The sequence below is a fragment of the Paroedura picta genome, chromosome 1 (genome assembly GCF_049243985.1).
Source record: "Paroedura picta isolate Pp20150507F chromosome 1, Ppicta_v3.0, whole genome shotgun sequence".
Taxonomy (NCBI): domain Eukaryota; kingdom Metazoa; phylum Chordata; class Lepidosauria; order Squamata; family Gekkonidae; genus Paroedura; species Paroedura picta.
The window spans coordinates 94041606-94156375 of NC_135369.1; the positions used below are offsets into that span (position 1 = coordinate 94041606).

Genomic DNA, 114770 nt, shown 5'->3' on the forward strand with positions numbered 1-114770 from the left:
CTAAGAAAGCTTTCCTGGAAATAAGGTTCCTCTGAACTTGATAGAGCCTGTATGTGCAAGGCAATGCATTTAGGACTTAAGTGCATATATGCCAGTTGCTTTCAGGCATTTGGAATTGGGTAGAGAAACTAGAGAAGTAAATCAGAATTGTGAATAAGCTCTAAAGGTGTTACATAATTGCCCAAGGAATTGGGCAGGGTGTGTGTGATCTTTACAATGGTCCTATTCCAATCTAGACCTGTCTGCAAAACAGTGTTGAACTGAACCCTTTGAGCCTTTTGATGAAATTCAGTGGTGGCAGTGAAATAAGGCACCAAAGACTTCCTAAAATAAACCATTTATTGAGAAAAAAGCTTCTTAAATTTCATCAATCAGCCTTTGCATAACAAATCTGAAGCTGGCCAATAAAAAAAAGAACAAAAATAAAATAAGGTAGAAGTTCACAGTCAGTGCACTCAACAAACAGGAGATTAAAAATAAGGTCCAGAATGCCTGATATAACACTAACCTTTGTTGTTTTTTCGAACCTAGAAAGTTCAAAAATACTACATATTAACATGACAGTTCTCAATCATATGAGAAACTGAGAAGGAGGAACAAAAATAGGGTCATGGTCCATTATACAGTAGTAATGGCACTTTCACTGAAACATGCAGCTTCTTTAAACTCGCAGGCGCTGTCACAGGAGCAACACGTGCCAAGGGAAACGTTCGAGAGCAGCAGGATAAGTGACTCCGGTCACTTGGGCAGTCTTGAGTCATGGTAAGTTTGGAACTTCATACCATTTCTCAGCACAGTCTTTATGTAAATATTACATACAGTAGTGATTGAGAGATACTTCACCAGAGTACAGGAGGCCGCAATGTGTATAACTTCATTCTTCATCCGTGCACACCTAAGAACCATTAAATAATAGGACAATATTATTGTTGAGGAGATCAGCCCTGCCTGCTCTTTAGAAGGCCAGATCCTGAAGATGAAACTCAAATACTTTGGCCACCTCATGAGAAGGAAGGACTCCCTGGAGAAGAGCCTAATGCTGGGAGCGATCGAGGGCAAAAGAAGAAGGGGACGACAGAGAATGAGGTGGATGGATGGAGTCACTGAAGCAGTAGGTGCAAACTTAAATGGACTCCGGGGAATGGTAGAGGACAGGAAGGCCTGGAGGATCATTGTCCATGGGGTCCCGATGGGTGGGACACGACTTCGCACCTAACAACATTATTGTTGCAGAGGTTATGCAAAGGTTCCAAAGTGCTAGACAACTGAATGGCTCGTATTCACGAACAGTGACCTGCCCGCTGCAGGCTAGCAGTCAAAGTGTGGTCACTACCATGATCAAATTAATAAAACTTCTTTTTTACAGGGAAAATTATGTTCCTCACGCATGCTAAGAAGCTGCTTGTGAATGGTTCTGCTTGTGAATGGTTCAAAAGGGTATACAAAAGCCAAAACACATGCAGTGAAACGAAACAAACCTTCAGAACCACTAACAAACTGATCAGTTAAGAAGGTCTTGGAAATAAAACAATCTGTCTTGAACATAGCCTGGGAATATACCCTGCATATGTCTAATTGTAGCCCATTCGACAACATTGGGGCTGCTATTGACCTCACCTCCCTCCATGAATGGATGGCAATACGCAGTTACAGGGAGAAAAGTAACTGGTGAATGTACATTTACTAGGAGGGATGGTTTTTCAAGATAGGTGGATCTAATGCAAGCACATGTAAGTCTTTACATGTAAAACCAAGCGTCGTGAATGGATCCCAGGAACAAACTAGAATCCAAAGGAAAGCCTTCATAAACAGACATAAGGAAATAAGATTGCTTGTTGCAGAAAACAAACCAGCTGCAGCATGTCGTACGGTTGCAGTTTCAGAGTTATTTTCAAAGGCAGCCCCATCTACAGCACAATGACAGTAATCTAGCCTTGGGAGTCTTATGATTGATCAAAACCAAGCAAACTTAACTCACCTTGACAAATGAATGATCGAGGAGCTGACTAGCTGTCCACCTCATCTTTGGATCACTCTCCAAGCAGTGAGAAAGAAAGTCTTTCCCTTCGGGGCTTATCCTTTCTGGAATCGGAGGTTTATGACCCATTCCTACCCTATACATTATCTGGAAGTTGTGTTCATACTCATGCCAGGGCCTCTGCAATGAAGTAAAGTAGTAGTGAAAGGGCTGTTTTGCATTTGGATTTCTTAGCATGTGCTTAATGGTAATTGCTACTGGCCTGAGAACTTGACCTAAGCAGCCTTGGATGACTTCCCCCACTGAGGTAGAAACAATACGGCATGTTTGCCATAAGTGCAATATGGCACAAAATTAGGCCAATGCACTCTTTTGAATAAATATACATATAGAACTTCAATGTACATATAGAACAGTGTTGATAAGTGTTCTCCATTTTTTTATAATAAAGCAACTAATTAAATGATGAAAATGCAAAGAATGGCAGTTCTAAAAGAAAACAGCAAGGTTTAATTGTCCCTTTCTTCAACTGAAATGACCAATTCAGTTTGGAATGCGTATGACAATTTATCTCATAATTATATAAGGGGCAAGGAATATGATGTACAACTATATGCCCATTATCAGAAGCTTAGAACACTTTCAACATTGCTTGGGCTTTCGGGGTGACCTTGGGCCTAGCTTCACACCCTCACCCTACTCTTTGATAAAAAATACTCTATGATAAAAACCATAGGGTAGTTAGTGGGAGAAAAAACAGGAGGGGAGACAACAGTGGTATAAACAACTTTAGCTTATAACAGCATAAAGAAGCCGGTGAATTTTTGAGTTAAAAAAGTAAACTGAGGCCTTCAACTCTAATCCAATTATTGTGGCTCTCATCTTTAGAATTTTCTACTGCTCAAAACATGGAACTGTTTCCTTATTTACAAGAGTTATACCCCACCTTATATTTATGCCCCGTTTTCTCCCCAATGGCAACCCAAAGTAGCTTAGATCACTATCATCTCTACCAGTTTTTCTTCCAGTAACTACCCTATGATGATTCGATTGAAGGTTTATGGCTGGGTCCAAGGTCACCCAGAAAGCTCTTATGGCAGAGTGGATATTGGAACCTCGGTCTCCCAGATCCTAGTCTGACACTGTTACCACCTGGTAACAGAAAAACTATGGTCATATTCAGAACAAGGGATGAACACAAACTGGATCATGAGTTAAAATTCTGCCAGAATTTGGCCAGATTTGTAGCCCCACAAACATCTACCAGATTTTTGCCAGGTTCAGTTGTTCAGGTCATTTAAACATGTCTGTTTTGCTAGGATGGGTTAAATGGCTGCCAGCCAGTTAAACTTTCCTGGGTGATCCCCCACCCCCTTCCTCCCAGCTGTGAAGAACAGGCTGGTTCGCAGAAATTCCAGCTCAGCTTAGTTCACAGTTCAGCTTGGGACTTGGGACCATCCCAAACCAAACTTGAATATTGCGGTTCATACACATCCCTTTTCAAAAGGTGGGGAGGATACTAGTATTTTGGACAGCCAGAACATGAGTTACACAGATTGTAATTTACATCCCAAAGTTTAAATCTTCACTGATACAACACCTGTGCCTTAATGGAAGAGAAATACTTTGAATTAGGCTTGTGCGATTCGGCCTACTTTGAATGTAAAGGGTCCCAACTCAATCACTGGCATCTCCCGTTAAAGGCTCTGCAGGTAAGTGTTGGAAGATACAGATACAGAAGCCTTTATTGGCATAATGAGTAAGTGTTGGAAAAGATCATGGACAGCTGCTGCTATTCAGAGTAGACCCTCCTGAGCAAAGGGGACTTAACCCAGGATCTGACTTGATATAAGGGATCTGACTTGATATAAGGGATGTATGCATATGGTCTTTCTTAGTGAGGAAGCAAAACAAACCTTCGCACAACCCTTTATTCAGGTTTTTTCAAACTGATATAATGCATCCCCAAATTAAGTCCACTTTAATAGTACAACCAAAATAATCCTAAAATCCTAAATACAATCCCTCTTCAACATTTTCAATGACACTAACAGAATATCTGGAATTGCCACACAGCTGCATCAATACTGATGTCTGGCTTGATCTTGCAAAACATGCTTACCTTACCAGTGACCATTTCAACCACAACACAGCCCAGGCTCCAGATGTCTGCTGCACGGCCATGGCCCTCTCCCTTTGCTCTAGTAATTACTTCAGGAGCCATGTATGCTTTGAAACAACATACACAATAGCATCAGTTTATGCAACAGACAGAACAGGAGGCTTCTAAACAAACTGATTAATCTTTGAAACCAACAATAAATCACCAGTTACCATTTCCTTACTAGCAAGGACAAATGGGACAGAAATCGACCTATCCTCAGCTCCTTGTCTGAAATCTGAAATGCTTACTATAAAAATATTCTCACAAGGCTCATTTTACCGTAGATATCCCCCTTATTAATTGCTTATAGTTCCCATTTGGCACAGTAAAACACAAATGCCTTCATGGGGAGTCATGGTTAGCTGCTACAGAAGCAGAAGTCCATTTCTATAAAATAATCATATTTAAGCAATGATGTGTGCCCACACATTGAAAAGTCAAGATGAAATGGAAACATATAAGAGCTGGAATAACAACCTATACACCAAATCAGAGAAGAGCAGCTGTTGGCATGAAATTACTTGACTCTGACCTATTGCCACAGCTTTGAAAAGGCATCAATTCTTATAAATAAAGCTGGCATCCACAAAAGCTTATGACAGAATAAAAATCTGTCAACCTTTGAAGTGCCACATTTTTACTGATATACCCAGTTACCCCCCTGGAATCATTATATTCCAAACTGCTTGCTAAAACATACAAATGAAGTCAACTAAGCATTTTTGAGTGCTCTGGAGACTGCAAAGTGGTTCTCACACCCCTTTTCTGAGCAATCCTTATTGACAGGTACCTCAGCTAACAGCCAAGTCTATGCAATGGGGACAACACAGCTTGGATTTAGAATTCTAGGAACTTCCAGGGTTTTCAGAAAAAATTAATATTGAATTTAAAAAAATACCTTAAGAGCACTGTCACAAAATAACCAAAATACCACTGGAATTCTGTGATAAATAAAAGGAGGTGATGGTGAAAAAGAACAGAAACTTTTGCCAGAGGGAAGGAGAATTTGAGAGGAAGTGTGATTTCTCCTGATCCATTATTCCTCACGAGTCACTCTCTTGTACCCCATATTTAGAATGAGGGAGCAGACTGGATTACCTCAGCCCACTTATGGCACAGGAGAAATCTGAACTAGGAACCTCTACTTGCAACTCAATTCAGGCTCTTTAGATACTAGGCTACACAAGAAGAGTTCTGCTGGATCACCTCTCTGTCCATATAGTCCAGCATCCTGGCTCACACAGTAGCCAGCCAACCAGCTGTCTAGAAAGTTTACAACGCTGAGACCAGCTGAACTGACAATTATTACTACACCCTTTGTGGCAGTGAATTCTCAAAGGTAATTGTTTTGTGAAGTGCTTTTATTTATTTATTTAATTTATTATATTATATTTATATACCGCAATCCCTGAAGGCTCAGGGCAGTTTACAGGAAACAGGAAAAACATACAGATAACATATGGTAACAACAGGTGATAACAGCAATACATTTTCTTTTTCTTTCCACAGTCCACTGCTAATTATCCCCATTGTGTGACCTAAAATTCTAGTATAACAAAAGAGGGAACTTTGCCATTTCTATAATGCTAAGTAACCTCTCTTATGTTTCTCATCACCATTATTATTATTCGATTCAATAAGTGTTTGAGATGTGTATATGTACTGAGCTGATGTATGGACATTTGTTTTCTCTGTGAGAGAGAAGCACCAGGGTGCAACAACACCAGTATAATAAAATTTCCTATAATTGGATTGGGTAAAAGCTATTTTGGGTCTAGGGTGACTGATGACGTTACATTTACTTTAGATACTCCTCAAAGTTTATAAGGGACAGTTACAGAAAGTATATTTTAAAAAGAATCATATCAAACAATATCATTTTCTGTTAAAATGGTTTAAGATTCTACCTTTGCGTAAAAATTAGTTCTGCATACATCACTCTTAGGTGGATTGCTGGGAGGACGGTATATAAATCTAATAAATAATAATAACAGCAAAGAGAACGAAGTGTTTGAATGCATTTTCACTTAGTAAAGCAAGTGACTGTTGCTTAAGGCAGAAGAGCTTCAGGAAGAAGAAATGAAGAAAGTTACCAGGCTTGGCTTTCCAAGAGCTGGATGAGAGAGGCTGAAGGCAAGGAGGATTTGCCCTCAAAGAGAAGGCAGGACAAAAAGCACAGATAGCCTAGGCTAGGGTAGTCAAACTGTGGCCCTCCAGATGTTCATGGACTTCATTTCCCATGGGCCCCTGACAGCGTTCGCTGGCAACGGCTCATGGGAATTGTAGTCCATGGACATCTGGAGGGCTGCAGTTTGACTACCCCTGGCCTCGGCTATGTCTGTGGCTACATCTGCCTCAAGAGGACCAACCTTTGAGGCAGTCCACCACCAATATCAACAGAAAGCTACCAGGCCAATGAGAACATTCTATATCAGCAAGCCTATGAAGTAATGGATATATGGAGGAGTGAGTGGGAAAATCTTTTTTTTTTTTTTTTTAAGTCTAGTAGTCAGAATGACTATTAAAGCCTCATCTTGGCAGCAATCATTTACTGTCAAAGTAGCATATATGTTTGATTTGAATGTTTTTTTTAGTTAAGATTTGGAGGGAACCTGACTGACACTGGGGTCTTATCAAGTCTTCACACCTTTCCAATTACAAAGGAAACAATACATGTAGGAGAAGAACATAAGGTAACCAATTCTACAGTGTCTTGCTTTACAGTTACTGTTGGCATAATCACCCATCTGTGGCACTCTTAATGTGAAAAATCATCCACAAACCAGAAACAAGGTCCAAAAGAGTGACTTGCCTTGACCACTAATATTGAGCTATTTGTGGTCATAGGTCCAGACTGCAGATTCTCTGGACTACGCATACATTAAAAAAAATGCTATGTATGAAGATTTGAGATAAACCTCAGTACATTTCTCAGCATTGTGCCTCTTTTGTTTGTAGAAAGAATTATGAAATGGAGAAGTCCATGGAACCCGCTGAAGGGAAAGGGAAGTGGACAACATGGTTCTCAGGTCACTTCCTATCACAGCACAATGCTACATACTTATATGGGCCTAGGAGAGATGAACGATGGAGTTCAATTAAAGGAACAATGTAAAGCTATCTCAGAAAGCAACTCTGAAGTGAACATTAAAAAAATAATAATGTTAAGAAAACAGAATATTTTATTGGCCAACCATCCGTGTTATTTGTAAGGGTGTTCTTAAAGCATCTGTCTTACCTGCAGTCCCCAAAGTACTGTTCACTTCACCAGGCATGGTCTGTGTGTTATTCTTTAGCTTTACTGAGCAGCCAAAGTCTCCCAATTTAATCAACCCAGAAGAAGTAAGGAAGATGTTTGCTCCTGTGATTTTAAGAAAGAAATAAGGTGAAGTAACACTGATTCCCAGTTGAAAGTCAGATAAGAACTTAAGCTAAATGAATGCAGTTTATTCCAGAGTGGTCAGCCTCAATTAACAAACTGAGAGTTTACTGACAAATTAATAGTTTACACTTTACCTCACCAGGAGGCAAGATATCCTCACATGAATCAACCCCAGCCCTCACTTGCCTTCCAGAATGTGGAAAATTGATTTCTGGCAATCTGGACATGACAGCATCTTCTAGCCTATGTTGTGTTATGGTCTCTAATATCTAAGCACATCGGGTTCCCCTTCTGAGCACTCTCAACTTACTTCCCAAGTGAATTATTTGTGTATAGAAATCGAATCGAATAAATGAACAGTTTAAACTGCCACATGCACATTCTGCCCCAGAAAAGACAAATATCTTGCAGAAGATCTAAAAATCTTCTATCTGGATCAGAAAGGGTGTACACAGGATATGTTAGCTAGGATAATTTAAGTTATCTGGAGTTTCTCTCACCTTAGCCTCATGCTTTATTATTACATTTTTTTGGAGTAGAGAATAGCACTGTCCAAAGTAGACATACTAACCCTGACAGACCAATTGGTCTGATTAAAGATAAGGCAGTTTCTCTGTGTGTATTCATATTTATTTATTTTATTTCTTATTATATTTATATGCCACCCTCCCCTTCCGGCTCAGGGCAGTTTACAGAAAACATGGGAGTCATGATACATGTGCAATATAAATCAGTAATAGCATCAGATATTAACAACAGCAGAAACAGTGATAGCAATAACATTCAGTATTAACAATCACTGACAACAGAAACGTCAACATGCCAGCCGTTATCCCATAGGCTAGTCAATTCTAGAGTGTTCTTGATGTGTCCATGGGCAAGTCTGTATGGGAAGAGGGTTTCTGGAGGTCCCAGTAAATGTTATTGGCTCAACTTACCTCAGCCAAATACCTGGTGGAAGAGCTCCATTTTACAGGCCCTGTATAATTGTGTTAGCTCTGACAGAGTCCAGATCTCTTCAGGGAGCTCATTCTACCAGGTGAGGACAGAACGGAGAAAGACCTGGCCCTGGTTGAGGTCAAAGGTGCCTTGAGGCCAAGGATCACCAGCCAGTTGGAGGTTATGGAGCGTAGAGCTCTTTGCAGGGTATAGACAGAGAGGTAGTCCCTCAATTACACTGGGCCCAGACTGCATATGGCCTTAAAGGTGATGAATCCAGGATTCTACTGGTAACCATTGCAGCCGTTGGAATACAGCCTGATGTGGGACCCCCACAACGTTCTTGTGATGACCCTGGATGCTGCATTCTGGACCAGTTGTAGTTTCCTGATCAGGGATAAGGGTAGGCTGGGAACCTGACCGAGATGGGTCTAGGAATGAAGCTTCACCCAGGAATGTGGCTATTTGGTTTGCTGCAGCCCTTTTCACCATTTTTCCCGGAAAAGCTACATGCAAACCAGGTCAGTAGTTGGTGGGCTCTAGCGGATCTGGAGATACTTTTTTCAGCAGGGTGCATACCACTGCTTATTTCAGCCCCTCTGGGAATCCTCCTTTGAGAGGGAGAGGTTGATTATCTCTCAGAAGGGAGCCCCTATCCTTTCATCAGCCATTTTAAGTAGCCATGAGGGGCAGAGGTCTAGCAGTGGCCGGCCTTGCTGAGGCTAGCATCCTGTCTACTTCAATCAGCATGAGCTGTCTGAAGTCATTCATCATTCCCTCCAGAGTTGGCCAATGGGCCTCTAGTTCATTTTCTGTGTCCAAGGTTGGAGAGAGGTTATGGTTGAGTGTCGAGATTTTGACCATGAAATAATTAACAAATGCCTGACAGTGGATTCTGATTGACCACCATTTGCTTGTAAGTTAGCTCATAACCTGCTGGACAATGTTAAAAAAGAAAATGAAATCATTAAGTAGAATAGCTTACCTTTGATATCTCTGTGAACTATGCCATGTTCGTGCAGAACATTGATGGCTGTTGTGATCTGTTTTGTGTAGAGCCTAATGACATGTTCCTGAAGACCAAGCCTTGACACCTCTTCCAGAGTGCCCTCATCACAGTATTCCATGAATATGTACATTTCTTCCTGTAGTTTGTGAGCAAAGAAGTTTTTCTAGGTCACACTGCATCTTCTGTATGCAGAACACTGGATATGTTTCTAACTAAATGCATGCATTTTTTGTACATATGGTATCAGAAGGTCTTTTCTACCATCAAGGGATAAACACAACAACCATTTGCTGCAACAAACACAAATAGGGATACAGGTAAAATACATCAACAAGTTTATATCATCAAAAAACATATGCTGTAACACTAAAAGGGCAAACATAATTCTAATACAAATAAATCACATGTCAATTGTTACTATAGGTAAAGGTAAAGTAAAGGTACCCCTGTGCAAGCACCGGGTCATGTCTGACCCTTGGGGTGACGCCCTCTAGCGTTTTCATGGCAAACTCAATACGGGGTGGTTTGCCAGTGCCTTCCCCAGTCATTACCATTTACCCCCCAGCAAGCTGGGTACTCATTTTACCAACTTCGGAAGGATGGAAGGCTGAGTCAACCTTGAGCCGGCTGTTGGGATTGAACTCGCAACCTCACGGGCAGAGCTTCAGACTGCATGTCTGCTGCCTTACCACTCTGTGCCACAAGAGGCTCATAACTATAGGTAACATGCCATTTATGGAACTTATTTGACTGGTTTACGTAAAGCTACAGAATTATCTGAGGATACAAAACAGGAGCCAAAGATTTTGTAACTTACTGTCGGCTTGTAGCCTTTATTATAATGGGCCTAAATAACCAATATGAACTTACCCTGTGGAGCTCCACACCAAAGTACCGAACCAGATTAGGGTGTTTAATGCCTTCAAAAATTTTCAGCTCATCTGCAGTTTCTTTGATGGTTTTGTGATCGTTTGGTTGAAACCTTATCTGCAAAAGATGGAGTTCTTCAATAATGCTGCTGCCAATAACTAGCATTGAATAGCAGAGCAAACTGAAAACCCCCCAAAGCCACCTACAGGTCTCTTTTGATACTGCCAGTAGGTCAGAAAAGCAAATTTTAGTTTATTCATCAAGGTAATTTTATTTCACAGAGAAAGTCTTTTATTTCAAGTTCAAGATGATTTTCAAAGTTATATATATATATATATATATATATATATATATATATATATATATATATATATATATATATATATATATATATATATATATATATATATATATATATATATATATATTTAAAATCTCTAAATCTCTTTCAATCCATATAAGATGCCAGCCCCAAAAGTCCCTCGTCAAGGTTTAAAATTCTTAGTTCACAAACAATAACAAAAGGGAATTTATGCATGATTGCAAGAAGGGAGTTTCCCTTAAAAGCAGTTGCTATTTTTAAATGCAAATCCAAAGTTTACTTACTTCTTTCATAGCCATCAATTCACCAGTGTCAACACTGATACAGGTATACACTTTCCCATACTGACCTTCTCCTGCAAAATTACAAGAATAGTGCTCTAAGTACCCCGAAAATATAGTTCAAGAGAATTAACCAAGATTCATCTGACCCCTCCCCCTACGAACATTGCATGGCCAATACCATAGCACTTTCCCCTACTTTTATGAATTAATGCGAACAATTTTGTAAAATGAAAGTAGTGTTTTGTATCACTACACTCAGCTGGCTCAATGTAACCTTTTAGATTATAAAGGCAGATAGTTTTTGGGAGCAATGCAATCGCAAGAACTGTATGATATGCTACACAATTGTGACTCTAACCACGTACATATCTATCTGGAAGCACGTTCTACTGAAGCCAAGGTATCAGTAAACAACCTTCCTCTTCAGGCAGCTAAGAAAGACTGTATTCCTATTCTGATTAAAGCCGTTGGACAGCATTACAACTGTACATCTTTTGCAAGCAGAAAGTGACCCACAAAATTTTTTTTTCATCTGAGATCTAAAAGTAACTATTGCCAATGTTAACATTAAATTAAGGTTAAGTGAGTAACATCTGTATTGCTAGACCTTCCAAACACAAAATTTTCTTCGGGTTTCTCTTCAGATCGCATAAATCTTTCGCCTTTCTTCGGGCTAAGTCCCCTAAGAACATCTTTAAACCGCCCGTGGCGCCACGGGCGCCACGGACTAAATAAAAGAGTAAGGGCTGTGTGGGAGGAGTTAGGGCGGGCTCTGTCCGGGATAAAAACTCGGAGGAGGGAATCAGGAGCCGCGAAGCGGCTCCTGATTCGCTCCTCCGAGTGGCACTCCAGGGCCAAGTGTCCAATTGGGAGGTGCGCTTTGCCGGATGGCTGCCACGGAGGAGCCTCACTCCACTTCCCTGGGCTCGGGGAAAATCGCTTTCCCTCCGCTCACAGGATGCCCTTCCCGAACTCTCCTCGCTCGGCCCCTCAATCTGCGCTTGCCGCTACTGCGACCCGACCTCCAACAACAATGCACAGGCCCGTCGCCCAGCCAACACGCTCCCCAACCTCCGCCAGTCGCCACTGCCGCCGCGCCCAGCCTGGACCCTGCAAGGTGGCCCCCGAGATGCCGACGCTGATGATGAACCGCTCCGCGGGAACCTGTACGCCGCCGGGACCAGCCACCATGCTCCCTGCCGTCCCACCTTCGCCGGCGCCGGCACACCCAGCCTGCGGCCTCCACAATCGCCCCCGGCACGAGGACCAATTCACAGACGACGACGTGCCCAGCCAACGCCCTCGAAGATCGCTGCCGACAGGAGGAGACCGCCACAGAAACGCTCCGCGGGACACCGCGGCCCCAGACATCACTGCATGCCCTCTGCTTCGCCGGCCACAATCCACCGCACCGCCCCCTGCTCCGCGCTCAGTCCTCGCTCTCCCGTCCACCACAACATGGCCGCGGACGCCCTCCTCACCTCCTTCACGCCGCAGATGGCTCGCCAAGGTAGGTTCCCCCGTGGTAGACTCACACCATGCCCTTCTTCCCCTTGCCCCACACAGAACTCTTTCCACATCACCGCGCCATCCATCGCCCCCTTCTAGCTCCCATTTTATTGCTTTTTAAAATGGGCTTTAAATCTAGTCCCTAATAAAGCAAAAGCTTAATTCCATTCATTAACTGAAATATGCCTGTGAAGATGAAAACTGAACACCAGGTGATACATATGCTCCTTTTCTCCTAATGGAAATAATGCTGAGCAGCAAAAAAAAGAATGGATCCAAAGAGCTAACTTTCTACAACTGCATGAACAGAATAATTTCTAATTGATCAGTATAAATGTTATTCACAAGCTGTAAAGAGTTAGAAACTGCAGTAACATATAGAGCTTAAAGTAAGAAGAGTCCTGCCGCTGATAGACCTAGGTGTAAACTGCACGGAGCTTTTATTCCAACCCCAGATTGATTCAGTCCCTGCCCTCTACACAGAATTCGATTTCAGTTTGGATTTTGGGCGATTTTAATTTTCCTTCTGCAGCAAGAAGGATTGATCCGGAGTGACCCTACCTTTATTGTGCCATATCTGAGACTGCTGTTAATCCTGAATAAAGAAAGCTCCGTGGTAGATAACCTCTGATAGGCTGCACCTGGTCATGTGACACGCTTGCCTTAAAGGAGAAGTCCCTAACTTCTCTCAACTTCTGTTGGTCCTGGATTTTTCCTCCCTCCCCTACCTTTTTCGATCCTCTCCCCCCCGCCCTTCAAGAAAAGAAAGAGGCTTCAGGAAAAGAAAGAAAGAGCCCCCCCCCCCACCTTCTGAGCCTCCCTAACCAACGTGCAGAAGACTTTCCTGTTTCAATGGGGAGGAGCAGGGAGAGGAAGTCCCAAGTTCAAAGCGATCTGAATTCAACAGGATTGACAATGGAATAAAGAAAGTGTAGACTCTGCCCTATTCTTCATCAATCTGTCTAATCACCTTTTAAAGCCACCTAGTGGCCATCGCTACATCCACTGACAGTGAGTTCTACAATTTAAATGAATATACAAAGCAAAGCTATGAACATCCAAGCTGGTTTTTAAAAATACAAATTCCAGTACTGATTAAGGAGATTAATACATGGAAGCAAACTTCTACATGCATATCAGTCAGGAACCACAGGTGTAAGTTAGAGGCACACTGAAAGACGGATGTCATCTGTCTGCATTAGATCAATTTAAATGTCTTGAGCAACAGAATGCAAAGTCTCATCAACATTTTCCCCTACGAGAAATGCGTAAAATATTTTTTTAAATGTGAATAGTCGAGGCAGGGAAATAACTTTAGGATATTTGGGTAGGATCTGCATTTCATAAAACGTAAGAGGCACTTAAGTACTTACCAATTTTGTTTCCTCTTTGCCACTTAAAAGTCACCTTTCTTAAGCCTACGTGCATGACGTTATCGTAAGATTTAGGGGTGTCACAGACTTGGCCAACAATATTTTTCCGCCTCATTTCTCGGTACCTTTTCTCTTCAAATAGCTGAATTGATTTCTGAACTGCTTCCATGGGCCCCTGCCTGGAGGCAGAGTCTAAAAGCAAAAAGAAAAAGTGAGATTTGTGAACCAGCTCTGTTATGTAAACATTTCTTTCTTGTGAGCCACAATATTGATCTCATGCTACCAAAATAATACACAAAGCCATTCCTATTCCAGGATCCAACCTACAATTTCCACAAGCACAAGGATTCCCATTAACAGAAGCACAATTTCCAGATATCACCACCTCCTGCAGCAGCCCCAAATGCCCCCCAAGTGCTATACTTGGGTTTGGAGGACCCTCAGGAATTGACTGGGAGCAACCTGAAGGCCTGTCAAAGAATGGGGAAACCAGTGAAAACTGCTGCTTACCCTGACAAAAAAATTAGGTGGGATAGAACTCACTGGAGGATAAGATTACCTGGAAGGGCAGGGAAGGATTATTAGAAGTATGGAATAGAGTAAGAGCTGATCGAATCAGAATAATCTGGAATTTGGGTAAGACTTTGTATGCTGCATTTCAAGTTGCACTGCTTTGAAGTGGGGTGATTCTTTCCTTTGCACACAACAGGTTGTTTGTCTAAATAGAGATGGGCATCCCAGTCCCCTTGTTTCTTGGAACAGCTTAGTAGCAACTGCATTCATGACACGGTTTCTTGGAACAGCTTAGTAGCAACTGCATTCATGACACAGTACAGAAGCGTTGATTGTACCAGTGCATTTTCAGACACCGTGGACTTTGACTGGTTTTGCCACAAAGATAAACTTACATGTCACAGAACAGGCCTTAAAAAAAAAACTGGGAAAATTCAGAGGAACAGAGAAATTTTGATTGTGTCTTATGGGCTACTTTTGACCCAGTTACTGTGATAGGTGTTGACGGGATCCTGAGATCTCTTAAAGCAATCATTTGTGTGCTAAATCTTTGCCCATCCAGTTCAGTTTGCAGATTCTAGCTGGTACAAAATATCATAGCTCCACTATTCTTAGGAGCTAGGTTGAGCATGCATATTACATGCCTTTTGCAGTCACTCCCCTGGCTGTCCATCAGCTACCAGGCTCAATTCAAGGTATATTGTCCATGTCTTACGAAGCACTTCATGGTTTGGATTCATCGTATCGGTTTGATTGCCTTTCCCCCACACTCCATCATGATAACATTGCCACTGGAGCAGGCATTCAGCAGGTGTCACTCTTCAAACGGGCAAAATCAACACCTGCTTATACATGTGCCTCTGCTGAGTATACAACAACTGCCTGTACACAAGTCTCCAGTGACTGTACAACTGCATATAAACATGCCAGCTGGGTGACCTTGGGTTAGTCTCAGTCCTTTTAGAGCTGTTCTCACAGAGCACTTCTGCCAGAGCTCTCTCAGTCTCACCTACCTCACAGGATGTCTGTTGTGGGGAAAGGAAAGGAAGGCACCGGTAAGCTGCTTTGAGGCTCCTTTGGGTATGGGGTATAAAAACCAACTCTCCTTCTATCTTGGGGAGTGGTCTACCCAATGAGGTCAAGAAACCTCCCAATCATCCTGGCTTTCAGGAAACTATGCAAAAAGAACTATTCAGGAGGATTTTTTTTACACAAGTACTAGGACTGTTGTGTAAATAAATGTTTCAGATAATTGCTTTAATAAAGGGATAAGAGCTGTATTCTATATTGCTGTATCTATTGCTGGAAGTATGAATCAGCTATGTTATTTCTGAATTGTTTAACGTGTCATATTAATGCTTATTGCTTTGTTTCCGCTGTTTTTCAGATTTCTAGAGTCCAAACCACTACTGTATACTTTTGTACAGTGGATGCCCCGTTCCTGTTGATTAAAACTGTCCTGCACGGTGTAATCCACCTTGAGTCTCAGTGAGAAAGGCAGACTATAAATTATGGAATAAATGTTTAAAAATTGCACACACTGGCTTGATGGCTGCCCTTTAGATTTGGTAACAGTTTTTAATAATTTGCATTTAGAGAATTCCAAAAATTGTACATAATACGAATAGTAATCTATAGTGCTTTTCTTGGCAAAGTAACTACCTCCTCTGGTCTGATTGATGAATGTTCGAAGCTCCCAGCTTCTTCGGGCTGACCCGCTAGAATCTCCTTTAGGATAAGACGGCTCTGTAAGAATAAATAGCTGTGGTAAACTTTGGCTCCAAATAAGTCACAACCTGTTTTTTCACCCACTGTTTTAATGGTTCCTATGTACATTTTTAGAAATATTCAAAATTATGAAAGGCTTAAAAAAACAAAGCTGCCCATTAGGGTAGAGACAGACATGAAGGAGAAGGAGGGCTCCTGTTAAAACCGGGTGTTGAGCACCTCACCACTGGACAGTGCTATGGAGTACTGGTTTTATAGCTACTTAACAAATAACTGTACATGTGAAAATTAGTCAGAAAAAAATGAAAAGCAGAAGGATTGCTTCAAATAAGCAGAAAAACAATGTAAAGCTTGCAATATTCTAAGTTCCCATTTAGAATCCATAAGTGATACCTGAAACACATGATTTCCTTATCATATAAAAACACCCAAACCATCTGATTGAGGTAAAGTTCAAAGCTAATTCATGCACTGCATGGTGCCACCCCCTGGATATCTTCTTGCATATATTTGGGAAAACTAGCTTATGAACTTAAAATATATATTTCTGTACAATTGCTATGGTCTCCATAAAGGTTGTCTAAATCATGGCAATTGCGTATAACCAAATATATTTGTACTTCTAGCTCATATATGACTATCACAAGTAAAAACTTTATGGACATTTCTATGTAGGCACATGTATTAAGCTTACTGGTTACACAGGCACAATCTCACTTTCTGAAAACACGTAAAACTGAAAAAGAATTGAAGGAGAAAATGCGGGATGCCAAGGTTTGGGATTAGAATTGACATATTATGGTCTTCCATGGAGATAGATATGCTCTTCCAATGTGAATATTTTATAACAATTAACAAGCATATGTCACATTCAAGAACACTTCCCTTATCAATTACATAAATATCTCATGGGAAACAGTTGTCAATGCTGCACAAATCCTTATCCATTGTTCCTCTTAATATTTGTGAAATAGCCTAGGGGGTGGAACGTGTCCTGGGTGTCTGAGTTGGAATAGGACCAATCAGGGTGCAGCCAGCAATCCCTGGACTCTAGCCTCTTTGCTCTCAGACACACCTCAGTGCCTGAGCCAGCAGCAGGTAAGGGGAGAGGACCCTGGGCAAAGGGTCATGGTGGAGGGCCTGCTAACGAGGGCCTCCAAAGCCTGCTGACTGCCTGCTAAGGAGCTCTGTTCCAGGAATGCTAATGAGCTGGCTAGCCCCCGCCCACCCCACTTGATCCGGCTGCGAGCTGTGGCCCAGAGCCAACTTAAGCTGCCTGGCCGGGGACCAGGGGAGGGGGCCCTTTCAAGGCCCGTTCTTAGGAATGGGCTTTGAAGCTAGTATATACATAAACTTGAATGTTTATGCATATAGGAAAAAATACTGAACTTCTACTCTCTAAGCATTTGTCCACAAATCAGATGCTTCTTTTATTACAAAGAAAGGTTTATTTGGGTCATATACTAAAGGCAAGAATGTTTTTGTATATTTTATTTTATTTGGTACATTTTTACCCCACCTATCTCCCAAGAGCTCCGGGCAGCATGTGTCACTGCACATTATCTTCCATGTTGTCCTTGTAAAATCCATGAAAATCCATTATTAGCCCAATGTCACCCAGCAAGGCTTACGGTAGAGTGGAAATCTGAACCTTTATTTTCCCAGATCCTGACCTGATACTTCACCATCACAACACAATGGTTTACCTTGCCTTTCTTCCCTGAGTTTTTTAATTATTAATTATCTCACTACAAAATAAATACTAGTACCTATACTTATTCAAAAAATGTCCTTCCCTAGAAGACTGTCTGGTTTTATTTTTTCTTCTTCCACATAGGATAATTAAGACCTTTTTGGTAAGGTTAATACCATCAGTTAACTAAGTATCTGGTGTCCCTCTAGGTTAATTGTTCCTTGTGACGTTTGATTTGTTATCAGATTCTGATTTCTTGGCTATTATTATCAAGTTTAACAAACATTTGTTTGTACGCTACCTTTTGCAATTTCATGTAAATGCAATACATAAAATAATGCCAATAAAAAATTTCATAACCTGAACAGTGAGATCAGTCTGGAAACCTGCCTAATGGAAGCGACCTATTTTTAAAGACTGATTCTAACTTGTCGAGGACTCTGCAGCCATTAGATGACAACACAAGCCAGGCAAATTTGGCAAAGTCTCATTTTGAAGCAAAATGATACCATGTTTAAAGAAAACCACATATGGCAATTTGCCATATGTTAGCACAGTGACAAGGGCAATCACCTTCACGTTCCTCGGTGGGACTGGAGTGGCGGCTCAAGGACCTAAACTGCAGCTCAGCAGCTATTGAAGCCAGTCGATCATTTTCAGGGACACTGGAACCTCTGTTTTAAAGGACATACATACATTAGGTAGCACTTTAACACTCCCCTTTTCTAACATATCAAGACACTAGAAGTTGGACATACATGGAAGGAGCCATGACTGGTGGGGGGGGGGGGCAGGGATAAAAATGATACTGATCTTTGTAGAGCTATTCAATGGTGGCAGATTTCCCAAGCAATAGGAATTTGTTTGCTTTTTAGACCACCATTAGGATACCCAGGTACCATCAGAAACCCCTCTTATGCTGCATTTTGTGAAGGTGGACCATAAGTCCTTTGGGAGTAGCCATAGCTCAATTTACTTTAAAATGAAGCGGTATCAGAGACAACAAGGGGGAATAACGAGGACCTCAAAAGTTCCAGGAGAAAGAAAGAACATAAGCAAGAGAAAGTGTGTGTGTGTGGGGGGGGGGGGCGCGAAAGAACCTGGTGGAATGCCAGAACATTACATTTCTGGAATCCAATAAATCCTATGATATTGTTCCTTGTGCTTCTCTCAGGCCACTGCAAAGGCTTTCTTCTGCTGCTGCGGCACTCACTTCTGCTGCCACTAGCATTTCTGTGCATGTAGGACTCCCAGGAGGGGGGAATAAGAGAACTGATCTGGTGTACATGAAAGCCCCAGCCAGCAGAGAAAGAAAGTGCACAGGAGCCAAAGAGAAACATAGGGGGAATGGCCACGGAATCCAAGCCCCTGTGCAAAGAAACAATTAATGGAAAATATTAATGGCCTGAATACAAATGTTTTACATTTGCTCTGGTTTCTACTTATCTGTAATACAGGGCACTTGAAAGAAGAATGAAAAATGAATTATGGTAGCATTTTTGCACTGTGCATTATTTAATATTCTAAACAAATATCTGGGGATTTGTCTCTGAGGTAACTTTTTAAAAAGGATAGATTCAAATGGGTAGCTGTGTTGGTCTCAAGTAGCACAATAAAATCAGAGTTCAGTAGCACCTTTACTGGACTCTGTTTTTTAAAAGGGTTCAGTAAAAAAAATCATATTCCTAATGGGTAGAAACTTACAGCTCCAGCTAAATTAAAAATTAAAAGTTCCATTTTCAATCTGAGTTCATTAGCAATCATCAGCTACAATAAAGCTGCAATGGAGCTAGAGAAAATGAACTGCATGCGTTAGTGATACTAAAACAAGGAAACCTGAAAATTTATGCTCAAACATGCAAAAAAAGGCTGATTTTTTATTATGAACATATAACATGCACAGTGCTATTTAAAAACAAAACACTGTCACACCTTTAATAGAACAAGTAAATCACATTTAACGCACAATGGAGCTCAATGGAACTACTGGTATCTCAATGCAAGCAAACTGGATGAGTGACACGAACAGGAATGAGTCTGCTACATTGCGAGGTGGAGCTACCTGATATCATTTGCACTGCTGACAGGTTTTGGCTGAGTTGAGTCACCACCGATGGGAGCGGGGCGACTAAGAGCAGCGCTGCAGTGGTTCCGTACATCACATGGGACACTCCTTGTGCTGCAGCGAGAAGAAAAACTTCAGGAAAAGGGTTGGCCTGTGCTTTTTTTAATGGATTTTTTTAAAAAAAATACAGTGGCTCAGACAGAAGTCTGAAAAAAATCTTGTGAAAAGTCCTCTCTTTTTTTAACAGCAAAATTATTTGAATTTTGACAGATTTAATTGCAAGTACAGTTCCCAGACTACTATGTAAATCTTGCTTTTAACAGTGAACCTTGTCGGTTTCCAGCATGCAAGAGATAATCCATTGATAAATATCAAAATCAATATTATCAAAATCAATATCGGAAATTCATCTTGCTATTTATGAAGAAGAAAATACTGAGTGTTTAACTATTAAGGTTATTTTGGACTAATCCTGGAGCAGAAGTTTTGGTGTAAAGTGAAACTGCACATTAGTTAGCGTGATAACCCTCCCATTTCTATGATGCAGAAATGCCACCATATTCAGGTATCTTTCTTAATCTGCTCTAGATAAGAGTGGCAATATCAGAGGCCAATGCATGCTCACGTATGCACATTACGACCCAAAGAGAGCAGCAGCCCAACAAAACATTTATTTGCTACATTTCATTTCTCTGAGGATCCTTCAGGCAATTAATAAAACTGGATTTCATCAATAACACTATACTAGGCCATTTTCACAATGATGACCGGGCCAGCTTGGTGCAGTGTTTAAGAGCAGCGGCTTCTAATCTGGCGAGCTGGGGTTGATTCCTCACTCCTCCATGTGTAGCCAACTGGGTGACCTTGGGCTAGTCACAGTCCAGTTAGAAGCTGTTCTCACAAGCTGTTTCTCTCAGCCTCACAGGGTGTCTGTTGTGGGGAGAGGAAGGGAAGGTGATTGTAAGCTGCTTTGAGACTCCTTTCGGGAGTGAAAAGCAAGGTATAAAAACCAACTCTTCTTCAAGGCTAGTGGAAGCCCTTTTTATTACTGCTTCTTGACAGCATCATGGTACAAATTGTGGACTTTTCAGGGTTCTCCAGGTGTTCTCATATATTTCTAAAAATGTCTTTCTAGCAGTTTTGAGAGATCAGCACTTAAAGCAAAATGGCAGCTATGTGAGTGAAAAAGTTCAGACTTTCCTGCCAATGACATCTCTATTTTCCCTGGCCCTGCCCTCACAGTGGCCATTGCCTCTTCCTCTGCCAGCACCAGGGGACTTTTTTTCCTAATGGCCAATTTCAAATTTGTTATATCAATAGTCTGTTATTATAATAACAGGTTTTGTGAATTTCAAGATCTAATTTTAAAATGAAAGCCTACACCCTGTTTGATTATTGAGATATAAGGAGCAAAGCAGAACCTATTATACTTCCTGCTACCAAAATACCTATATCTCAAAATAGACAAAACAGTGGATACTTAAATCTGGCATCTAGAACCATGGACAGACATGCCAGATCAGAACCAACTGCTTGCATTTTTCAACAGCAGCCACCCCACAGAAACCAGTGTGCTGCAGTGGTTACAGCTTCAGGCAAGGATCTAGGTGACCCAAAGGCCGGTCACATATTCTCAATCTAACCTAAGCTCACAAGGTGGTTATGTGATAAAATGGAGGAGAGGAGAATGCTTTAAGGTACGTTGGTTCTTCATTGGGGAGAAAGGCAAGCTATAAATGAAGTTAATAAATTATAAATATAGCTGAAAATGGAGGAGCAGATTAAAAGTTGGGTGGGTGGGTGGGTGGGTGGGTGGGTGGAGGAGGAGGAGGAGGAGGAGGAGGAAGAGGAGGAAGAGGAAGAAGAGGAAGAAGAGGAAGAAGAGGAAGAAGAGGAGGAGGAGGAGGAGGAAGAGGAGGAGGAAGAGGAGGAAGAGGAAGAAGAGGAAGAGGAAGAAGAAGAAGAGTTGGTTCGTATATGCTTTATTCGTATAAACTCCAACAGTGGTGACACACCCCTTCTGAGAAGTTGGCACAGATCTAAGATGTGGTAGCCAGCCAGTCATTAATTCAGTCAGTCATTTGCCATTTTCATTGTGGAGAAAGAGACTAGAAGAAGCAACAGAAGAAGAAGAGTTGGTTCTTATATGCCACTTTTCCCTACCCGAAGGAGGCTCAAAGCGGCTTACGGTCGCCTTCCCATTCCTCTCCCCACAACAGACACCCTGTGGGGTGGGTGAGGCTGAGAGAGCCCTGATATCACTGCCCGGTCAGAACAGTTTTATTAGTGCCGTGGCGAGCCCAAGGTCACCCAGCTGGTTGCATGTGGGGGAGTGCAGAATCGAACCCGGCACGCCAGATTAGAAGTCCGCACTCCTAACCACTACACCAAACTGACTCACAGGAAAAGGAGAGGCTATGGGGATGCCAGGGGGAGAGAAAAAAAGGAAAGGGGATACGGGAGAAAGTTAAGAGCTCTACACAATTCCTTGTCGGTTCTCTACAATGTGCCTGGGCCCAGCCTGGCTGTCACTGCACGACTAAGCCTAGCTCAGCCAGCCATCATACAACTGGACCCATTCTGTCCTGGTGACTGATATCATGCAACTTGACCAGTTTTCCTGGGGAAAGCTAAAGGCAGGAGGAGCAGATAAAGATAGGTGGGGCTGGTGAGTGGGAAGTAGTGAAAGAAGCAGGAAAAAAGGGGAGGCTGTAACTGTCTTTCCAGAACAGCAAAGAAATAGTGTGGGGGGGGGGGGAACCTAAGATACACCACACAAGTCCCTGGCCCGTATCAATATGCTGGTGTAACTATATAAAACTGCTTCTTTCAAAGAAGATTGGGAAAGCCTTGGCATTCCAAGTGATGGCTGCTGCTGGGAGAAGGGGACAGGGAACTGGCCATGTTTGAAAACCCACTGCCACTGCACTGATCAGCAACCACAATGGTAAAAAGGAAACCACGCTAGCCTGTTTCCATGTGTACCATTAGCATGCTATTCTGTCCTCATGCAGATAATCTGGAAGGGCATTCATATTGTGGGGGGGGGACAGCTGTGTTGCTCTTTGTCACCTTTTGTTCAGAAGGATGAGGGAGCCAAAGTTATGAGCAGAAAAAGAAATCAAGTGATAGTTCCTGAAGCAGCTGGATAGTACTGAGACCATGGCCTTACTGCCTTTTGAAGCTTTCTTTTAAATAAAAAAGGAGACAAGCTAGCTACAGCACTGCAGCGGGACATTTTCAAAAGCACACACACATCAGGGGAAACAGAAGAGAAACAAACATTAGGAATATTAAACATGGCTCAGGCATGAAAGGGGAGGGGGAAAGGGTGGAGCTGTGTCACTCATCACTACTGATTTCACAGCCACTATCCCATGGGAGCAATCACATTCCACAAAACACATAGCAACAGACATTGCAAAGGCACAACATACAAAACACTATAGGCATCAATGCTGGGAAAATGCAAATATTCTTTTCTCCAGAGACAGACTGAAAGGTTCAAGATGGTAAAGCTGCTGAACTGCTTCAGAAATTTTCCCCTCTTCTCCCCCTCTGTTATAAATAATAAGGATTAATAAGGATTAGATCTGCTCTTAATACCTGAACCCTTCAGGCGTTGGGATGATGAGATGAGGATTTGGGGGATCACTATGGCATCGTGGTACTTTCACGGGACGAGGACTATTCCGATGAATAGCTATGAACAGGAGACAATTCAAATGGCTTGAGAAAATACCTAACACATGCATGCTGCATTGATGCACTGTTACTGAGGCCCAGTTCATGCACATTGTTTAAAGTGGCAGCAACTGGGCTGAAAGCCATCTTTTGCAAATAGTAACTGGAAAGATTCATGGTGTGTTCAGATTGGCTGACAGCCCAGTGTAAGTGAGGTTTAAAAAATGGGTTGTCATCTACCAGCTAACAGTTGGGAGGTACAACATAACATTCTAGACCACTGGCTAACAAAATGAAATTATAAACACTATTACATAAAGTATTCTCCCTTTTTATAAGCCCTTCCATTTGGTATAAAAGTAATATAAAAATTGAGAAAAACATTTGTGTTTAAAAAAGGGTGTCTGAAGCTTAAAACGTACAAGCTAAATTAAGAAAAATTCAACTTTGGAAATATAGTTTAAAATAAATATTTAGCTTGACTATTGATATAAATTTCACAATGAACCTAAACTTGCATGAGAAAATCACTTCCAGTCTACCTTTGATGACTGAATAATTACAGCACAGAATTAATTTCCTTTACTCAAAGGACCAGCAATATATAATGTACAGCAATATACAATGAGAATGCACATCTGTTAATGTGACTGGAGCATCTCTCTTCATTTTCATGACCTCATTTTAAAATAAAAGAAACTTCTTTGCTTCTAGACTTTCTGCAGGAGAACCATAGAGTTGGAAGGGGCCATACAGGCCATCTAGTCCAACCCCCTGCTCAATGCAGGATCAGCCCAAAGTATCGTAAAGCAGTGGTCCCCAACCTGTGGGCCACGGCCCGGTGCCGGGCCGCGAAGGCCATGGCGCCGGGCCGCGGCTCCCTCTCCCCTCCCCCCCCCCCGCAGTAAGAAACTTCCCAGGCCGCAAGCATGGCTGCTGGGTGGTAGGTGGCTGGATGGGTGTGCAGTGTACCTTTGTACTTAAAAGTACCTTTGAAAATACAGGTGTGAAAAAGATCAATATCCAGTCAGCGTATTTGAAAGCTGACCTACATAGGGATGGTGGTAGAAATGCCATCAAGCTGCAGCTGACTTACAGTGACCATAGGGTTTTCAAGGAAAGAGATGAACAGAGGTGGTTTGCCCTGCTTGCCTCCCCTCCAGGTACTAACCAGGCCTGATGAGATTGGGCCACCCAGGTCAGTATATAGGGACCTCTTTTGTGGTAACTGATAAGAGTTTCAAATGAACACATTCACTTTTTACCTAACACTTACATTTCTATAAACTACAGCTGTAAAGTTCCAGAGGAAGAAACCATAGCTGCTGCCTTACCAAGGTACAAACCTGTAACAGGACTGTGAGGCTTTCCAATTACATGGCCAATACATTCATTCATCAAAGCCTGTAAACTCTGGAAGAGAGAAAGTAAGAAGTGCTGAAACAACAAATGTCACTGTGTGGTATCTTTAGTCAGCAAGTATCAGTCAAGGACAGTGAATGCTGATCAACCCTCAAAAGAGCCCTTCTTGCCCCCTCGGAAAGTCTTAAAGACAGCCAAAGGGAGACTTACCAAGAAGTCATCTTCCGGCAGAGCTGAAATAAAAGCTGGCTCTATGGCTTGAAGAAAATCAAAACCTTGTGTTGCCCACCTGTTGATCAGAAGAATGTTATTCATTAGCCAAAATGCTTATATAAGACAATTTAGCAAGAGGGAACCTATCCCTGTTACCATGCTACACAAAAATCTCCACTAAACATTACACAACTATAAACCAAGGCCAAGTGAAGGTTCTGTCTCCTCAAGCTATTTTTGCATGCATATTCATTGGGGAAAACAGCATAATCATATTCAGACATCATACTCCTCACCCACACATGCTGTTGGGAGGCAGGAAAGGTAGAAAACAGAGCCTGCACTCTTCCCCCCCCCTCCCCAGCACAGCAAGGAGGCAGGAAAATGGTACCTATACTCCTCATCACCATGCTATTTCCCCACTACCACTAGAGTGAGGTGGTTGGATGCCATTTTCCCACTTCCCCACTCTCTGTGGCATGGAGGGGTGGGTGGAGGTCAGGAAATTCTTCATGGCAATTCAAGGCAGCAACAATCTGTATTTATAGCCTGCAAGTGCTCAATGGACAGAATGGGAAAGAAAACACCAAGGAGTGCCTACATAATGGTTACCTTGGTCTGGTGCCTCGACCACTCTCACATTTAGTAAGCACATAATTCATCCACTTCCTAGCGAAACTGATATACTGGTCTCCAATTTTCTGTCTGAATTCTCCAGACATCAGCCGAATGACTTCTTTATGGTACTGTAATAGATCAAAATTAAAGTTAAGGCTGTCCTATACCATTTTTCACCCCTTCTGAATTCTGTGCCCTGATCTGCAGCCCAGCTAAATGGCAATGCAAAGCACAATGCAGCTATATGGGAAAATAACAATAGAATAATGCTGCAGTATGTATTTGTAAAAATCTGCAAAAGCCTGTTGCTATCGACAGAAAAATGCGTAGAAAAATATAGACAAATGTCAGAAGCCCCAGCACAAAGAGAAGGAAGAAGACATGAGAACACTTTGACCTGATTTCGTGCATTCTTCTGTTCTCTAAGCAACTGCTTCAGAAGTGCAATGACGTACCTCCCAGGTTGCTAACCATTATGAACAATTGCTGAAATATCATTGCTTTCCTCGGAAGAAAGCTGAACATTTTCAGTCCTATGGAAATGAGGCAAGAGATTTCGGTTGTTACTTACCTCAAAACCAAAATTGTAACACTGAATCATGGCTTCACGATAGTATTGCTGCAAAGTGGCGGATTCTGACTCATCCACTTCAGCGTCAAATTCAGATGTGAACATGCAATCAACCCTGTCAATTGCACTGCTTATCTTATTGCACAGTTGCAAAGCATCACTCTGGAAAAGAAAAAAAAGGCATCTGAATATGCACTGCGTCAGGATTTTAAAATAATTCTAAATGGCCCCTTGTTGGTATTTTAACAAACATACAAATGAGCCTTGCTGTGCTTTAAAGACCAAAATGAATTGCAGCACTGGGGTCCTTTAAAAACATTCAAATAGAAATACTATAAACTTTGGGTGAATTCTAAGACTCTCATATGAAATATTCAAGGCAAATTTTATTAACTGAAAATATGTAATATGAAGCTTTTTTGACACATGTGGGAATGCACAGATGATTGAGAGCTGGGCAAAAGCAGAGAGTGCATATTTTAGATACCCTTACATTGGAAAGACTAGTTGGAGAACACCTAACAGATTTTTCTTTGGCACCCAGCAAGCCTTTTGATTTTGATTTTATTCACGAGTGCATTCCTCACTCGTGTATTGGCATACCTTATTGTATTGGCATACAATAATTTGACCACTAAGGAAGACCCCTTGGGGTCGAAACACATTGGGTCCATTCTATGTTGGCCTATTCCATGTGCGGTTAGCAATGTGATGTTTTTAAATTATGATGACTATGTTAAAAAATTATTTTTGCAGCTCAACCTTTTGGTTCCTAGTTTGTAAGAATATCAACACCATTAAATAACAACCCCAGCGTACACTACAAAATACAGACAATATTTTCTAGGTTACATTTTCAGACCCACATAGGGATGCTCCTAAAAATCTGTTGATGTCTCCTACAAATCGAAAACACATTGGCTCCTGAAAATTCATCGATGACTCCTAGAAATCAGCCTGAGATTCTCAAAAATCTCAGAGGTCAGGTTGGGAGAATACGGCTATGGTTTTCCGTTACACACACAAATCAGTAGTTAAAATTGTGATTCCATTGTATAGGAACATTTGTTGTTGTTGTTCGGTGCAAAGTGTAAAACCTCCATTTATGCATCTAAAGCTTAGCACAAATTATCTTTGCCTGATCATAACAGAATTTGGTAACTCATTTCATATTTTGTAGTAAATAAGCTACTTGGAACATTTCGCAAGACAATGCAGAGGAATACCTTCAACTGCTGCAGCGCTTTGGCAACGACCGGCTGGCTGGATGTTTGCTCCTGAAGCAAAGAGACAAGTCCTTCAAGGGACTGCTGGAAAGTTTTTCTCTGATTCACCAGATGAACAGGCTGCATGACTACAAGGAGGAGGTGGTCAATCTAGGATATACAAAGTTACATTACCAGAAAGTGTTGCCAAAAACAAGCTCTCAACATTATTATCCTGAAAATTCAATTATGACTCTTCCGAAATGTAAAGCATTTAATTACATTCTAAACTAAAAATGTAGATGTTGTTGCTAACTTTTTGAACAGAATCACAGAATCATAGACTTGGAAGGGGCCATACAGGCCATCTAGTCCAACCCCCTGCTCAACGCAGGATTAGCCCTAAGCATCCTAAAGCATCCAAGAAAAGTGTGTATCCAACCTTTGCTTGAAGACTGCCAGTGAGGGGGAGCTCACCACCTCCTTAGGCAGCCTATTCCACTGCTGAACTACTCTGACTGTGAAAAACTTTTTCCTGATATCTAGCCTATATCGTTGTACTTGAAGTTTAAACCCATTACTGCGTGTCCTCTCCTCTGCAGCCAGCAGAAACAGCATCCTGCCCTCCTCCAAGTGACAACCTTTCAAATACTTAGATAGGGCTATTATGTCCCCTCTCAACCTCCTTTTCTCCAGGCTGAACATTACCAATGTGATTTTGATGTGATGCCCCTGTTGATACAGCCCAAAATGGCATTCGCCTTTTTTACCGCTGCATCACACTGCCTGCTCATGTTTAGTTTACAATCCACAAGTACCCCAAGGTCTCGTTCACACACAGTGTTACCTAGAAGCGTATCCCCCATCCAGTAGGCATGCTTTTAATTTTTCTTACCTAGATGCAGAACTTTACACTTATCTTTATTAAATTGCATCTTGTTCTCATTTGCCCATTTTTCCATTGTGTTCAGATCTCGTTGAACTCTGTCTCTATCTTCTGGAGTATTTTTCCAGTCCTCCCAATTTGGTGTCATCTGCAAACTTGATGAGTAGTCCCTCCACCCCCTCATCTAGATCATTAATTAATATGTTAAAAAGTACCGGACCGAGCACCGAGCCATGAGGTACCCCTCACCTCTTAAAGCCCATAAAATACAGAAAAACAACTATTCTTCATTTCCCAGTATATGCAAAATAAACCCTTTTATGAGAAGAACTGTTTTTTTGTACCCTCCTTTTTACTATCGGAAGGAGTCTCAAAACAGCTTACAATTGCCTTGCCTTCCTCTCCCCACAACAGACACCCTGAGGTAAATGGGGTTGAGAGAGTTCTGAGAGAACTGTGACTGGCCCAAGGTCTCCCAGCTGCCTGCCTGTGGAGGGTGGGGTTCTCCAGACTGGGAGCTGCTGCTCTTAACCACTACACTACACATGTAAGAATAGACTCTAGCAAATAGAAAGCCAGATTTCCAGGTAGCCTTAGTAAATTAACAATACTTGTGGTATGATCTAGCTGTGAAAAACAGAACATATTTTTAACCTGTATAGTTCATAAATTAGACATACAATGACTGGTTACTAATACAGAAAACACTTGCCTGCATATTTTTCAGCGTATCAATTGTTTCCACCTGAGGCATTAGTTTGACAAGTTGTCCTTCCCATGTGCTCCAGCTATTGTCTCCTTCATGATCTTTATCATTGTACTTAGTCATCAGCAAGAAGGGTTCCCCAGAAACTTCATCCAAGTCTTTTGAACAGTCCTTTCCTGCAGCAGCATTAAGCAGTTGCAAGATAATAGGCTTCTCTCCTGCCAGGCTTTCTTGCACAAAGATTTGTACATTTTCAAGTCCAGGGATGTGCACCTGAAGAAAGAATATGGCTCAAATGACTAGCATCTAGAAATGTGCTAATCTTCACCCTTGAAATTTTGCAACTGAGACTTTTCTTGGGAGCACAAAATACGCCCCCTATGGAAAAAGAACAGTAGAAATTATTCTTCCCCAATTGGTGGAGGGGCATCCCCTCCAGCAACATTGAGAACATGCATTGAAAGAGAAGACAGTTTCCCAAGGATCTGGAAGTGAGAAAGCTCATGTTGCTTTGACACTGAGGCTGTACTGTTCTTGGAGATACATTCCTTTCTTCTCAAGCCTGCACAATACATGAATATTGACTCCTGTTCATCCATATACATGCTGCCTCTAACACACACACACACACACACGGAGAGAAAATCATTAAGAGAGAGACTACCTTTAAACTTCATTAGTGAAGTCACAGATCTTCTACCCAACTGCACTTATTCTAATTTCTTTCCCAATGCTGCAGAGACTAAGTCCCACTCTTTGAAAGCTACTGAGCAAGGGCAATAGACACACCTAAGGCAAATCACTATTTATTATTTATTAATTTATTATTTGAATTTCTATCCTGCCACTTTCTGTAGACTTGGGGCAGGTTACATAAAAAACAGATAAAACCCCCAAATAAAACCAATCAATACTCTCCTTAAAAACAGACCCAAGAAGTCTGCATAATCCCTTGACTACCCTCCTCCACCCTCATCCTTAGCCAGCACCGCAGGGTGGGTTTGCATGATGTTAAGCGTTATCTGGAGGAGGGTCCCCAGTTCTTCCTGACCCCAGCCTCAACCAAAGATCTGGCAGAATAGCTGTTTTACAGGCCCTGCAGAACTTAAGACAGCTCTGTCAGGGCCCTCAGCTCTTCCAGGAGCTCATCCCACCAGATCAGGGCCAGGACAGAGAAAGCTCTGGCCCAGGTCGAGATCAAGTGCACTTCCTTACAGCCAGGGATCACAAGCAGATTAGCACCAGCAGACCAAAGAGTCTTGCAGGGGGCATAAGGAGACAAGCGGTCTCTCAGATAGGCAGGGCCTTAAAGGTTAATACCAGCACCACGTGTAACGTATGTGGTCTACTTCTGCATTGAATCATTTAAGATTAAGCCCTTAGGCTAATTTTACCTTCATGTACTGTTGTGTTTTCAGGGCACTGAGGATCTCACGCACCGAGGCAGACAACGTGAACTCCGCTGCTATTTCAAGGTCCTAACAATAACAAGACGAGATAAAGGCTTTTTTAAAAAATCCAGTTGTATCATTAAGATTGTCGAGGCTACTGAATCCTGATGGTATTTAGAACCTCTTTCAATTTTTACCTTTCTTAACCTCTTGGCGAAGCCAAGAGCCTTGGAGGCTCTTTCTCTAGCTTCATGAAACAGTTCTTTCAATGCACGGCTGATCTCTATAACAGACCTCCTATAAAAAATGGAACAGAATGCAGTTAGTTGTGTGGGGGAAAATGTCAGAAAATATATACAGAAAACAAGCTACAAATGAACACAGGACAGCTAAAACGCCTCATCCTGCTCAAAAATACAAAATATTAGAAGAAGTGGGTTTTGTATACCCCACGTTTTACTACCCGAAGGTGTCCCAATGTGACTTACAATCACCTTCCCTTCCTTGCCCCACAACAACCCTGTGAGGTAGGTGAGACTGAGAGAGCTCTATCAGAACTGCCCTGTGAGAACAGCACTATCAGAATTGTGAGTAGCCTAAGGCCACCCAGCTGGCTGCATGTGGAGGAACAGGGAGGAACAGGAAGAGCTGAGATTAGATACTGCCACTCTTAACCACTACACCAAGCTGTCTCTCTATATTAGAGAAACATATTGAATTGTCATGTCCCATGCAACATATACTACTTGCCTTAGCACCTATGAACAAAAAGCGTTTTTTAAAGCAGTAGTCCCCAACCTTTTTGAGGCTGGGGACCGGCAGGACAACTGCCCGCCCGCGCATGCCGTGCATGCGCACTGTGCATGCACACATGTGCCATGCGCGGCCAAAATCGTGTATGCGCAAAAGTGCTGCGCATGCACAATTTTGGGCCGCGCATGGGCAATGCGCAGGCGTGGCCCTGATTCCCTCTCCCCCCCTCCCGCAGTAAGAAGCTTCCCGGGCCGCAAGCTTGCGGCCTGCGAAGTTTTTTACTGCGGGGGGGGGGGCGGGGAGAGGGAGCCACGGCCCGGCGCCATGGCCTTCGCGGCCCGACACCGGTTGGGGACCACTGTTTTAAAGCATCCAGATTGTTTCTATCACACATGTAAAGATGTTTTTGTCTTGGAGGACAAATGAAACACAATGAGATCAGGAAGAAAACTTTGAAGATTTGTGAGTACCTGATTTCATCTGAAGCAGCACTGTCATCAGCACTGGCCCAAAACTCATCACAGCTATCTTGTAAACCAGAGTCCAAAAATATTCCTGTTGATTTAAGCAGCACCCCTGCAATGTCACTGAAAGAAAATTGAAACAAACTTTTACTCCTTTAAGTCAAGCACCAAAACCTCTCAATAATTTAAAGGATCATGAATGTTAAATTAATTTAGGCATATTGTTACTGCTTTCCCCAACATTAGAAGAAGTAGGAAAAAGTACAAATATCAAGATGTAGCTCATTCCTACTTAATATGCACTGGACAAACACAGCAGGTATACAGTCCTGTTAAAATGCAAAGTTATGTGCTACAAACTATCCCCCCCCCCACAGATTCTACTCCAGGAGTCACACATTTCATAGATGACTTGATATTATCAACCAAATCAAAAACCACTATAGAGCTGCAGGACAGTGGCCATGGCCCAGGTATTCCAGGTTGCTCCTACCATGCATTTCTTTCTTCATTATTAATCCAATAGTATGATATTGTAAATGTGTACAGATCTGCAGTTGAGAAACAGTGGTTATCCAAGCCATTTATGGGAAATCTTGGGGTACAATGACATGGCAACCTTGCCTACTCATTGCTACATTCATGTGTGCTAAAGTGCAGGAAGGGAGACAATGCAGGTAACTTCACACCCATTAAAGCGGTCTTAACAGAATGGAAGTCCTCTAACCCTCCTAGAGAGACTACAAAGCCCATGCAGCAGCCCCTTTTTGCAGATGCAAACTACCAGGTATGAAGGAGGGAACAGAACTTCAAGGGCTAAATCCACGTGCCACTTCTGATATTTTCTTTTGCACTGTTTCTCTAACATTGTAATCCTACTCCAATTGCATTGTTCATGGGATCCCTTATGTTGTATGAATAATTTGTTTATATGGTATGATCTGCTTCAAGTAGTGCTGAGAAAAACTGGTTACCAAGTTCTACCAGCAGGTTTTCTTTTTTGACAAAACTAGAATCCACCACTGCAACATTTTTTGAAAAGTCATAGTATTATTTTTCAAATGAACAACGTACCAAATACTTTCTACCAATTTTTTTAAAATTTATTATTACCAATTTAAGGTAATTAAATTCTAAGCTAAATCTGTATAACAATATAATAATATTAATAAAATGTAATACCAGAATAGTTTCCCAGCTTGAGCTTCACCTCCTCTTATGTAAGGAGTTATTTCTTTGGTGAAATTCCATTCTTCTTCCAAGAGATTTTTTAAACTATGAGATGCTTGAGGTAACTGCTGTAGCATTTGGATCCAGCTTCTCATATAATCAAAATAAACCTTGAAATAGGAGGGCAAGCAATTTATACATTAATTTTTACATTAAACCCACAAAATACCAGAGTCTCCCTATAATATTGTAAGGTTTTTAGGAATGGCTTTGAAACAGTCAAAATTGCTTAGGCACACCCTCTGCCCTTCCTCAAGTTCAGAACACAGCTGCAAGGAGCTTCTGGATCAAGTTCAAGGTACTGGTGTTGACCTTTCAGTCTTTACGCGGCTCGGGCCCGACTTACCTACGGGACCGCCTACCCCCTTATGCCCTCTGCAGGGCATTCTGCTCTGCAGGTATGAATCTGTTGAGGGTCCCGGGCCCTGGGAGGCACGCTTGGCTTCGACCAGGGCCAGGGCCTTTTCAGTCCTGGCCCCTACCCCAGTGGAATGAGCTCCTGGATGTGCTGTGGGCCCTCACGGGACTCTTTGAGTTCCTCAGGGCCTGCAAGATGGAGCTATTCTGCCTGGCATTTGGTTGAGGCGGGATGGAGAGGGCATGAGATCTGTTCCCTCCCCCCGAGTTTCTGATGTCCATCCCTGGTTGCCACCCTGTTTTTTTTACTATCAACCACTGGTTAACATCTGGAACAATTGCCAGAGGGCTGAAGCATAGAAAGCATGGGAGGAGTTTTATTTTGCATTGTTTACCACCATTTTTATGCTGGAGTTTTTTTGTGGATGTTAATATTGGGGTGTTTTTATGGGAAAGCTGTTTCATGTTTTATATTATTTTGTGAACTGCCAAGAATCAGCTTGCTAGGAGCAGCGGTCTATAAATTGAATGAATGAATGAATGAATGAATGAATGAATGAATGAATGAATGAATTAATGAATGAATGAATGAATGAATGAATGAACGAACGAACGAACGAACAAATGAACGAACAAATGCTGAGGTCACAAAATAAAACTAGGAATACTCCCTCCTCCCTGCCCAGAAAAGTCCTTCCAGATGATAGACTTTGAATTAATCTGACCCTTAGCTATATTAAGGGATCATAACTTTTGTTAACCACAAATTATACCATATTATTGTATTCTCTGTCACCTATCTGTTAATTTTATAGAGGGAATCCAATCCAGATGCACCTATGGTGAGATCCCCTTGCGTGGAGAGGTATTTTATAGCTAGACATTAAGCGTCATGCAGAAGCAAGTACCCCTGAGTTCAATGGGACTTACATCTTGCTAATTATTCCTAAAGGAGTCATAACTGACTTTTCCAAGATACTGTAACCAAAAACATACACATTCTGTGAACCAATGACAGGAAGTTTTGTTGAGGAAATCCTCTTTAAGCATATTGGCAGATATTGGTAATCTGCAAAGAAGGCTAGAAATCAGAACTGAATTGAGGTTCTGAAGATTCTACTTAGTGATCATAGCATGGGAATCCCCCATTATATGTCATACAGCTATAAAAGAAAAGAGAAAAAAGGCTAGAGAAATTATTAACTAACGAGGATAAAATAAAAATTATAAGCTCAAAATCAGGGAGCTTGAACTGCCATGAGATATGACCAATTGTTACATACCATTAGCATTTTATGCAGGTCCTCCTCGAAAGAATCAATGTTGAGGTTGTTCTTCTGTAAATCATCTAACACCTCCCGTAACATAAACTGATAATATTGCTTCATTAGCAGGCCACCTTTCAGGACCTCTTTACACTCTCTCACTAGCTGAAAGGGAACAATGCATGATAGCCATCAACTGGGTGTTTTGCAAACGTTTTTTTAATGGATTCTGTGGTACTCCAGGCCAGAGGTGTCAAACTCATTTGTTATGGGGGTTGAATCTGACATAAATGTCACTTTGTTGGGCCAGGCCATGTATGTCATAAAATGTAATGCCAGGTACTAGAGGTATAAACTTTATGAAGGATACAGGCAAAACCAACTAACAATATTATTTACTCAAAATGCAAACATGCCTAAAACAGATGCTCACCCTCCCACTTCCAACACCCATAACTCGTTAGCACTGGGATACCACATACAGGGACATAATGCACAGCCTCTGTCATCTAGCAACAAAGGCTGATTGTGGGCTAGATAAGAACCCTGAGCGGACAATTTCTGGCCTGCTGGCAGGATGTTTAACACCTCTGGTCTAGGATCTCAAAGCCTAATAGTTTTAGAAGACAATCATGCAACATATGAAATACTATGGCAGTGAAGTTGGCTATACACATTTGATTTTAATATATACAGGAGACCTGCTTGGACTTCAAGAGGGCATCTGATTTCTCTCTCCCCCACTATTTCATCTTATCCTTCCTTAAAAGCCTCCATAAGCCACTCCCTTTATTTATTTTTGTTCTTCTATTTCACCCTTCCCCAGAGGCTCAGGGCAGATTGGGATATTTTAAAAACATACAAATTTAAACTAGTTTTGCCAGTGCCATGTAATTGACAGAACTGACACCCAGCTCTTCTTCCTCATGGATGACTGCCCTGATTCTCCCCCAGAATCCTTAGCCAGATGCCTGGAAGCAGTGACGAAGTGGCTCAAAAAGAGTCGTCTGAAGCTCAACCCTACAAAGATGGAGAAGGTCCTGTGGCTGGGTAGAAAGAGACCAAACAAGGAAGCACACCTATCCAAGGTGGACATAGTGCAGCTGTTGGTAGCTCACTCTGCCAGAAACTGGGGTGTGATCCTTGATGCCTCCCTTTCCATGGAGGCACAGGTCACGAGAGTAGCGCAGCAGGCCTTTTATCACCCACGCCAAGCCAAGCTACTAGCGCCCTACTTGGCCCCAGAACACCTAGCCACAGTGATCCTCTAGACTGGACTTCTGAAACTCACTCTACACAAGCCTGCCCTTGACCTTGATCCATAAACTGCAACTAGTCCAAAATGCTGCAGCCAGGATCCCCACAAATACACTGTGAAGATCCCACATCCAGCCTACACTTCAACAACTCTGCTGGATGTGGCTAAAGGTTCTGGATCAGGCTAAAGGTTTTGGTAATCAGCTTCAAGGCCATACGCAGTCTGTACCAGTGTACCATCTGCCTATGCTCCCCAAAGAGCCCTACGCTCTATCACTGCCAACTGGCTGCTGATCCCTGGCCCCAAAGAAGCACGGCGGACCTCAACAAGGGCCAGAGCCTTCTTGGTCCAGGCCTCCACCTGATGGAATGAGGTCCCCAAAGAAATCAGCGCCCTTCCTGAACTACCACAATTCTGAAGGGCATATAAAAGGGAACTCTTCCACCAGGCATTTGGTTGAGGCTGGCCAACTAACATCTATTGGTCTCCCAAACACCCTCCTCCATTATATGAGCCATGCTGACTTCCTACAGGTTCATGTTAAAAGTTGAGAATTGTGAATCTGTTATTGTGTTTTGTTATAATCAGTTAAGTTTAATTTTGGAACCACTGTTATATTACTATGCCCATGACGTTATATGTAAACTGCTATGAATTTTATGGGAGGGTGGATATAGAAATTCAATAAATAAACAAACAAATAAATGACCAATACAGTAGGCAGCATAATAAGCCTAAGGGATGTAAAGTGAGTTAAATAAAGCTAAATAGGGTTTGATAGGGAGGCCAGTAAATTTTATAGATGTTATTCAGAGGCCTCAACCTTTGTTCTGCATGCCCTGTATAATTGAGCCAATCCACCACCGTCTCCAGACACCTAGCCAAAGAATCTGGGGATTCAGATGGACAGGCGTCCATCAACAGATACAGCTGGGTGTCATCAATATGTTGATTATATTTCAGGCCAAAACTCCAGTTGGGAGAGGGGGTGCATATAGATATTAACCCACATCAGAAGGAGAATAATTCTCTAAAGCAGGGGTAGTCAAACCTGTGGTCCTCCAGATGTACATGGACTACAATTCCCATGAACACCTGCCAGCAAATGCTTACAGGGGCTCATGGGAATTGTAGTCCGTGAACATCTGGAGGACCACAGGTTGACTACCCCTGCCCTAAAGGAACCCACATAGCAGGGCATGCCACTGAGAGATTCTCTCTCCTTTGTTCCCAGCCTTGGAAAAAGGATTGGAGCCATTTGGCAGTGGCATCTTGAACCCCCAGGTCAGCTAGGCAGCAGACTAATAGCCCATGATCGACACTGTCAAACACCACTCAGTGTAGTGGTTAAGCTTCGTGTTGTGGTTAGGAGCGGTGGCCTCTAATATGGTGAGCCGGGCTTGATTCCCCACTCCTCCACATGCAGCCATCTGTGTGACCTTGGGCTAGTCACAGTCCTGTTAGGGCTGTTCCCACACAGCAGTTCTGTCAGAGTTCTCTCAGCCCCACATACCTCACAGGCTGTCTATTATGAGGAGGGGAAGGAAGGTGATTGTAAGCTGATTTGTGACTACTTCGGGTAGTGAAAAGTGGGGTATAAAAGCCAACATTTATTTTTTTGCTGCTGCTGTTAAATCCAACCATAGAAGCATCATTAATGTGGCTAGGTCCAACTGTCTCAGGAGATCATCTGTGAGACAGACCACAGCCATCTCCACCCCATGGTCAGGCCAGAAGCCAAAATGAACTGGATCAAGAGCTAATGTTTCATCCAGGAAACTTTGTAGCTGCTCCACAAATGTGGACACAAACACTTTACTCACACACGACAAATATGAGACTGGGTGGTAACTGGCCAGGTGAGAATTATCCAGCACCATTTTTTTCAAAAGTGGCTTGACCACAGCTTCCTTCAGTGACTTGGGGGAAGTCCCTGAAACTAGGGATAAGCTGAGAGGGACCTGAATCTCCCCACCACTAGCTTTCACCAGGCATGAAGGACACAAGTCAAGGGGGCATGTGGTAGGCCACACAGCTGTCAGAGTCCTGTTCACATCAGCTAAGGAAAGCAAACTACTAAACTGGTCCAAAATAGCATATTGGCACAGCCAAGGGGCCTCCTTTCCTGCCTCCTTCCCACCCACCAGTCAACCTATATTTACCTGCCCTTCTGCTAGCCTTTGCCCAGGAAAATTATATCCCAGTTACATTGTGCCAGCTGAGTGAGATGAATTTGTGGTGGGAGAACCTAGAAGGACTTGAGGAGGGCACCTCACTTCCTCCTGCATTGCGTCTCCCATATCCTCACATTTCCCTGCCTCCTACTCTCTTTCAAACCCACCCACAACCCACCTTTTATCTGTTTCCCATCTTATTGCTTTAATTATATCCTACCTTTCTCCACAATGAGGAGCCAATACACTTTACATCATTTTCCTCACCTCCATTTTATCCTCACAACAACACTGTAAGGCAGGTTAGCCTGTGAATGTATACTGGTCACCCAGTTAGTTTCCACAACAGGATAGGGATCCAAGGTCCCAGTCTGTAATTCTAAACATCATATCACACTATATGCTTCGGGGTGGTTGTTACACATCAATAGCTGACAATATCTACTGGGCCCTCCAGAACCCGCTCCTATCATATATGCCGCCTGGACACATCATGAGACAATTTTGATCTGACCAATCTGCTGGATTATGGTCAAAATGTTAACTGGTTTAAATAGTTAATGATTAAATGTTCAGTGTTGTTGATGTTGATACAGTTACTGAGTTTGCGTTGTATCTGTCATAGTGGATTCATGTTCTCTGTGAACTGCCCTGAGTGATAAGGGAGGGCGATATAAAAATTAAACAAACAAACAAACAAATAAATAAATAGCAAGTAGCCAGGCCTGGGTGAGTTGAGCAATTTGTGTGGTATCTATGGCTGCTATCATGCTGGCTGCAATCAGTCTGTCCCTAAAGGCCAAACAGCCCCCACCCCCCGCCTTTTACTGACAAAAACCAAGCAGGCAGAAGCCTGGAATTCTGGCCACCCTGTTGGGATTACCTAGGAACAACTCCTGAGGACTCTACAGGTGCTCTGTTTATCATTTTTGGATGTATTTTTAACTGCCCAATATGTCTTTATTTTTATTTTATTGTTTTGAGATTTCAGAATTTCTCCAAACCTAGGGCACTTTTCAAGTTTGCTGAAAGGTCGTTTTTTGGCCCTTCCCATTTCCTGTATCTAGATTTAAGTGTCCTCAAATTTAGCCAGCTTGCCTATTAGTATATAGATGATTTCTACAAATGGTTTATTCTGCCAAGCATTTTGCAAGGGTTCTCTCAATCATCCTCACAACCATCCTAAAGTATTGGGTCAAGTTTAATGGAAACTGAAAGAACAGTGATCAACTAGCCCAGTCTCAAATCCCACGGATTATCCAAAAGCCTATAGGCTACAGCCTTTTTTAAAACTGTGCAAACCCATCCTTTACCTCTTATTTTACTGAACCCTAGGAATTGTGGGTGAGGGTTATGTTTGTTCTTTAAATGAAAGCTATGTGTACACCACCTTCTCGGAAGCCATCTATGGCCTATAAACTAGAAGCAGAACAGAATCGATAGCTTCACATAGTAAAGTGGCTCTGTGCACAATTCAGACTGGGTCCTTCTGGACTAAGGACAGATGGGAATGCCAATAAAATACATTAGACAAACCTGCTTAATACTCAAGAGAGATGGCTCTCCAGCAGGCCTCTGTTCCAACCTTAATTTGAGACACTCATGGATGACATTGAGAAGGACGCGGCAAAGAACTAGAAATGCAGGCTCAAAAGATGGTAAATCCATTGATTTTAATTCTTCCCATGACACAGTACTGCATTTTTGATCTGAAGAAGGTGGAGAATTTGACAGCTGCACGTAGTCTGAACATAAAATGGGATCAGGGTACTCTGAAAACTGTAACAAGAAAAAGACACAATAAAACAAAGGACATCTGATTTAAACTGCCAGATATTAAAGAAAACCTTATAGGGAAGGCATTCAGGAACCTGCTGTTTTATTACTGTAATCTGAGGCCATAATCCACAGGCTCATACAGCCATCTCTGCATTCTCAGCAGGGCATTTAAGTTTCCTCCAAAGTGTCCCCTTTTTAAGTGTGAGCAAATTTCAAAACTAGTTTCCTATATAGCACAAGATGCTGTCAGTCAAAACTTTTAAGAAGGTCAAAATCCCATTAGGTGTATGAAAGTCCTTGGACATACACACATACAATATTAGACTTAACATAGGCATAGGCAAAGGAGACAATCTTTTAAAACTATTAAACTAAATTCATCCAAATAAAATAATATATGCAACAGACATGAACAAAGCTCCTTTCTGCCTTTCACATCCTATTCCTTATGATGTAATAATATATACTATTAAATGTGATGAACATTATGACTAAGTTTTCCCTCTCTTTTGGGCATTAGGTAACATTAAATATCTTGACTGAACTATCTTGTGGTCCACTTACACCAGCCAAACCGCTACCTATGCTGAAGCATCTTGACAACACCCTACCATCAGGAGCGGTGCTGGCAATGGAGGTTCCATGACACTATCCCCCCCCCACACACAAGTGTAGGTCCCCTTACAAGTAGCATCAGACGCGTGCCAAGGAGTGCAACACAGCTGACATTCTAAGCTCCCTCAGAAATCTAGCCCCCCAACAAAAGCATAATGTTATCCCAGCAAAAGAGGTGGTAGAAATTAAAAGTACTTCTTTTAGACTTAAAGAGAAAAAAAATACTGTCCCTGCTGTGACTGCACATAGGAGTCTGACTAATCCTGCAGCAAGTCACAGCACATCATCTGTAGTATATGACCCAGGCAGACCATATCTTAAACAACAGTATCCATATCATGGACTGTACTACTACATTCTCACATCATAAATACTTAGAGCATTCAAGTGAGAAGGTGGGAAATGACATTTTGCAAAAACAGCCACGTTCTGATGACAAACACACAAAAGCTACCACTTATCCACTTAGCACCCTTACAGATTATTCTTCAGAAAACACCAGCACCAGAGAGGAAACTGAATCTATTACTCTCCAGTGGCTTAACAAAGGAATGTACATGGTAAACAGGCAAGTAAGCTTCCACCAGGCACTGGAGAAGGCGACAGGGGAAAACAACCCCCTTTGTGGCTAAGAACTGAGGACTTTATTGGACTCACTGCTAAAGTTGAACAAGTGCTGGACCCTTTTTGCCTTGCCATAACACTGGATATTTGAAGCAACATGTAACATAAACCACAGCAAACTCCCTACACTACCTCCCTAAGTCAACTGCTAAGAGGGACAGAGATGAGGCACAGTAACTGGAAGAGCACCTAGGTGGTGCCATGAACTCTTTTGCTTGTTCAGTACTACTTAATAAACCTAGATTCTATGTACTGCATCTAGTTGTCCCTTTTTGCAGAAAAGGTTCCTTTCCCTCTCTAGAGCACTGTTCCTCCAATAGCACTTGACTCCTTGTTTGGGGAAGTTATGTGTTTTCCTTTAGAATTCCTCTCCCAGGTAATCTGCAGAGGTGAGATGCTTGCTGGCCTTCTTTTTGGTGCACTGTCCTGTCAAAACAGTAGTTCTTAGCAGTCTGTATGGCATATGGAAATTTTAACCCCCTGCTTGCAAAGATACTTGGAATATGACACTTACTAGTAATCAAGCCCGCTGCAGCTAAATGCAGCGGGCGCTAGGGACTCACTGTGGGTGGGGGCTCCCTCGGCAGCGTTCTTCCGGCGGCGGTCCGATGGGGCGTTGGCTGCCCTGGGCGGCGTTCTTCAGCGTCGGCGGCCCGATGCAGGGAGCCCCCGGCAGCCGCGCTTCGCCCTGGGAGGCCCTGGGAGGCAAAGCGCCTCTCGCCGCATCAGGCCGCCTGGCAGGGAGCCCCCGGCAGTCGCGGTCCGCGCGACTGCCGGGGGTTCCCTCGGGCGGTGGCCTGACGCGGCGAGAGGCGCAAAGCGCCTCTCGCCGCATCAGGCCGGGAGCAAATGCGAGCCGCGCTGCGCGCAGCTCGCAGTTGCTGAGGCTGGGAATCAGAGGTGCTTTGCAGCTGCCGATTGGTCCCTCCGATTGTCTGTTGTGAGGAAGGGTCCAATCCGGACCCTTCCTCATCACGGACAAATCCCACCTCGGCAGCCCTTAACCATTTATTTAGTCCGTGGCGCCATGGGCGGTTTAAAGATGGCGCCCGTGGCGCAACGGGTGGTTTAAAGATGGGGCTTCCAGTGCACACACCGCAATAGTTTATGCAGTTGAGGGCATTATGCTGTGTTATACACTTTCTGGTGTGTGTCTGGGAAGATGCACATGGTGATATCACATTGGTACACTGGCATCACCATATATGAATTGGCTCCTCTGGCTAACATGGAGGTTATATCAACCAATCATGTTGGCATGCCAGGCATATATTATTATGGGATTAAGTGTTGCTGCTGTTTGGTTCCTTTAAAATATATCATTTAGTCATTAATGATTAAATAATGCTGACAACATGTCAGCTTTTCAGGCATGGAAGGATCATAAGACTGCTCAGCAAATGGCTTAACTTTCACATATGGTAACAGAAAAATTCATGTGGCTACAAAAATCTTTTCATTATTATTTTTTTTATATCACAAACACACTTTTGATATTTTGTGTACTAATATACATACTGAAAACCAAATTTTCACCCTTCTTAGTTTATTGAAATCAGTTGCCTTTGGGAGGTTGTAGTTCTGTTTATGATTGTGCTATTAAGCTACTTTAGAACAGAGAATCAGATTTGAGGAATTGATATATAATGAAGTAACCCATTTAAAAGACAGAATTTTTGGTTATATTTATTATCATCCACTTAGTGGAAATCCACCTGTGGAAAGGTTAGACTACTGCTTAAAAAAAACATTCTAGTATGAATGAAAACTGAAAACTTACCTGGATTAGAATTCTGTCAATTAAATAACATTTTATACAAAAATACAATTTGTGTCCATCCTAATCTGAGATACAAACAAGTTAATATGGAAAGTGGATCCAGTCAGAATCTCAATCTTTCTTAAACCATGCTGTACACCTCCACACCCCATGTTCCAAAATATAATGATGTGGATTTCCTATACTTGTCACGATTCATTACAGAAAGAGGAGGGAAAACTCTTGTCATCTGAATTATCACATTACTGTTGGACAGTTAAAATACAAGCCCCAACAATGATGATACTTATTTCATTCATATGTTATAAATCTGCACTACAGAAAAACATCTTAGTAAGAGAAATTTTCTCCCTGTGAGATCAATTTGCAAATGGAGAAAGTTGCACAGGACAGATATTTTCCATAAGATGAGGTAGTAAGAGTACAGGAACAATAAATGCTGCCTCAAAGAATAAGGGAGGACTTGAAATGCTTTCCAATGACACACTCTTACTGTTTTATGATTTTCAAATGAATCTGAAGCCACTCTCTTAAAAAGTTTTTAAAGCAACTTGATAATGCAGTCATGACAAGGCATTCATCATTCCCATATTTTTTTATTACTCATATAATTTATTTACTAACAGGGTACTATTAGGCTCAGGTAGCTACATCACCCTACATGACACAAGGAGACAGGAAGAAGGCATCCACCCTATTTCCCACCACAGTGAAAGGCTGCTCCATCCCAGTCAGGTAAAGCAAGGAGGAAGAGGACTGGGGTCAGGCCTACTTTGTCCCCACAGAAAGGAAGCAAGAGGGGAACAGGCTCCACACTGGAGCAGAATCTGATGCCACAGGCAGCCAGGCAGGAGGAGAAGAAAACAGGCAGGTTCCCCTTTACTAGGGCTGCCTAGTAGATGAGCCACTCCTGTTTACCAGGGATGGGCATGAACAAATTCGCAAGCCAAAATCTAGTAGGAATTTGACCTGCTTTGGAACCCTGAACAGATGTTTGGCAAAGGTGCTTTTCCTGAACATTTACCGGACTTTTGCCCAATTTGGTTTGGCTGTTCAGGCCAGTTAAACCTAACAGCTAAGCAGTGTAGGTCAGCAGCTGTCCTGTTAGGCTTAAATTTTACCAACTGGTTTCATTTTCCCCTGCTTTCAAGCTGCCTACCAGCTATTTAAACTCAACAGCAGGGCAGGGCTGCCTGTCCGCCGTTTAAATGGTTGTAAGCCATTCTGTTTTGCTCCCCACCTTCATCAATGCCAGTCATTTAACCCTTAATCACAAAAACAAATTGGCCACAAAGTATGGGTAGCTAAGCATGAAGACCATGAGAGGCAAAGAGCTTCAATAAAGGCTTCCTTATTCTAACTTCCTTATCAAGAATTCACTTATGACTAGCTTATCACGAATTAAACAATTTCCTGTAACACTGCTTTCAAATCATCAATTATCATCATGATTCCAATCATATTTCATCTAGAGCTGTTAACAGGCACATACTCCCTTCAAACTCTCACCAACGTTTAAAAACTGTTTAATTCATGATAAGCTAGTCATAAGGGAGTTCTTGATAAGCAAATTAAAATAAGGAGATCTTTATTGAAGATCTAGAAAGTAAACTTGGAACTTTTATTATACATTTGTCTCTCACAGTCTTCATGCTTAGTCATCTTGCCATGTCCTACCTCTAAAGAGGCCAGCCACTGTTACTGGTGAGACATCAGGGACTAGCAAACCACAGTCACATAGCACAGCACTACACAAACTGCCCCGAGAACGGTAACTGAGAGGGGCAGGATATTAATCGTGAAATAAATAAATAAATGACACCCTCAACACCCTGTTGACTCTGGGTGTAAAAGCCTTCAGCAATTCAAGGAGAAACTGTTAATTAAAACCTCATCCCAGCAAACACACCCCACCCAAGATAACCTACCTCCAACTGCTGATCATTCTTTATCAATGCCATTCGAGCCCTTTGCAAGGAACCATGCATTAACTTGTGCAGTCTTAAAATTAGCTTTCGCAAGCCCATTTGTTTCAGTGCTTTATCTACAAACGGCCTATAAATAGAGGTCAAACAGTGTCTGCTGCAGCCTGCCTCACCACTGCACTCCGTAACAACCCAGCAGGTCGAGTCATCCTCAGATTCAAGCCTGTCAAGTTTCCTTGACAAATGTTCTTGTGCCTGAAAATCAAAATTTGGCTTATTGGTAAAATTATTCTGGATGGCTTGTCGGAGTTCCTCCACATTCTCTTCAGAGATTTGTTCTTCATCTTCACTTTCTTCTGTGCATGTTCCCGAGGTTTCCCTATCATCCTCTGGATCATTGTCCCTGAATGAGCGTGGAGAAGGGATTTCAAACACTGGCCAGCCAATGTCAGAGAGATCCTTGATCCCCAAAACAGTCCCCATAATCCTTAACTTCTGGTTTAAGTCTTTTGTAATATTTAACCAGAGACAGAGTGCCTGCACCCTGTCCTGAAAATCCTTTGCAGCATACTTGTCATAATCACTTTGAAGGGCCTTCAGAGATGGATAAAGTGCTTCTACATATTCTAGCAGCTCCATTATCCGCTTTACCTGCTCAAATGAGACTCGCTGGTGATGGAGGTGTTCATGGTAGCTTGCATAGCCCACAGCACTTGCACCATGGGCTGCTTTACACTGTCCTCCTGATGTACCATTAAGACTAGCTCTATTTCCTACACAGGAGAGGTTCCCATAGTTTACCTTGAAAGTAAGAATTTCATTGATAATATCTGGGATGGCTTGGCGGGCTGTATATAAATACAAGTCTTGGTCAGTAATATTCCGGCCTGCATGCCAAGCCTGAAGTTCAAGCCAGATTAGTTCATTGGATCGGTTTAACTCAACAGCGGGGGTGCTTTCCTGTCCTTTCTGTTCCTTGTCCTTTTTCTTAGAAACTGAGGTAAGCTTTAACAAAAGCCGTAGGGTTTCAAAGAATTTTAAACGGTCTGCGGGGTAATCAGTACGAGAAGTCTGACGTGTGGTTTTGGCTATAGGCACAGGTACAGATACTGGAGGCTTAGCATTGCTGCAGCCAAGGCTGAGGTAAGGCTTATTGAGATCAACATCTGGAATCGGTTTTTTTGGCAAGGACCCACCAACCGAGTCCAACATGAATGAGCACTGTACGTTTTTCTTGTGATCCCGCTCTGTTGTCCGTAGAGTGGCTCGGATCTTTTTCCCCTGCTTATAGCTGTGCTCTTCCGGGGTCTCCGCGGTTTTGACATTGTCTTTACTAGACAGCTGGTTCAATGAGGTCATCTTCTCTGAAAAAAAAAACATTTTAAAAAAGTTTGTTTCCACCAGACCATTTTATTTACTACTTAAATCACACTACCTTTATCTTTTTTCTTCACATACACTTTCAGTTCTAAACGTGGCATATAAATTCCTGTATCATGTATTCTTGTACATACATATTACTGACAGATCTGTTCAGTTAGAGGACTCAGAAAACAGAATTTAAGACATAACATTAAATATTTAAATATTTTGCCCAATCTCTTTAGCAATGTATTTTAGCACTCGTTTTATTTGTTTTAATGATTTTCTTTCATAGGTAGGTGAAATGGTTTTAACACATAATTTGTTAGCTACCTTGGGGGCCCTTGGAAGGCAAATTATAAATTTTGTAAAAAATGTATATATCAAAACAATATTATGTGAACCATTTACAGCACAATTAAAAAACTGCCACACTGAGAGTCTCCAATTTTAAATAATTTATAAAATTTCATTTACAAAGGTGTCAACCTGTCAAACTGGCCCATCCGATAACTGAAAGCACTATGATATTACTGTTAAAAATGTTAAGTATTTTAGATGACTTGTTTAAGTACTATAATAATAAAATATTTTACTGAATAGTCAGGACTTAACTGACAAAAGAAAACCTGGGAACCTTTTTCACTCCCAAGCATCAAGACAATGCTGAGTCACTCTGCAACTAAAGGCAGATGTAATTATATGTTGAATCTTTCTAAATCAGACTTGTCCAAAACCACACTAATGGAAACATTCTGTGGTACTAATCTGAACATATAAATAAAACAGTAAAAGGGTCCTGGGAGGAGTTGGCATTCTTTGCCAACCTGTCAGGAATGCTGTCCCAGCTGTCCCATCCCTGAATGGTCGTCTGTCCAATAAGAAGCCAATCAGGAAGGGTGTCTGGCCCTAGCCATATCCCCCTCAGCTTCTTCCATGTGGAAGAAGTCCCAGCTGGTGAGTGGGAGCTGGAGAGAGGGTCTGGGCCATGGGACTACGAGCCCCATGGGAGTAGAGAAGGAGCCCACCACCGTTGCTGCAGCAGGGCTGCCCAGGACAGCTGAGGGAGGAGCAGCATCCCCAACCGTGTTTTCCACCACCACCCAAACACACTTGCTGAGCACTTCCTGCCACCACCCCGGGAATGCCCACCAAAGCCTCAGTGAGCCTCTTTGGGGCAGTGGATGGAGAAGCCGAGTCCCAGACAACACCCCCGAAAATGCCTGCTGAGGCCTCAGCAAGCCTTTGGGGGCAGCGGAGGGAGGAGCGGAGTCCTTTCCAGTGGTTCCTGCCACAGCCGCAAAAACACCCACCAAAGCCTGAGGAGGCCTTGCCAAGCCTTTTTGGGGTGGCAAGGGGAGGCACAGGTTCCCTGCCAGTGCTTCCCACCGCCATCCCAAAAACACCTACCCGGACTTGCAGAGGCCTCAGTGAGCCTTTTTGGGGTGGTGGGGGGATGCACCGAGTCCTTCTCAGTGCTTCCTCTGTGAGTACAAACAGGTTGGTGATCATTGGCCCACGTGAGATTTGCCTGGTCTTTATGACCTTGCCTGGTGGAATAAGTTCCTGGAAGACCTGTGGGCCCTGCAGGAACTAATGCAAAAGTGCTCATGACAAATATGTAGCCAAGACTGGTCAACAACATAATCAAATTATTCTATACAAAAGATAGGCAATACATTCTGGCAATCCTAGAGTTATTCAGGGCTAAGTCCCTCTCTCAGCTACTTTATAATGCCTCTGTTGGAGCTCCAACACCAAATATTGCTACTATAGAAAGGGTTCAATCCAAATTCCTTAGAGCTATCCTTCAGCTTCCCTGTGGTGTCCCTAATACATGAATGCAATTGGAAACAGGGATGCTGGAAGTTCAAGATAAAATCACCATGCTCTCTATTCAAACATGGCTGAAGTTAAACCAAAAGCCTGCAACTTTGGCGTCTCTTACCTTTAAAGATAATTTCCAATTTTCATGGTCTAAATCAGTGAGATCCAAATTAGAAAAGTTGGGGAAGTCAATGGATTTAGTACTTAAGCTAAATCTACAACAGGCCAAAAACATCTTAATAAGATTACAACACGAAAATAGGAATGTTCACAATAGAATACCAACATAAAAACAAGGAACCTTGCCAAAGCGATATTCTTGTTCTAACAACATATATACAATTTTAATACATTTTTAATATACATAATCAACCACAATAGTAAGTAAAACCAAAGTGAAGAGGGCACTACATACCATAAAACACCCAGTGCCAACCTCCCTTCTGTCATGCCCTGAATAGCCTCATTCTTACAATAAGGAGATGACAAGGCCTACATACATTGAATGCTCCAAAGCAATTTATATATATTAATTACTATGGCTATTACTACTTTCAGAATAGAGAGCACATTTAATAGACTTCACTTACGGCTACTGAAACATGTAAATTATCACAGTACCAACTGGGATGCTGCACTGGTACAAAGTACAGCATAAGATTTAGGCACAATCCTCAACTATACAGCACAGGGGGGGGAACTGCTAATACTGTATCCACTCAATGGCAGTCAGACATGTTTTCTATATTGTCATTGTTTTAGCGTGCTTGAATATGAGCATAATAAACTATAGGGGGGGGGGGAAAGATTCTTCCTAATTCTTACAGGAGCAGTCAGACTCATATGTTGGATGCATGGTTGTTTTTCAGCCACCAAAAGGATTATTATTTTTGCCCTTATAATAGAATGTTAAAAGGCATAAATAGTAATAGTGGTTTAATGGCCCCAGTCCAATCCCCCACTTTCTCAAATACACTGCAATGCAGTATGCTACAATGCAGCCATCTTAGGCCTTCTGCCCCTCCCACTGGAATATTTAATGGTTCAGCCGCCCCACATCAGCTATGAAGTGTGAAATAGAAAGCTAGCACCCACACACAAAAGCCTGGCCATTTAAGGCTACAGTAGTAAAGGTAGAGGGCCATGGACCAAGAGGCACATGAACGTGCTATGGTTCCTGGCTCAGGGACAGAACATTGGATTTGCATGCAGTCAGTTCCAGATTCAATCTGCAGTAAAGTTTAAATATTTTGTAAGAGTTAAAAGATCTATAGGTTCATAATCCCATAGGGCAGCACCTGTTCTGCATGCAGAAAGTCCCTCTGTTTTAACCCCTGGCACATCCGATTTTAAGGGATCCCGTAGAGGGAGATGTGAAAGACTTCTACCTGGGACCCTGTGAGGACAAGCTGGTATTTATCTCCCACACTAACACAGCATGGGTTAGGAAAGGTGGCAACACTCCCTACCATACACCCCCCCCCCCCGCAGGATTTGCATAACATCAAGATTGCCTGGCCTCTTTACACCTGGAGTGCTTTTGGGGCCAGTTGGTCAGTTGCCTCATTAGATCTTCTCAATTGTCCCAGCTCTGGCACATCAAAACGTTTTGCTAATTAAAAATGGGGATGGTTTCTTGGGTGAGCAGCCTCATTGCCAGACCTGACTTCCATCCACAAGGATCTGCCACTACGCTTTAGGTAAGGCATTTACTAAGCGAAATTAGACAGGCCTGGACCTCGTTCATCTTCCAGCTGTTGGGGGAGACGAGACCAGTTAGGGTTTGTTTTTCCTTTAATCCCTGTCACACAATGTACTTGTACCATTACTCCAGCTTGCTGTACCATTAAGATACCTTTTAATATCCCTTTTTTCCAAACATTTGGCTGTGGTGTGTTTTATTGGCTCTCTGCATATGGTGGGACCCATGGTGGGGCAGCTTGAGTCTGGCTCACCCCAACAGAGGGGTGAGAGGGAAATCACCCTCACAGACCCTGGAGAGCTGCTGCAGACAAAGTAGACAATACTGACCCTAACACACCAAATTTCTGATTCCATGTAAAGTCATTTCAGATGTTCCTACTCATTACTAAGTGGGAGGGGAAGGGAGAGGGACAGTAAACCAACTCCTAACTACTCACCCCTCCTTGTTATTCCTGCAATACAGACATCTACTTCCTCACTTGAAATACTAGAAGGAAATACTGACAGCTGCAACTTAATTGCCCATATGAGTTCACTGAGAAATGACAGCACCCCAAAAAAATCCCTCTACAACTTAGGTTTTGGCCTTTCAAACTATAAAAATTCCCACACATACCTTTCAAAGTGGAACGGCTAGTAGGTCTCCCAACATTATTTTTCAGGTGCTTTGTTGACATGCGTTTCATCTGCCGTGGTGTGCTAGGAGGAGAGGTTCCGTAGAAAGTTTCGGCATTTGCTTCATCAGATAACTCCTCAGAATCAGATTCAGAGACTCTGCAAGTGACATCTTCTGACTTGCACTCTTGCCTGAACAGAAGGAATAAGAATAAAGGTCAGTTCAGTACCCCATTAATCTGTCTCTATCCCAATACTGTGAACTTTGCGCATTCTTGCCACTCCCATGCAATGTATAAAAACTCTCCCAACAAAATCATTTCCCACATGCTCAGTTCCCCCCCCCCCCTACTTTTAACCTGCCCTTCTCTGGTACGGAGACATGCCTTTTGGTCTTTTGATAGACAAGGCTATGGATTGTTCATGTGTCACTTGCCCTAGACAATAGTATAACAGTAAAATTCAGTTCACAAAAAATTCCTCCCAAAGAACATTAGAATATAAAAAATGGGTGCTATTCATAGAAGTGCATAACAAACATTCTGTTTTGTTCAAATAGCGGAATGGCTATCATAGGTTATTGTACCATTGGATAGATGTGCTCAAACACTAGAATTGTACTATACATGCTGAAGCACATGTAGCCCTATGTCTAAGAACAGCAATAGTTTAAGCAGAAGATTCTTGCATACACAGAAGTTCATTCATTTCAATGAAGGCTGCCATGTTGGTTTGAGGTAAAAGAGCTAGATTTGAGTCCAATAGCATCTCAGAACCCAAGATTTTCTGGGGATAAACTTCTGGAGTTAATGCTCTCTTTGTTTCATACACAGGTGCAGAGTACAGAGTACAAGATTAGCAAACCCTGGCAGACATCAATTCACTGGACAATGGACCACCTTGGTTCAATACTATCAAATTATTATCAAACCTTTGGGAGTGGTCTTTGACTAGCATTCCCCGCAGGACCCTAGAGAGCCTAAGGCCGATTGATACTAAAATATTAAAATAGTAATATATGGAAAGGTGATAGGATTTTGCCATCTTTGATACAACAAACTGTTTATGGAGGATTGGAGGATTCAACCACTGATGAAGTCAATGAAAACGGAATTTATCTAGAAGCCGTTATGGTTGTTCCATCTGCTATATAAAAGAATTATAAAAGAAACTGAATTAAAATTCATTGTATACATTATTACAAACATATTGCCTTGGAGAGGTTCCCTATTTTCTTCTGTTGATTTATCTTGCTGTAGCAATCATATAAAGGGAGCTCCCCACCTCCTTAGGCAGGCGATTTTTTGCCCCTTGATATCTAGCTGGTACTGTTCTACACAAACTTTAAAGCCATTACTGCGGGTCCTATCCCCAGCTGCCAACAGGAACCACTCCCTACCCTCCTCCATATAACAATTTTTCAAATTAACTAAGTTCAATATACTGTTTCTACGTTTTATGTAAACCACCCAGAGCCTCAGGGGAGGACAGTATATAAATATAAATAAATAAATAAATAAATAAATAAATAAATAAATACTTGAAGATAGCAATCACATGCCGTCTCGACTTCCTTTTCACCAAGCTGAACATTCCCAAGTCTCTCTGCCTTTCCTCATAGGGTATGGTCCCCAGGAAATGTATCTATTCATGAACCGAGATGAACTGCTATGAACAGCGCCAAAGTTTATGGAAAGTTTGTGCTGACTTCCCAGACATTAACTTCACAAACCATGGATTGGATAAAATTCGCCATGAGCTCTACTTTGTGATCTGGTTCATTTTTTAAAATTTTGTTTTAGATTTATATACCGCCCCTCTCAGTAATACCGTCTCAGGATGGTTTACACAATATAAAATTCACTAAAACAAATAAATATAACAAATCTCAAAATTAAGATAATGTAAAATTGTTCAAAACCACAATTATCACTGTCGTATCAGCAGAAACAATAGCAACTCATAGCTGACTAGATGTTAGACTTGGATGGATGGGGGGGGGCAAAAGGAATGGGAGGAAGGCCCAAAATTTGGATTTAAATATAATGCTAATTATCCAGCCAACCTCAACCATGGGCCCGGTGGAAGGTCTTGCAGGTCCTACAGATCTCAGAGAGTTCTGAAAGGGCTCCTGGGAGCTCATTCCTTCATGTCTCCTGGGAGCTCATTCCACCAGGCAGGAGCCAGGGCTGAGAATGTTTTAGGGCCAGGGATCCTTTACTGATGCACACTTAAAGAGCTCTCTGGGGAACATATTTAGAGAAGCAGTCCCTCAGATAAGCAGAGCCCTGATCACATAAGGCCTTACTGGTTAAAATCTTGAATCAGATCTGGAATTCAACCAGTAGCCAATGCAGCTGCCACAGCACTCAGGTGGGCTCTCCGTGGTATCTACGTGAGAACTCGGGCAGCCGCATTTTGCACCAGCTGTAATTTCCAGAACAGTTTCAAGAATAGGCCTGTGTGGAACAAGTTACATTTTTCAAGTCTGGAGGTGACTGTTGCGTGGATCACAATGGCTAGGTATGCCCTAACTGTGCCCATCCCTATCCAGAATGTCACCGTTGAATATAGACCAAGGGGGCATTATTAGTCATTTATGTTGCAGCACATCAGGGTTTTATAGGGTAAAAGGAAATCCATAAACACTGAAAATTCAAATACTGCTGCCCACTAGCAAACCACCAGTAGAGCAGACAATCTCTTTCCCAGATAGCTACATGTCAACATTTCTCTGTAATTCAACAGATATATGTAATTCAAACTTATTCTTAACTATAGTTTCCAAGTATGTGACTGAAATCAAACCCACTGTCCCCTCATTTCATAATTTTTTCTGCAAGGCTAACACCACACATTAGGTGAATGCCACCTAATTGCCATTTCATATTCAAGATCCAAAATGATGAATGGCCAGGGCTTATGTGGCCTTTCCCAGAAATGACATCCACTAACATCACTAGACATCACAGAATCACAGAATCATAGAGTTGGAAGGGGCCATACAGGCCATCTAGTCCAACCCCCTGCTCAGCGCAGGATCAGCCCAAAGCATCCTACAGCATCACTGAACATCACCTAAAACATCACTGAAGCCCTCTTCTCCAGTTTGGTGTAGTGGTTAGGAGTGCAGACTTCTAATCTGGCATGCCAGGTTCGATTCTGCGCTCTCCCACATGCAACCAGCTGGGTGACCTTGGGCTCGCCACGGCACTGATAAAACTGTTCTGACCGGGCAGTGATATCAGTGCTCTCTCAGCCTCACCTACACCACAGGGTGTCTGTTGTGGGGAGAGGAATGGGAAGGCGGCTGTAAGCCACTTTGAGCCTCCTTCGGGTATAGAAAAGTGGCATATAAGAACCAACTCTTCTTCTTCTGTTGCTTCTCCTAGTCTCTTTCTCCACAATGAAAACGGCAAATGACTGACTGAATTAATGACTGGCTGGCTACCACATCTTAGATCTGTGCCAACTTCTCAGAAGGGGTGTGTCACCACTGTTGGAGTTTCTTGAAGCCTGAAAAATATTTCAGGGGTTCTTCTAGAGTCAAAAGGTTGGGAAAGGCTCATATTTAACGTGCCTTTCATTTTGGCATGTTTATTCTGATTTAGCACTCACAAATAGCAGTTTACAGCTGAGTTACTTCCCAACATTCTTATAAACCAAAATAAAGAATTCACCAGAGAGGAATAATAGCATTAAGTGTTCCATCTCATACTTCAATGCTCTAATCACGTCTGATACTTTGAAAAAAGTACATTAGTGACTGGAAATTGAAGAATTCTTAATAGCTTATAAAAATATAATAAAATAATTTGCTAACGGGTCCTTATATAGAGAGCATAACAGGCTAGCTTTCAACTCATGTTTTAGACAACATTGGTAACTGTTAATTACCACAAATTTCTTTGTATCGACCACTTTATTGGATATCAGTTATCATGCACAAATATATAAAATTAAATGACGTCTGTGATTTCTCTAAAGGGGCAGCTGTCAACCTCACTTATGAAAAAGACGTAAAGTTAATTAACTGCAGAATGGCTAAGAGTGGCAAACTGGAATCCATATTCTCCACTCTAACCCATGCTGCAGAGTAAAACCCCACACAAGAGAAGCTGAAGAGAGCAGGACCAGGATGCCATCATTTCTAATACGCCTCACTTTTGACTGTTCCCACTCCTGGGAGCTAGGGAGACAAGCGACAGTTTGGGCTATCAGCTTAGCTGCAAGAATGCACAGCAAGCCCAGCAGAAGCTGATATGTGTAATGAGCTGTGCACAGGCCTCCTACAGCACCTGTTGCAGCTGCGAGACCACAGGATCCTTGTGTTTGGCAGCAGCTCAAGAATGGCTTGCACCATAGCTGCAGCAAGGCCAGCACCTACATCAGGTGGCAAAAACTAAACCAAGGCCTTGCGCACAAAATACTCAGACAGCAGCCTGTCCTGCTAGGGTACCGGATAAGCTTCTACCACCCAAACCACTGCAAGTGCTACAAAGATAATCTAGGAGTGAGGATAAATCAAATGTGATGAATTAGCATTCTGCAACAGAATGAAGGCCGACGATCACACCAAAAGACATTTGGTGGGTATTAAAGGCATTCTTCATAATATGACCATCACCTCTAATTAGCCATCTAGCGCATTTCTCTGCAGGCTGACTAGCAACTGTGCTGTCTAACAAACAAAAGAGAAATCTGAGCAACAAATGTTCCACAGACAGAGCAAGAAGAACAGATGCTAAATGAATGTCAGAATTCAGAAAGAAGCAAACAATGGATTTTGTTTGTGCTTTTATTTACCAGAGGCAATGTAGGATGAAGGGGCATCCAGTTGACAGCATTGTTTTTCAACTTCTCAATTGTGAAACCTACCCCAAATTTCAATATGGGACCACTTTTAAGTTATTACTACTCATGCAAAATAAGCATATTTAAATTTAAAATCCAGGCCATATTAATTTGTCCATACTATGTTTTATTTCCCCCTTCAAGGATCGCTGCCTTGTTGTGGCAAGGGGGCTTGCGTAGTTCAGTGAAGCTATGAGCTATGCCGTGCAGGGCCACCCAAGACGGACAGGTCATAGCTGAGAGCTCTGACAAAAGGTGATCCACTGGAGAAGGCAATGGCAAACCACTCCAGTATCTTTGCCATGAAAACTCTATGGACAGTTCCAATAGGCATAACGATATGACGCTGGAAGATGAGCCCCTCAGGTCGGAAGGTGTCCAATATGCTACTGGGGATGAGCAGACGGCTAGTACGAGTAGCGCCAGAATGAATGAAGCGGCTGGGCCAAAGCCGAAAGGACCCTCAGTTGTGGAAGTAACTGGTGGCGAAAAGACAGTCCGATGCTGTAAAGATTTTTATTCCATAGGAACCTGGAACGTCAGATCCATGAATCAAGGCAAGTTGGACGTGGTTAAACAAGAAATGAGAAGACTGAACATCGACATTTTAGGAATCAGTGAACTAAAATGGACAGGAATGGGTGAATTTAATTCAGATGACCATCAGGTATACTACTGTGGACAAGAATCTCGCAGAAGAAATGGAGTAGCATTCATAATCAATAAGAGAGTAGGAAAAGCAGTCTTGGGATACAATCCCCAAAATGACAGAATGATCTCAGTTCGAATCCAAGGCAAACCATTCAACATCACAGTGATCCAGGTCTATGCTCCAACCACTGCTGCTGAAGAGGATGAAGTTGATCAGTTCTATGAAGCCCTACAACACCTTCTAGAAGCAACGCCCAAAAATGATGTGCTTATCATCATGGGGGATTGGAATGCTAAAGTAGGAAGCCAAAAGATAACCGGGATAACAGGCAAGTTTGGCCTTGGAGTACAAAATGAAGCAGGGCACAGGCTGGTAGAATTTTGTCAAGAGAATACAATGGTCATAGCAAACACTCTTTTCCAGCAACCCAAGAGACGACTCTACACATGGACATCACCAGACGGTCAACACAGAAATCAGATTGACTATGTGCTCTGCAGCCAAAGATGGAAAAGTTCTATCCAGTCAATAAAAACAAGACCAGGAGCTGATTGTGGTTCAGATCATGAGCTTCTTGTTGCAAAATTTAGGCTTAAATTGAAGAAAGTAGGGAAAAGCACTAGGCCACTCAGGTATGAACTAAATCATATCCCTGACGAATACACAGTGGAGGTGACAAATAGATTTAAGGAATTAGATCTGATAGACAGAGTGCCTGAAGAACTATGGACGGAGGTTCGCAACATTGTACAAGAGGTAGCAACTAAAACCATCCCAAAGAAAAAGAAATGCAAGAAATCAAAATGGCTGTCTGAGGAAGCTTTACAAATAGCTAAGGAGAGAAGGGAAGTGAAAGGCAAGGGAGAAAGAGAAAGATACACCCAATTGAATGCAGAATTCCAGAGAAAAGCTAGAAGAGATAAGAATGCCTTCTTAAATGAACAGTGCAAACAAATAGAAGAAAACAATAGAATGGGGAGGACCAGAGATCTTTTCAAGAAAATTGGAGATATGAAGAGAACGTTTCATGCAAAGATGGGTATGATAAGGGACCAAAATGGTAGGGACCTCACAGAAGCAGAAGAGATCAAACAAAGGTGGCAAAATTATACAGAAGAACTATACAAGAGCGAGCTTAACATCCCTGATGACCACAATGGGGTAGTTACTGACCTGGAGCCAGACATCCTGGAATGTGAAGTCAAATGGGCCTTAGGAAGTCTGAGCAACAATAAAGCTAGTGGTAGTGACAGCATTCCAGTTGAACTATTCAAAATCTTAAAGGACGATGCAGTAAAAGTGCTACACTCAATATGCCAGCAAATTTGGAAAACTCAACAATGGCCACAGGATTGGAAAAGGTCAGTTTACATTCCAATCCCAAAGAAGGGCAATGCCAAAGAATGTTCAAACTACCGCACCATCGCACTAATTTCTCATGCTAGCAAAGTTATGCTCAAAATCCTACAAGCTAGGCTCCAGCAATATGTGGACCGAGAACTTCCAGAAGTACAGGCAGGATTTCGAAGAGGCAGAGGAACTAGAGATCAAATTGCCAACATACGCTGGATCATGGAGAAAGCTAGGGAGTACCAGAAGAACGTCTACTTCTGCTTCATTGACTATGCTAAAGCCTTTGATTGTGTGGAGCACAACAAATTGTGGCAAGTTCTTAAAGAGATGGGAATACCAGAGCATCTTATTTGTCTCTTGAGAAATTTATATGCAGGTCAAGAAGCAACAGTGAGAACTGAACATGGAATCACTGACTGGTTCAAAATTGAGAAAGGAGTTCGGCAAGGCTGTATACTGTCGCCTTGCCTATTTAACTTGTATGCAGAGCACATCATGAGAAATGCGGGATTAGAGGAGTCACAAATTGGGATCAAGATTGCAGGGAGAAATATCAACAACCTCAGATATGCAGATGATACCACTCTAATGGCAGAAAGTGAAGAGGAACTAAAGAGCCTGTTGATGCGGGTGAAGGAGGAGAGTGCAAAAGTTGGCTTGAAACTCAACATCAAGAAAACAAAGATCATGGCATCCGGCCCTCTCAATTCCTGGCAAATAGAAGGGGAAGAAATGGAGATAGTGACAGATTTTATTTTCCTGGGCTCCAAGATCACTGCAGATGGGGACTGCAGCAAAGAAATTAAAAGACGCTTGCTCCTGGGGAGGAAAGCTATGGCAAATCTAGACAGCATCCTAAAAAGCAGAGACATCACCCTGCCAACAAAAGTGCGTTTAGTCAAGGCTATGGTCTTCCCAGTTGCAATGTATGGCTGCGAAAGTTGGACCATAAGGAAGGCCGAGCGTCAAAGAATTGAGGCTTTTGAACTCTGGTGCTGGAGAAGACTCTTGCGAGTCCCTTGGACTGCAAGGCGAACAAACCAGTCAGTCCTAGAGGAGATCAGCCCTGACTGCTCTTTAGAAGGCCAGATCCTGAAGATGAAACTCAAATATTTTGGCCACCTCATGAGAAGGAAGGACTCCCTGGAGAAGAGCCTAATGCTGGGAGAGATCGAGGGCAAAAGAAGAAGGGGACGACAGAGAATGAGGTGGATGGATGGAGTCACTGAAGCAGTAGGTGCAAACTTAAATGGACTCCGGGGAATGGTAGAGGACAGGAAGGCCTGGAGGATCATTGTCCATGGGGTCGCGATGGGTCGGACACGACTTCGCACGTAACAACAACAAAATGTTTTATTTATTTTATATTTATATATACCACCCTCCCCTGGGGCTAGTGACATATACATATACTAGTGATATATATTATGTGTTTGGGACAAAGTCCAGCAGCAAAGGGTCCATGCATTCTAACACAATATATGCCAACAAAGATCATCCATCTGTAACCATTAATGCCTTCAATATTTGTGAAAAGGCACTAAGGGCGGTCCGCTGTCCAGAGCAGTGTCTGGGGCAGTGTCCACGACACGTCCAGTACTCAGACACTGCTTCTGGATCAGTGGGCCAATCTGGGCACCGCCAAAAAAGCTGCCTAAACCTGGATTGCCCCACAGTAGATGGCTGCAAGGCGTGCTGCCTGCCTTGCAGCCAGACACTCCCTGGCCGCAGGATGCTGCAGGCTGTGCTGCCCTGCCCAGCCTACCACTTCACTGGGCCAGCAACTTTTACCCCAATTGTCTTATGGAAGCTGATTTTGAGTCACCTTTTCCCTCACATGCAATTAGTTTTTTAAATCACATCCCATCTATTTCCGAGTCCACTATTCCCCAACCTTTTTATCACCGGGGACCACTCAACGCCTTTTACTGAGGCCCGGTGGGGGGGGGGTAGTTTACTCCTCTACTCTCAACCACTGCCCTAACGCTCTCTGATCGCTAATGTTTAAACATCCCTTCAAAATAAGAAAGAGACACGCCACCACAATGAGCATAAGGAACATTTTATTTTCATGGAAATTTTAACTCATGACAATGACAAATCAATGGGAACCCTGTTTCTCTGCAATGAGATAGTCCCATCTGGGAGTGATGGGAGACAATGACACCCAAAGTGTGTTGTAAAGGGTCGGGGGGGAGAAGGCGTCCTTCGGGGCCCACCTCCAATTACTCGAAGGACCACATGTGGTCCGTAGCCCACAGGTTGGGGATCGCTACACTATTGTATAATAGTATACTATCACACTACCATCATCATTAAATCATTCCTTCCCCTCCCTACCCCTGCCCAGAAGGCAAGCAATTTTATTTTTTAAAGGCAACAATGTATTAATATATCAATATAGCATAGCAATAATAGGATTATGAAGTTCTCTGAATTCCCAGCTTACCTTTTAAAAAGTAAGTCTCTAGCACCTTTCTTTGCAAAGATACATGGAACAAAGCATATTTCTGCAAGGGAAGAAGCTAGAGACTTTTAAAAAAATGCAAGCTGAGAATTCAGAACACCTCTTAAAACTGTCATTACAATTCTATATTGATACATCAATATAAGCATGCACAAAAAATTAAAAAGAGATGTGCAAAGATACCACCAACAATGCCACTGATAACAGTACACTTCCTAGAAAATCCTGTATATTTAACTCACATAGGCCCATTATGCACAGAGTGGAAAGTCTGCATTCGGGGTGGAATGGCGGCGGCTAAAATCACCAATTATGCACGCTGCAGGCAGCAACCGGGTGCAGAGTCAACGTATGCCGCCGAAAAAGCCACATTAGCGAGATGCGAAAGAAAGTGGAGCTTCCTGGGACCAGGGCGAAACCAGAAGCGACTCCGGAGTATCTGCGTGCATAAGGCCTATTATGCACGGCCGCTGAAACGGCGGCATGGAGAACGAGGAGGAGGAAGAAGTGAAGCAAACCGATTACGCACGGTACGGAACACAACGGCGGCAAAACCCAGAGTATCCGATTATGCACGCGAATACTCCGGAGCCACTTCTGGTTGCGCCCTTGTCCCAGGAAGCTCCACTTTCTTCCACATCTCGCTAACGTGGCTTTTTCGGCGGCATACATTGACTCTGCGCCTGGTTGCCACCCGCAGTGTGCATAATTGGTGATTTTAGCCGCCGCCATTCCACCCCAAATGTGGACTTTCCACTCCGTGCATAATGGGCCTCATTGGATACTCTGGGTTTTGCCGCTGTTGTGTTCCGTCCCGTGCATAATCGGTTTGCTTCGCTTCTTCCTCCTCCTCATTCTCCATGCCACCGTTTCAGCGGCCGTGCATAATAGGCCATATAGAAGAAAACTGACTCCACAACTGTGAAAACTCAGAGGGAGGGCAGATGTGCCCAAGAACTGTGCCCAAACCAATTTAGTGTCTGTGTAATGACTGACAATAAAATCAGGAATAAGTCGAGCGTGCAGAAAAGCTCTTAGTCACAATATGGATACCATCAATTATGCCTCTACTAGTAAGGGCCATTTGCAGTTTGGGGCTCCTTTGCAGTTTGTCTCTGTTTGTCTCTCTGTGTCCCTCGCAGCAGGAGCCCGAGCAGGTAATCAGGGCTGGTTTGCGGTTTGGCAGGACTCTCGGTCTCTGTGTGTCTCCCTCAGGCATCTGAGAGCAAAGTGAGTAGCATCCAGGAAAGGAGGGTGGGAGCTGGAGGGGATGGGAGCTGGAGAGGGAGGACCAATCAGGGTGTGGCCAGCTTTGCACCGATTGGCCCTATTCCATCTTGGACAGCCAGGACAATCCACCCCGTTTCACAAATATTAAGAGGAACAATGGATGGATAAGGATAAGCGATTTATTTATTACACATATCCTCTCCAGACAAACCCACTTTCTCCCTACTTTCAGTGACTTACATCCCCCATAAGAAGCATGCACACCAAACACACATGGTCAAAACAAAAATGTATTAGAGCACAAAACTTCTCCATTTTTCCTTGATGGCAGGAGTAACAGTTTCATAACCCAGCTGATCAAAGGATGAAATTCTCTTATTACAGTACCTCTTGGCTATATTATAATGAATCCTAATGGGGGAAAAGACATTTTTAGTAAGCCTAAACTTAGTCTGGAATGTCTAGAATTTATTTCTCTGATTAAAAGGGAAATTCTATGCCAAGCTATGCTCAAAAGCAAATGTTCACTGAATGTTTAGATGAGCATTTACAATGCGTGATACTTAAGAGCTGATTAATGTAGCACAAAATTTCTTTTCCTTTGCAAAAATGTTAAAATATTATTTTAAATCCCTATAATAATATATAATTTCTTAATCTTTTCACAGTACTACTACTGACATTTAAAATGTACTATACACTCTAAGCCTAGGGAAACAGATAAAAGAGCAAGTGCATATTTTATGTCAGTGAAAAAATGAACTGACTTTTAATGTCACCATCTGTCAAGCTAATGAGGAAGGAACAATCGTCTTCTCTGTCATGATAAAGTCAGCTCAGAAACGATAAGAATATAAAAGAACCTAGTATATTTACAACCTAGAATAGACTGCCCTGAAAAATAAATGTGTCAACTTTAATTATTCACCAGAAAAGGAATTACAGCCAACATATGCAAGTGTGAGTTCTTAACACTTCAACGTGTGTACAAAATACAGAGAGCCAGTAGATAACTGTTATCTTGTACTGTTACACATCCTTGATTCTACCAGAACAAAATAGGAGTACAGTTGTGAACAAGACAACAGTTCCTACATGTATGACTATTTGCCTCTTTCTTTCCCTTTGTATGTGGTCTGTCTGAGTGATCGCTCTATTCAAACTTCCATTTTTAAAAATATAATTCACATGTGTTAGGGCATTTTGCAGTGAGACCATGACATCTTGGAATACATATTTGTGTGAACAAGCTACAATGCCAGCTTCAGCACAACTGATCCAGCCCTCTCCTTCCCATGTTCACACAGTATCTATAGATAGGAACTATTTTGCAAGCCTTATTCACTCATCCTCTAGTTGTGCATGCTCCTTTATGAACCTCTATGTTAATCTGGATCCCAGATTGTTTTTAAAAATCCAGATCTAGTTTCATTAGTTATTTGACAGCACTATAGCTATGAACAAGCATGTTCATTTTTCTTTTAGAACTAGCAGCAAGGAAAATAGCAGTTATGCATGATTATAAGGCCAATCATTAGAAAAAGAGATGGCAAGAGAAATCAGTAAAAAAAAAACACCTTTTGCTTTGCAGCTGAAGAACATACTGTCTCTAACGCTTACAATAAACAACATGGAGATGACAAGTAATGTACAGACCAGTTGTAAGCAGGATCACACTCTTATGTCCAGTTACTTCAATGGACTGAGAAGGGTACAACTCTGCCTCTGCATTGTCAGAAAGTTCTGTGCCTTTGCTATCAGCAAAAAAATAAATAAAGCCTTTACCATTTTTTGGCAGTTCTTCATGCTCTCCCAAACAAAACAAAAATCAGAACTCTTAGTTCCCTCTAAGTGGTTCAATTAGAAACTAATAACTATGATAAACATTTTTAAAAGTATATTTTCTACAGTTCAGAAATTCAACTGAAACAACACACAAAAGATTTTTTATTATTACTAGACAACAGATACTGAGACTATTTACAAGGCCAGTAAAGGGGGAAAAATAATTCTCTTAACAGCTTGTTAAATACATGTTAGGAATCATTTCTGTTGTGTTTTAGACTTAAAGCTTTAAACATTTCACAGAATTTCACAAAAGCAAAACATTCCATCAACGTCTGTCTAAACTAAATTTTTTAAATGCCTGGTGGAAGAACTCCATTTTGCAGGCCCAGCAGAACTGTGGTAGCTCTGACGGGACTCGGATATCTTCTAGGAGCTCATTCCACCAGGTCGGGGCCAGGAGAGAGAATGACTTGGCCCTAATTGAAGCCAAATGTGCTTCCTTGGGACCAGGGATCACTAACCAGTTGGCACTGGCCAAGCACAGTACTCTTTGGGCGGCATAAGCAGAGATGTGGTCTCTGAGGTACATTGGACCCAAACTGAGTATGGTCTTAAAGGTAATTACCAAGTCCTTAAACGTAATCCAGGATTCAACATAACCATTGCAGCTATTGGGGCATGGGTTGGATATGGGTCCCCCTAGGTGTTCCCGTGAGAATCCTGGCTGTGGAATTCTGGACCAATTGTAGTTTCTGGATTAAGGATAAGGGTAGGCCTGCATAGAGCAAGTTGCAGAAATCCAGTCGAGGTGACCATCGCATGGATCACTGTGACTAGGTGTTCCAGGGCCAAGGAGAACGCTAGTAGTTTGGCTTACAGCAGACGGAAGAATGGCAGCTGCGCTACTCTTATGACCTGTACCTCCATGCTAAGGACTTCCTAGATGGACTCTTCCATCCCTAGGCTTATTATATGAGAACTGATGTTTCTGGAACCATGGTTGGTAAGAATATGCTCTTCCAGATATGTAGTTTGTTTCCTAACGTACTATATTAGGATCACAGTAGATGTAGGTTCAAATCACTACTAGCAGCTGAGTTCCTTTCTTTCAAGGGGAACTCTTGGAAGGAAAAGTTGTTCAATACAGCCACAGAATTCCCAGGTTCCTGTAGTTCATACTGCACAAGGACATCCAAATCTTCTTCTGAAAGGGTTCAGACCCCACTTAGGGAGGGAAAGCAAATGTAGCAAATATGAGGCATGGACTCGACTCCCAATATAAGGAATAGCTGGCCAGAAGGCAAAGCTGTTTGTCCAACAACATGCCATACAGCAGCCCCCATGACTCCTTCACACTCAGGAGTATAAGAACAAGTCCTTCTAGCTCAGACCAGTTATCCATCAGAAAGGTCCAGGAGGGCCAACAAACAAGGCATAAAAGCCAAGGCCTTCCCCTTATGAGGTTTGCTGGTTTTGAATGTGGAGCTCTCCTCGATGAGTCTGTCTAACCTCTGCAGCACTCGTTTTAGTAAGGCTTACATTTGCAAGCTGACTGGAAGAGTCCCAAAAAGAGCCCTGAATGACATTTGGCAACCAGTAACAGATCAAAGTGGGTGGCTAGTAGTGTGCTGTGCTTCTTGCATTCCTCACCTTCAGGGATAGAGATGACATCAGCATAATATTGTTATGTTGGTATGGTACTAGAGTTTGACAGGCCTACCGTCCTTGAGCACAGTACCCCCTTACTGCTTGTACTTGATACCGCAGTCACAATTGTTGCATGTTAAGTATGGGCAGGCAGGGGAGATAGCTGCAGCAGTTCCACATGAGCAGGCAGGCAAGATAGCTACTGCAGTTTCCGCCCCACTCTCCCCTATTTGTGTGTCTGGTTGTATTGTCCCTGAACCCCTTAGATGTCTCCTTTGGTGTCTGAGATAGAATACTTGTAAGCATTCTCAGCCCAGCAGTATTAGGCAAATGCAACAATAATTCTTATTCTCTGTCTTGGCTATTTGTGCTAAGTTCCCCCTAAATGCAGTTGGCATAGGTCACTGACACATGTTGCTTGCCCTGTAATGTGAGCTACATATGTTCAGCCTGGCATGTATATAGGGCTTCGGAGATAGTGATTGGCTACCATAAAACCATATGACACCTACTAGGGCGAACTATGATTGGCCACATGCTTAGCTATAATCCTGCTTGGGTCTGGATTATTTAGTTTACCTTGCATGGTCCCCATGGCATGAGCCATTCCAGTTACACAGCTATGTTTATTATTTGCTTGCTTTATATACTGCTTCTCTCCATAATGGGGACTCAAAGTCTCTTACAGAATCCTCCTTTCCATTTTACCCTCATGAGAAAGATTAGAATGAGAATGTGTGGCTCGTCCAAGGTAACCCAGTGAGCTTCCATTGTAGATGGGGGACTTGAATCTGGATTTCCAGAGATCCTGACACCACCACACCACACCAGCTTTCACGGGGTGGCTGCCTTTGAACAGTAGCAAGTAGCTGTCCTGAATAAGTCATGCAAGTTGTGTGGTATCAAATCATTTGGTGCTTCCTGCCAGTTCCAGCCCTAATGCATTCTTCTTTAAAGACCTTACCCTCCCACTACCTTTTACAAAAAATAAACCTTGAATGCTGGCAAGACTGTTGTGGTTGCCTAGCAATGACCATTGAGGGCATCTGTTTCTTAAACTGGAAGCATGCATCCAATATTTGTTATTTCATATTTATATCTGAATTATGATGACTCTTTATAGACCTATATGGTGTGGACTTCTTTCGAATACTGTGTACAGTTCTGGTCACTGTATTTCAAAAAGGACATCACTGAGCTAGAAAAGTACTGAAGAGGGCAACCAAAGTAATTAGGGAGTTGGAGCAACTTCCCTACAAGCTAAAGTTGAAGAGCTGAAGATGTTTGAGCTTAGAAAATAGTAAGCTGTAGCGTAGTGATGGCTGCAGGCATAGACAGCTTTTAAAGGTGATTGAGCAGATATAAGAAGGATAGGTCTAGCAGTGGCCACTAGCCATGATGACTAAAGGGAACCTTCATGTTCAGAGGAAGTAAACATTTGAATACCAGTACCAGAAGGCAACATCAGGGGAAGGCTTGGTCCTCCATGCCACTGTCGGCCTTCCAGAGGAACTGGTTGGCCACTGTGTGAGACAGGATGCTGGACTAAAGAGACCCCTGGCCTGATCCAGCAGGGTCTTCTTAGCAACAATTAGTTTGCTAAAGTGTCACATACCACTCAGGGGAACTGATATATATCAACTAGATTCATAAACAGAACACAGTTACTATAGCAGAAGGAGACATAGAGCTAGTAGCTGCGTTTCTCAAAAGCCCTCTCACTACCAGACATTTCTCACTCCTCAAGATGGGACACTTTTGTCTTTGTATCAGTACATTGTACAACCGTGTTTTTCCAAGTTTGGTAATTGTGAGCATTCACAACTATTTACCCCATGATCACATTGTTCGATTTACATTGTCTCCTGTTCTTCAGCTACTAAATTTCAAGAAAATGTATCAAGTTAAGTTGCACAGAAATGTGAAACAGGAGGGAAGAAATACACAATATACTGGTATTAAGAACTGTGATTTGTTGAAATGAGGTGTGCAAAATGTATGGCTGTTCCTTCTTTCCAAATACAATAGCAAAAGGAGAGCAAGAACCCCGTGATATTAGTAACCCCAAGCCTACTAGAGCAGGGGTAGTCAACCTGTGGTCCTCCAGATGTTCATGGACTGCAATTCCCATGAGCCCCTGCCAGCAAATGTTTGCAGGGGCTCATGGGAATTGTAATCCATGAACATCTGGAGGACCACAGGTTGGCTACCCCTGTACTAGAGCATCAAGCAATTCTTTGACAAACGTACTCCAGAAACCTTTGGATGGAAAGATTTACATACTGCCTTCCAATTTTCCAACAGCAGAATAGAACTTTGTTGGTCTTGGAGTTGCCACTGGACTCACTCAGTTCTTACATCTGTTTGTTAACTCCTGTGTTTGTATGCTAATTTACTACCATTCACATATCTTACCAACTGCTTTAATCCCATCTCAGCTTTAGTTGTCCAGTTACTTCGGCATCCTGACTCTAACCAGCCCTTTCTGGCAACAACTCCCCATACCTAAATGTAATGGTTGAGGACATCTTGATTCACTGTATCTGAAGAAGTGTCCATGCACACAAAAGTTTATACCTTGAATAAAACTTTAATTATGTCATTAAAGGTTTATTGGTTGACTGAATATAATTTGTTAGTCTTAAAGGTGCCCTTGGATGCAAACTTTGTCCTAAAGCTTGATGCAGTGTTTCAGAGCCGCTTGTCTCTAATTTGGAGAGCCCGGTTTGATTCCCCACTCCTCCACATGCAGCCAGCAGGGTGACCTTGGGCTCAGCACAGTCCACTCAGAGTCATTCTCAGAGCAGTTCAGACAGAGCTCTCTCAGCCCCACCCACCTCACAGGGTATCTGTTGTGGGGAGAGGAAGGGCAAGTTATTGCAAACCACCTGAAGACTCCTTTGGGTAGTGAAACGTGTGGTATAAAAACCAATTCTTCTGCTACTTCAGACCAGCCTGGCTACCCACCTCAATCACTGAATGGTGGTGGTGGTGGTGGTGGCAGCAGCAGTCAGCAGTTGAGTCTGACAGTTGGCAATCCTATGGCACAAATATCGCCACGATTTCCAATCATGCACAGTTTCTTTTAGTTGTGTAATGTTCTGACAATTCATTTTGATTGTATCTAACAGTGTTTTTTGTCGGCCTGGTTTCCTTTTCCCACTGACTAATGCTAGCATAATTGCTTTCTCGATTGAGTTGGATTGCATGATATGGCCAATGTAAGTGAGCCGGAGATTTGTGATTTGGCCTACCAGTAATATATCAGACTTTATATGCTGTAGTATTTCCTTGTTTGAGACTTTTGCTGTTCATGGAACCCGCAGAAGCCTTCTCAAGCACCAGAGTTCAAAGGATTAGATTCTTCTCTTGTCAGATATTTTCACTGACCAACTTTCACAACCATAAGTGGCTACTGGCAATAAGGTAGATGTAACTAAAACAGCAACTGAAGCCAATTCCTTCACTGAAGTGTGGGTGGGGACATGGCTAGCATGATATTTAGAGGAATTTTGTGAAATTCAAGTGGGACTAAAAACATGAGGGCACAGGGAGGGAAATTGAACAATTCAGGGGGGAAACGTGTTTTTCCCTTTTGTCATGCCATCTTTTTCCGTTTTCCAATTGAATTTTTTTTAAGGGAGCAATATAAACATACACCTATGAAACGCGAAGGGCTCTTGACACGTTGCAGACGTGGCGAGAGCCCTTCACACCCTACCCGCCAGCTCCCAGTGGCTGCCTGCCGCTAGAAGGAAGCCTGCATGAGGAGGGGCCTTTCCTGCCCCCCTTGGCCCCCCCTTTTATGTGGATTTCATTCATAATGGTAATTAATAATAGCAGGGTCTCAGTTAATTACTCTCAGCATTCCACAATTAAGAAGAGCATATCTGCCCATCAATCTCCAATTTTGATTTATTTCCTTCTCTATGTTTCCTCCCAGAATTAAACACAAACAAATGGTAACCATATAAATTAAACTTGTTATTCCTGTTTGATCCTTAAATCCGTTAAATATCTTCACTATGATGTGGGCAAATTTTGACGTCACCCTCTATATGTATGGACTGGTAACTTCTATTTCAATGTATCTGAAGAAACTACAAAATCTGTCATTCACACAGCCAGAGAGAGGAGTGACATCTGGTGGTGGTTGCCAGCACTGCAACCAACCAGAGGGAATGGATGCTAATTCCCTGAAGATTAGCAAGGAAGCAGCTGGGGATTTTTGGTAGCCCTAGGGTGGTTGGTGGTGGACCCCACGATACCCCGAGAGGGGAGATTTGGGTCTTGTCCCTGAGGGGCTGGAGTTTTTACCTTATTAGTTAGGTTAGGGTAAGGTGGCTTTGTGGGTGGGGTGGTTTGGGTGGGGGGTGGTTCTTTAGCGCAGATAATAGGTTAAGGATAGTAGGCTAGGTTGGGATGCCTGCGTTTGACATGGGGGATCAATGGCAGGGAGAGCTTGATGAACAGGTCCAGAATGGGTGAGGGATCACAACGATTATGGACCAAGAGAGGTATGGTATGAGGAAGAGGTTGGACAAGAGAAGCACATATAGGTCTGATAGGCCCCCGGCCTTAGAGATTTCATGGCACCAAAATACTAGTCAATTGAATTAGCCTGTGAGGCATTAGCAAGCTATTTTGCAGATAAGGTCCTATCACCCAACCTGCCACGTTTAATACAGAAAGGGAACTGGAAGACCCTTGGCCAGCTTGGGGAGATACATTTGATGGCTTTATGCAGTTCTCGGATACTGAAGTGGACAAGTTGCAGGGGGGGGGGGGCTTGATCTCTGTCCTTCCTGGCTGCTCAAGACAAGCGACCAGTGGATAGGAGGTCCTCTGGGTGACATTGTCAACTTCTCCCTATATACTGGGAAGTTCCCAGAGGCACTGAGGGGGGGGGGTTCATCCCTTTAAAAAGAATACATAGATGGATCCATAGAACCTGGCCAGCTGACCACCTAGTCTTGCATCTTGCCCTTCTGGCTAAGGTAGCTGAAAGGACCACTGTGGACCAGCTATTGGCAAATTTGGAGGAAACTTCAGCACTCAGTCCATACCAGTCAGGCTTCTGTCCTGGCCATGAGTGGAGATGGGTGTTGGTCGCCTTGACAGATGATCTCCAGCACTAGCTAGATCAGGGCAGTTCGGCGATACTCGTAATGCTTAATGTGTCCTGCCGGGATGGGGATTCGGGGGACAGTCGCACCCCTATCAACTCCCTTGTGGAGTTCTGCAGGGAGCAATTCTCTCCCCTACACTGTTTAACATCTTTAAGCATCCTCTACCCCAGTTGGTACAATAAATAAATCTTACCAATGTACCATTTAATTGTGGAAGGGATTATTAATTTTGTCCATTTGTAATACTATACTGAATATTCATAAAACACTCAAAATAATATTCAAATACTATACACTAAAATGCTCACCTTGTAATTCAAAGAGTGGAAAGACCACAAGTAAACCTAACATCCCAACCCCACCACCTAATCAATATTTAGTTGCATAATTCTACCACTTGCCCTTCAAAGTCCTCCTAGTTCTGTCTTGGGCTACTGTCAAAAGCAAGGCATGGTTTAAATTCACAATGACAGAAGTTCAATACAACACCCTTAATCTTCTTTAATTTGTACACTCTAGAAATTATAGCAAATCCACATTTACAGCACAGAGGTATCTGAATTATTACAAAGGCTAAGTAGTTATTTGGAAAAACCTCTAAAAAGGGACACATTTTCAGTAACTGAAAATCATCAGCAAACACTGTCACCATAAGATCATAGACTTCAGATGTAACTTTCATTAAGAAATTAATGAGTTCACAACATCTGGAATACAGAATAATCTACAGTATCCCTCTTCCTACAAAACTCTGTCCCATTTTATTTTATAGTTCTATCAGTATGACAGAAAAAACACATACTATAGTTACCCAGTATCCAATCAATTCCTATCTATATTTCTACATATCCAAAATATTTCTACACACACAAACACACTTGATTTACATTCTCAGGCTGCAACACTTTCATTGTCTTTCTTGGACTCCAAATTCTTAAGAATTGAACCTTCCAGAATTGAACCTTTTTTTAAGGTAGGTGGTATGTCATGACCTTCCTCTGCATAGTGAGTTGGGTATTTATGGGTCTCCCCTCCAAATACTAACCAGAGCCAACCTTGCTTAGCTGCCAAGAACTGATGAGATCAAACTAGCCTGGCCTATCCAGGTCAGGTCATCCATCTCTCTATCTCTATCTCTATATACACCATAAAATAAAACTTGGAATTACTTGCAAAGCAACCAAAATGATGAGACTACATTGTGTTTGGCCATGACTCCTTAATCTGCTGCACCATTCCGCTCCACCCAATGTTCAACCACAGCAGTGAGCTTTACTGGGAAACAGACCTTACACAGCCCAGGGGCACTGATTATCAGAGATGTGGGGTAGACCATTTTCTGATGTTGTATTTTTCTGTGGAAAAATTTCCACCCCACATAAATAAATTTAATCTGTTTGTCTATAGTTGTCAGGGCTGCTGTGCAGCAAATTAAGCATAATATATGGGTCAAATCTGGGATATGAGCAGGGGCAAATCCCAGGGGCAAATCCCAGGGGCAATAAATGGTGTATTTGCTTCCTTTTACTAACAATATTTAAATTCTGCTCACATTATCTAAAGTACTGATTTGAACAAGAAAATTTTCCAATTCAAATGTTCCCAGGAATCCCACATCATTAGACACTTTTGGGGAAATCATAAAGAAGTTTGATGACAATCTTGTTTGCCACATCACTATTGAATTCTAAAATGTGAGGTCATGCAAGGAGACTGACTGATAATATGATCAGAGCAGAAAGATTAAGATTACTTGACCCAATACAAAATTTAACATAATATAGAAGTTAAAACTATCTGAAGACATCCCTGGGTCAGACAGTTTTAACAGGAGAGGAGATAAAATTGTGAAGCAGATTTTAGAGATTAATCATAGGACTGCACTGTAAGATCCCTTTCCTAGTATATACACTTGGAAGTAGATTCCAATGAGCTCAGCGGGACTTCTTCTTGAGTAAACATGCTTAGAATTGTACTATATGGAACAAACAAATTTGATTACTCCAGAGTTGGTAATCTACGGTTGGGTTCAAAATTGCTGTGTTACATTACAAAGCTTATAAATAAGAAAATCTACTTAAATGTACACACTTCGTAAAAACCAGCACCATTAAGAACTTAACGGTGTAAAAAAGTGTTCATGATAAGCTGTGTTGCGTGTTCTGAATACCTACTTTTTTGACGACTGGTTTGTTGGGAAGAATTTGGGGTTTTTTGGGAAGAAACTAACTCAACTATTCCAAGCACCTGCACTCAGACATCATGATAAACTGGAGTTGGTCAGAAGACTTTTGAAGCATGGACATCTTCAACCATGCCATGCACATGAAAGGAGGGAGGAAGAATGCAAACATGACTATTAATCAGTTTTGTGCCTGTCAAGTTCATGACGCTTGAACAGTGTCATTGCTTTAATTATTTTGCCTATTATGAGACATCCAGGTAGAGAGCTTAGAGGTTTTATGGCACAGTGGCAACATCCAAATTAGGATCAGAAGATTTAAAAAAACCAGTAAAGGGGGACCCACATGAAACTGGAAGTCCATGATTGGTCTTTGCAACTCTGTTCTTGCCTCTTTCCTACCTGACAACAGGATACAGCAGCCTCTTTTTTTCTAGATCCTTGGCTCCTCTCTTCTGTGTTTCAATTACTATATTTCTTTAGGTTCTGCTTTTCAAGCTCTTGTCCATCATGTTCCATTTCCTGTTGGTACATTTTCTCTTGGCAAGGCTCCCTAAAACTCCTGTGTCTATCCCTCTATAACATAAAGCTTCTGATGACCATAAACACTATAAAATGTCTCTAGTATTGATTTTTGCCTGAATCCCTATCTCCTTTGCCCTTCATCTACCCTTCTTTCACTCCTCATTCTTGAGCCTTCTCTGCACCCGCGTCCTTCAGTCACCATGCTTCCTTTCCTGCACCCTAAAACCTATTTCCAGTCCTCAGCTATTGTGCAAAGCATCTTCTGTCTGTATGAAGTTTTAAGTTCAGACAACTGACAACTTTCCCTTCACTCACAGAAGGCAGGCTAAATATTCTGACAGCACTGTTCCCTAAGCACACTCCCTCAGACAATCAGTGTCAGATGCTTTCTTGACACAAGCAGAATACAACAGATTCCAATATTCCAGAAAATTATTCTTTTGGGCACTGGTTAAAGGAAACGTTCATTATCAATACAAGAAGACTCATTTAAATGTAGATCCAGCTTTCCTTTCCAGCTGCTGAAATGGAGCTGCTTCATTTGTGATCCATACCTTTTAGTGCTAAGTGTTTAAAGGGAGGCATTTCCTGAATGCCGGATGGTGAGAAGTAAATGAATCAACAGGATGTTATCTAAGCCAGAGAAATAATTACTTGGGAATTACTAAGAGTTATGCAGTAGTCTGACAGTCAGCTGCAGATCTGAAGGCATCACACCTATGCAACTACTTCCATTCCCATTTCTAAAAGCCAGTTCCAACTAATGTTCATGTGCTTATCAGTTCAGTAATGCAACAATCAAATGAAAACTGCAACCTTATGTGGACTGCATACCTAAAAAAGAGACCATTCAGTCTACTCCCCTACACATACCGGGCTTTACTTGAAGCTGTATTAAGCTTCTGCAAGACTAACTGATCCTAGGATTAGAAATGCAGGTTCATTTCCCATCTGATGTACAAAAATTCACTGTGGCCATCATCACCCGGCTTAATCTCTCTCATCTGGCTGTTCAGAGGATATGCAAGAGGATATACAAAAATTCACTGTGGCCATCATCACCCGGCTTAATCTCTCTCATCTGGCTGTTCAGAGGATATGCAAGATGAGAACAGAAGACACTGCCCTGAGCCCTTGGGATTGGAGGGGGGGGGTAACTGGTAAACCTCAGTGTGAGAGACCATACTTTTAGAGGAAGCACTTATGATTTAGTTGTTCACATCACCACACCAGCAGTACCCCCAACAGAATGCAAGCAGGGGGTCCACTTGAACATCAAAACTAAATGCTACAATACACACACCCATTTTCATTGTCATTGTGATGTCTCATTCTTTAAGTGTAACACCGCATTGTATTTTGCATTTTCCAACTCCCATATGAAACTACTAGAGCACCAGACAGTTATTAAAACTTGAAATATACAGCTGTGATCTGCATGCTTATATTAATTTCATTCTAATACCTTAGTGAAAAATGATGTGAATCACACTACAAACAAATTTATGAACAAGTAGAACATTTTATTCAAAGGTGGCATAACTTTTATATGAAACTAATTTCAATGTAAACACATTCGGGAAGCAGGTCAGGGGGTCTTACCAGTAACACTTTTGTATAAAATTGTTTTCCTCTGTGAACTCTTTATCTATTGCATCACTTATAAATGAAGAAGAAAGAATCACTGAGGCAACCTGATTTTGAGACCACCCACAAGATCGCTGTTGGAAATACCCAAACTACAATGACTAGCTCCACTCTGATCTTGCAGTACAAGAAAACTCAAGACACAATACATTTTTTAGCCTTCAAGGTGACACAAGACTCTATTGTTTTAGCTGCAAGTAACTGCAATGCCTCAGGAATCTGTAAGCAACACAAGAGGCAGAGATCATGGTAGCCCTTTTTCATTTTGGAAAAAAAAAAAAGACATCTCTTTCCTTATGCATACCTTTTTGTTTCCCAATTGGTCTACCATATCTCCCCAAACTCTGTATCAGCAATGTGAAACTGAAATATTCAACAGTATATTTATACAATCTATGCTTTAATGATCACATACTTATACTATGCAAAAAGTCTCACAATCAAGCTACTGTTATCCCCACAACTGCAGCAACCATCTGCCACAACCACAATTATTTGTCCTTACAACTTTCTCCTCTAGGGAAGAAGAGTGAAGCAGCAACAGAGGCCACAAGAGGTCTCACAGAAGAGAGAAACTTCGGCGACAGTCCAAAACGCATTGTATCCCAAGAGATTCCAATAGCGTACTAAGATTTACTCCTGGATATGAATACCATCATACAGAGGGGGGAAATTGCCTTTCACTCCTGCCACGGAGGAAAACGTTCAAAACGTTCTTCTGGGGCCAGGAACAAAGCAGTACAGCACACAATGTGTCTGGATTAGTTTCATCATTTAACAATCATCCCTTAAACCCAAACACAGTTTTCCAGATGCTCCCTTGCACAATCAGCCTACATTTCAAGATCTGAAACGTACTTCGCGGTCTCTTCGTCAGGGGCGCTTTCTGAGCCCGAGAAGGCGCCCACTGGGGCTGTAATCCACTCTGTCCCACAGCTTCTCAATATCAATGAGACTACCCGAAAGTAAAGCGAGCTTCGAGCTGCAGCCGGAGGTGCAATTTGCAAAGTCGACGAGAGCCGTACTGATGATGAAGCCCGGGATCAAGGAGGCAGCCAGCCAGCCGCCCTCCGTCCCTCCCCTCCCTCATTTCCCCAGCCGGACCAGCATCCCCGACAAGGGCTCTTGCAGAAGCGGCAGAGCAGGCGGAAGCGACTGCAAATGGAAGCGGGCGAGAGGGAGGCGGAATAACCGGGCATTCCCTCCCTCCGTCCCCCTGCTTGTCGGCAGCCGCGCCGGTATCTGACCTGCTGGCCGCAGAGCTGCGCTCCGGCTCCTCCATAGCTCTGGCAGCAGCGGAGGAGGCGTCGGTGGCGTCTCTCATGCATGCATCGAGACAAGCATAGCATCGGCGGGACCCTTGCTGCAGCCCCGGCCGGAGGCGAGACCGTGGGCACGCGGACGAGGTCCAGGAGCGGAGGCCGACGAGCGTCACCGGCTACCCGGCTGCAGAAACCCGGCCGCGCAGAGCCAGCCTCGCGGCCGCCATCTTAAAAAAAGGCTCCGAGAGGAGTGAAGCCGGGAGCATCGGTAGTACGGAGAGCGTCTAGGGACAAAAGCGCTCCACAGGCGCTCTCGGCCGCTCGGGTGGCAGACTGGGGTGGAGTGGCGCCCGGAAGGAAGGAAGGAAGGAGAGGGGAGGCGGCGAGGCGAGAGTTTTGTCTGCTCGCAGCTGCTGAAGAAGAGCGGCAGCCGGGCTCCGAAGGAGGAAAAGGGCGGGACGAACGGAGGCAGCCGAGTTTCCGAAGGAGGGCTGAAAGCCTGCCCCGGTGGGGATTCCTCTCCCTTACAGGTCATGATTCAACCCCGTCGTGCGTCATTTCTACAGCACGGCTGTTATTAGAGCATCAGCGTCTCGCATGCTGGCTGCATATCTCATCCTGCAGCGAAAGCTCTCGGACTTATCTCGGCCTTAAGAAGAGCCGTTTAGCCACCGGAGGAGGAGGAGGAGGAGGAATGAAGCCGTGATGCTCGAAGGGATTTCACTGAAATCCTCCTTCCCGGCATCCTGCCACGGAACCAGAACCAGCCCTGGGAGCACGGCCGTCAGAGAAGCACTTGTAGGGATTGCCACTAACCACGTCCCTGAAAGGCTTATTCACACATTAGGCCTCTTTGTGCGTGTATCCCATAGGGCTGGAGGTGCTTGTATATGCTCCAAGTGTCCCCCCCAGAAAGGCTGTTTGGTTCTCTCTCTCCCGAATGAGACTTTGTACATTTCCTATGTTTTTGACACTGGATCCAAGTGATTTGCCTCTTCTACATCTTTCCACTTTCTTTCCAGTGTTTCAGGGTCAGGTTTATTTTTCTCCTGCTTGCACACTGAACCAAGGCTTCAAACTCTCACACAGCTGGCAAAAAATAAACACATTATGCAAAGAAAATCACTTCCTAATCTGTCAATATCTCTGTTATTCCACCCACCCACCCACCCACCAAAGTAAATGGCATTGGATTACTAAATAATTGTTACTGTATCAGTCCCAGGGTATGAATGGCAAACTTTATGTAAAGTGATACATAATGCTGTGTGAGCCTTTGTCAATGAAGTAAAATGTAGGATTAAAGCAGCCAAAATTGGCAGTTCACCAGTAGAAATTAGTATTATCAAAGGTACTACCTTTCCTGCTTTGCACTAAACTTACCAAGCAATTATGTGCTTAAAGAATTCATTGCTTCAGCGTTGTCATACCTCTCCTTCCTTTGCCCAGTACAACATCTTCATCCCTGCACATTGATGATTTAACACCTATAAAAGGTACTGAAGCCCATGAGAGATTTCTAAGAATCAAGGTATGACATAAGCTTTTAAACAGTTGTCGTCTGCGGTAAGAATCTCTTCTAGATGACTAGGAGCTTTACAAAAGTTAATGGCTTTCTTTAGGCCACAAATGACCAATATAGATATGTGTAGGTCAGCTATTAAGCATATTTGTGGGCTAGTAATTTCTATGGAATTATTTGCAAGCCTGATAAAAGATGTTTAACAAAGAAGGTGTTGCTAAATACCTAGCTATAGAATCACTCATCAACTGACCAAGATTTCTTCTACAAAATCTGATTTCTGACTAATTATACATTCTGCAGTTTTATATTGATTGACTTTGTTTATACCCCACCTTTATCATCAGTGGGGAAACTTTCATTGTTCTCCTTTTCTCTGGTTTATCTTTGCAGTGATGGCTAGGCTGTGGGTGACTGATCCAAGGTCACTTAGCAAGCTTCCATGGCAGAATGGGGGTTCAAACAGCTTTGCTAGGACTTTTCCACTGACCTTAATGAAATCAGCTAACTGGAAGCCCCTTGGCTATCTCAAAGTCCTGTTTTGGGTTGCTTCAGTCCATTCTCTCTGGCCAGTGTGGATAGGACTCTGCCAGCTGGTTGGCCTACCATGTGCCCCCTTGACCCATGTCCCTCATGGCTTGTGAAGACCAGCAGGCCCTTCTCTGAGAGATTTTTGGAAAACTGATTATTCCAATTGCACTCAATTCAGTTCATCATCAACAGCAGATGAAATTCTGAAATGAAGTATAAAATTCTCTACCTGAAATGTACAATTATCATGAAATTCAGTTCTCCTGGAAAAGTCAACCTACATTTTAAGTACTCAAGGGCAGTGGTCCCCAACCTTTTTATCACCGGGGACCACTCAACGCCTTTTACTGAGGCCCAGGGGGGAGGGTAGTTTACTCCTCTACTCTCAACCACTGCCCTAACGTTCTCTGATCGCTATGGTAATGTTTAAACATCCCTTCAAAATAAGATACAGACACCCCACAACAATGAAGTGTGTTTTAAAGGGCTGGGGGGGATGAAGTAAAGGGGGCGGGAGAAGGCATCCTTCAGGGCCCACCTCCAATTAGTCGAAGGGCCACATGTGGTCTGCGGCCCACAGGTTGGTGATCGCTACTCAAGGGGAACTGAACAGGACCACTTTTGGTAATGCAGTATCTGAGAACTGCATTTTATATTGCTACAGTTCCACACGAGGTTAGGAAAACCTTGTACCAGTTTAGCAAATCCAGGGCTGGCATTCACATCCAGCTGGTCAATGCTGGTGTTTATCTACAAATGCACTTTCCCCCACTATCACCTTTGCCTTTTATTACATCTTGACTGGACTACTGGGAATGGCTTTGGAAATGAATCCAGAAACTGAAGCTGATCCAGAATTCGAGATTGTTGATGAGGATGGGCTGCTTGGAACAGATAACCAGTTCTTTGCTCACAGGGCCCTTGGTGTCTATTTCTGATATTTAGATTGCTGGGAGTCTCTTTTTATTTATTTATTTATAGTCCACCTTTCTCACCGAGACTCAAAACAGATTAAACTGATTGCTTTGTGTCATAGATTGTGATATTTAAAATGCTTAGAGTTTCCATAAGCCGCCCTATAGATCCCCTGGATGAACAATAACAAAAATGTTTAATAAGTGATGGTAGTTTTAGTAATATACTGGTATTCTTCACCATGTGACTTTTTAGGGCCCCTTTCCAAGAATGTACTTAGTAGTACTTAAAAAGGCATCTGCCATGGGCCCATACCTGAGTCTGCAGCTTTGAAGAACTGATTCCTGGGCTGCCCTACATACAGAATTGGAGCTGGGGCTGTTCAAAAAGCAGATACCAAATAAATGTAACCACTCCGAAGTTGTAAAAGGGCAAATACAAAAATCAAGAAGATTGGAGATTATCCAGAGGTGTAAAGGTGCTTTGTGCCAGCATTAGGGAAAGGAGGGGAAGGGACAATACTGCCTGCTAAAGGGCGTTGAAGTAAACTTATCACACATTTTTTCAATTAACATAGGAAATCAACACAAATTAAAGAGTGAAGAATTGGAAATAACGGCTGGCTTTGGATGAGCGCTGCTGTTTCCTGTCACAAAATGTGAATTAGGTTCTAGGTATAGTCTTACTTGGTAGCCTGCCTGGCTTTGATTAAGACATTTGCATCCTCTGCAGTTGTTCACACTTTTTGGAATGGTCTGCTTGAACACATGAAGCAGGTACCATTTTTAGAAATATTCAGAAGGCATTATTGGGCTATTTTATGTGCCAGAACGTTTAATGAAGTGTTTGGTAGGCATTTTATTAGCTTAGGTATAAACTAGAGCTTTATTGTTAATGGATTTTAAAATTATTTATTTGACCCATGGAGAAAGTCAGGATACAAATGCTCACATAAATAAAACAGCAGTTTCAGTTGGGGGTTTCAAAGCCTAACTGTTGGATGGACCACCACTGGGAACAGAAGCAGGAGAAAATTAACAAATAAAAGGCCTCTTCAATTTACAGAAAGTTCTTACCATAGAGTTCCTGGCAAATCCTAGTCCAAACTACAAAGAAATGACAAAGTGTAGCTCTAGGAATTATGGAAATTCTTCTTGCAAGTAGCTGAGGCCATGTTTATCTTTGTAATTTTTCTCCCATGACAGCTCCCCACGAACTATAATAGAAGCAAACATTGACAGCCCAGCATGTATCCCCTTTATGATTAAAAAAAAAAGTCCTCAGTCACTCTGCACTAGGGAATATTTTGATATTTGTTGCCTTTTTAAAAATATATGATCTCAACAATCTAGTTGCATGTAAACCTTTCCACAATCAGGGATTTCTGCTGTGATACCTTCATTCCTGAAGTTTGTTGTTGCCAGGCTTGCAGAGTTCAACAGCTTAGCTTTGTTAGGAGCCTAGAATCCTGACAGAAAGAAGAGTATTTCTGTCTCAGCACTGTCAGATCACATTCTGCATGTCAGATCCTTCTAGTCTTTGGTGTCATTAAGTCATTGCTATTCTAAGACTGTTTAAGTCATTGTACCATAAGGTCAGCAACATTCTTGGGATTCATGCCATCTTGCTCCTGCCTGCTGAGGAATTCATTTTCATTTTCTATCTTATTCTTTCTTATATAGTATATATATTTGGTGTCTTGTGTGCATTTTGTCATCATGTAATTTCTCGCTGGGTTTTTTTGCATCCTTGCATACAGGCATATTGGAGGGAGAAGAGGTGCATGCAGGGAGAATTCTGTTATGTTTTGTCAGTTAGTGTCATAATCAGTTTTAAAAATCTTTCTCAGTCAGTCAGTGTGTGCTTCAGCTTCTATGTACTTGTGTGTTGAGACAGAGTCAATGCCTCAATGAGTTACTATTGCAAAAAAACTGTGTGAAGAACAGAGTCTACCTCAGTAAGAATGTATAAGAATGAATCTATGCTTGTTATTACAATTTTATCAATTGAGAAGAAAACAGAAAAGTCTATCAGCTACAAGAAATGTCCTTCATGTTTGTTAACTGTGAATATAGAAGAAGAAGAGTTGGTTCTTATATGCCGCTTTTCCCTACCCGAAGGAGTAGGGAAAGCGGCTTACTTTTCCTTTCCTCGGCTTACAAAGCGGCTTACAAAGCGGCTTACTTTCCCTTTCCTCTCTCCACAACAGACACCCTGTGGGGTGGGTGAGGCTGAGAGAGCCCTGATATCACTGCTCGGTCAGAACAGTTTTATCAGTGCCGTGGTGAGCCCAAGGTCACCCAAGCTGGCTGCATGTGGGGGAGTGCAGAATCGAACCTGGCATGCCAGATTAGAAGTCCGCACTCCTAACCACTACACCAAACTGGCTCTCTATAAGTAAACTAGGGGCAAAGCCCGTTGTATCCAAGAATACAACGGGTGCTAGAGCTTGGCAGTGGGAAGAGGAAGGGGAGGAGTTGTCCAGTCTGTAAAGGCATGGGGTTGAAGGTGTGTGTTGTGTGGGAGGTTGTGGTGGCATGGTGGCAAATGAGGGCATGGGTGTAGAGATATGGGTGTCAAGAACCTGTGGTGTGGAATGTTCGTTGATTGTGAGAGAGGACTGACCTTTGGGAATTGTGGCATAATGGTTACAGATGAGCTTTCCAGAGTCATGTCTTCAGATATGTGAAGGGAAAATCAGACTGGAGACTCTTCTTAGGGGAAGATTACATGGCAACCAGTTCCTCCCAGTTCTGCATCATTTCCCTTCTTGTGTGAATTAGGCCACAGACACCGAAATGCCCCTCTGCCCTAATACACATGGGGTAGTCATAGTACACAGGTGTCCACGCTGCTCCTTCTCTATTTTTTCACTGTTGATAAAATGTTGTGTCCACATGCTTTCATGGTTGCTCAGAAGAAGAATGGATTTTTGTACCCTGTTGTTTACTACCCAAAGGAGTCTCAAAGTGGTGTACAAACATCTTTTTCATTTGTCTCCCCATAATAGTCAACTTGTGAGGTATCTGGGGCTGTGAGAGGTCTGAGAGAACTGGGAATGGGCCACAGTGACCCAGCAGGCCTCAGGTGTCTCAAAGCATATTCCAATCGTCTTTCCCTATAGCAGACTCCCAATGAAGGAGGTGGGGTTGAGAGCCTCACATGGAAGCTGGCAACCCTAAGAGGAAGACTCTATGTGCACAGCAGTCTTGACATTAGTAAGGTTTTTTTATACTGTTTTTTTACTTGCCTGGCCAAGGTTAAAAAGTCATTTTAGTTCCCATGACTCTCCAGCCATTTACTTGTTCACTATTTACAGTTTCAGGCTGTAAATATTCATTTAGATCTTCTTGCACTTTCCAGACTCACAAGACTGATGCTGGTCTGCCTGTCTGCAGAATACAAACAGAATACAAACAGTTGCTGGTAAGGGCTGGCTGTAGCCCATAGCCCAGGAGGGACACACAGCACCACTCCCTCCCAACTGCAGGTCAAAATGGCTCCTTTGAAGGCTGGACTGAGGCATTGTATGATTTTGAAGTCCCACCTCCAAACCTCCAGGAATATTTCCAACCCAGGGGTAGCCAACCTCCAGGTGGGACCTGGAGAGCTCCTGTAATTACAGCTCACTTGCAGAGTACAAAGATCTGCTCCCAAGGCAGCAAGGGCTACTTTGGATTGGGTTGTGGTAGAGAAGAAACATTTAAGGCCTTGCACACAGATTGTTGTTGAATTGAAAGACTTCAGGCCTATTGCACAGGTTTGTTGTGCAGATGAAACAGGAGACAAAAGAACCAGTTTCATCTGCAGAATAACACTATGCATTGGCTTCAAATCTGCAGAGAGTCATAAGAAGAAAGACACATGGCCAGAGCAGTAGTTTAACTGAGAAGTGGCTTTTCTGTGGCCTCCCTGTCAGCCAACTGTTTGGCAGAAGGGGAAAGTTCCCCACCCTCAAAAGGAAGGCCCTCAGGCTCCCCTTCGTTGCTCTTGGAAACGCCTCCCTCCCCTCAGTCAGGGCCTGTCAGGGGCTCCTTCGCAGCAGGCCTGAAGGGAGGGGGGAGGGGGAGCACTCTGCAGCCTCCTCCCAGCTCTGTCAGGGTTCTGAGGCCATTTGCAGTTGGACATGACAGTTAGGACAGCCTTGGGGCAAAAAGGGCTGGCGCAGCCTCTGTTCTCATCCCCCTTGGCAGCCCTGCTGACCTCCTCTCCCTTTGGTGGTCAGGAGCAGACTGGCAGCCATTTCTCCAGATTGCCCCTGGCTGGGCTGACTGGATGGAACTCTGGTCTGTCCTGGTGAGGGCCCAATCAGAAGGCGCTTCATGCCTTCTGATTGGCCCCTCTGCTTGTCATTCCGGGGCCAAGGGGCCTATCCAGGAGTTTTGATTCCAGACTCAGCCCACCCCAAGCCCCCTTACTGTTTTATTAAGAGGGACAGATAAACATGTTTGACAATTACTCCAAAGAAAACTGAGTAATAATTTCAACAACAACAAAAAATGAATAACTGCTCAAATGAAAAACAAGCTGATCTTAACAAATACAGCAATATTGTCTGAAAACAAAACTTCCCCACTTACTCTGCCTGGGATTCTGTGAAGTCTAAAGGCTATCACCTTCTTATTCAATAAGGATATTGATTTAACTCAGTTATTGTTCCATTCATACACAGGAAGACATTATGAATACACAGGGCCTTTTTGTGACCTCACTGGTACTAACACCTTTCTTTGGAACTCTCCAAGTCTTGATCTTCATGTTTTGGTCTGCCCTACTTAGCCAGAGAAAGAGAGAGTGATCCTTCAAGAATAGCCGTTTGGGAATCTACACAGAGAGAGGGGGGAATTGGTGGGAACCAGGACAATCTTATATATGAGAACTGGCTTCTTTTTTTCTCCCCAAAAAAGGAACAGTGAACATGCCAACAACTTTGAAGTCCATTGCTCTAATATGTCCATCCTGACAGTACATTTCTGTTACTCATTATTATATTTGTATCCTGCCATTTCTTCAAAGGACTCAAAACACTGTCCGTGGTTCTACCATATCCCATTTTATCCTCAAATCAACCCTGTGAACAGGGGTGGAGTGGCTATTACAGCAACTAAGAAAAGTTGCACCTTCATTCCTACCTTGTTCTTCCTATTTGACCCATGTTAAAATTTTGAAACATTTACCCCAATTTTAAACAAGTAAAAGTTAATGAAAAATGCAGTAAAAGATGATTGGCACAGAAATACTACTGTCTTTGGACTGAACGCTACTACAAATCTAAAAAAATAACACATACAATGTTTAATATCTATGAACACTGTCTGTATAATAGCCTTCTTTAACCTTTTTTAAATTATATAGGATTGACATTAAAAAAAAAAAAACCTGATAAGTCTTTTGACCCAAACTTTTTTAACCTGCACAGTCAGCGTCAGGTGTGGGTTTCGGCTTAATTTGTGGCATCTGTAATAACTATCATGTGCAAAGCATGAGGCAGGTATGTGATCAAGCCAGGAAGTTGATGTTGCTATAACAAAATTTAGTTTTCCACACCCACAGTGCAACCTCAGTTACAGGATCTCAGATAGCAGATGCTGAGAAAACCCTTCCTCTGCCAACAGTTCTCCTCAGTATAAGACAGCCTCATGAAGGAAAGGAAAAAATTTAAATAAGATATAAAAAGCTTTATATCAAATGTATTGATAACACCATGTCTGAAAGGTTTGGATTCATAATTATTTGATCTGGAATTATAATAGATGACACAAGCTAAATTTAGCTATCGTATGACCTTATACTCTATCAAGAGATTCCTTAATAAGTTGAAGTTGGTCCTTAAATATAAAAACCGTCCCTTGAAAAAGCTGTAAGGTCAAACGCATCGGGACTTGTGTGAAATAAGAATAACAGAATTACTTTAGAGAGACGACTCTATATAAGTTCAATTTGGATATTTTATTGCCATATTGGTTTCCCAGTGCTTCTGTTTCTATATTTGTTTCTTCACTGGAACCCACCCCTCCCAGTTCATTATTCTTGTGGCATCTCAAGACATCTGGGGAGGTAAAATTCAATTCAGAATGTTCAGCTGGGAGATTCTGAGCCACAATCTCCACAGCAGTTAGAACATTCTAAAGATTGGTACAATTCATGGCTTCACCATGTAACCACTACATAAAACCAGTCATGGGACTCATCTGTAATGTAGATTTTAAAAATATAATCTTGGCGTAGGATTCAGCCATGCATGTAAAATTTCATAATGGAAGAGGCTTAGGTGCTTCTTTGTGGTGAGTTTCCACCCCCTCACTGTAATCGTTGTCTTCACATGACTCCTTCCTACTGTTAAGAGTTTCCTTGAAACCCTGGCATCCATGCTAGCAAGAAAATCCTCATCATGTGATATGGAGAAGCTGTGGAGTATACATAGCCAGATATGACATTGCATAGGTGGTTAAGTCATGTAAGGTGGATCAAGTGACATACTCTCACCAAATCACTTAATTATTTATTTTAATAATTTACACCCTAATACTTAGTTCTTGAGGTAGCTAATGAAATTTCTAATTAATCTTGACCAACTTCTGCTCCTTCTTGTGCAGAGAAAAACCCCAAGCAGTATGGATAATGGTTTCAATTCCCTGGAGTTATTATTGTTGTTGTTGTTGTTGTTGTTATTATATTCATTCATTCATTTGATTTCTAGCTCGCCACTCCCAAAATGGCTCATGGCGGGTTACAACATACATAGAAACCCCAATAAAACTACCCCTAAAACAACAAACTACTCAATAAAATACACAAAATTAGTACACAAGATGTCCAGAAGCAAAAAAATTTCATCCATGGAACACAACTTTTTCATCTATCCTCTTCCACAGCAGCTTGAAAATTTCTCCAAATTTTTATTCCTAAGTGACAAAGGTAATGACTGGGGAAGGCACTGGCAAACCACCCCATATTGAGTCTGCCATGAAAACACTAGAGGGCGTCACCACAAGGGTCAGACATGATCCGGTGCTTGCACAGGGGATACCTTTACCTTTACTTTACCTTTAAGTGACAAAGGACCCATGGGCAAGAGATTAGAGGTGCATTTCAGACTGCCACAGGAGGGGGAGAGGTAAGATTGCTGCTCTTTATGGGTTGTGGCTGAGACTAAAACACAGATCTAAGGTGACAAGTAAAATTATATTTTTACATGGTATCTGGCCTGGGTTTGGATCATATGAAGGAATCTTTGAGGGCTGTAATGACCCAAAACTGCTGTATCAAATAGACCCCTTCTGCTTGAAACTGGCAGTTTTCCTTCTGACATTCCCTGGCTCAGCCATCATCTCCCTGCCTCATATCATCAGAAAGTATTTTTAAGATTTTTTAAAATAATCAGCAATTGACATGCCAATACAGTATAGCAACATTATAACCACCTACATTGTAGTTCCTTTGAATTCACAGCTTTCTTTTTTGTTTTTAAAAGGTAACTCTCTAGCCCCTTTCTGCATAGATATAAGGGGAAAGGTGTATCTCTGCAATGCAAAGGGCTAGAAGTTTTAAAAATGAAAGCTGAGACTAACAGATAGATCATTATAGCATTAATTCTGTAAACCGCGTTGAACAGCTTGTTGAATGGAATTATGTAAATGACAGCAATTAAATGGAAAAAATGAATACAGAAGATGGAGAATCAGTTTGAATAGAACCCCTTGTGTAAGGGTTATGTAGCAAATGTCACTGCCAAACACTAAGCCGATCAATAGATAATTAATCAAAAGAATTGACAGTCATAAACTCACAAACCATTTTAATGGGAGCACGTTCTCCCAGCAAACATGGGAATGCTGACAAGTTTATCTGTTTAATCAAAGGCATTTGATATAATTGGCTACAGAGTTCTGTTCTGCCGTTACATAACTGTATCTTGCCTGCATTAGGTCATAAAGCTATTTATCATCCAGCTCCCTAATTAGGTATTTTAAACTCGAGTCATTCTAAGTTTAGCCACTCTAACCTTTTCATCAGCTTCTTGAAGGGAAGCTGTTCAGGGTAAAACTCTAATCTGTAAACACTGAAGATACAGTAACTGTGCTACATAAGAGGTGAAGAAACCTGAAGGCAAACAACAAAGGCAGTCTAAAAACCAACTAAATAGGACAAGGCAAGGATATGATGTGTTGCTGTTTCACCTGCCCCCCCCCAAAGCCAATTTGCTCCTTGCTAATTTGGTAATGCACCTATTTTTATATGTCAGGGGAAGGATAAGCCAAGAAACATATGGTCTGGGGATGATGTGAAATGAATGATCAACTGATACTGTTTTATGACTTGGTGATATGATGCTGCTATGGCCCACAGCAAGTCCAGCCCCACAGTGGGCAGGTAGTGTCATGTGAAATACTGTTTGACCTCTTTCCATGCCTTGAATGAAAGATCTACTCCAGGAAGGATGCTTCTAGTAGAATCACAAATCTGTTTCCCCGATCATCCTCTGCAGAGTTATTTCAGTATAAGCTCATTGATTTCAGGGGGGGGGGGGGGGGAAATCTAATAAACGTAGTAAATGCTTCCAGCAGCATATTTAATAGCTAAAAAGGCACATTCTTGGTTGACTCAGAGGCATGTTTTACATGCCAAGTGAATTATCAGTCCAGTTCCCCAAATTCCAGTGGTACAAACAAACATTTTTGCTTTTCCCATTAACTAACACTCTGCCCTGAGTTCACATTTCGCTCATTTAAATATTAAAAAGCTGCAGAAAGTAACTGTCATGGAAGAGGGAAAAGGAACAGTTTTGGCAACCAAAATTCACATACTAAAATAATTAATATGTCTCTAGTAAACTAAAGCCTATTTTAAGCTCAAAAACATATATAATAACTAGTCTTGAAGCCCACTTTAAATGTGGCCTGGGGAGCAGTGCCCCGTCCTCACCAGCTCTTGCTGTGGGAGGCTGGAGAGTGTGGCAAGAGTGTGGAGCGGCCCCCCTGCCAGCGACAAGTAGGTGGTAAACAGCTACAGGGTGCCAGCGAGGGAGTTTGCTGTTTGTACCACTGGCGCTGGTGGGGAGGAGGCTTGAGAGACACATCAGTGCTTCAGCCCCTCCGAGTGGCCCTCAGTGGGGACAGCCTTCCCCCCAAGAGCCAATCAGCGAGCGGGCATGTAATCAAGTAGCACCCAATGCTTAGTACTTTTCCCAGCTCTTCAATATTCTTTTTGAGATATGGCAACCAGAACCTCATACAATATCTCAAATGAGATTGCTTCATAACTTTATACAATGGCATCACAATATTGGATGTTCTATTTTCAGTCCCTTTCTTATGGAAATGTGTCACAGTGAAAGGTTTTGCAAGTATAGCAAAATATTTTTTACACAGTTAGATAAGGAAGTAACATTTAGCAGGGATCCAGTTGTCAAATACATAAAAGGCCATCACTTGCACAACATCCAAGTCACAGGATATTAAGGGGAATTGTAATCTGTCTTGTCTTTATGGCAATAAATGCACAATTTCTCCATTCACAACATTCCCTTTGATATTTTCCCTTCTCCTTTTTCCAAAGCAGCCTCTTAAGTTTAAGATTCTTTCCTAGCAGTAGAATAAATGCCATCTAGTTCTGAAATGAATGAAAAATAGTTTTTAATTGTATAAAGTGCACAGCTGCCAGTTGGCAGATTTTTCTCATTGTGCTTTGAAAGGGGACATCTTTCTCTGCAACAACTGTCCCTCTATTACAGGCTTTCTCAACAGGGGGGTTGTGAAACCCTGGGGTTTCTTTATGGCCCTAGAGGGTTTCCTGATTGGGTGGGAGTTAATTATTTTTTATATATTCTTAAAAAATTAATCAGATGATATGACCATATATGGTTATATTGACAACCCCTAACAAAATGGCCAATGATGGAGGATAGAAAAGGAAGGGTCCCTGTTCATAAAAATCATTGCTGGCTGAGGCTTGTTGCATGTGGTAGGGACTGGAGTCCAGAGAGGTAAGTACTTTCATTAACTTAACGGCATGGGGGGGAGCATGGTGTCACATCTGGTGGGAGTGTCTGGGTGAAGTCACTTCTTTTGATGTGATTTTCGGGGACATGGCCCTGAGGTGTGGCCTGCTGATATCACTTCCAGGGTTTTTCAAAGTCTGGAGAATGTTTCAGGGGTTTCTCAACAGGAAAAAGGTTGAGAAAGACTACCATATTATATAAATCAAGTGCCAAATATACAGTTACTTACTAGGGACTGCCTGGCAATCACCAGGAGTACTGTGGGCAGAGATCTGGGAGGTCTGCAATAGCAGCTTGTAGCATCAGATTACTTCCGAATGTTATCAATACGTGCAAATCCATGGGGTTTAACAAAAATTATCCTATCTCTACTTCGAGCAGTGGTGGGCAATGGGAAACAGGGATCCCCCATCCCATTCACCGTACGAATGGGGCCCCTACTAAAGTCATTTGAAAGAAGCAATAGAAGCAATCATAGCAATTTCTGTTAGTAAATGTTTTTAGTTCCTGATATACTCATTGGCATTTTAAAAGCTGGACTTCAGAGTAAAATGTAATAAATGGATAATGATATTCTAGAGCCCATAGAACTCAAAAGAATTGAAATCCAAGTGCTTCAAAACTTTGAACACATCAGGTTTGAGAACTAAAAGTATCTCACTAGCAGAATAGTTATTCCATTCATATTGCATAGAGTTAAAATACATTTGAACCAAATGTTAATCTCATGTTTGTACCATATTTCTTCATGTATTTCATGGTTCTCCACTCTTCCATTCTATCTTCATAGCAATCCAGTGAGGTAAGTTAAGATGAAACAGAATGACAGGCTCAAAGATATCCAGTCTCTAACCTGAATTTCTTCAGTCTTTATCCACTCCTATAACCACTACAACCTTGGGCCAGTCACAGTTCTCTCAAAACTCTCTCAGCCCCACCCGCCTCACAAGGAGACTGTTGGGGGAAGTGAAAGGGAAGATGAGTGTAAGCCACTTTGAGATCCCTTAAGCCAGTGGTCCCCAACCTGCGGGCCGCGGCCCGGTGTCGGGCCGCGGCTCCCTCTCCCCGCTCCCCCCCCGCAGTAATAAACTTCCCAGGCCGCAAGCTTGCGGCCCGGGAAGCTTCTTACTGCAGGAGGGCGGGGAGAGGGAATCAGGGCCGGGCCACGCATCGTGCGGGACCACAGTGGGGACCACTGCCTTAAGCCAGGTGTAGTCAATCTGTGGTCCTCCAGATGTCCATGGACTACAATTACCATTAGCCCCTGCCAGCATTTGCTGGCAGAGGCTTATGGGAATTGTAGTCCATGGATATCTGGAGGACCACAGGTTGACTACCCCTGCCTTAAGCTAATGAAAATCATGGTGTTAAAACCAACTCAACTTCTTCACCCATGATCTTGTGGGGAAATTAATTTCCCCAACCATGTTCTCTTTTGTTCTTCTCTGTTTTATTTTTTTACCTCTACAGTGTATATCTTGTTCCCAGACAAGATATATTAATACATTAATTTATTTTTAATTAAAATACTTATATCCCACCTTTCCTTGTGCATCATCTTACCAGTATAATTAAAACAATTTAAAACATACAAAACAATCACCCTATAAACCTAACTCTCCCCAAAAGATGCCTGCAGTCTGGCAAACGGGTGTTGAAGGACCTCTAGAAACTTTTTCAAGAAGCCCTCACCTCCACAGAAAGCTCATTTTACAAAGTGGGAACTGCCGTGTAAAAGGAATGTGCATGGTTTGATGCCATATGTACCCCCTTAAGTGTCAGAGCAGCCAGAAGTTGGCAGCCTCTGAGAACCATAGTAGGCACCCAAGGACATATGGGAGGAGACATGCCTTTAGATATGTGACTCCTAGGCTGTTAAGGGCTTTAAAGGTCATAACCAGCACTTTGAACTGGGCTTGGAATCAAACTGGCAGCCAATGAAGATAGAGTCACTTATAGTAATCTGGCTGCCTGCCACAATTTGAACCAACTGCAATTTTTGGGTTGTCTTCAATGGTAGCCCACCACAGAGTATAAAACGGTGGTGGGGTTACAGTTACAGATCAGTTGGTCAGATGTCAGTCAAGTAAACAAGAGAGTGGGTGAACCAGGGCTGAATTTGCGCTTACTTTGTTTATTCCATTGTGGATCCTGCTGAATCCAGATCGATTTGAACTTGGGTCTTCCTCTCCCCCCCCCCATTGAAACAGAAAAGTATTCTGCACATGATTAGGGAAGCTCAGAAGGGGGGGAAGCCAAGTGCAGCAGGAGGCTCTTTCTTCTCTTGAAGGGCTGGGGGAGATGATTGGAGACAGCAGAGGAGGGAGAAAAAAACCAAGAGGGGGAGATTTGAACTCGGGAGAGGGAGACCCGAGTTCAAATCAATCTGGATTCAGCAGGATCCATAATGGAATAAACAAAGTAAGTGCAGATTCAGCCCAGAGCTTCTACTGGGAGAAGTTAGGGCTTCCCCTTCAAGGTAAGCTTGCAACCTGGGAACCAGGAACTGACACCTTGGCCAATGAGGGCTTCTCTACCATGGAGGTTCAGCAGCAAGTTCGGAACAGGCAGAGTTCTGTATGCTTTCTCATGCTGATTTTTCAGATATTGAGGGTTATATCCACTCTAGGATATTGTGCGGAAGAGGTAGGGTCACTCCGGATCAATCATGCTTGTTGCAGAGGGAAAATTTAAATCAAAAAGGAAATCGCATTCAGTGTAGATGGCAGGGAATCAATCAATCTGAGGCTGGAATAAAAGCTTCATGCAGATTCAGCCCAGGTATAGATGACAGAAGGCATTTTTGATCACTCCATCCAAGACATGTTAGATTCAGTCCCTTGAGGACACCAGTGTTCCTGACCAGCATCACCTCTGCCTTGCCTGTATCCACCTCCAGCTTGTTCTGCTTTAGTTCTGACCATGGTCTCAAAGCACCACCTCAAAGTCAAAACAGAAGTTTCTGGATTCAAGTGGGTAGCTGCATTGGTCTGAAGCAGCAGAACAAATTTAGAGTTGGGTGGCACCTTAAGACCAACAAATAAATAAAATAAAACTTTGTTGGTCTTAAAGGTTCCACTGGACTCTAAATTTGTTCAAAAGTTTCTAGAGGCATGGTTAATGAAATATAGGCCTGATTGTTACCTGAATATAGATGACATCCTATCTTGATATGGGTCATCCCATTCAGTGACCTCATATAAATAAAAGCAATACTTTTTGACATTTAGATCTCATTTTTCTTCTAGTAGGGACCCAAAGCAGCTTAATACATCATCTTCCCCTCCTCCACTTTGTACTCACAACAATAATCTCATGAGGTAGGTTAGGAGGAGAGACTATAATTATCCCAGAGTTGCCCAGTGAGTTCCTATGGCAGAGGGCATTCAAACCCAGTAGTTCTAGGTCAGGGGTGGCTAAACTGTGACTCTCCAGATGTCCATGAACTAAATACCCTGAGCCCCAGCCAGAGGTTCAGGGTAATTGTAGCCCATGGACATCTGAAGAGTCACAGGTTGGCCACCCCTGTTCTACGTTCTAATCCAATGCTACACCACACATCAGCTCACATTCACATTTGGATCACAAATAACCTTAGGTACGTAAATATCTTCACCTGCATCATTGCCAGTAGTAGATATTGACTGGCTCACTTACTTGTGCTGTCTTGATTTTTTGTTGAGTTGTTTTTTAGTACACTTCCAATGCAATTTGGTTTCTATATTTTCAACTCTTCAGCCAGTGTAACAGGCAGAAGTTCAGCATGTGGAGCGATCGCTACATCTTCATGCCATTAAAACCTATATTCAATTTCTGCTATTTTAAAACAAACTTTTCCACCTACAGGAACCTGCTTCTATGTGAGTAAGTGTGTCTAGGATCCAAATATAAATTTAAACTATAGAAAAATTTGTGTTTGGAATCTATTTCACCCTTTGACTTCACAAATATTTCTTCTGAAGCTGTCACTAGAAATTATATAATCACTGGAACACATTAAGAAATCCTGTTCTAATATCTAGAAGGAGGGTTAACAACTGCCAGAGGAAAAATATCCTGTCTCTTTAATGAAGGCTTAATGAGATGTCATTTAATATAAGATGTTATTTTCTTCCATGCCATGAAAAGCTTCAACTGCTCATTTCCATCATCAGTATATCTAATTGTCAACATAACAGGTTAGGGCTATGGATAGACAAAACAAAACCAGAAAAATGCCCAGGTTTACAGAAAAATCTGGAATCTAAGAAAAATATTAGGGGATAGGTAACAATCCAAAATTGTAAAAGGTAGTTTTAAGAAACATATGCCTTCAGTGGCCATTGCTAGGCAACCACATCAATATTGCCAGCTTTCACGCCTTGAGTGCTGTCCTAAAAGGCAAGGGAAATGCTGTTTCTGCCTTTGAGGGAGGAATCATTGGGGACAAGTCTGGCAGCAATCACCAGGCAACCTGCTACCACACGATTTCCATGATTCACCCAGGCCTGCCAGCTTGTTACAATTCAACAGCAGACACTTTACAAATGGTGTTGCCATGCTCTTGATATACAGGGCCATGTAGGGTTGCCATAATCAAGGTGTCCTTTCCATGGAATCTCTCCCTCCCCACATATCCGCTCCTTTCAGGTTATGGCAGGCAAAGATCTTAACTGACTGTCATCACTACCACTCTGGTTTTAGGATTTTACTAGAGAGGACCCAGCACCCTTTCTGCCTCCAGATAACTTCTTTTTTAGTCAGGACATGTCCTTATGTATGGCCAAATTTGAGGTGAGAAGAACCCAGGCAGAGTGAATCAAAAATAGTTTATTAAACAAATAGTATAGCAAGGAAGAAGATAGGAGGAAAATCATAAAAATGGGGCAGACTTACTACAGGGCAAAATTCAAAGGAAGAAGTTGGCCAGAAATCAACACAGTTCCCAGACACCACAACTTTACTTAGTCCTTACTTAGGGTTGCTCATTTCCAGGTGGTCACTGGAGATATCCCACAACTAGAAGCTATCTCCACACAATAGAGATCAGTTCACCTGGAGATAATGACCCCTTTAGAAAGTGGCTTTATACTACACTGAAATCCTTCCTCTTCCTAAACCTCACCCTCCACAGGCTCCACCCCTAAAATCCCCAGGTATTTCCCAACTCATCCTTACTCTATTTTAATAACTGAGATCCAAGTAGGCCACACTTCTCCACACTGTTGGTATATTTTCACTCCAAAAGAGATTTTGTTTATTAAACCTGGAAGCTTTTGGAAAGTGGTAAAGCCACCTCTTCTTATCAAACCCTGTGTCAGAATGGCACCAAGGTGTTTTTACTAACAAGCAAATAAAGTATTATATTTTTTTTCAAAGAGAAAAAATTATGTTGGAATGAGGAATCAATTTACTTTGAACAATTCAAATATTTCATAGCTTCGAGTATTTAGTTACAGGCTTTTCTTTCAGATGTTACAGTTTCCTTACACTGAGAGGTGTCTTCATGGTGTTTACATCAAAACACATTTGTTTTAGTAGTCCACTACCTTCTGAGGTGACTAAAACACTGTCTCATCTCACACATATCCAAGAAAATACACCCTGATTTTCCCTTTCTAACTAGGCATGGTTCCTTCTTCCCTTCCTTAGAGGGAATTACCTTTCACTTTGGCCTAATTTGGGAGTTACCACCTGACTACCCAAATTCTCACAGTCAAATAAATGCTCTAGTTGTCCAGACACTGAGTGATTTAACTCTCAATAGAAAACTCTGTCTTCTTACTAGAGTTTCTCCTCAGAGGAGTGTTTCAGCTAAGTTTGGTCAAAATCACACCTCTCTCAGACCAAACTTTAAATCAGACTGACTTCCCTCCAGGCCACAGTCAATAAAACAACTCACACTCAGCTGTGGCTAGCCAATCACAGGGCTAAGAGTCTCTTACCCTGGGTCATATTTCATAGTGAGGATTTTTTAAAACCCTTCCCTAAACATGGCTGTTGTTGCAGCATTTAGAGTCTCATTTTCTAAGTGCTGTCTGTCACATGTCCCACCCTTCGAGAACATTGCTGAAGGAAAGGTTCCTTAAAACCTTGTGCAATAGGTGTACATGTGAGTGCATCAAATCTTATATAATACTTCTTAACATTTTATGTTACACAATTCAACTATGATTACATTTACCAAAGACTACAATTACATTTTCAACACTGTAATTACATTCAAAACATATATGCACCTTTGGTGTGTGCAAACTTTCACCTCTTAGGTGGTTTTGGAGAGTGCATCAACACTAACATTCTCCTTACCTTTGTTATGCACAATATCAATTCAAAACTGTAAACTTGGAGCTGTAGACTCTACCATTTCAATTTTCTTTTTGTGCTCTTAACTTGATTTAAAAATCATAAAGGTGAGTGGTCTGTGCACAACATAAACTTTCACCCCTATAAGTGTGGTTTTAATGTACCTGTGGCTGACATGATTCTTAAACATTCCCTTTCAATAACAGAAAGATGTTCTCTCTCCATGAGCTCATGATGAGGTACAGGATGGGAGTATTGCTGTCCATCTTCAACACAGCCCTGTGTATAGGATAAAGTAAAGGGCTTTAAAACTGGCTCTGTTATTAGAAGCACTTTCAGATGATCAAAAGCAATTTAGCATTTTGGTGTCCAGGTTATTATTTCCAGATAGGACTTTTTCATGCATACTCCGGTATGGTCCTCCTGTAGTATACTAAAACTTCTATAAAAGTTGCTTTTTCATGGTGGGTTTAGGCCCACCAGGATCACCTGGCACATCCTAAGATGTGCCAGAGGTACTTCACCTGCCTCATTGCAACCTAACACTTTGACATTTTTATGGTCAGCCCAGACTCTTTAAACTATAAGGGTGGTATTTGGGCTTTTCTCCAAGTATGGTAGAAGGGTATCCGGCCTGGCATCACTAGTGTCTATTTTATCCAGGGCTAAGTAGCTTTTAACTAGATAATTTATAAAGCTGAACTGGTACTCCATCAAGATGGCTTTAATCTGCCACTGGTAGTCTTTTGTCAGGGATATCCTTTTATTTATTTTATGTATTCATATTTATAACACACCCCTTTTGGACCAATCATCTTGGGGCAGGTTTTTGTATCTTCCCCCAACGCATTAAAGCCAACTCATTTTTCTCATAATGATCAAGTTTCTTCTGTCAAAGTATGGCTTTAGCATAGTGTTTTTGTTTTGAAAGAGAAAATAACAGAATCATAGAGTTGAAAGAGGCCATAAAGACCATGTAGTCTAACCCCCTGCTCAGTGCAGGATCAGCCTAAAACAACCTTGACAAGTATCTGTCCAGCCACTTATTAAAGAATGCCTGTGATGGGGAGCTCACCATCTCCTCAGGCAGCTGATTCCACTGCTGAAATACTCTGTGAAAAAACTTTTCTGATACCTAGTCGGTACTGCTCTACACATGGTTTAAACCCATTAATGTGGGTTCTTTTCTCTGCTGCCAACAGGAACCTTTCCCTGCCTTCTTCTAAGTGACAACCTTTCAAATATTTAAAGACAGCATTAAATCAATTTACTTTCAACAAACCAGTTATTTCACAGCTCCTAGTTATTAGCTACAGGATTTTCTTTTAGATGTTATAGTTTCCTTACACTGAAAGGTTTCTTCATGATGTTAATACCAAAACACATTTGTTTTAATATTCCACTACCTTCTGAGATGACTAGAACACCACCTCTCACACATATCCAAGTAAATATGCCCCTGATTTTTTTACCTAGGCAGGGTTCCTCCTTTTCCTTAGAAGGAGTCACCTTTCACTTTGGCCTAATTTGGGAGCTACCACTTGACTACTCACATTCTCACTGCCAAATAACTGCTCTAGTTGTCCAAACACAGTGTGGTTTAGCTCTCAACAGAAAACTATGTCTTCTCACTAGAGTTTCTTCTCAGAGGCGTGTTTCAGTTAAGTTTGGCCAGAATCAGAATCACACCTCTCAGACAAGTCTCAGTCTGACTTCCCTCCAGCCTACAACCAGTATAACAACTCCCATTTAGCGCATAGGGCTCAGAGCCTTTTGACCTGGCTCATACTCCCTAGTGATGATTTTGTAAAACTCTTCACTAAAGACTGCTGTTGTTTCAGCACTTAGAACCTCATTTTATAAGTGCTGTTGGTCACAGCCACTCACTTTATGAAGGAGCAAGGGATAAAGTACCTCCATGATCAACTTCTCTCTCTGAGAGCTCTGATTACTTCACAGAGATGCACTTGAAATGTGTATTGGCAATGCAGGGCCATTACCAATGTTACCCAAGGCCTGCAGGCTGCTTCTTTGATCAGCGTTAAGCCCAGGATCATGTCATGTTTATTGAATAGGCTTTTAGACTTTCAGACGAGGGAATGCAGGGTCAAATCCACATTCTGCTGTGGAAGCTCATGGGTGCCTTTGGGACCATCAGAAAATGAGATATCTTTACTACAGAAAGATTCTCTTCCAATGTGATAGAACTGTTGATACTGATTGCTTTGGTGTCTGTTTTCCTCTTGCCATATACATTGGGGAAACCAGGCCAGGAAAGAAGGAACTGGATCACCCAAACACTAGCCTTTTTTGGTAAGTTAGTCTGAAGATTATGACTAAAGGGCATGCTGAAGCCAGTGGCTAGCAACTATTAACAATTAAACAGCCAAACTCCTTTAAAAGTCAGTCAGACTAAAGGTTCTGGTAATTACCTTCAAGGCCATACGTGGTCAGGGCCCAGTGTAACCGAGTGACCATTTCCCTGCTTATGCCCCTCAAAGAGCTCTACACTCTGCCACCACCAACTGGCTAATGGTCCCTGGCCATAAAGATGCCCGCCTAGCCTTGACCAGGGCCAGAGCATTCTCTGTTCTGGCCTCTACCTGGTGGAATGAGCTCCAAGAGGAGATCAGGGCCCTGACAGAGCTAAAATAGTTTCGCAAGGCCTGCAAAAAGGAGCTCTTCCACCAGGCATTTGGTTGAGACCAATCATAACCAACAACATCTGAAGGGCCCCTGCTCCCTCCCTCCTAGAACTCTATCAGTGTGCTCTGGACCTGTTTGCACAGTAGCACTGTTTGCATTGTTTACACTGTTCGTACTGTTACAACTATCATTTATTAGTATTACTAGAATTAAAGCCCATTGTAGCTGATACAATGGGCGCTAGCAGAGGGGGGGAATAGCAAAGAGAGAGGGAGGTAGAAAGGAAGACAGTGATTAAGATAGAGAGAGCTTGGCATTGGGAAGAGGAAGGGGAGGTCTGTAAGGGCATGAGGCTGAATATGTGTGTTGTGGGGGGTTGTGGTGGTGTGGTGACAAATGAGGGCATGGGTGTGGAAATACGGGTGTCAATAACCTGTGGTTTGGAATGTTAGTTGAGTGTGGGAGAGGACTGACCTTTGGAAATTGTGGCATAGTGGTTACAGATGAGCTTTCCAGAGCCATGTCTTCAGATATGTGAAGGGAAAATCAGACTGGAGACTATTCTTAGGGGGAGATTACATGGCAACCAATTCCTCCCAGTTCTGTGGCCCTACTCCTTCTGTTTCCATTTTTTTTACAGTTGACATAATGTTATGTGCCCACATGTTTCTTTCATTGTTGCCCTTTAGAAGATGGATTTTTGAACACTGCTGTTTACTACCAAAAGGAATCACAAAGCATTTTACAAACACATTTTCCCTTCATCTCCCCACAATAAACAACCTGTGAGGGATGTGGGGCTGTGAGAGCTCTAAGAGAACCGGGAATGGCCCTGAGTCACCCAACAGGCCTCAGATGTCTGTAAATGGTTTAAAATCACCTTTTCTTCCTCTCCCCATAAAAACACCCTGTGAGTGAAGTGGAGCTGAGAGCTCTGAGAGAACCAGGAATAGCCCACAGTCACCCAGCAGGCCTCAGATGTCTAAGCAATCTTCCTCCCCCCATAAAAACACCCTATGAGAGAAGTGGGGCTGAGAGCTCTGAGAGAACCAGAAATGGCCCACAGTAACCCAGCAGGTCTCAGATGTCTCTAAGCAGTTTAAAATTGCCTTCCCTTCCTCTCCCCTAACAGTCACCTGTGAGTGAAGGGGGGGGGAAGCGATGCTCTGGCTTTTGGGCAAAACTCTAGAATAGATTTTGCTTCAAACCATAGTTTCCCCCAAATCAGAGCATCAACCATTACCCACGATGACCCTGGAATGTGAACATCACTTCTGAGTGACACCAGCATGTCATGTTAAAAAGCAATGTTCTTCTAAGTTGGGGTGAGTTGGGGGGGGGTCATGCTGCATCCAGAAAGCGGGGGACACCCACCCAGACCAGTAGGCTTGTCAACCCTAATGTTTCAACAGGCCAAACACTGGTTGCTGGGAATCTAGACTAGGAAGAAGTATGCATGGGATCTCAAAATACATACACTCAGGTGCATCCTGTGTAATTGTTTTAGCATACTGAAATTAAATCTGCATACTGTTTGATAGCAACAACAATTTACTTCTATCATTTCCCTTTCTGTAAATCTCCTCTAATAAACCTTTTAGATCTATAAAAATCTTTGCCTGCCATTCTCTTCACATAGTTAATTCTTGTATCACACGTACTCTTCCAATATACCTTAAAGGTGGCATGTTCTTTTTAAAGTGATGCATATTTGGTTCCATGCAGGGCTTCCCAAAGTGGGCAGTATGTCCAGCTTGGTGGTGGTGGTGGAAGGATCCAGGGGGGTGGTAAGGGATTTTGGGGCAGTGGAGAGGCGGTGAGTAATTGGGTGCAGTGGGGGGGGGCAGCAGTCTAACTCTTACTATTGAGGTGCATTTTCCTAGTGAGAGACATTCCAAGGTGGCTTGCTATTGCCTGCCTCTGGGGAATAATGACCCTGGACTTTCTTGCTGGTCTTCCATCCCAGTGTTGACCAGTACTGACCTGAAGGCAACAATAACTTCAGAAGGTGGGCTGGATGGGCTCATATTCCAACTGAGCTCCTTTCCCTCCTCAGACTCTGCCCTTCCCAGGTTCCACCCCAGATCTCCAGGAATTTCTTAACTCAGGGTTGGCAACCCCTCCCCAAATGTCTCCTTTGGGAGGCTGGAAAAGCTTTCTTCTTCTTTGAGATTTTCCATTATTTTCCTCCCCCACTCTTCCCATCTCTTTCTTTCCAATGAGGACCCAAAGGGGCTTTTACAAATGTCTTTTACAAAGAATGTATATATTTTTTCCAGACTAAAATATGACTGCTACACAACAACCAAAAAATAAGTGTAGACAGTACAGTGCGATTTGAACTTGCAGAAGACTCAATACCAGGAAAGAGATTAGTGTTTGTATGTTTGTGGAGGCACTAGGGATGTGGTCTTGGAACCAAGGCAGCAGCAGCTGGAAAAATGTTCGGGGAACACTGCCATAAAGGAAAACTGAAAACTGAATTCCCTTCTTGGAAGGGAAGGCTCTCCAAGTGTAACGAGCCCACTAGAGGGAGGTAAAGAGTTGGCATATTCCTTATAAGGAAAAAAAGTGAGCAGTTTCCCCTGAGGGATTGGAGGACCTCAAGGTACACAGAGAAGCACTCCTTTCTGTGAAACTATAAATATTTTAGGGATACCAGAGGTCGCTCATAAGCAGAGCAGAGCTGCAAGTTGGTGCATCTTCAAGGAATTGACTAGACAGAAGTCAGAAAGACGGATACGCTGTTTTGCTCCAATATGAGAGCCAGCTTGGTGTAGTTGTTAGGAGCAACAGCTTTTTCCCGCTCCTCCACATGCAGCCAGCTGGGTGACCTTGGGCTCACCACAGTACTGATAGTGCTGTTCTGACTGAGCAGTGATATCAGGGCTCTCTCAGCCTCACCCACCTCACAGGGTGTCTGTTGTGGGGATAGGAAAGGGAAGGCGAATGTAAGCCCCTTTGAGACTCCTTCGGGTAAAGAAGAGCAGCATATAAAAACCAACTCTTCTTCTTCAGTAATATCAGGACTCTCTCAGCCTCACCTCCATCACAGGATGTCTGTTGTGGGGAGAGGAAAGGGAAGGTGACCGTAAGCCGCTTTGAGCCTCCTTTGGGTACAGAAAAGCGGTATATAAGAACCAACTCTTCTTCGTCTTCTTTGTGCTACAATGTTTGGAAAAAATTCTTTCTGGCATTGCCTGAACGTTTGTCCACCTATTAGTTGCTCCAAGATTTCAGATATTTTTTTAAAGATGTTCCCGTCCTCGGAAGAGGTGGGCAGGAGTGAAGGTGAGACAAGGCAGGCGCCTTTCACGCCTTTTAGCCTCCATAGTTTCCTTCCGCTGGTTGCCTGCTGGTTGCTCTTTTTTAGGTAGTACTACATAGGTTGGTGAATCCACTTTTGGGGATTCACCAACTAGCACTTTAAAATGGAGGATGTAGCTGGCGGGTTACTGCCTAGATGCTGCATGTTGGTGATGTCATATGGAGGGGCCAGAGTATAACAACACCAAAAGGGAAGCATTTCACTATTTTTAATGGGTGCGGAAATCCCCCCATTCTGACTTCATTATGGTGTTCACATTCTTTATTGCTTACAGCTAAACTACCGTATATACTTGCATATATGCCGAGTTCTTCAGCCCTTTTTTTAAGCTGAAAAAGTCCCCCTCGGCTTATGTGAGAGTATAAAAAAAACACAGCTGCCAGACAAGACAGGAAGGTGGGAGACAAGTATACTTGCCTGAAGAGCAGAAGCAGGAACAAAGGAGAGACGCAGAAAGCCCGGGAGGGAAAGAACAATCTCCGCTTCCCCCTCTCCCTGCCTTAAAGAGGAAGAAGGGAAGCAGCACAGGATTGGATATCAAAAGGCATGACAGTTCAGAGGGTAGGAGGAAGGTGGGAAGAAAAGGGGGGAGGGAGATCCTGGCCAAAACGGGGGAGGGGAGGAAAGGAGGAAAAAAATACTATCTACCCTCAGCTTATATGTGAGTCAATAAGTTTTCCAGCATTTTCGGGTGAAATTAGGTGCCTTTGCTTATTTGCAGGTCGGCTTATATGCGAGTATACACAGTACCTCATCATGCCTAGGATTCAAACAAGTTTCACACAAGCAATTTAAACAAGAGTTTCAGACTCTGAATGGCCTAATCCTGATGTAACCCACGTTATTTTAATTTTAACATTTTATTTCTATTAAAAAGTTTAGAATTTAGAGCATAAGGAGAAAAATTCACAGAGCATGGGCAGTTAGTAAAGTTGCTCACATATCCCCCACTGCAACATCCCTGACCCTTCAGCTAGTTTGGCCTGAAGAAGGAGAAGGTCTTGAGCAAGGGTGGCCAACCTGTAACTCTCCAGATATCCATGGACTATGAGCCCCTGCTGGTAGGGGTTTATGGTAATTATAATCTATGGATATCTGAAGAGTCACAGTTTGGCCACCCCAGCCTAGACCTTGACTGAGGAAAATTGCTGATTTCTTTGCAGGCCAAAGCCAGAGAAAACATCCAGATATAGTGGCAGAAGTGGCAATTGCCACTGAAGATCATATGGGGAAGAAGCAGCCTTGTATTTCTTTAAGTCAACATTTTGGACTTTCTCTTTTTCTATTTCCTAGAATTTCCCTTTGTTCCGAATGCTCTTCCTGAAGGCACTGAAGATCCTTTCTCTTCATATGCTGCTATGTTCCTAGATATTTTCATTCAGTTTAATCTTTAATTGTAAAGTTGTTAGGTTTATACTAAATGTTTGTTATGTTGAAAACTGTAACAACCTTGAATGTTTTTCCCCTTATACTTTTGAAGAAATTTCACATGTGTTTGCTGAACCATAAGGGTGCTGTCATTTATTGATCTGAAACCCTCCCCTATTAGAAAGTGTCACACTAACATCAAGAGCAGCAATGCTTAGGATAAGAGCATACAAATGGCTGTGCCAGAGCAAAACCATGATATTATATTTGTACTGCAAACAGACACACCTGCACAAAGCATTCAGGATTCGGGGATGAGTTTCATACATCAAACTACACTAAAAATGAAGCACAGACACATATACATTTAAATGGCCAACTATTTATTTATTTATTTATTTATTTATTTATTTATTTATTTATTTATTTATTTATTTATTTATTTAGATTTATATACCGCCCTCCCCGAAGGCTCAGGGCGGTTTACATTAAAACTAGTCAACGATACATGAAACAGTCTTCGTTAAAACATACAGTAACTAATAACAGTGGTTGTAACCATATAACAGAATGTAACAATATAATAAAATAATATAATGATGGAACGGTACAATACCACAACAGGTCCAGAGCGCTCTGGTGGAGTTCTGGGAGGAAGGGGGGGAGGGGGAGGAGCGGGGGGGAGCGGGGGCCCTTCATTCACTGTTGGTTGTGCCTGGTCTCAACCAAATGCCTGGCGGAGGAGCTCCTTTTTGCAGGCCCTGCGGAATTGTTTAACCTCCGTCAGGGCCCTGATCTCCTCCAGGAGCTCGTTCCACCAGGTGGGGGCCAGGGCAGAGAATGCTCTGGCCCTGGTCGAGGCCAGGCGGGCTTCTTTAGGGCCAGGGACCATTAGCCGGTTGGTGGCGGTGGAGCGCAGAGCTCTTTGAGGGGCATAGGCAGGGAGGCGGTCTCTCAGGTACACTGTGTCAACCATTCTCATATGGCCCCCAGGGGGCCTGGAACATTTGAAGTGGGCCACACAGCAAAAAATGTGAGAAGGGCATCCAAACAGTTCATGGTGGCCCCTGGTAACTGAAACAAAGATACACCACTTTTTTCATGTATTACCTCAATAATTGCTAGAAAGTGTGACCTCTGTTGAGAGAAAGAAAAAGGAATAATGTAATCTGTTCCTTTGTGTGTGCTTGAATTAATGCATTAAAAAAAAAACCCCGAACATGTATGCTTCTTTTGGTTGAATATTCTAGAAATTGTTCTTGAATATATATAAGACAAGGTATCGTGGCAACATGCAATCGCCAAGAGTCAGACGCAACTGAATGGCTAAGAACAACAACATCAAGTATAATTAGTTCACTCTTAGCGTAGGTCTTTTTTAGCCTAGCTCAGCCTGCAAACAACTATCCTTCTGCAGGGGCCCTGGAACCTCAGAAGAGCTTCTCAAAGGACTGTGGCCAACAACAAAAAAGATTGAGAATAACTGTGTAACAGGTGAGTATGCAGAAATTCTTGTACACTGAGCATCACACTGCTCAATTCAAGAATGGGGATAACACTAGGGATACCATCATTTAGGAAATAGAACCAGTAACAGGTTTTCCATCTTGGATACTATGGATGGCAAATCAGAAGAAGAGGAGACTGAGCAGGAAGGGATGGAGGTGATGTTGGGAACCCAAACATGTGACCCCCTCCCCCACTCTTATCTCTCATAAGGGGAAAGATCTATCAAGTCAGGAAGGAAAACATAAAAGAAGAAAAATGATAAGAGTAAGAAGAACACCACAAAGGATGCCGTAAAGCCAAAGTATGTTATCTTTGAGAAGATGTCAAACGAGCAGCTGGATCAACTGATCATCCAAACCAAGGAGGATTATGAGAAGGTATGGGCAAGATGCCAGGAAGCTGGAGATGATCCAGAAGTCCTCATGGAGAAACCAATGGAAGGATCCAGCAGAACAACACCTGAGGAGAAAACAGTTGTTTTTCAGGGATAAACTCATGGTTTTATCATGTGAGTTCAACAAACATAATGACAGAAGACAGGAACAAGAACTGGAAAAAACATTGGTGACAGAGGAAGAGGGGATGGAGTTGGTAATAGCAATGGAGAAGGTGATGCCTATGGAAACAAGCAGGAAGAGGTCTGCAAGGCACTGGCGACCAGAAATAAGTCCTCAGCTCCAGGAATGGACGGCTTCCCATATGGCCTGTACTGGAACCTGGCCAAGTACTTTGTTCCCATTCCAGCAGACACCTTCAAGTAGTTGAGAAGGAGGAAAGAGTCAGGCAAGAGTTTCAAGTAGGGAGTGACAGTATTGATTTACAAGAACAGACCTGATGCTCATTACCAATTGGCAGCCAATCACAATCAATGATGTTGATGATAGAATCCTCACAAGGGTCCTCAATACTAAGTTGAAGAAGCTTGCTCATAAGTTTATATTCCCTGGCCAAACCAGCAGAGTTCCAGGCAGGAAAATGATCCATGTGACCTGTCTTTTTCAAGAAGTGTTCAGACAGGTATGGGAAGAACAAAGAAAACAGTGGTTGCTGCAGCTCAATCCAAGTAAGGTCTTTGATTGGGTAATTAATGCAGGGAGGACCCATCAGCTGAATCTCCTCCTGCTCCTTTGATCAGATAAACCAACATTATCTATGGGTGACACTAGAGAGACTGGGCCTCCCTGAAGGCTTTCTCAACCTGCTGAAAGTCCTGAATTCCAAAGCACAGGTTTTCCCATACATAAGTGGTTCTTTGGACTCACCAATAGCAGTTATGAAGGTAGTTCATCAGGGATGTCTCCTCAGCGCATTGCTTTTCATCGCATATCTGGGACCTCTGCTAATGGCCATTCAGGGAGATCTGACCATCAAGGGCTTCTGATTGCTCCACAATGAAGACCTCTGACTCTACGCAATCAAGCATGCAGATGATGTTTATCTATGCCTGAAGTATGAAAAGTCCCTTAAGGTAGCCCACTGACACTTGTGTATGGCGCAGTCTCAGGGCAAAGGTCAATGAGGACAAAAGCAATCTTTACTTTTTGGACAGTGCTGCCACAGCCAAAATTAGAAAACAATAGTCTCCAGCTTGGAATCGGAAAAGAGGGGAGGGGGGTACAGGCAGCCAGGGCAGCCTTGGCCAGGTGAACAAAGTATCCCTATGCCCCAATCCTGCAGAGGGAATGAAAAAAAGACTCCATGATCTGTAGTCGGCCTCATCAACTTGGTTTTCCGGAGTAAAGTTTTCTGGAACAAGAGAATTGAAACACAGAACAAGTGCCTGGTCCTCGTGCATGAAAGTGCAGGTCCTTTCATCAGTTAAACTATGAGAACAGAGGACACTGAAAATGTCACAGTGGTGCAACTGATGGTGCTGGTTTCAAGAGGTCAATCCCCCAGTCCCTTGAAGAATTTCTGTAGCTCTCTTGGTTGAGGTTGATTCTATAGAGAATTATAGTTTAAAATACTTTTTAATCTGCCTATATGTTCTCATTTCATAGTCTGCTAATACAGTATGAGAATGCCCACTGTCAAATGTTTGGGAATATTTCAAAGTGTTGGAAAATACTGCAAAATGTGTAAGAAAGTGTAAAAATGAATAGAAATGATTTAAAATGTTTTAAAATGTTAGACAAAGTTTATATTTTGCCTAATAATATTTAAATGTTTATATGTAGAAAAGTTACTTTGAATAAAAATTCTATTATCCTAAAAAAATATATTATCCTAAACCCTAAACCTAACTGTAACCTAACCCTAATCCTAAACCCTAACCCTAACTTTAACCTTAACCAAACACTAACACTAACCTAACTCGAACCCTAACATAGACCCTAACCCCTAAGCCTAACCGTATACCCTAATGCTATCTGTAACCCTAAAATAACCCTAAACTCTAACCCCAAACCCTAAATCACCTCTGCTTCTCACTTCCCTTGTAAATCCTATACTGGGGATCTCCAACAGTCAGCTGCAACTTGACAGCACTTTAAGCCCACACACAAAAAGAGCTAGCTATGTCAACCCACTGTTTGATTAGTTATAATTCAGCAATTTATCTATCTTGAAGTTAAATGCCTCAAAACTCCTTTTTGTTTTTGCTGCAGCTCCATACCCAACTTGTTGCTCATACCAACCTCTGCAGGATACAAGCAATCAATTGATGGAGTGACCAGCAGTATTTTCCCTCTTGTAAAGAATCCTACCATTACAAAATGGATAGCGAATTTTGTGCAGACTAAGATATCTGCAAGGTGCCTTGGCAGCTGGCCTGAGGGAGGGGGAAAGTCCCTGGAAGCTGGTCCAGACAAGGAAGACACCCCACCATGTGCTTGAAGATCGACAAGACTAATAGATAAGGAGGCCATGAATTGATTGGATAAATATTTATCTAACTATTAACAGAGTGGTTAATTAGATAATGACCTAATTTGGGTGTGTTATTCTGACTGCATAAATATCTGTACCTGCTGTGTCTCTTGGTGGATGCTGGACTTCGGACATGACCCAGTGCCACCCCTTTTAATGCTGCAGCTATTAAAATGGTATTTTGAAAGAATTCTCAGGCATTGTGGATAATCTGGACTTCTCCCCACAATGAATAAAAACAAACCTGAACACCCTCGCATGGGTGTATCTGTATCACCATAAAAAATAAATACAGTTTGTTTCTAGTGCTGAGTTATCATCCAGTTTGCCACAGAAGATCAGAACAGCTGCTGGAAAAATAATGTGCCAAGTTTCCTCCCTTATCTTTCCAGCATTGGAAATTCTGAAGAAAAATGGGGTGGATGGCTCATGGTGCTTCCAAGTTGCCCCTGCAGGAATGGAAGCAGTTGACGGCCTCTCTGGGTAGCATTGCACAATTCTCCTCTAAGGTACGCTGTCTTCTCCTGTATCCATCACAAGGAGAAATACCAGTTTGGAGGAGTTGTTTCCCATTTTGGTTAGGAGGAAAGGCCAAGCTACTGGGTTTTGACATCAAAGAATGCTGAGCAGGGAGATGGCAAAGAAAGAACACACACAACTGGGCTCAGGAACTAGCCTTTCCAAGCAATGTAGTCGCTTCTCAAGAGCCACTTGTTCTTTAGGTTGGGGATTCTTCTAAACTGCTGCCATCTCCTGACCAATGGTGTTATAACAGGCTTTTCAAAGAATTGCACCCCCATTGTAAAAGGCAATGAACAAGTTCTGATTGGTTGGTAGCTTTAAAATGACAGGAATTGTTATTGTATATCGGCAGGCAACACCCAGAGGATGCCTTTTAGCAGGGTTTATTCATGCATGCTACTAAGATGTGAACTGCTGATACACAGATCACGCCCAAGGTAAGCCCTGGGTCATGAAATGAACTCTGGAGCACACAGATGTAATGGCAGAGAAAACCTGAGTATCAGGAATTCATGTTACTATATTAGCTTGTTAAGAGATTACTGATTGGTCACTGTAAAGATAATGTTCCACTCAGAGGAGGGCTACTACCCAGCCCCTCTGGGTTTCCATGGGAGCTAGCCAAATGAACTCACATCGAGACCAAGCTTAGTAGAAAACAAGTTTATTATGGACTAGATTCAAAGCCCATTCATGAGAACGGGCTTTGAAAGCCCCCCTCCCCTGCCGTGGCCGCCAGCAGACACATAGAGGCGGCATTGCCCCCGAGTGCAGCATTTCTGGGCCCGGTGGGAAGCCTGCTTCCCACCCACCCCCCGGCAGCAGCGCAGCCTTCCCCTCAGGCCTCCTTCTTTACTCATGGTGTCCTGCCACTTCCCCGTTGCGTTCTGGCTTGTCCTGGTGAGGGCCTAGAAGCCTTTCTGGCCTGTCCTGGTATGGGCCTAGATTGTGCCCTCACCCAATTGGCTAGAACCGCTGTCTGTCCTGGTGAGGGGCCAATCGGAAGGCGCTTGGCGCCTTCCGATTGGCCCCTCACCTAGACTGGTCCCATCTGCTTTCCACCCACTTAGCCCTTAACAAATTATGAAGGGAAAGATATTTAGAGATATCAGCAATACATGAGTGGCAAGATAAAACAGCGTGACACAAGTACAAAGGAATTGAAAGGTCCCTAAGTGGCCTCACCCCTAGAGGCTGACCACGCTAAGGAAAGCTTACAATCTAGCTAGTAAAAGAACCTCACCAGGGACGTCTGTTCCTTCAGGTTTCAGACCAACTTGAGGACCTTGTCAATAGAATGAAGGTCCCAAGAAGCAAAATTCTGGGACAGATATCGCCTGTTAACCCTTTGAGGTATCATAGAGGGCAATTAAGCTGCAATTGAACTGACCATTTGGTGTTGATGAAATGCTGCTGAACCAGTTCACACAGGTGTGAAAGTTCAGAGTTCATCTGTCAGAGCTCTGCTCTTAAGGAGACATTTACAACAGGCTCTTCCTTTTAAAGATGTAGCACAGAGATGGCTCCTTTGTTATTTTGATCGCAATCCAGACAGCCTAGATGAAAGGGAATTCTTACTGTCCTCACCGTCCCTTTATAATATGAAAGTTTTTCTGTAGATTTTAAAAATATGTCCACCTAGTTCAAAGGTTGCCATTCTGTTGCTGCACACATCTGAAGTCTTACTGATTGTAATGCATGCATTTAAAATTGGGGCAAAGTGTTCCCCTCTTTTCATAGAAACATTTTACTTCATGAATTTATCTGAACGCTGTAAGCAATGGTGGTTGGTCTAGAGCTAGACAGGAGACTGCCTGGGAATTCCATGCATACTTCTGGAGTGACAGAAAAGAATTTTGCAAATAAAAATGACAATATGTACTGGGAAAGCTAAATAAAATACTCAGTTTTACCTGTAAAGTTAACTGCGCTTTGTTTCACTTAAGTCCATCACTCCATGGGAGAAATTATTTTTGGTGCAATTCTAAGCAGAGTTCCACCCTTCAAAGTCCATTGAAGCCTGTTGGTTCGACTCTGTAAATCTTTCTCTCATTCCTTTTTATGGCTGTGACTCCTCTTCTTCAAAAATTCAGTAAAGAGCCACTCACAGTTCTCCCAGCCTCTTGTCTTGCTTGGTCCTGACTCTTGGCATTATCTTCGCATGAGAAAACCGTATTTTGCTTTCTCATGGGCTCCTCCTGTTCATCCTCTGCCTTGCACTCTGTTGCCAGCCAAACCACTCCTCTTTGAAGTAACCCCTGCCAACGGTAGAAACCTCAGTGGTGCCATTTGTCTTTCACACAAAATGGACTTCACATAAGAGCTGCTAACAATTTTCTATCAGCCCGTAATTCCAGAGGGTAGTAGCCATGTTAGGTTCCCTGGTCTGTGCCTCCTGAGCTGTACATTATATTATGAATGGCTTTCACAAAACTTTTGAGAGTCACTGAATGAGATGATTGTCAGAGAAACCCTCTTGCCAATTCAGATTCCATCTGTTAAAATGTAGTTGATGTTTAGTTGGCTCTCTCATTTTTGGTGCATGAATACACAACTAGGACATGAGCTTCATTTATGGTTATATAGTTCTGCAATTGTTGCATTTGTATGTAGATCTTGTTTGTATTAAAGATAATGGGGAGGACAGTGTACAAAGGTTACCATGCACACATCTTTTGAATTGTGGGCAATAGAAGTGACATTAATTTGAACTGTACCAATCAAGTGTCTCCACCATGTTATTCATAAGATGGCCACATGCTATCAAACTACATGCATGCAGAATGGGAATGATACCTGTGCTCCCTCTTGTTCCCAATAATAGCTGAGCTGGGGCCTTCTGTACCAGCTGGGGTTCCCAAATTGGTTTTGAGGGGAGATCAATGTACAGCGCATTACAGCAGTCTAGTGAAGTCTCAGTGTTACTGTGGTGTGGATCCAGGTGGCCAGATCAGCCATATCAAAGTAAGGGGACATCGGGCTTTTCTGCATACATAGGTTACTCCAGCTTTTGACAGGTAGGAGTGGCTTTAATTCACATGCTGTGTGTCCACTTTGTACTTTCTTCCCCTCTTGTTTTTCCTCTAAGGGAAACTGGAGTATTATCTCTGCAATGAGGAGAAATATGGGGGGGGGGGTAGCTTCCATTTAGGTGTGAGGGCAGAGCATTGTTTGATGAAGTGCTCTCATGATTGGACATGTCTGTGTGCTGTACTCACTGGTCACTGCCATGGGGTTTTTTAGACAAGGGAGATTATGAGACCTGAGTTTTCAGACTCTCTAGGCTTCATCAGGACTGTCCTGTTTTTTGAGAGCAAATAGGCATGGTTGTTGGGATGGAACGCTGACCTGGTCATCACCTAGTCCAGACATAGAAGGATGAATTGGGCAGTTATTTTGGAAACTATAGCAGGGGAGGACTTTTGAGGCAACATACCTCAAGCAATCATTATCTAGCTGGTGGAGGATGAGTCACCAGCCCACAAACTGCTACAGGCCATCCTGACTGACCTGTGGACTCTATTTCAGTCTTCCTGGCATGCAGTTAATGTGGTCATGCCTGCTGGATCAGTGGGAATGGAAGGGTGCAGTCACACCTAACTGGGTGGACTTAGCAAGGAGGACACTGTTCAAGATAGTGGACCAATTCATGAAACCGATGGGCAGCACAGTCATATACCTTTCATATTATTTTGGCAGCCAGCTCTGTTTCAGGAAGATGGTGCACACCATCTGATTGGGGCAAGGACATCTGGCTCTATGGAATATGTGATGTGTTGCTGGGATAGGAGTCATTGCTCTTTGGCAGTTTGGGAAAGATCCTATTTGATAGAAGGTCAAGCTTGTGTCCTGGTCTCCCCATTGGGAGACCCCCATAAGAGGCCTTGGAGATTAGGAGCCATAGCCCAGCTAGGGCTACCAGTTGGCTCACATCACCAGGTGGGGGGAGGGGGATATGAACAGGCTGGTTCCATATGTGTCCTGATAACTTGGTACTCCATGATGGATTTCCCGCAGGTGGGCTGCAAACAAGATCACCTCAGGACAGGATCTGTCCCCAAGCTGTTCCTCTGGGGTTTTGTACATAAAGAGGTTTTCAGGACCTCTTTAAGGACTGGAGATATCCTGGGGGACTGGAAGAGAGCAAACGTTATTCCGATCTTCAAAAACTAAACTAAAGACCAGTGGGAAACTAAAGACCAGTGAGTCAGACCTCTGTTGTGGGGAAGATAATTTGAAAGGCTGTCACTTGGAAGTGGGCAGGATGCTGTTTCCGTTGGCTGCAGAAGAAAGGGTAATGGGTTTAAAGTACAACAATATAGGCTACGAGTGCCACTCGAGGACCAAGCAGCTAATGGGGAGCTGCGCGAAGTGCGGCTCCCGATTGGCTGCTTGGCCCGGCCTCGCCCGCCAGGGGACTCGCTGTGCAGAAAGACAAACAGCCTTCCTACACACTGAGCCCTCCCGGCACCTTCCCCTTGCCCTCGGGACAGGAGCAGGGACGCTTCTTTCCCGCCCGCCCCAATCCTCACACACACCAACAGCTACCCCCTCCCTCTTAAGCCCCTTCCCACGACGCTGCACCTCCCTACAAGACACACACACAACCACACACACACATTCACGCTCCGACCCACCGCAAAAGACCCCCCTCCCCCCCAGAACCCTTCCCACACTGCCGCCGCTTCCACTGCAACACACATGCACACACACACACATGCAAGCACCCACCCACCCCTCAATTACCCCCTCACACCCCAGACCCCTTCCCACCCTGCCCCTGCTTCCATCATGACCCCGCTGCCACGCCAGAACGCCTGCCACCATCCCCACCCTTCCCACCCCCACCCCGCCCATCCCTTTCCCCACCCGACAAACACTCGCCCCGCACCGCCTTACCTTTCCCCCGTCCTCCGCCGACAATGCCCTTTCCTGTAGCACTGTGGCTAGGTCACGCATTCTGCGCGGCCACCGCCATGGCGCTTGACTGAACCAGGCATGCGCTGACTCTGGCACATGCCTTGTTGCCTTTCCCACTGCTGCCCCGCCCCACCCCTCCACCACGCATGCGCGCCAGCCCCTTGCCACGCTGGCCTCACTGTTGCTGCGCTGCTCACCAGCCCTCAGCCACGCAACTTTCCCCTCAGGCCCACGATGGGGAGAGGACCATGCCCGACACTCCAACTCACCCACCTGCACTGTGGCTCCCGCCCTTCTGCCGCCCACGGCTGCACTGTCCCCAGCAGCCAGTATTCCTGCCAGGTGATTGGCCTGCGGCTTTCACCTCCCCTTCCTTACCATGCCCGCCCTGACCACTCCCCCCAGGGTGCCTGCGCTAGATCAGGGTGGGTGGCTGGCTGCACCCGCCTGTCTCCCTTCCCCATACTCCCCTTTCAACGCCCATTTTTATAAATGGGCTTTGAAACTAGTATACATATAGATCACACACAGTCATGACTGGCAAAATATTTATGTTTACCTGTGTGGTTGAGGAACCAAGATGCTGAGCATTTATTGCAAAAGTTTTATTTCCTTCTGTGCTCTCACACTTTCTTAATTCCAGTTAGAAAGCATTTATTTCCATTACTTGAAAATAAATGAAATAAAAGAATTATCAGAGTGGCAAGACTAGCTAGCAACCAAGCCTAGTGAAAGGAAAGGTCAGCTGAAAACTGCTTTCTTTGTTCAAATGTATGTAAGAAATGATGGCATTCCACCCCTAAGTGGCAGACCTCAATGCAAATGAAAAGTTATACCCATTCATTTTCTCCTGATGACATCTTTTAAATTGCAGTTTGAAATAGCTTTCTTCTGCATACTTTAACGACTAAAGGTCATCATTTAAGTTTGGCTTGGGTTGGGGAAAAGAAGAAGAAATCTGTGATGTTTCTCCCATGAATTTAAATAATGCCTTGACTTGGAAGATACAACCTTACTATGAGGCAAAGCGTGGATTCTGTGAGCTCCTGTCTCAGCCCACTGTCAAGTGATTAGGCTGTAGGTAAGGAATACTGTTGTCACAGGTCTGTTCACAAACGGGGGTGAAGTGGTCTACTAGTTTTGTGTTGTTGTTTTTTTTGGGGGGGGGATCAGAAATTAAAAGTGCCTACTTTTAATTGCATACTTCTCTACATTACATCCATGCAAGTTGAAATTATAATACTAGTGTCAATACAAATGACAAAAATAGTCTATTCACAACACACATGGAGTGAATGATATTATTTATCTAATCCATTTGGTGCCTCTTAATAATGGTGAAACAACCTTGGGGGATGAACGGTCCAGCCTCTCCAGCCAGCTGCACCCTGATTGGCCCTGCCCCTACAGTTCCTGCCCTCCCTGTTCAAGTTGGAATAGGCCCTACCCCTACAGTTCCCGCCCTCCCTCACCAAGCCCTCACCCCTTGCCTCCCAGATGTGCCTGGCTGTTAGAGCCAGGCACGTCTATGACTCTGCCGCTCCACTTGCAGGGCCCCAGATAAGAGGGGGGGGGGTGAGGGAGCACTTCCCAAAGGCCTGGAAAGCACACCCGGGGGCTTCATGGAGGCCCCGGGTGTGCTTTCCAGGCCTCCAGGAAGCCATTTAGCTGGGGGGGGGGGAGGGAAAAGAGGGAGTGCTTTCCAAAGGCCTGGAAAGCACATCCAGGTCCCCACAGAGGCCCCGGGTGTGCTTGCCAGGCCCCCGGGAAGTGCTTATGAATGGGCTTGAAGCTAGTTTTTATTATAAATCACAATCATAAAATAATACAACTGGTTTGGGTCCAAATACAAGAATGACATTCCAAATTCTCATTTTCCCACCTGTGTCTTGAAATCTTTGAAGAGCTGTTACTTTATAAAATATACCTCTGATTTTAGTCCATCAGCCTTGAGTGATTTTCTGACATCATATCCCAGTTCATAATAACAAGCCATAATAACAAGGCCAGCAGTTCTCACTGTTATCCCCATATGCTGGTAGTAGAAATGAGACTGAGGAATGATAGTTTGCCTCAGGGGAATGAGCAAAGAATACAGTCTTAAACAGACTAACACTCTTCTAAATTCATCAACATCAATGGGCTTAGATGGGCTTAACTCCGTTTAGGATTGCATCATTAGCCATTACATTTCAAAATCTCACATGCTGCCTGTACACTACCCAGTTATTTAATGAGAAGTTCTTTCGCAATCTGAATACAAATTGCTGCCAAATTAGATCTGATTGTTGACTGAGTTGAAGAATGCTGCCAGTTTAGGCCAGGCATGGGTATGTATAAACAAAGCCACTTTTAGGGTTCAGCAAACAATGTGTGTTTGGCTCTTAGGTGGTTATAAATCTTACTATGGTTTTCCTGGTTTTATCACAGGAATGTTTACTGAGGTGACCTTCAAGCATACTGCCTATTTCTAATTTCTTCTCTTATTTCTATTGTATTACATAATTGTTCTTTTCCACTCTATATCCTTCTGGTCTTTTTTTTTTTTTTTTTTTTTGTCTTACTAGTTTCTGGTTTGAATTTGCTTGTGATCCTTAGGCAGGCCATTTAATAACAGCGATGCCATGTGTACAGGCAGTTGTTGATTTTGCCCAGTTGCAAGTTAGCACCTGCAGAAGACTGTACTCCAATGAGTGAAGGCTTCATGGAGATGTGTAGAAAGAGAAGCTGCTTCACAGCATTCTGCACCAACTAGAATTTCCACCCTGCTTTGGATGGGAGAACAATATATGGTGTGTTGCAGTAGCCTAATCTCAGTGTTACTGTGGTGTGGATCCAGCTGGCCAGATCAGCTGTACCAAAACAAGGGACCATCTTTCAGCCTAGGCTGAGTGAAAGGAGTCCTTTTATGCAATAAAAAAGCCTTTTTTCAGTAATACCTTTGGATCCAGTATAATCCCAAAAGCACAGCTAAAGTCCATCAAAAGTGGAGAGCACAATGCCCTTCAAGAGCTTCACCTTTCCAGCTATCATTACCTCTGCCTTTTTCAGGTTTAGTTTCCATTTGTTCACAGCCAATGAAGCATAAACACAAATTCCAATTCTTCCATATTCTGCAAAAGATTGTTAGCTTGAAAGCCTGATATCACCCTTCCCATTCACATCAGAATACAAATTACTGAGTACATCAGTGATAGCACTGTAACTTTCCAAAATAGCTTCTGTGGCTCTTCCATGTGCCAAATATCCAGGTACATTTGACTTAAGTTGGAAAAATGAATTTAGAATTGCCCACCTCTTTGTGGAGGGTGAAAAGAAGGTATAAATTTCATTGATAATACCAAAACAGTTCACTGCATCAATACAGCATTCAACAGCCCAACAGCCCAACAGCCCACCAAATTGAAAGAGTGATCAGTGCGT

The 114770-nt window shown here is 42.8% G+C and overlaps 1 protein-coding gene across 4 annotated transcripts; it reads right to left on the reverse strand.

Annotated features, from left to right (window-relative positions):
- Positions 1-325: 325 nt before the first annotated feature.
- MAP3K4 (mitogen-activated protein kinase kinase kinase 4) lies at positions 326-75515 on the reverse strand. 4 transcript variants are annotated; one of them, XM_077348151.1, is made up of 27 exons: positions 74919-75515; positions 50199-50389; positions 44693-46053; positions 39503-39745; positions 34553-34699; positions 32865-33022; positions 31689-31805; positions 30663-30762; positions 30469-30552; positions 29081-29347; positions 27504-27653; positions 26278-26439; positions 25701-25834; positions 25086-25164; positions 24848-24926; positions 23436-23532; positions 19827-19943; positions 18338-18438; positions 16006-16089; positions 13831-14022; positions 10949-11019; positions 10343-10459; positions 9449-9608; positions 7381-7503; positions 4101-4207; positions 1979-2158; positions 326-895 (listed from the first exon to the last, which is right to left on the reverse strand). In XM_077348151.1, the coding sequence occupies exons 1-27, from the start codon at positions 74993-74995 to the stop codon at positions 875-877; spliced, it is 4719 nt and encodes a 1572-aa protein (XP_077204266.1). In that variant the 5' UTR covers positions 74996-75515; the 3' UTR covers positions 326-874. The 4 variants fall into 4 exon arrangements, with proteins under 4 accessions (XP_077204266.1, XP_077204275.1, XP_077204292.1 ...); XM_077348160.1 differs by having other exon boundaries at positions 24860-24926; positions 74919-75514; XM_077348177.1 differs by lacking the exon at positions 19827-19943 and having other exon boundaries at positions 24860-24926; positions 74919-75514.
- Positions 75516-114770: the final 39255 nt, after the last annotated feature.

Excerpts from the sequence above, each read along its gene's own strand:
- MAP3K4 (XM_077348151.1), bottom strand. The coding sequence starts at position 74,995 with ATGAGAGACGCCACCGACGCCTCCTCCGCTGCTGCCAGAGCTATGGAG. Across the intron at positions 18,439-19,826 it reads AGCAGTGCAAATGATATCAG|AGGTTCCAGTGTCCCTGAAA; the intron begins GTAGCTCCACCT and ends CCTTTAAAACAG. Across the intron at positions 11,020-13,830 it reads GCAAAGAGGAAACAAAATTG|GAGAAGGTCAGTATGGGAAA; the intron begins GTAAGTACTTAA and ends GTAATTTTGCAG.